The sequence below is a fragment of the Strongylocentrotus purpuratus genome, unplaced genomic scaffold (assembly GCF_000002235.5).
Source record: "Strongylocentrotus purpuratus isolate Spur 01 unplaced genomic scaffold, Spur_5.0 spur5_scaffold_9, whole genome shotgun sequence".
NCBI classification, from domain to species: domain Eukaryota; kingdom Metazoa; phylum Echinodermata; class Echinoidea; order Camarodonta; family Strongylocentrotidae; genus Strongylocentrotus; species Strongylocentrotus purpuratus.
The window spans coordinates 24959838-25078280 of NW_022145615.1; the positions used below are offsets into that span (position 1 = coordinate 24959838).

Here is a 118443-nt window from a genome sequence, read left to right on the forward strand (position 1 = left end):
TGGTCCCCCATGATCCTCTTTTTCTTATGTTAATTGAGAGCTGAGTTAATGAGATAGCCACCTGTCAGTGACCTCGCTGTGTTGTACTAGTACAGCCGACCTTTAAGTGTCGATTAGTGGTCTTTGCTCGAAATTGATAGTAATAATAACGATAGTATTTTCAATAACATTAATAATGGTAATGATAATTACAATAATAACAATAATGATAATATTGTTAGTAAAATATAAAATCAAATCGATATTATCAGAAACAATACATTACTATTGCTGCACTTGATGTTGTAATACAGTAAAGATAATCAATATTTATTTATGAGATAGAGAGAGAGAGAGAGAGAGGGGGGGGGGGGGGGGTGAGTCAGTATTTTGTAGAACTGTAAATAGTAGTTAGTGAACTAGTGAGGAAATTAGCGAGAAGTAGATAACTTTTGTCATGATAAACTCTTGATATTGTTTAAACAAATTATATATTAAAACTGGCATTTTATCAAAAGAGCTCTAAAAAGCTATGAGCACATTGTTGAATGTTTAATAGCGCATACTGGGTGTATTTCAGTGTACAGTTGTTTTCATATTGTGAGCGAAAAAGGGGTATACCACGTTCTTCCAAAAACTGATGAGGAGATATTTTCAAGAATGATTGTTGACGTTAAGGGATATTCATTGATTGACAGGACAGCGGCGGATCCAGAATTCTCCTTTGTGGGGCGGTGGGGGGGGGGGGGGGGGGGGGGAGGGGAGGGCACCATACCTCATGTATGTGTCATGAGTTGAGACGGGAAAAAATGGGGCAGAATGGGGCACGTGATCACCCCTTCAACTTTTATCCGCCAGTAGAGGGCGGAAGCATATATATCATAAATAAACAGAACCGGACTTTCTGATGAATTGTTTTCCACCCCTCATACACATCGAACGTTATCAAAATATACTTCATATTTCATATTTTCATATTTCATATTGAAAACGGGGGTTTCGAGATGAAGAAAGAAATAAAAATGATAGGCATGAACAAGAGATGAAAAAGCCAAGTGTCGTACCTTAATTATACAACTCCCAGAATGTTCCCCTCCATTTTAGGGTTTTTATTCTTCTCACAGATCTTTCGAATGATTATTGTGCCACACCCTCTCCCCAAACTCCTGAGTCCGCCCCCAATGTACCACAACTGTACTTTCAACCAATCAGAATCACGTAGGCCTATCCTGTAAAAGTTTTGTCCCGATGTGGGACTGTCTGTGTGTTTGTGTCCGTCAATCTCACTGTCTTTACCTCTTTGTTCTTTCTTTCTTTCTTACTCTCTCTCTCTCTCTCTCTCTCTCTCGCCCGCTCTTTCTCATTTCTCTCCCTCATAACTCTTTCATCTCTCTCGCTCTCTATCTCCCTACTCATTTTCTGTCCTCTCTATACACTCCCCTCGTCTCTCTAGCTCTCAATCACTGCCCTACCCTTAGTCTATCTCTCTCTCTCTCTCCCTCTTTCTCTCTCTCCCTCTCAGACCTCCACCCCCTCCCCTCTCTCTCTCTTTCTCTTTCTCTCCCTTGCCTTTTTCTTTCCTTTTTCCATTTTCGACTCCTCACTTGTCTGCTTGAATTTACCTTTCACCTTCTTCAGTAAGATACCAATATTGAATACATAAATATATATATATATATATATATATTATATATATAAACGTCATAGCGATTCATCCAAATAAAAAATCCACGTAAGAGGCATTTTGAAGGTCTATGACCGGGGTAATAGTATATATGTAAAGCGCTTTAATAGAGACGTTCGAGATTTATTAAGCGCTATATAAAAGCTGAATATTATTATTATAGCAACATGACTCAACAGTCAATTAAATCAGGGTTTCCATGGAAGTTACCATTAATGGTATTAACGTTACGATCAATGGTAATTATTATGCAACGGGGTCTTAAAATTTAAATTAAACCGGGCTAAAATTAGAATACAAACATGTATACATATACCCTGTACATAGCGTCTGAACTGAGGTTGAAGTTCTTCGCATATAGGCAAGCCATAAGATTTTATAGTATTTTATAACTGAAATAACTTTTGCCAACGTCTAAGCATGGAGTTAAACTCCATGGTCTAAGCGATGCAAAAATTATACAAGCTGAAATAATATTTATCTTGATTTTTTAAGCCATTAAAATGAAACATTACAGCACAAATTCTAGTTTTTCTATTAAATATTACTTGAGTTACATGTAATGTCAGGCAGTATTATTATTGCGACTGAGCTCTGATTTATAACACACCGAATGATGCAGAATTGTATATTCTATAATGAGGCATATATTAAATGAGGCACTATTATTGTACTTCAAATGCGGAGGGTTAATAAAATAATTAGTATCTCCGAGATCAATGGAGAATATCTACAAGGTGGTAGGTTTAAATCTGACGAACACCTTCATCTTCTAGAGCTTTCCCGTGAGTAAGCTCTTTGGAGAATTCTTCCTATATTGAACCTTGAACAGGTCTGGATTCAAGTCGTAGTTTGAAATTTTCACTGATTTTATTCAAATATCTTAAACTTTACAATAAAAGTAACTTAGTATGAAGGTTTGGGTTCCCTTTAAATATTTTCACCAGATTGATTTCTCAATTATCCACCCACTCTTTCTAGTTATATATTTTTTTTCTTTCTTTCTTCTGTTGTTTAACTTGCATTATATTTCTTTTGTTTAATTTGCATTATATTTCTTTTGTTTAAATATTTTTTTCTTCTTCTTAACATTTACTTATATGTTAACATCTTGTGTTTTATCTGTTTAATCATATGTATTTGAATGTACCATGTACGGACATGCTGAACAACAGCTATGCTAAGCTGAAAGCATGTTTTTTAATCACCGTATTTAAATAAATAAACAAACAAAATAACGGCTTGCCATGGACACGCATGATTAATGGACGTTCACGCCGTTCTCGTCCACTCAATCTAAAAGTCCCTAATGTTATCTTTGAAACATCGAAGATACCATTATTAATGTAACCGTGTATCAGTTATTTAAGTGTGTGTCATATGAATAACGTTCAGGTACGGTTGTCCGCTATAGGTAACCCTCCGGAAACCCACACATAGGACCATCACTATCCTGGCTGTGTAGTAAAAGCTGTGCTTTTGATTCCCAACATTTCAAACACCACTGTACAAAACATAACTGATTTCACTCAAAATCGGTGCTTTAGTGACAATTTTGATGACACCTAAATAGCAGTAAAATACTTTTTTAAAAAACTTAATTACTGATGTTAAAAAGAATAATTTAAAAATTCAAATTGTAAGTCTAGTGTCAAACGTTTACAGCTGCATCGACATGTAGAGTCTATGCGATATTGTGTGGTGTGTATATTTGTGTATGGGTCTAATAATACCTGCCTCACAGCAAGCATGCAGTGCTAGAGGTCAATACGCATTAGCATTGACTCTCTATGCTTTGCTGGAGTGCCGGAAACCCTCAAGTTTTTCTAATTGCCAATAGGAATTGGCTTGAAATACAATGCCCGGTAACTAAAAATGTTTTCCTTTAAAACCCGAGTTCATGCAAAAGAAGTAAGTTAGCTCATATGTTAAATCAAGCTGAAATTTAGCCAATTTAATTTGCATTAGTAACATGGTTAGTTGAACGGTCGGATGCGCATGCATGACGTGTCACATATTGTACATTTCTTATCGATAGTAGGCGTGTGTAATACGTTAGATTAATGGTATAAAACGATATATATAGAAAAGCAATGTCATGTTCATTTAGATAATAAGTCATGAATGCTGTGTTTAACTATTAGAAAGTGCCCAAAATGTCAATAAATACAATAAACAAGATATATAGTGTAAGAGTTAAAATTAGACTCATTCCCTACTTTTATTTGTCACGATTACTATTTGTTTCTCTAGTCTCTTCTACCCCATACATATTCATTTCACATCATTTGCATATTATCCATTCATCTCCACCATTCATCTCTACCATTCATCTCCACCATTCATCTCTACCATTCATCTCCACCATTCATCTCCACCACATACCAACTTTTCAAGCTAGAACAGGTGGTATGTTCTCTTCTCATTTGCATATTTCCACTTCTTACTTATCATTGGTTCTCTTCTCCTTTTTCTTATGAATATTCAGTTTTATTCTTAAATTCTATTGTGCTATATTTGAATATAATTTGCATGGAGCACATGTACAGCCTGGGTTAATAAAACTGATGCAGAGCTGGACTGGACTTATACTGTGTCAGACGTGTTATTTTAGAGCTCTGTGGAATTGGTTGGAGAGACTTTATAGGAGAGAGGACTTGAGAGTTTGGCAGTGATTTGGAAGATTGGTGTTGTGATTGATTGTCAAGAGATTATTTTATTAGTTTACAATAGCATATATTTCAAGCAAGAGTTATATAAAATGATTGTTTTCTTGATAGACAATTTATGAGTACTTTTCTGAGGTCAAGTTGAATCTAGTTCTATTATGGGAAATAATCAGTTCTAGTTTTGCTTGTTTTATAAATATTACAAGCAAAGGTTGACTTTTGGTATTGATTTATTTGAATATGAAAGTATTCTAAACATGAGTTATGTTCAATTAATAAGCAAAGGTGAATTTGATAAACTGCTAGTATATATAGACCATATAAAGTCTAGTGACATATAGTTTTGTCCCTTTGATATTGAACAAGTGTGGTTAACTGATGCTTAGGAAAGAAAGCGGTTATTTTAATCCGGTTAGAATTGCTGAGAACAAATTTAGCGTGTGTTTAAAATTATGAATTGACTTGTCAAGTCAATTCCTATTGGCAATTAGAAAAAATTGAGGGATTCCTAGCGGACAAGTATGAACACAATAATACACGGTAACATTTATAATGGTTTCCTCGAGTATGGTATCTTTCGTTTCAATGAAGTGAAAATATATTAATCATGATACTTCAACATTCATGAAAAAGTGACGTTTATATTCATTCAATTAATGAAACAAGTAGGCCTACTTTACTTTATCCGGCGTGCGTTTACTTTAGTATTTATAGAAATGCCGAATAAAATTTGTCTTGTCTATATCCTACTGGGCAGCGTTTCTCGAAACCGTCATAACTACAAGTTCACCGACATCCCATTGAAACGCGTGTTAAACTTAATACACGCGTGTCAATGGGATGTCGGTGAACTTGTAGTATGACGGTTTCGAGAAACGCTGCCCTGATTACGTAATAGATTACAACGGGTAGATTCGCCTGTGTATTGATTTCATGATTCCAAAGGGCGTTTCATTTGTGTGTATTACTGTGGAGTAATTTTACGTGTAAATGTCGATCGCTATATTCTCTTCGATTTATTCATTATGTAAGATCGTTTATTGATATCAATCAGTATATATAGGGTCAATCAACGATTTCTTAGGTTGGGTCAGTCAAAAGGTGAAAGAGCTGGTTTGGGTAAGTAAATACAATAACCCCGTACCTTCTTTTAACCAACGTAGCTAGGTATGGGTGTGCATGTGTGATTAGCTTATTGTATCATGGAGTATAGGCCTCTTTGTGTGCCATTTGTTTATGTAATTGTATACCGGTAGTAAGGTTAATACTGCCGCTTGATTACATACTATTCAGACCAGTTTTGCCATATCAACACTGCTTCGACTTGCTCTTAATTTTTGAAAGTGGAGTATATACTTTAACTGATGCTCAGATGTGCATGTATAACAACAAAAAAGACATAGACCTATATCATTTTCATTGTGTTTGTTTAAATATCTATTTCTCCATTGCTCGATCCCTAAATATAATGTTTAAATCTTGTTCATAATTGTGATCGTTCTTTGATTTTAATCAATAAAAAAGCTTGAGAAAAAAAAAATTGCTTCGGATTATTTGTGAGATATCAGTTTAATATCATGTATATTGCACGCACATGGCATAATTTATCGAGCAACTTTACCTGTAGAGAATGCTCCAACACAGAATTAATTCGGCCAAATTTCCGTCGGTTTATCTGACGAGCGCTTCACCAATGAAAAACTAAATAAAAAAGACTTCAGTTTCCTACATAACCGTGTTTATAGCCTCAATCTTAACCCTAAACCTAACACTTTGGCATGGTTATCAATGTAAACCCTATTAGTAAAGTATTCAAAAGCAAAATACTTCGCCTAATTTTTATTTCTCGAATAGTTCAAAGAATACAAAACACCATTATGATCATTAGAGATCGAGTACTGTTAATGCCACTAGATTATATGCATAAATATTCAAAGTTGAATGATGAGCGCCGTATTAGTAAAAAAAACAACAACAACAACTACCATGATCATACGAGTAGTAGTAGGCCTATACGCTAGGATTCGATTACATATCACAGTAGTCTATATTAGCAGCATTGAGAAAAGTGCGATCATATTGTGTAGGTTTGATATTCAAACAACGCTACGTGAAAAGTGACTGATAAATAAATACTTGTTAAGAAGTCTACAATATATTGTTAATAATGCAGGGTGTAGTGGTCGGCACAATGACTACCATTTGTATTCACCGTCGCGAGTCAGTTCAGTTCAGAATCTCGGATAGTAAGTCCATGCTTAGCCTCTTGTCGATGCCCTCGCGCTGTTGGAGTCTCTAAATTCTGACGAGCGAAGCGAGTCAGAGAGACCGAGGCGCCTCGGTTTCTCTGACCGAGGCCGAGGCGCCTCGGTTTCTCTGACTCGCTTCGCTCGTCAGGATTTAGAGACTCCAACAGCGCGAGGGCATCGACAAGAGGCTAGTCCATGCTCGGACCAGGGTCTGTACTTGTTTAGTCTAGTTCTGGACCCTATATGATTTTTGTTATTCGCCGACTATAAACGTTAAGCCGAGTGATGGCCGATCCTTATTGAACGCCATATCCCCACTAATCGCGCGAGAATTTTAGCGCGATTAGTGGGGATATGGCGGTCAATAAGGATCGGCCATCACTCGTTAAATAGATCTAGTCGGCGAATAACAAAAATCATATAGGGTCCAGAACTAGACTAGTACTTGTTTTGTACAGGGTTCTTTTTATTATATGAAGTGCCAATGGTGGTCCCAGTGCCTGCTACTTGAGAACAATATTGTTGTACATCAGCCCAAATTTGAAAATGATGTTTACATTCACTCTTTTCCAGAATTATTTTGGGGAACGACTGCTTGCGACTGTAGGCCAAGATGACGTATGATGTATGTATTGTAGGAGCTGGAATGGTGGGGTCAGCTGCAGCCAAATGGCTCTGTAAACTGCAACGAGAAACCAAAGTCTGTCTGATTGGGTCTCAAGAACCAACCAAAAAGGTGAATTGAATTATCATTCAATATCATTGATTACTGATTAGATCTACAGTGCATTTTATGTTTTTTATTTTTACGCCGTTATAACGGATTATTTCATGATTTGGTTAATTTGTCAATAATTATCAATTACTTATACTTCTTTGCATTTTTTTTCACTTCGTATTCCTTGTACATTATCATAGGTATTCCCCCACCCTTTTCTTTTTACATGTACATCTGCTGTAACCATGCACGCATATTTGCTTTAACCAGTATGTAAAAATTGACTTCATCGAGTTGATGTTGTTCTTAAATGATTGAATACAAGTTTTCACTGAAAGACCTTTTACAAAATTAAAAAAAAATTGGCGTAGACCTCTATGAAATGAAAATTTAATTTGTTGTTGTTATAACGACCACGATCTAGGAATGGGAAGACGGGAGGCGGGAAGTTTTCGCATCACATTACGATGAGGGCCGTGTGACAAGAGAGCTGGATGCAGATTATACATGGGGGTTGCTAGGGCAACGGTCTATCGAACGATACAGAGAAATCGAGCAAGAAAGTGGTAGGTTTCGGAGATAGTTTATGGGATGTACGTTTGAATGTTTTTTTTTGCTTTTCTTCTAACTTTGTAGAGCTTTTTTTTAATAGCCGTGTTATTATTTAATGTGATACAAAATACATCACTTCAACCTCGTTTTATAAAAAGACATGGCATAATAATAGTTCAAGTCCGAGCTGTTCTGTCCCATACGTTGCCGACTAAGATTTCAATATACTTGTATCTGATAAGTGTCAAGCTGATAGCCCTACGAGATTCAAACAAACATGAATGGAAATTACATTTTTATTACAAGTTTACAATTCCATAATATAATTCCATAACAGCTGGTAACGTTTGGGACATACCTTGGACTTGTCAAATAATATTTAGAATATAACGATTTATCAGTAATCATTGTACATTATGGAGTTAGGAATATTGGTGTAGACGTAGTATGACTGGACTTAAAGCTCAATGGTATGTGTGTCGTGAATAACAACGAAAATACCTCGCTATCCTCTATATTCAAATAGGAATCAAATTTTACAAGGAGGTGGGCTGTGCATTCATTGACACCAAGGGAAATCAACGGATGCAGAACTACAAGGAAACTGCTGGAAAATTAGGTGTCCGTCACGAAATCTTCAACTGTCAATCTTTCCAAGCCAAATTCCCTTACCTTCGCGTGAACCACGACAGCGAATGTGTATGGACGGCCGAGAGGGCCGGACACATCAGTCCTCGAAAGCTCGTCGCCGCCCAGCAGAAAATTGCGTCATCACTCGGTTGTCACGTGATCCATGAAGTGGTGACAAGCATCACGGATGTGACGTCACAAGATGGAGAAACGGTCGTCAGAGTATTGTCTGAGAATGGGAGGGAGATTTTTGCCAAGCGTGTTCTCCTTTGCACGGGAGCGTTTACTAATTTCCATAGCATTCTGCCAGGGGATAGGAAGATTGATTTCAACATGTGTAGGACTTTTGTGGTGAAGGTCGAGTTATCGGAACAAGATGCTATCAAGATGTTAGATATGCCCTCCATCCTTCTGGATAACAAGGACTGTTACGTGCTACCGCCAATCAAATACCCTGACGGTAAGATTAACCATATATACAGTGTGAGTCAAAAACGTTTACACCTAGAAAATTAATTGCTAATTATTTAAAAAATCATCTATAAACAGTAAATGATTATACATCTTATGAAAGAGTGTTTTATCCCAAATCATTTGGTATCATTTTTGTGTGGTATGAGTTCACACTTGGATGAACAGGAGACACTGTTTGCGAGAGTGCAAAAATTGACTTCTAAATTATTATAAATTTGACCCAGTCTTGGTAAAGTTTAAGCACTGTACACCGAGAGGTGTATTAGGACTACACAAATATGTGGCATAAAAATAGGGCCTCATGTTTAAACTGGTACTTGTCATTTTATAATATGAAGGCATTTGAAGAGCAATACTCTTAAGGGAACATTTTTTTTCCTCTGAAGTTCTACCACACTTGCATAATAACAATGATAACGCTCACAACTTATTGTTCACCTCTCCCCAGAACTCGACCTTCTCTTTAACTGTGTACTGTTTTCTCTGAATTCTCAGGGAAGTACTACCTGAAGCTGGGGCTGTGGTTCAGTCTGGATAATCAGTTCAGTGATCTACACGGAGCGGCGGAGTGGTTCAGAAGTCATGGGAGGAACTTTGGTACCTCAGACACCATCGCTGTGCTGCGAGAGCTGATTCCAGGTAATGAGGAGCTCGAAGAGAGAGAGAGAGAGAGAGAGGGGGGGGGGCGGTGGGGTGACGGGAATCAGTTCGGTTGTCTAGAGGAGAGAGGGGGAAGAAGGTGGAATAGAGAGAGAGAGAGAGAGAGGGGGTAGGGGAGGGGTGGGGCGGTTATGGGGCGCCGTTGGATTAATCATTTCCCTTTTCAACCTCAAATTAAAGAGCGATTAATTAAGACCATGTTTGAAATGTATAACCAAGTCTTACTTGGACTATTAAACCCCCCCCCCCCCCCAAGAAAAGAAAAAAATAAAGAAACATAATTATGTAGACTGCTTCGTATTGGATCATGTTTATCATCTTCAGCATGAAAATGGATCTTGTCTTGTAACTATCCCTCTTTTTTGTTTCATTGTGTTGCTGTGAAAATAGGAATCCGGCCAATTTCTCTGACAACGGACTGCTGCATCGCTTCGGTCACCCCTACCGGCCAGCTCTACTGTGACATGTTGGCCTCTCGTCTCGGCGTCCTGATAGGTATGAACGGCCTCGGGGCAAAATGCAGCAACGAAATCGGACGTATGGGCGCAAGCATGATTTCAAAAGGGTCGTGGAACTACGACTTGAATCCAGACATGTTCAAGGTTCAATATAGGAAGAATTCTCCAAAGAGCTTACTCACTGGAAAGCTCTAGAACATGAAAATGTTCGTCATATTTAATATGATTCAACTGTCCACTGACCTTGTAGATATTCTCCATTGATCTCAGAGATATTAATTCTTTCATTAACCCTACGCATTTGAAGTGCATTAATAGTGCCTTCCTATTTACCACGTTCTAGAATATACAATTCTGCGTCATTCGGTGTGTTATTAGATACAATCAGGACTTAGTCTTAAAGTGGAAATTCAAAGAAAATCACATATATGTCAACTAATGTATCACTAGAAACTGGTAAGCTAACAGATGGCCATCGTACAAGTGTTAGGTCAACTACATATCGGGTGATTTACCACCTCCATATAGGATATAAGAGAGCTTCGCCAGAAAAATAACGATGTTTTAATGACGTCACATAATGTACGAATACTGCCCAAGCAGACGAAATCCCATAAAGAATTAACATAAATGCAAAGCTATTATTTCTCAAATTATAATGAGTTTAGTGTATATAAATGTGATGGCATTTCAAACCATTCAAAAGGGGATATGAAACCGATTATGATAACTAAAAACTTTTGTTTGTAAATACACAGGATAGGAGTTAATTAACAATCAAAGAAACCAGACTTTCAAATTGAAAACCCCGGAATGATATTAAGGACGGCATTTGTTCCCTCTTGAAACGCCGAACATACCGCAGTGTGTGCAGCTGAATATACAATGGCGTCTTATTTTTGTATCGCTGCATTTGTCATCAAAATTAAACCATGCGCGGGGTTTAGCGTGAGGCAATAGCTTATACATTTAGCCTGACGGTAGTGAAGTAATAGAAAGAACTCAAGAGAAAATGAAAAAACAGGCACTGAAAATGTGTAAGATGTCATGGAACATCGTCTGCTTGTGCAAATCATGCCAGTCCTGTGATCTCACACATCTCAGCAGCGTTCGGAGAGCTCTTCAGGTGCTATGCCGGGGCTGTATTTAAGCGTTTTGTAATTTATAATAATCATTACTTCGAATGTTCCAAGCATTGAATTTTGATAGCCTTGTCGAATCAAAGTTTCAACTTTGCAATAATGAAAATAAAGTTAGTTTTTAAAAATCAATGCATATCTACTTTAAACACTGCTAACACGAGATTTTGACCAATTAGTGTCTCGTGCATCATAAGCCTTTTTTCATTTATTTCATTAAAAAAATGAAAAGGCAAAATGAATAATCTCTTGACAAACCATAAACTAATGGAAGGAGGGGGCATTGTTATGGGGAAGGGGCACGGGGTGAGTAATTATCCAATTACGTGACCAATAGTTATGACATTACATAATCAAGTCATATGTAATCGAAAATAGAAATTGTGCTGTAATGTTTCATTCTAACAAATATAATTATATCCGAGATTGTTTTACATTGCGTCATGTTACGATAACTGCATTTATTTTATGTAATTTCGATTGATGTTCAGTCGAGAGAGAGAGGAAAAAAGAAAAAGATGTTATATCACAAATAAAAAATAAACGTTGAACTAAATATTCCTTTGTTTATCTGTTCGTCGTTTGATTGTCTGTACGTGTGTTTTTTTTTGTGTTAAATGAATAAATTTGGAAACGAAAAACAAAAATCGTGATTTTTAGCCTCTCATATAGACGTACTATAATCATTTCACTTAAACGTGTATATTCTTAGTTTACGTGAAACATTTATTTTGTATGACAGATAAGACGTATATATGTATTTATTTCAGAATAACACATTACCTGATATGAGCAATACATATATTTTGAAATCAATTCACATGCAGAATTGCTAATTTATCCAAGTACATTTTGAGAAATGTATATACATTATTTCAGAACATTTTTCGAGAAAATGTAAAAGGCACTAATGAATAGTTATGGGTACATTTTGAGATATAATTGTAGAAAAAGATGGCCGGGACTGAATTTGATTTTAAACGGTAAATTAGAGACCGATAAATTGTTATTTGTAGATACAGCGTCCAAAAAATCCACATCCTAATCAGGAACCCGTTTCACAAAGCATTTTTCAATGACTAATTACAAAAATCAGTGACAAATCTTCTGATAACCAATCAGAAGCAAGGATTTCACTAGTTTATAACACAAACTATCATTTATTTGTCACTGTTGACAAGTTTTGTGAAATGGGGCCCAGGACTTTCCTTCCGGACTAAAAAGCCCCTGCCACTAAACCATTACTCCTTAAACCATTACTAAACCATTAAACAATTACTAAACCATTAAACCATTACTCATTATCGCTTAGGTAACCTGCCCCAAGTGTCCAGACAACTACCACTTCAAATGATTACCTTCCGAAAATCACATATATCATATATATAATATAACATGTATTAAAAATCAAGGCAAATATTATTTCAGCTTTTATGATGTTTTCATTGCTTAGACATTGCTAAAAGATATTTCAGTTATAAAATACAATAACATCTTATGGCTTGCCTATATGCGAAGAAATTCAACCTCAGTTCAGATGCTATGTACAAGGTATGTGTATACATGTTTGTATTATAATTTTAGTCCGGTTTGATTTCAATTTTCAGATTATATAACTGTCTTTAAACCATTTGTACTGGAAAATGTTAACTGAAAGTCAGAATTGTTCATGAAAATATACTTAAAAGAAGCAGGAACATGCAGGTTAACCTGTAAGAAGAACGACACAATTCAAAGCAGGGGCGTACGCAGGATTTTTTCAAGGGGGGGGGGGGGTTTTGCTCCCGAAAATTTGAAAATCGCGCCGGCCGAAAAGTCGCTCAGTGGGGGGGGGGGGGGGGGAGTCCAAAAAAAATCGCAACGACTCAGCCAGCCGAAAAGTCGCTCAGTGGGGGGGGGGGGGGGGGGGGGGGGGGGGGGGGGGGCAAGCGGACACTGGGGGGGGGGGGGGCAAGCGGACACTTTTTTTTTTTTGGTCTCGAAATTTCAAAATTTGACATTTTTCTTCGTTGGGGGGGGGGGGGGGGTAAGGTCACCTTTTTTAGGTTTATAACCGTGGGTATAATCTTTTTTTATTTTTATTTTTTTATTTTTATAATAATTAAAAAATTAAAAAAAAAAAAAAAAAAAAAACCCAAAGGGGGGGGGGGGGGGGGTTTGGTTTTTTTTAGGGGGGTTTACACACATAAAAATACCAAAGGGGGGGGGGGGGGTTTGAACCCCAAACCCCCCCCCCCCCCAAAACCCCGCCCCTGATTCAAAGTACAAAGTACATTTTTTGCTATGAAATAAAAGTTAGTTTTATCCCAGTGTGTTGACATTTATACAAATGCTTGTGTAACTATTTCCTAAAGTACGACTGTGCAAATTGTACTTTATACAGGGCAATAAACTTCGTTTTCAACTCAAAGTCAGAGAAATGTGATTATGAAAATATATCTCAAAGAAGCACAAACATACATGTTTATGTGTAAGAAAAACTACACAATTCAAAGTACAAAGTACATCTTTAACTATGAAATAAAAATTAGATCTTTGCTTGTGTTGACATCATTGATGAACATTACCATAATTATGCTTGTGTAATTATTAGCTACAACAGGATTGTGCAAATACCATCAATAAACTTGTGGTGTTAAATGGAGGACTACTGTGTATGATCGAGTCTCTTTGTGTTAAACCATCAATACCACCTGTGGTGTCAAATGACTAACTTAATTGTGACAAATTATACTTTATACACGGCAATAATCGGCTTTGACAACAGCTAAAAGGGGGGAAAAAAAGATATATAATTATTTTCACGAGCCCACATTTATTTAGGCCTAACATATCATTGAGCATCTTTAACTATGAAATAAAAATTAGATCTTTGCTTGTGTTGACATCATTGATGAACATTACCATAATTATGCTTGTGTAATTATTAGCTACAACAGGATTGTGCAAATACCATCAATAAACTTGTGGTGTTAAACGGAGGACATACTGTGTATGATCGAGTCTCTTTGTGTTAAACCATCAATACCACCTGGAGTGTCAAATGACTAACTTAATTGTGACAAATTATACTTTATACACGGCAATAATCGGCTTTGACAACAGCTAAAAGGGAAACAGAAAAAAAAAGATATATAATTATTTTCACGAGCCCACATTAGGCCTAACATTCATCATTGAGCAAAAAAAAACTTCCAAATAAGATAAATTTACACATGATTTCAAAGCACAGGAAGCGGCTCTTCTCTCTGTATTCAATTTAGTAGTTATAAATAATTGTAATAATGCTACATATTTTTCAGCACTCCTTCTGACAAACATTAATGTCACCCAATGCGCTGTGAAATAAGTTGTACAAACATAACTTATTAAACTATAGGTTATACATGTAAGTCCATACCTTTGGGAATTAGATTGAATACATTCGTCATAATTATACAAAATTAGTAGCTCCGAGTAATAAACAGAAGCCGATTTTGATTTCTATGCAATTAATGCTCATGGCGCTACAGGGTAGCCCGAGGGTAGCTTATTCAAAAGAAATAGTGTGACTCTGTTCAAGAGCTCTACTACCATAATGGCACTGGCATAGTGAGAGATGTGAGACAACGGGCCATGATGAATACCTCAGTCACGCCGACAAGATCGATACCCCAACGACAAGACCGACACCTCACCGACAAGACCGACACCTCAACGACAAATTATAACCTCTATGGCCCAAAATAAGTCGGCTTGGTAGTTGTTCTGGATGGAGTTGGTTTAGCGGTGTGACTGAGATGTAAGGTAGACGCGAGCGCAATGGATATAATATACCTTTTGGTATAAGGAGATCCTCGATGTAATCCGAGGCAGAATAGCGCCTCTGCGATTAGGTCGTTGCGCTCCCGTGGTCTTGTACCTTAGCTTGAAGTGTTCTGCAGGAAGATCATAATCCCACGACCCCCTGGCGATCATCTTTGCCCCCATTCTACCAATCTCATCGCTGGATTTGGCCCCTTTACCAGACAAACCCATCACAACTCCAAGGCGTGTTGTGACCATGTCACAGTATAGCATCTTAGTAGGTGGGTGTGAGGTTGCACAACGAGCTGTTCGTACAGAAATGGGGTCCAGATCTATCAACAAATCATACATACGTTTATGACATAGAAGCAAAATTGTGCCAAAACAAAGATAAACTTGACAAGGTGTTTTACTTCCCCTTAACTAAATCAAAGAGGTTCGGTATAAATAACCAACATATTGATACAAGGTGCACAATCACAGATAATCCTTAAAATAAAATATATACCTGTACCTAAAATACAGGTTTTTTTTTAATTGGGGGGGGGGGGGGGAGTGGTACAATTGAAGTTCAAGTTCAGTGATTTACCTGGAAGAAAGAACTTCAACATGTCCAAAGTGGCGTCTTTCTTGTCTTGATGCTGTGCTTCTGATCGGAACCACTCCACCATGTCTTGAAGATCACTGGCAACATTGGGGACCTTATATCCACCGATCTTGAGGTAATACTTTCCTAAAGCAGTAAAGTGAGTTTTGGATTGCGTTCTGGTAAAGATGGAATGTTATTTCAGTGGAAATTCGTTATTATGTCTCTTTGGAATATAATGAAAATATTCCCTGAAATGGACTATTCTTGAAAAGCCCTCGTATTCACAATATGACAAGAAATAGCTGGAATATTTGGAATAATCTCTATGCTAGTTCTTTGTGTAGTCCCATATATACCAAGGCTCCATACTGACCTATTTGAAAGGGGTACTATATCCAGATCGAACTTCTTAGAGTCTCTATAGGGCTAAATTAAAGCCCTATGGGAACATTTTGAAATTTGGGAGTCCAGATTGAGATTTTGGGTGACCATTATTGTATTCCGGGCCCTGTTAGTGTCAAACCCTGCATAATTATACCCATTTTTGTGCAAAGTGTATTTTCAAAATAAATTGAGTTATACTTCTTTTAATTTTGATCAGCCTATATAAAACTGAGCACACATCAACCAAAAATGCTTGGATTCATTTGCCTCACCGTCCGGGTACTTGATAGGAGGTAGAATGTAACTCATTTTGCCTGGAATGTTGGTTATCATGCTGGGCATGTCTGCATGTGTCTTGGCATATTCCTCACTGACTTCTGGTTTCACGACAAAGGTCTTCATCGGTTTGAAGTCGATCTGCTTGCCTTCGGGTAACAGGTCGTAGCAATTCGAGAAGGCACCCATGCAGAGGAGTACACGATTGGAAGTTACCTCACGACCACTCTGGCAAAGAACCTTCAAGAAATCATCATCGCCACCACCAGCATCCTCATGGACTTTCACCACAACGTCATTGATCACCTGACAACCGTGCGATGAGGCTATTTTCTGCTGAGCTGCAACGAGATTCCGGGGACTGACGTATCCGGCATTCTTGGAGTTGAACAGAAATTCCCAATTTGACTCTATATGAAGATATGGAAACTGATCTTGAAGGCCAACTGAGTCTAAAGCTTTGTATGTTGTGACACCCATCTTTTCTGCGTTCTGTTTCGTAACTTCTAAGCTCTCCTTGCCCTGAATATCAACAAAAGCGCATCCAACTTCTTGGTAAAAGTTGATGCCTGAAGAAGAAAAAAAAAACGGATGCACACTAAACAAATTAATAAAAATAGTATAATCAAATTACAAAAGATATGCTCCACTGATTATAGGCAGTCCAGCAATTGTCAGAAGATTATAAACTAAAAGAAGGATAATAATTGTTTTGCTTTCGCTTTAAGTGTTCATGATTTAGAAAAAGGTAAATAAAAAGTCAATTTACATTCCGGTCCAAACATTGAGATTTAACCAACATCGGGACGCTACCACGGTTACAGTGCAATTTGGTAAGTAACTAGGCTTCTTCTTATGTCTACTTCAACTGGAAAACCTTGTGGAAGTGTCGTAGTATAGTGGTTCATTCACTTGACTCTGAATAGAAGGTTTGAGGGTTTGAATCCCAGCCAGGCATTAGTGGCCTTTGGCAAGACATTAATCCACATTTCCCACTCTCCACCTAGTAGGTGTAAATGGGTACCTGGCAATTGCTGGGGTTATAATTGCAGGGCCCTCGGGAAGAAGAGCATTGATTCTGATGAGGCTTCCCTGGGTTAACACATTATTATATTATTGTTATACTATAACCGCGATCAGTAAGTGTGTTTAAATTAGGTTCTGATTATTAAAACAAACATAGCACCGTTGCATGAAACTTACCATTGATGGTAACTTTGTCATCATTATTAACTACCTTGGCAACATCACTCAACAGCCAATCGAATCAAGGTTTCCATGGAGGTTACCACCACTGGTAAGTTGTATGCAACAAGGCCCTGTATTCAGTAATTGTAGTTAGGCTTCTGACATTAATGTTTATCGGTTTACCGGGCATATATATATATACTATATAAACTATATACTTACCACTTTCTTTCTCGATATTTCTGTATTGTTTTATTGACCTCTGTGCTAGAATAGCCCAAATAAGAGACTCATCCATTTCCCTACTCAGGCGCCCTTCATCATAATGGGCTGAAAATATCTCCCTCTTCTGCCATTCCTGTTAAAAATTATGAATTTCATCTTGATTAATGGTATTTTTCTATAGTTGAGGTTATAATCTGTTTAATGTTAAAACTTGTCACGTTACCCCCATTCACTTGTTTCGGAGCTCTCACATTGGAAATAAATCTTGATGAAAATTACACCAAAACTCAAACATCACTTGGTAAATTACCAATATCTAAAATTATAATTATGGCATCTTCTCATTTATTATCGCAGCAACTTTTTAAAACAAGATGCAGATTGAGTATGATGTATGTTTATTGTTCAACGTCATTTTAATAACCACCCCTATGATAACCACCCTCTAGGACAACTAACCCCGAGGACAACTACCCCCAGACGACTACCCCTAGGACAACCACCCTCTAGCAACTACCCCGGACAACTACCCCAGACAACTACCCCTAGGACAACTACCATCTAGGACAACTACCTCCCGATGGATAATTATACCCTAAGTGGTATCTGTCCGGGGGTAGCTAGGTGGTAGTTCCCATAGGTGATATATTTGAAGGAGGTATATGTACTTGAGGGCGGTTGCCCTAGGGGTTGGCCCTAGTTGTCTGCGGATACTTGTCCTGGAGGATAGTTATCCTAGGGGTAGTTGTCTGGGGGTAGTTGTCCGGGGGTAGTTGTCCTAGAGGGTGGTTGTCCTATGGGGTAGTTGTCCGGGGTAGTTGCCCGGGGGTAGTTGTCCTAAAGATGGTTCTCCTAGGGTGGCTATTATCCGGGGTGGTTGTCCAGGGAGTAGGTGTCCGGATACGAATGAATACATCCGAAAAGGAAAATATATTAGATGATAATATGCCGGGAAAATATGACCTGAATCAAAGGTGCGTGTATTGTCATTAAAATAAAGAACATTTATGGCCCGAGTTTTCAGTCTGAACTTCAATCCTTTAATGTACAAATATAACAATTGTTATGAGTAAAAATGACATATTTATTCCTTACGAATAATGTATGCACTCTTTTTATTTATTTTGCAAAGTTGATCTTGTTGATTTGGAATAACTTTCATTTATGTTTTGTGTATCTTTATTTTTTAGTCTTTTTGTTACTTTGTTTGTTTCGTTCTGTTTTGAAGGTAAAGACCAGTTATGGTCATGCGATTGCATTGTGAAAGAAACGTTGTGGAATCGATCAGAAAAGGTTGATCATCTAGCATCTAGCATCTGCAAGGTTCTGGAATCATCAAAATGATAAGAAATTTGGCCCATTCTTCGCAAAGTTACAAGCACTATACACAGAAAAATGTATATGGGACTACCCTATATCTCTCACAGTCCATGAGAGAAACAAATTTACCAAATATATGAATTAGTAGGCGGTTTCCCGGCAAATTTTTTATCATCATGTATTAGTCAAAACATATTCTTTCACATGATTGGTAATGAGAGCTTCCATTTCATTTTTTGAAATTGGGGCGTTTCCAATACTGGTCTTTACCTTTAAGGCTCAGTGCTAAATAGGAGTTTTCATGGTGTATACCTCTTCTGTTGGTTCCTGAGGCCCAATCAGACAGACTTTGGTTTCTCGTTGTAGTTTACAGAGCCACTTGGCTGCAGCTGACCCCACCATTCCAGCTCCTACAATGCAGACATCATACATGGTTCCTGCCATGACCAGTACGTACTAGACTCGAGATTTTGTTGTTGATATCATTTCTTTATGCAAGAAAAGTAGAATATATACGGAGTAAACAGAGTATAGATAAATTAAATATGGTTGAGAAAAAAGAATAACCAATTTGACAAAGTAGTGACCTAAACATGATAGTGAGAAAATTACAAAACTCCATTGATTGCTTATAAAGGCAGAAAATTACAACATTCCATTAATTGCTTATACAGGCAGATGACGGGCTCGCATATGATTTTAATTACATAATTATACATCGAATGCATGCAACAAGTTTGTAATCTGATAGATATAATGTTACATGATGGGATGTACATGAACATATATTATATCGTTGAAATGATATATAGTATAAACACAATGCACATGCGTTAACTTAAATTCTGACACACTTTTTGTCAAGTTGTAAGGGAAATGAGGCATTATGGCATTTGGCGCACTATAATTAAAGGCCTAATGACTTTGTATATTCATAAACGATGATCAAGCGTATCAGATTTTTCTTTCACTAAAATGCTCCCATCTCTCTCTCTCTCTCTCTCTCTCTCTCTCTCTCTTTCCCTCTCCCCCTCTCACTTTGTTTGGTTGTAAGGATGATCGAATTATGTCTACATGTTTGTAGTACACCGACAGTCTCGATCTAAGAGATTCTTCCTCAAGAGGCATACACAGTTGACAATTAAATTATCCACACCCTTTTTACCAAGTTTTTATATGTGAACAAAAATTGTCCCGATTTATGTTTTTGGAGAATGTGACATATCAAAGCTTTCATCTGACAATATTTAACAAACCCATCCAGGCGCGTACGCAGGATTTTTTCAAGGGGGGGGGGGGGGGGGGGGGGGGGGGGGGGGGGGGGGGGGGGGGGGGGGGCTAAGAGGACACTTTTTTTTGTTTTGGTCTTGAAAATTGAAAAATTGACATTTGGCTCCGTTGGGGGGGGGGGGGGGGTAAGATCACCTTTTTAGGTCAGTCATGGGAATATTTTTTTTTTTTTTTTAATTAAAAAAAAGGAAAAAAAAGAGAAAAATCCAAGGGGGGGGGGGGGGGTTAGGGGGGGTTATGGGGGGGGGGGGGGGTTACACACAAAAAAAATACCAAAGTACCAAAATACCCCCCCCCCCCCCCCCCCCCCCCTGCGTACGCGCCTGAACCCATCCATCTTTCATTCTTGAGCTATCGGTTAAAAAAAAAAGCGTCAAATCTACCAGGTTTGTAAATAATTCAGTTGTTAACATCTTTTACCTTCATCATTTCCTATACAAAAATTACACCGTAATAATATTGTAAACTAGAATTAGCAGTCATTGCTATAACAGGCCTAATTATGTATGTATGTCTACCGTAGTGCCTCAATTGAGAAATTGCAATAAGTATAAATTGTGTTACAGTTTGACAATACATAAATTTGTATTAAATAGAATACAAATAATTACTATGCGACAGTATACGAAGGTGCACTGTACTTTACGACAGGAATACATGATGATTAATGCATGTGATAGATAGATAGATATATTAAATATTGTATGGGTCCAAAGGTAACTTACAATTCACGCGTTGGCTGGTATTAGACCGAAATGATGAGTCGAACGTTCGGTATGTAATGCATTTTAGCCAGTTGCATGAATATACATAAAATGTACATGACATACAACATGTCATATACATGAATCATAATATAGCCTACTAATTATAACATGTAAAGTATAAACAAGTTTCAACAAAAATAATATAACATACCGTGAACAGATTACAATATTATCGTAGTGACTGGTGCAGCTAGGAGAGACCGCAGATAAATGCGCCTCGGAATAGAATTTCTAGATAATATAGACGGCGCTATAGAAATGCCCATTATTATAGGTATTATTAGATAGTTCGAGTGCAATTCATACTGAGGAAGCAATAGGCATATTCCCAGGCAATGTTGCATGGAGTTTGACCCCAGTGTTAGAAGTTCACGTTCACGCTGTTCTTCAACAAATCTGAGCTCCGATCTCTTTCAGCTGTCGGTTTCAGATGGAAATTGCTTTTTCCGTTTTTGATATGAAATTGGATGTACATCGGGGGGGGGGGGGGGTGTACGTGTGTGTGTGTGTGTGTGTGCGTGTGTGTGTGGTGTGAGAGAGAGAGAGAGAGAAAGAGAGAGAGAGAGAGAGAGAGAGAGAGGCATAGAGAGACAGAAAGAGAGACAGACAGACAACTAGGCATGTAAAGATAATGAGAAGGAGAAACGGTGACGGGAGAAGTTATACAGAGACACAGTTTTGGACAGAGAAGAGGGAAACAGAAGACTTGAGAAATATTAAAGAGAGAGAGAGAGAGAGAGAGAGAGAGAGAGAGAGAGAGTGAAAGAGAGAGAGAGAGATAGAGAGAGTGAAAGAGAAAGAGAGAGAGAGAGAGAGAAAGAGAGGGATGAGTCAGAGACAAGAGAGATAAAAAGAAGGAACAGAGATCTAGAGAAGCAACGAAGGCTCAAATTTATCTAAATTAGAAATGAAGTTAATATGGTCAAACTTAATGATTCATATGAAATGTCACATTGCTTAGTTGAAGTTGACTTGAGCGTATCTTTACTTTGGTCAAGACTCCTAATCACCCTAGCTTAGCCTATTATCATAGACACCGCAGAATCTCACCCCCCCCCCCCCCCCCCCCCGATAATATATCTCTTTCTCTGTATAACCATGCCAACCGTCTCTCGGTCTGATTCTCTCTCCCTCTCTCTCTCTGTGTCTCTGTCTGTCTCTCTCTCTCTCTCTCTCTCTCTCTCTCTCAATAATTGTTTCATTGTTTCACAATTCTGTCACCTACAACTAGGAATAGAGATATATAGGGACATGAAGTCGACAATTCTCAAAATGATGCAGACTGCATTTCTTTCTCTTTATAATGAATAAAGGGAATGAAAAGGGTCTGCATCATTCATGGTAAAATTATATCACAAAAGGCATTCAAATTTGTAGGCCTATTCACTGTTTTAAAAATACAAATGTACTATAGAATATCTGAAATGTCCAAGAAAATGCTGCAATCAACAGCTCCAAAAGAGTTCATTCATTCTTTTTTTTAGGGTTGAAGTAAAACACCGCGAATTTGAATTAAATATATTCAAATGCAAAGATATTCTCTGATTATATTATCTATGTTTTATTCACTCCATGACAGAGGTTAATGTGTAAGTATAATCTTATTTGCACACAGCTTATTTTTTTAATACAAAAATATATATTTATTTAAAATGATGTGCCGTAATTAGACTCTTGAACACCACAGACACTGGTGACTTATATAAAAAGCAACACTATCCTTTCATTTGATGCAGCACAGCAAGAAAATTTCATATTCATTGATGAATGAATTTCAAAAAGATCTTTAAAAACAAACATAAACAACAACAAAACAAGAAACATTCTTAAGGCTCCTTCACATAATTATAACATGGTAAAATGTTGCAGATTTTTAAAGATTTCTTTAAAAATATATATTATGCGCTTCCCATTCTCTGTATGTTAAACCACACAGATTAGAGTAGATAGGACCTTTGTTACGTATACACCTCCATTTTACTACCCCCATTCAGTCGCACATTAAAAATAACAAACACACACACAAATGAAAAACATGATACTCTTTCCTGTATCATGTGCGAATGAGCCATTGGTAGCTACTTTTCATGAAAGAGGACCTTGTAGGATATAATTATGAAAAATAAGAAATTTTTGTAATACAGGGCATAAACAACATATTTATAAGGCAAGCCATTTTGTTTGTCTTACCAAGCAATTTTTAGCATCAACTAATATATGCAATTCGCATTCTGACTACTGAAATACAATTATTTGTAACAGGTGAATTGAATAATTTGCATCAAGGCACTTCACAAAGACGCATGCATTAAATTTGGTTACAAAAGCCTATTAAGAGAGTATCTGTCATTGGACTACAGTATGTCTGACAACAAGCACATTGTTAGAAGGGATTATCATCCCATCATGATCATAAAGGTAGACAGGTTTTTTTTAAGTCGCCTTTGTTTTCACAAGGTAGGTACTTTGTAGGCCTATACATGCACATAGGGTTATTGCTTGTACAACCTTTTCATTTATTTGAACAATTTTAATTTCTGTCCACAAATTTGACTCATTATCCACTTTTACTCTTTGGAATCCTCATCTACTTTTAACTGTCAAAGCTCCATATATACTTTGGGCAATTCCATAACAGGTACACACATCTATATACAAAATAATATATATAAAGTATAATCTAGCCTATATTGCATTAAATGCATTTTCTTGGACACAATAGAGATTCAGATTTAAAGCGCAATCATCGATACAACATATATGGTGAAAGCTATACAACATTCCATATTTGATTATAAAATTATGATATTATAGGTTAGATTATATATAGAGATGTTATGATTCATAACATCTCTATATATAATCTAACCTACTAGTACTGGTTGCCAGATTGAATCACTAATTCAGTTGAAGTAAGAGATGGTTCCATTTTGAAAATTAATTGCTGCTATTATGATATTTAATCACCCAACACCTTGATTAACCTATCAAAATGTGAAGGTGAAGTCTTACAAAATTTGCTGATATGACAGGGATTGATATTGAGAAGAAAATAAACAGAAGTAAACTCAGGTATATTTACAATTCTTATACTGGTTCTCTCTGCTGCTGCTCACAAGATTCTGTGCATTGGTAGTGCCCTCTCGATCAAATATTCAATAACTTATCGACTCTCAAATAGTGCTCCCCAAACAGCATTTCTAGTTACGATTCTTATACTGGTGCTCTCTGCTGCTGCTTACAAGATTCGGTCCACTGACTGGTATTGCCCTCTTGACCAAATATTCAATAATTTATTGACCCTCAAGTCAAATTACAACAAAACAGCGTAGTTGTATATCATATTTGATTATTTTATGCTCTGTATTTCAGATGTTCATCATACTCCAGATGTTCATTATATTCCATTCCATATGTTCATTATATTTCATATGTTCCATTATATTTCATTTGTTCATTACATTCCATATGTTCATTACATTCCATATGTTCATTATAGTCCATATGTTCATTATATTTCAGATTTACCTTAAGCTCGCTCCCTAATCATAGCTTGGCATTCTCCATTTTCTTGTACTGTAATCTAAAGAGTTCTGCAGGGAGGTCGTAATCCCACGCCCCCCTGGCGATCATCTTTGCCCCCATTCTACCAATCTCATCGCTGGATTTGGCCCCCTGACCCGACATGCCCATCAGAGCTCCAAGGCGTGGTGTTATCATATCACAATACAGGAGTTTGGTCGGTGTGTGAGAGCTTACACAGCATGAAGTGGTCACGGAGATGGGATTCAAATCTATCATATAAATAAAGATAAGTAACAGATAAAAAGATTTTTTTTAAATAAATGGTAATTTGACTTAACATACCCACATGACTTGTGATCAGGGCTTTATTTTATCAATGTTATCAAACAGATATGAGTTTAGTGTAAGGGCTATGATCAGTTTTAGATCGGGTTAAGAGTTGGGGTTAGGCATACTTCAGGGTCAAGGGTTAAAGTCAAGACTTTTTAATGCTACAAAATTGACTACAGAGCAACTGTGGCCAGAGCATATACCAACATTCAAGTTGATACAGCTTGGTTTTGTTTCTTTTGCAGACAATTAAGGTACAAATCAAAGAAAAAACAACAACACGGGTCTGAGTCCCAAACACTATACCAGCTCCAAATAATTCTACAATGTTAATTCCCCCAAAACTCAAATATCACATTGAACAGGGGTGGATGATACATGAATACTAGTTTGATTTCAACACTCATATTTGCAATGATCTTCACTGTATTTGCAGGTAGTAATTACCTAAACTTGCAAACAATTACAACAACAAAAAAAAAACATGGAGGTGGATCCCCTACCCCTCCTCCCTCCCATCCCAAGCTAGATCAGTTCTGGGGGGGGGGGGGTGTTTCACAAAGATCTGAAGTTGAACTTATCTCCAAGTTAGACTTAAAAATTATGGAAAGCCGATAGCATCTATGAAAATATTTTGTCAAAGTTACTTCAAAAGGCATAAAATGTTGATTCAAATCATTCATATTTTCTAATATCAAGGTTATTTCATGTTCTTGATGTGGAATTTATAAAAAGTCTAAAATACTTGAATGTTCGCTTTTGAATATATTTTATTTTAAGGCTACAAATGGCTCTCCATAATAATTTAAGTCCAACATAGAGTTCAGTTCAACTTGGGATCTTTGTGCAACACCCCCCTAATGTGCCTGGCCAGCTGTACCTTGAACAATGAATTTTAAGAGTTCTACAGCTTCATCGGTGTCATCTTCATAACGCCCCTGAGATCGGAACCATTCTGCTATCTCTTGGTGAGTACGTAGTAAGGTGATGCTGGTGTTATAGTCTCCGATCTTGATATAATACTTTCCTGCAATAAAAATATGGAAAGAAAAAAAAAGAATAAGACAAAGGAAATCGGAAGAAAGCTGACTTGAAGCAGGGTTCACACTGTACTTGCAATTCAATTCAATTCAATTTAAGTGAACATTTATTTTCTTCCATTCAATTTGACAACATATTTGACATCTGTTCAAACAATTACATTTATATGTAGGAACATAACTATAATCAAAGAACTTGTATTACAAGGAAGAAGGTGCGAAACCCGATAAGCAGAGCTTGTACTGGGTATGCCCGAATACACAAATACATAATATACATTATAAATAGAAGAAAGGAAGAAAGGGATAGGCAAGGAGGAGAGGAGGATAATGAGCTTGGAGAAAGAGAAAAGAAAAGGACTGCAACATAAAAAAAGACTCTACACTTATTCATCTTTGCACTACTTGTACACTTTTACAAAACTCAGTTTTCGATAAATGATGCATACTCTTTATTATAACTCCCTGAATATGATAAGATCAATTTGAATCTAACTATATTTCTTTTCTTATCAACTCTAAATTAAGTTATCTGGTTAGACATTTCAGTAGGAATTTCTTTTTAAAGTAAGCTTAGATCCTGAAATACATCACTCCTGAATACCAAATTCTGAACAAAGACAGACATGCATGAAGATGCTATCATCTAATTTCACTGATTACAAGGTTGATATTAGACATTGATTTATGATTCATTAATGAAAACATTGATTCTATAGTAAGATGTGAAGCATAAGATGTAAATTTGAAGACCTATATAAAGGCACCTGTACACAATGCAGTAAAACCTGGGAGTTTTGTTGTTTAAATGGCACCTAAAATCAATGCTGTTCACATTTCTGTACCTTATAACACACAGAGTGAACTTATGTAGGATCGTTCTTAAATTGCTGCTGACTCCTGCATCAAAAATGAAAGAGGAGGGGGAGGAGAAGAGGTGTATGTGTGTATGGGGTGAGGGGTGGGGTTAATAATTCCTTACCATCAGGGTATTTGATTGGAGGCAGAATGTAGTATTGTTTTCCCGGTACTCTGGACATCATCACGGGCATGTCCGCCATTTTCAGAGCATCGTCTTGACTTAACTCTGCTTTCATTACAGAGACCTCTATGGGGTAGAACTCGATCTGTTTGCCCCTGGGTAGCAGGTCGTAGCTGTTGGAGAAGGCACCTGTGCAGAGCAGTACACGTTTGGCAGCAACTTTACGCCCACTTTGACAGACAATGTTGATGAAACTGTCCCTTGATTTCTCCTTCTCTTGTACTTTCACCACAACATCATTGATGATATCACACCCATGAGATGCAGCTATTTTCTGTTGAGCAGCGACGAGATTCCGGGCACTGACATGTCCCGCATTTTTGAAGTTGAACAGCATTTGCCAGCTTTCCTCTGCATGCAGATAGGGAAACTGGGCTTTGAGACCAGCAGCATTTAAGGATTTGTATGCAACATTTCCAATCGTTTCTGCATTCTGTACTGTTTGATGTAGTGACTCTCCATTCTTCAAATCGGCATATAAACAGCCAACTTCCTGGTAGAAGTTTATGCCTGTAAAACAAATAAAAAATAAAATGAGAATTCATCATGAGAATGATTTATTACTAAGCAAAATTAAGTCCACTCTGATATTAAGTATGTTTTAATACATGCAGCAAAATGAGAGGAACAGGGCAGTGATAGTTAATGAGCAAAATCCCATAAAAACTAAGAAAGTTATGCATTTTTAAAGTTTTCATTGGTAAAGCACAAATTGGCAACACTGTCAGAAATGTAGAAGCATAAATGTAGATTCATTTTAAGTTTCTATCAACCCATATTAAACATGTAAAACAGGCAAGGAAATATGAAGAAAATTCAGAATGGGGTATGCACATATTACACAGCATATCCATGAATCACAACAATTTCATTCTAATAACAGGAGAATGACAACCACACATGCCTTGAGCTGAGAGTTTTGCTAACATGGGTCTGACATGTTTGAAATTAAAAACAATCTATGAAAAAAACCTGCATTCACCTCCCAGCGTGGTCACTGACAGGTGGTTTTCTCATCAAATCAGTTCTCAAGTAACATATAAGAAAAGAGGGTCATGGGGGACCAACAGGGACCGCTTAGGCATTGTTTGCTCTATAGAGGGCGCAAGTAGCTACAAGTAGTACAGTCCCGCTTTAAGAACTCACCACTTTCTTTCTCAATCTGTCTGTATCGCTGTATTGATCTCCGAGCAAGGAGACTCCATATCAGACTCTCATTCAATTCCCTTGTCAATCGACCCTCATCGTAGTGGGATGAAAATATCTCCCGCTTCCCTGATTGCCACTCCTGTAGGAAAAGAATGGTAAATTTCATTTCACTATCAAACAAATTATCATCATTATTCAAAATTATCTTCACGGTTCACCATAGATGCATATGAATTCAAAATCTTAAATCTGATATCTCACGTTAAAGTACACAATTATCACCTTTGCATCCCAATATTCAAGTACACTGTAAAATGTTAGCCATGATTGCTTGGTCTACTGGAGTCAATGGGACTTTCAGTTAATACTGCCCGACGCAACGTTAAACTATTCATTTTGTTGTAGGCTAATGTTCACTTCCAAAATTGGTATAAGAAATAAAGTCAGATATTTTATTAAAAAATCTAACAAATGACTCGAGAAGAATGTCATTAGCAATTACCTGAGAGTGGTGTCATTTTATTCCTTCTTTCTTTTTCTTTTTCTTTTTCTTTCTCTCTCTCTCTCTCTCTCTTTCTCTTCCTTTCAAAGTCTCATTGGTCTCTTTCAATTCTGAAGTTATCATCATCTGTTCTTTTCATATTTTGTCTTTGGTTCACTGAAAATAATGTGTACCTCTTCTGTTGGTTCCTGAGGCCCAATCAGACAGACTTTGGTTTCCGGTTGCAGTTTACAGAGCCATTTGGCTGCAGCTGACCCCACCATTCCAGCTCCTATAATGCAGACATCATATATGGTTTCTTCCATCCTCATACAAAGCCGTAGGTCGAGGTGTATCTCCAAGTAATTCTATTTCTGAAATGTATAAAGAAAGAGAGAGATACATGTAAATAGAGAGAGGGGGGGGGGGGGTGTGTGTGTGTGTGGGGGTGTCAGAGGGAGAGAGAAGAGAAGAGAGAGAGAGATCAAGAAAGAGATCAAGAAAGAAAGAGATAGCAAGAGAGTGAGAGAGAGCAAGAGAGAAAGAGAGAGAGAGAGAGAGAGAGAAGGAATCAATATAAGGAGGAAGAGTGGGAAATTTATGGAGAAAAAAGGGGTTGGGTTAGGTTAGGATGAGAGAGAGAGAGAGAAAGAGAGAGAGAGAGAGAAAGAGAGAGAGAGAGAGAAAGAGAGAGAGATTGAAAATACTACAGAATGATTCACACCAATGAAACATATGATCTTTCATGTACATATACAAAGCTTACGTATTCTTGGCTTTAAGTTTTCCCCACCACCCCCACCGCCCCCCCCCCAAAAAAAAAAAAAATCAATCAATCAATCAATTTAAAAAAAAAATCCATGTTTCTCAGCTCTAGCTCCTGCAGTGTAAAAACCCTATTATTTTCAAACTGTTAATTTAGCATGAATTGATACATAGAGTGTACCCTCTCTTCTTTAATGTACCTACACAATAGCCATGGTTCAATTCCAATTTGCGCCTTTAGGAAGATGAATATTATGATCAAGATTATTATTATCTGGACTATGGTAGGCCTACTGGTCGATTGTAGTTGTACATGCACAGTCTTGTGTCTAAAGTCTATGGAGGTAGAGGAAGGCCCTTGAGCATTGTCAATGAATTGCTCTCAGGCCTAAAAAAAAATGCTTTTGTATTGCCCTTTAGCTGCCAAAACATGGGTCGGTCGGTCGGAAACCTTTTTTTTTCCCCCTTTTTTTTGTACTACCTCTTTGGGCTGATATCAGTTTTGAATACTTTAAACATGTTTTTCTCTAAAAACAGTAAAAAAAAAATTAAAAAAATTAAAAGCTGACCCTAGATTTCAAGATTTTGGGGTCGGTCGCAAAGGGCAATACAACATTTTTTTTTTAAGGCCTTATTTGTGTGGGGTGAGTGAGTACTATATAGTGTGGTAGTTTGGTGGACTATTTTCATATGAATATAAACATAGATCTAGTCTAGATCTAGATCTAGTCTATATATCTAGTTCTAGACTATATCACACTTAATTCATAAATAGGCATAAATCAGATAAATCAGTCCACGCAAGTCTAAAAGTCCCTAGATGTTGAAACTAAACAGAGATATTGCCAAGATTGGATCTAAAAACAGAGTCCAAGTAAAATAGTCTAGGCCTATAGGCCTAGGCCTATATCGACATTCGAATTTTTAATACAAGCAGGCTTTCAGTTTTCGCACTCCCACCGACATTCACACTCAAGTCACACAAGTAAGTCACAGTTCATCAAAATATACCTGGGAACTTTGGCTCTACAATCTTAATTTGATCTACAATGGATACACTAACTGATGCAGGAATAAATTCAAAATTACCAGACTGTCCGAAAGGATGAAGTCAGACTCAGATAGAGCTCTCTAAAATTAACTCAAAGACAAAGTAGTACTCTACCATGTCTACGTTACGATGAACCAGGCCAGGGAGGTAGAGGTCAGTGGGTGGAACAGACTTCGCGTACGCCCACCCCGACCCGCTCCGATCCCGATCCCGCGGGGAGCTAGCCTATAATCTAGGCGGAGTGCCGAGCTTTTTTCTTTGCTGCTAGACTAACCCTAAGCAGAACGTCTGATACGGCGAGACTACGAACGGTGAGCCGCGAAGACCAGTGGTTATAGGCGGTGCGCGGCTCACGGTTCGTAGTCTCGCCGTATCAGACGTTCTGCTTAAGGTTAGTCTAGCAGCAAAGAAAAAAGCTCGGCACTCCGCCTAGATTATAGGCTAGCGGGGAGCCAGTCCGCGTTTAATTTGTCCATTGTTCAATCAATTGTCTATGTTGTCTATGGAAAGCCACAGGGGGAAACATGCATTCGATCCCTGCAAACTTTATGGGTCAGTATCAAAATATATTCAATGTTTGTCAAGAAATATATATGCCGGTACGCAATTAAAAGATATTCGATGTTTATAAGAAATATTTGTGTTATTACAATATTCTATGTTTATAAATAAATAAATGCGCTTTTAATATATGTGTGCAAAAATAATTGTGATGTTCAAAAGTGATATAGATATATGCCTTGTTGGATGTTTATCAAAATATATTCGATGATTTCATGAAAGGTACTATATATGTCCCATTTGCAGGCCAAATAAATGAAAAGCGGCATTTGAAAGATTATAGGCCTACTAATTTAGAACTTTTCTCAAATCAAAAGGGCTTGAATTTTTTGTGGGAAAATAATGACCGTTATAGTTGTTTAATCGAATTTAGCGATGGCGGTCGTTTAATTGAATAGCCTAATTTTGTCACAGAGGTAATTAAAATCAGAAAAGGGTAATTTTGCAAAGCCACTGAGTTGCACCAACAAATAACTTATTCATTTGGTACCTGATTTTGAGCAAAATTGCATGAGAGAAAAAGTTTAGAGAGGCGAAGAAAGCACCTGAAGTGTTCAATACATATGCTTTATTAATTATTTCATGTTCCCCAGATAACTTCTTAAATCAGAACCAAAACTATTTACAAGGCAAAGTGGGATAGGTAGTGAGCACTTATTTGTGTTTTACCCTCAACAATTTGAAAAATCGCCCCCCCCCCCCTTGAGCGCCAGGGGGGGGGGGGGGGGATCTCCAAAAAAGGGTAAACTACATGTTTTTACCTGTTTTTTCCGCCCCCCCCCCCGGCCAACCTGGATCCGCCACTGGACAGAATAAAGGGGTAACAAATATAAATGTTCCCTATTATTATTATTATTATTATTATCATTATTATTATTATTACATATTGGCCGATGGTTTCAGTCAGGATGGCTTAATTCAGTGACATAGTGAGGTGAGAGCTGGGATGGTGGAGTCAGCAGCAGCCAAGTGGCTGTAGAGATGAGGGGTGCAAGAAAAAAAGGAGAGGAAAACAAAAAAAGATAGAAAGAGGTAAAGACAGATTGACGTACACAAACACACAGACAGTGCGAGATTTGGACAACACTGGCGTAGAGCAGCTGAGCGCTTCGGACTTCTGAAGCACAGCTGGTATAGGATACGTGATTCTGATTGGTTGAAAGTACAGTTATGTTTCATTGGAGGCAGATCCAGGAGAGAGTACGATTTGAGGGTGTGGTACAATAATCATTCGAAAGATCTATGAGGAGGAAGAAAAAAAATCAAATGGAGGGGGTACATTCTGTGAGTTGTATAATTAAGGAATGAAACTTAGCTTTTTGTTCGCGCATCCATCATGTTAAAGGTAATATGTCCCTTTTGCAACCAACCTCAAATTTTGTAGAACTTTGCAGGAATTATGAATATGTTATGTACCGGTATTTCCTATCTGTGAAATTTAAACGTTAGCAGTGTCCTCATATTCAAATTATGCAAGGAAACCCGTTTACTTGCTAGACTTCACTGTCAGACAATATTGAGTGACTGACTTGCTTTTTTTCTTCTTTGGTAATAACATACATAAAATGAGCTGTAAAGGGTACATGAGCATTTTGTCTACATCAATAACCCACTTCTTGTGATGGCAATTTTTTTAAAAACTGATTGAATCTTTGCGCAGCATAACACGTATGACCATTCGGTACAATGGTCAGAAAATCAAGACTATTACTTATTGGCTCTATAGCCCCTAAGTCGATTTGACAACTAATAGTCGTTACTTTCCTACTTGAAGACATTTTCAAGCCCCACCTTTTTTAGGGAAGTTCTAAATTAGTATTATCTTTCAAATGCCGTTGGAATTTAACCTTTTCATTGTTTTGGCCTGCAAATGGGACATAGTACCCCAATAAGAGAAGCCACCAGTCTCATTTTAGGCTCATGCTGGGCCTTCGTTATGGAATACTCTCCCTCAATGGGTTAAGAATAGCAGTTCTGCTGAGGTGTTAAAAAACAATCTTAAGAAATATCTGTTTAATTTAGCTTATTGATTACCATTACCTTTCATGTCTGTACCTTTCCTATCGCACTTTGTATAAATGTATCATGTATGTATTTCATCTTTTGCACAAGCTGCGCCTTGAGCATTTGACTGTCAAGTGGATTTGGCGCCTTATAAATCATATGTATTATTATTATTATTATTATTTTACTTTACAATACAATCTTTCTTCCTCGCTTTATTTCTCTCTTCATCTCTTAACCCCCCCCCCCCTTTCGATATAAAATCTGAAAAAGAGTAAGCATATCTTGATAATTTTGTATGTGTCTGAGGTGTGGAAAACAATTAATCAAGTATTAGTTATCAGAGCAGATACTGGCGGATATAAGGGCAAAGGAGTGATTAGGTGCCCCATTCTGCCCCATTTTTTTTTCTTCACTCAACACAACTAATTTCTTTCCTCTTGTTAGAATGAAGAATGATGCCCCATCCCCTCCACCCCCCCCCCCCCCCCCTCGCTAAAGATAATTTTTGATCCACCACTGTCCATACAATGCAACTAATAAATACCCCATAACTCTCTCTCTCATTCTTTCTCTCTGGGAGCGAATTATGTCTCAAAGTATATTCGGTTGCATTTCCGCTATAAATAAAGTCATTTGTCAAAATGTGACGGGCCTTTCACATCCTCTTTCGATCCGCAACCTAACAGGAAGATTAGTTCAGTTTTCAAATCAATTCTGTTGTCGAACTGAATTTTAAAAAAAAATGACAGAACAACGTAATGGAAACACCTCACCACTGATCAAAGAAAGTCCCATAGCATTCGATATTAACTCGGATCAGAATGTGTGTCATGAAGTCAATTCTGACAGAGGGGATGTGCCTGGACCATCTTATACCAGGGACGACCATATAGCAATTGGTGCTCAAATACCTAGACTCAGGCCGGAGGCGAATACTTCTCTTGTCGTTATGTGCGTTCTGACAGGAGTGGGATTAATTGTAATGTGCATCCCATTTCTGCATGGGAAACATACAACGAAGACATTTCTCACCGTATTTTACACTGTTCGTAACATCGCTATCGCTCTCCCGGTCTTATGTGTTCTTGCAGTCTTCATCCAGATGACGCGTAGAGTAGAGCATTTGCATGAAGAGGGATTTGTACTCTGGCCTAAGCGTTGCAGAAACTGTTTAGAAGCTCTCATTCAGATGAACATGATGAAGCTCCACGACAACTCCACCTCTGGACAGAAGACGTCTCGACTTGACAAGATGTCTGAGCTATCTCGGGAAGAATCGACACTAAAATCTTCAACAGCCAGCAATGTAACTATGAATATTACTTATATTTTCTCTGGTCTGGTATTTCTGTCTATATTATTTACCGACGCTGCCAGTATCATTTTATGTTTCAACGAACATTCGCATGATCCTATCTCTGAGACAAACGTGGAACTCATCGGCCAACTGATCATCCTTTTCGTCATGGCTTTGGTAGTTTACCTGTTGATTTTCCATTTTATCCCTAATTTTTACGATGCCTACCTTGTCGCAACACCCAAGATACGCTGGACCTTTGTCTTCTTAATTGAAATTAGTATTTGGATGGCCATCAAGATGCTCGTACGGCCCTTTAATCATCTCGGACATCGCGGAAAATATACGACTCATCACTGTGCACTCAATAGCACATCGGGGGAGTTCCTTAAAGGTATCGTGACATTCTCCCAACCATTCTTAGTTGAACTTCCTGTCATGTTTGCGTGGGTGTTCATAGATATGTGGTTCCGATTCGTTCCTCCAGTCGCTCGAGTTATCATCAAAGATGTCCACAGGGTTCGGGGGAAAGACCGTTATATGACACGTATCAGCCGACGCTCGAATTGGACTCGGCTTTGGTCATTTTACAATAGTTTCTTAACTCAACAAAAGCAAATCACTCAAAGAGTTTGTCGATATCCCTCGCTGCTAGAAGACAATAAGGACAAAACAGTGGATGAATATGATCACAAAGGTTCTTATGGAAGCACTGATGTGATGTCAGTTGGATCCCGTAATGGCAGTCCTAGCAATTCTCGACGTAGTACCATTGTCGATGTGGCATTAAGCGAAGACAAGTCTAGCAGAGCGTTGGCAAGAAAGATGGAGATAGCTATAGCATCCACCTTGTTGATATGCATCATATTCTTCGGGATCAGTAACCTTCTTTTAGCAGAAGGGTCTGGACTCCAAGGACGCTATTGGCAATGGTTGTTACGAATTACTTTTTTTACTCCAGAGTTAGTGATCATTTTCAAGCAGATGAAAATTACCCGAAAATGTTATGATATCTACTGTAAAGAACGACCTGGATACTTCGCCCACGGCCAGTCCGAGGAAAACAAGAAAATGTTGCTGCTTACGCTTTCTGGAGCCTGTTTGTACGAGATGTGTTGCCTCGTGTCTTCCTTCGGCAACCTCTTCTCAGCCTCCGAGTTGTCCCACGACGAAATAGTTCTTAACGTGGTGTGTGTATTCGCGGGTTTCTTCGGCGTTCTTCGTAAATGCATCCAGACGATATTTCTCTTACGCGTGCAGCATCAGCAACCCAGAGACTACCAGGAAGCAAAGTGGACCCTGCTTTGTTTGATCGCTGTTGGAATGACGAACGCTACCCAGTGGATGTGGGACAGCTTGATCCACGAGGTAGGGTCTCCCCTTGCGTGGCCTGTCTTAGCTTTGTTCTTTGATGGAAAGATAGGACTCGTCATCGGCATGATATTTGTGCCTTTTCTTCATTGGTATGAACTCCATGCTGCCACCATGGCGTACGAAATCTATAAATTGACTTGGGATATAAAGTTTATAAATTATGAATGTAACATGGAGCAAAGGTTATGATACTTGAATCTTAGCCCCCTTCCCTGTATTTACACCCAATTTGTATTATTTGTTGATTGTCTTAGCTTCTTTAGAACATTTCTGTTTCATTTGATTCTTTCCAGTCAACCTTTTTCATTACTACATAATTCTAAGTGTGCCTATTTTTCTGTTGTTTTTGTAATATTTCCTCGTATTTATTAAAAGTGACATTAGTAAACACATTTCCCCATTACCATGGTGTTACTAATATATGAATGCTTTACTGTTCATTGTATCAATTATAAAATTGTAAATGAATACCTACGTGTATAAGATTGGCAATAAAACCTTCCAATATTTTTAATTTTGAAGGTTACTTTTGAATTTGCGAACTTTCCAATTGTAAATTCTCATCTGCACACTTCAGCATGTGCTTTTACAAGCATCCATGCAATGACACATATCATTGATATGTTATAATTATGATTATGATTGACAATCAAAATATTCAAAATCCAAAATGAAAGCCATTTTAGCTTTGTCAGACTGCAAGACAACATTTTGAATTTCAAGATGAAATTAATATAAAGAGGAATGGCATTATATTCAGATACGGTTGGACTGTTGATAAAATAGAAATAGAGATTGAACCTAATTTCATTGACAAATATGTTAAATTAGGACGATTTGCCATTAGGTTTTACCAGACCCTTATAAGGTTTGTATCTTTTTTTTCTTTCAAAAAGCTAACAAAGACAATAGCTCCATGCAGGGTTAGGGTAGCATAATCTACAATATATTGTGCGTTTCATCAGTTTATATTCGAATGTTCCATCTTTTAATGTTGATAATACTTAAAAAAAGATTGATGTTCATAACATTTACTTCTGTACATTTATATGACATTATATAATCAAGAATGTTTTAAGATAAGATGACATTTAAATAAAAGCCGACTCGGTCTGTCTGGTAGGCTATCCCCAGAATATTGGTATCAATATGTGCTTTAGTACTAGGCAGATGAAATTGTGAGCATTATTATGAGTGTAGAAACGTATTATTGTATTAAATGAAGGATGAGAATATACTATATCAGTCTGTCTATGTACTTAAATTATTATTTGACTTCTTGACAAGGACATTGCTATATTGATCCAAACTATGATATTCATTGCTTTGGATAAAAATCGTATTGTTTCTGAATATTAACTATTGAATTTTATTACTGATTTCGTGACCTTACCGATTGTAAACTGTCGTCTGCACTTCTTTAGCATTTGCTTTACTATCAAAATGGTTTTTAAAAATAAATCTTAATAATTTCACGAATGTTTCCGTATTATGATCTACCTATTTTACATCGTAATACGATGATGATCTACAATACTTGTATGGCGCCATTTATCTGTTTCAAACATTATAAAGGCTACCGCTGCTTCAATAGTCATGGAATACACATCTGCTTGACAAAAATGGGTTATGATTTAGACTAAATATTCGCCTACGTGTTTGTTATATATTGTCTTTTTATTGTTAGTGTGATTACGCTCGACCTATTATTAAGTCAAGATGCATCAGCATAATAAGACGTTGAATATTTTTCAATTAACCTTACCAACTTTGTCTATAATTCGCAATACTCTATGTGTAATGTCTTTAATTAATTGGTACTACATGTACATCTGAAGTGTGATAAAACCACTATATATATATATATATATATATATATACCCAGTGGCGTATATACGCAGGATTTTTTCAAGGGGGGGGGGGGTTAACATTTTGAAATCGGGCCAAAAATTTCGCAACGACTCAGCTAGCCGCTGAATAAGCGATCGACATTCCGTTCCGTTGGGGGGGGGGGGGGGTTAGGTCATCTTTTTAGGTCATCTATAAGGATTTTTTTTTTTTTTTTTTTTTATTATTAAAAAAAAAAAAGGAAAACAAAATCAAAAGGGGGGGGGGGGGTTTCCCGAAAAACATACACATAAAAAAACTCAATGGAGGGGGGGGGGGTAATCCCCCCCTCCCCCTTGCGTACGCGCCTGTATATACCCTCTAACATTAATGAGTAACAAACGACACTTCTTCTACACTCTTGCAGACTTTCTTCCGTTCGGGTACAATTGCTTATTTGTATGGCAATTTTATGGGGCCTATACCATACAAGCTTCCAAATAATCTTATGTACTTTAACTTGGATACGTTGTGTTTATTTTTGTAAATATCTGACGTTTGTTTAACAATGTATGTATTTATTATTAACATGTGATAAGAACTCACCCAGGTGATGTATCTTATGACCATTGCGAATGTCATGTTTTATAAAGTGGAAAATTAATCAATCTGAAACAGACTGATACTGAATTTACACTAGAACCATAATTGATTACCTAAATTTTTGCCCTGTTGTTGATGCGTGCCCCCAAAATAGAAATTATCAATAATAGCGCTCAAAGTTCTCGATATTGAAACCATTTATATTAATGATCTGTTAGTGATCTGTTAATGATTAATTGATAACTCATCGAAACCAGCAATCCTATCATAATCATTACAAAGTCTTATCAAAACTCTGAAATATATCAAAACAAACACAATGGCGTGATTGATTGGTGACTTCCGTAATATATATTTTAATGTGTTTATTTGTTTTGTTTTCTATTTAATTTGTACTAACAGACGACGGATCAGAGAAATATGTTTGTTTTTTCTTTCGAAGTAAATGGTCGAAACAGGAAAAAAAAACTATCGGGGCAAGTTTCCCAATTCAAATGGCATGAAAGGTGGGAAGAGAGAGAGAGAGAGAGAGGGAGAGAGAGAGAGAGAGAGAGAGAAAGAGAGAGAGAGGGGGAGGGGAACAAAATGGAGATATATAGTGGGAGAGTTGAGAAAGTACATAATTCTCTTCTTTTTTCCTGTTTGGAAGCATACTATGGGGTCTACTAGCTACACAACTTATCCGTTATTTTCTTTCACCTAGTAATTACAGTCCCGCCCCTCCTCTTTAATGACTGGATACTTTCGAAACCATTACGTATGTATTGCTATGAAATAGGGTTTGGATATACACGTATATAAGTTTTATTCTATGACTTTTAACGGGTTTAATGCCTATTTAATTAACGGGTTTAAAGCCACATAGTAGTCGGTGTCCATGAATGTGTATTGCATAATAAGTCTTTCTCTCATTGGATCTTGGAACCAAAATCTGCTTGATTGGACCACAAGAACCAACTCAAGAAGTATACGTTTATAGTAGACATTCATTGAAAATCACAAATTATGGCCAATAATGTATCCCTAGAAACCAGAAAGTTACAGATGACAATCGTACAAATTTTAGGTCAATTGCGTATCGGATAGTAAAACAAAATCAACGCAAATAAGATCACCTCTCGGGATATGTGATAACTGATATACTTCTTCTTGTCCTTCCTTCGTTGGTTTTGGAGATAAGCGGTATTACCGCTGCAAGGGTCTGGTCGGGTCACTGAAACTGGTAGTGAGAGTATGTGATAGGTGAAGGGAGATCTAGAGCGTCAGAAAGCTTTAGGGAGTGCAGTGCAGGTAGGACGATTACCCCTATATGGACAATAACCTCCTACACCCTCTGAGGACAATTACCCCCTAAAAAAATCTGCATTTTATTAAAACCAATTTATTATCAGCGAGGACTTCCCCTTTTATAAACAGGAGGTCCTCTGGAAGAAAGAAAAAAATCTGTCGCTCGGCATAAGTCAGCTCTATACGCTATATGTGACAGGGCCTTAACATGAACATGAAGGAACATAGTTCAATAGAAAATCAATCAAAATTAGCATGTCCAAAGATCTATCTATTGTACACACACTCGTGAATGCCGCAATCCAATCTTTTTTTTTTTGGGGGGGGGGGTACTGTAATGTTAAATGCAGATGTTAACATATTTGCCAGATAGGAAAAACAAGAAACCTTTGAACCCCGGAGTTGGTTTAAACGGATATTTAGATCCAATGTAAGTCCAGGTAAGTCCAGATTTTAGTTCATTACATCGATTCTCATTTCTGACTAAGTCATGTGGTAAGTTTTTGTTCAATTTCTGTTCAACGTAAATGCCAATAAAAGTATACTAATCGCAGAACCGGTTCGTGCAAACAAGTAAAGGTCGAGCGTTTTTAATATATTGATTTCATATAATGTTGATTTCGTGAATTAAACCTTTACCACTTTTTATGCCACTTTAGCTCTTATGCATGTATTTATCATTATAACTGACACCTTTACTGTAATTGTCTCCGCCCCCCCCCCCACTCAATGTTATTTAAGGTACGCATATGCATGTTCCCTCCTTTTGAAAACACCCCCCTAAGTCCGGTGTGTAAATTAAAATACGGGCCGGATTTTTGTGTACTATAAGAGCCGTGTGCTGATATTATGTAAGTCTTGACAATAATAGAAGACAGTTCTAGACATGGCTCATAACATTGAATCATGACGCAGTTTGGTTCTAATAAAGACACCTGTAAACATTAACCTCCAAGCCTCCGTATCATGACTTCTACAGTAGAACCATTACCAAAATATAATAAGCCGGACTTTGGTGCGTAAAAAGTACCCCTTTACCGGACATTTTGGTAACACGCATGGTATCCCTTCGTTCACGTATATAGTGGGGGGGGGGGGGGGGGGGCGGGAATTGTCTATGATAATTTTTTTATTTTTAAAGGAAATTGATTTGTAAACATATACCAGTGCATAAAAATAAATTTCTTTATGGTTACTAATTTCAAATTTCAATATCAGTTTCAAACTTTCAACGGGCAGGACAGCGTCCTCATGCTACTACTGGACACTGTGATGGATCTCGGGGTCATGGGTGCTGGGGGTGGGGGTAGGGCCGGTAGTGAGAGAACTTTTGTAATCGTTATATATTTTTCGGTAACATGACAATTACATTTACTTTTCTACTATATTTCCAGAACCTTATCCACCCCCGTGTGAAGAAATATATTCCAAGATTTCCAATGACCCCCCTCCCCGTTTTGAAGATCGTGACAAAATGCACTAATCAAATCAGTGGTTATATGTCAAGTGGCAGCCTAGTTCCAAATTGGATGGCTAGACGGACAACGTCCTTAAGTCTTAGAAGATTTATGAAATATTGCTTGTAAAGTGTGACGTGTCTTGTGAGCTCCTTTCCAATTTGCTCTGTGCGTAAAATTTCATAAAACTTTCAAAATTGATGACGTAATAGATTTGTTTCCAAACAGGGTTTGAATAGAAACTATTTGCAATAATAGGGTGCATGTTTGATTAAAGATCTCTTGAGGGAATATGAACATTTCTGATTTGATGCCAAACGGGAGGGAACCTCGCAAAATACGTCACAGAGTTGTCAATTTGTGTTTGAATGATCACAACTTTAAAAAATGCATATAACTTTGTCTTTTTAAATCGGAATTTGCTCAAACTTTAACTGTCACGTTCCTCTTTGTTTTTTTTGCTTCTAGTAAAACCAACTTAAAAGCAGGGTGGACTTCCCCTTTAACTCTTTATATGCCACACAAATAAGTTCCCTGCTCCATATCATGGGAGAGATAAGGCTTCACATTTATTTGATTGTGCAAGATTAATCTATACTGGTGGTAAAAGGATAATTGTCATAGAGGTAATTACGACCAGAAATAGGTAATTTTGCAAAGCAAAAGAGTTGCACGAAGCAATCCCTCAAAAAATTGGTACCTATTGATTTGTGCAAAATTGAATGTGTTACAAGCGAGCAACTGTTCAGAGAGGCGAAGAAAGTACCTGAAGTGTTCAATGTATACTCTTTATTAATTCATTTCATTTTACTCAGATAGCTTCTTGAATCTGAACTACAACTACAAGGCAAAGTCGGACAGAATAAAGTGGTAACAAATATAACAGTGTGCAGTTCTCGAGTATTTCACATTGGCCCAGAATCCAGTCAGGATGGCTTTTGACATCTGTGTGGTGGGAGCTGGGATGGTGGGGTCAGCAGCAGCCAAGTGGCTCTCATTGGATCATGGAAGCAAAGTCTGCTTGATTGGACCACAAGAACCAACTGAAGAAGTAAGTTTAAAGTAGACATTCATTGAAAATCACTAACATGGCCAATAATGTATCGATCACTAGAAACCAGGAAGCTTACAGATGACAATCGTACCAATTTTAGGTCAATTGCGTATCGGATAATTAAAAAAAATAACGGAAATACAATTACCTCTCAGAATATGTGATAACTAATATACTTCTTCTTGTCCTTCCTTCGTTGGTCTTGGAGATCAGCGGTTCTACCACTGCAAGGGTCTGGTCGGGTCACTGAAACTGGTAGTGAGAGTATAGTGATAGGTGAAGGAAGATCTAGAGCGTCAGAAAGCGTTAGGTAGTGCAGTAGGAGGCACGACCGGTAGGCTATATGTGACAAGGTTTTTCCGCCAAAGAAAATTTCAAAAGATCAAAAGATGTTAGATTTTGAGAGAGATAAGAAGATCGAGGCGCGTCCGGTCTCAGTTATAATCATCTACGAGCTCTTTGCAAGAAAATTTAGAGATGTCTTGATGAGGTCACATCAGGGACCAATCCTGCCTATAAGCAGACTACGTCCTATAACAGTTACTAATGAACATATATTTTCACTGCTATTATTTCTCAAATGTAAGAGTTTGATTAATTTCGAAATAGCCATATTGAAGCTACAACTGATACCACTGATTCCTTTATATATATATATCTTTTTAAGCTGCATTTTTCTACACAATATAAAATCATGTCAGAAATTCATGACCGAGGGAACAAATCAAACAGTTACTATATGACGCCGATGAAGTAAGATAAATAAGGAAGGAGGAGACGGGGGAAAAAAGGGGCTGAAATTGTGTGCATTGACATGGGACATCGTCTACTTATAATATTAAGTGGGACCTTATAGTGACAAATTTCAGCAGTGTTCGGAGAGCTCTTCAAGTGCGAAGGTGCATGGTGCTGTATTATGCCATTTTTAAATTGACAATAATCGTTACTTAAACTGTTTCCAAGCGGGGAATTTTGATAACTTTGTTCGATCTAACCTTTCCTTATGCAATGATACATATTAATTAGATATTAAAATCAATGGACCTCTGTTTAAAATTCATGGAGGCCATACGGCTTTGAGTAGCTGGTTATAAATCGATAGGAAACATGAAATATAATATATTTAAATTTAAAAAAATAAAAAAATTGGTAGGGTTCTATTCTTCTATCATAGTTGGACTGATACATACAAAATACATAATTTAATTCTATTCTTGTGATTCTGTTTAATATGGCAATTATTTATTTTTTAGAAAAGTTATATATTTTTCTGTTAATTAGCAAATTTTTATTAGCTATTAGCAATTTCATCTTACGTTTTGCTCCATTGCTCGTATGCAGGAGTACAGAAAAGGAGAGCGGCAAATATTTGGATGCCATTATGATGAGGGTCGTATTACCAGAGAGCTAGACTGGGATTATGCGTGGGGACTCTTGGCTCAGCGGTCTATAAAAAGATACAGAGACATCGAGAAAGAGAGCGGTGAGGATGTGAAATTGTATGTCCATATGACGAACAAATCAATGTGAACAAAGCCTGCATATTTTTTAACCAAAATGATATGTCAGGCCTCACAAAAATATCTTTGAGCTACGTTTTGTTGTTGAAATTTTGAAAAAATGCGGCTTATATAGTCTTAGAGTTGGAGTTATGTAAACTTTCCCAGCAATCGGTTTTCTTCTTAGCGATTGTAACTAAAGATTTGAGATGCATTAGTTAGTGATACTAGGTAATGATACAATTAAAAGGACGTACATTTGAAAATATTCCATTCATACCTATAACAAAATATTAGCAAGAATAAAACAAACTTTTATATGCTCATATATTTCAAATAGAATATTATACTTAATTTATATTGCTTGCCAAATTGTTATAATTGTTAATTGTGAAAATGATGTTATTATAGTTGACTGGGACTAAAACACTTTGTGAAACAATCAAATAATTGTTAGGTAATATGTTTTCTTTGTAATTTGCACTCCTCATCAGTGTTCTTTTTATTCTACTTCATCATAGAACTCTATGGAAAATGAGCAAAGATAAAGCAAACAAATATATAAAATATCTCAGTAATTACACGATTTCCTTTATTCTCAAAATTCTGGAAAGGCAAATTGAAATTGTCATTGAAATTGTCCGGGGAAATGGTTTTAAAATAAATTCATATTTTTTTTCACAAACTTATGATTTAGATCATACGTAAACTTTCTTAGGTGCACATCTAAAAAAAAAATCTGTTTTTATCTCTTATTTATTAAGTTCATACTCTAACTTTTTGTTTTATCCTTTCTTTGTAGGAATTCATTTCTATAAGGAAGTTGGATGTGTCTTCATTGATAAGACTGTTTCCCAAGGCCTTGATGATTATCTCAAGACTGCAAGGAAGCTAGAAGCTTATTTTGAAACCTACGATGCATCAGAATTCCATTCCAGATATCCTTATCTGAAGATCGACCAAGAGTGCCGTTGCATCTGGACTCCAAAGAATGCCGGTCACATCAGTCCTCGGAAGTTGGTCGCTGCTCAGCAGAAGATAGCCAAGTCCCACGGCTGTGACATCATCAACGAGGTGGTTGTCCGTGTCGAGGAGGAATCAGGAGGAGGAGAAGGAGGAGGAGAGGAACTTGTCAGGGTCTCGACTGAAAATGGCAGAGAAGTGCTAGCTAGGCGAGTTCTCCTCTGCACAGGATCCTTCATTAATTATCATCACCTCCTACCAGAGCACAAGAAGATTGATCTAAACTTGACCAAGGCCTCGGTGGTGAGAGCAGAGGTCACGGAGGAAGATGCGTTGAAAATTGCGGACATGCCCACCATCTCGTTGGAAAATGAACGCTCCTACATCTTGCCTCCCATTCGTTATCCAAATGGTGAGCACTTAACACATTGCTTACCGGAAACAGGTGCTTCCAGTATTAAGACTTAAGGGGAATGAGAGAATAAAAAGGATAGGCTTAACCATAAAGATAGAACATGATATTTGCTAAGGGCAAAACAGAAGAGAACTCTATATACCTCCTGGTACAAAAAACACAGATACTATATGTAATATAATTGGCTTTTACTTACTAGCATAGCACTTGACATTTCCATCATTTGAAGAGAATTGTAATAGTACAGTGATATGTTGTAACTGAAAGGTGATCAATGTCATTGATGTGATTTCCAAAAATTGATTGCAAGAAAAAAATTCCACATTTGAATTTTAACTAATGCAGTATTTGGAGTAATTGTCCAATGATATTGAAAAATTGATAAATGAAGTCATTGGGGAAATACGTCTTTCAAGTTAAATTGACATCATCTCGATTGCATATTTTTTTAGTAACAGATGTAGTATTTGATTTTCCCTTGTTAAATGTAGGCCTACATACTCCTGCAGTAATTATATATCAAACAAATTCTGTGAATATTATGGACATGAGTGTAATGTGTTTAGATATCAAATAATAGTGACATTTGTTTTGTTTTTTTGGCAGGAAAGTACTACATCAAGATTGGTTTGATGCCCTCTGCCTCTGATGACAATGTTGGAGACCTTAGTGATGCTGCGCAGTGGTTTCACAGCAAAGGAAAGAAACACCATAATATCCAAGAAACTGTTGATGTCCTTCAAAGATTCATGCCAGGTAAAATTCCAGGATCTTTGAATTGACAAGTGATGTCAACAATCTGAATAGCTTGTTATTAATTCTAGTACAATGATTATCGAAGGAAGTGTTTAAATATTTCAAATGGAGGCCGGTTTTGAGGGAGGTTGGGGTGGACAAAATTGTCCTACTAATTCACCAGCGATTTTAACATTTTGCTCCCTGGGTTCACATATTTGTTAGCACTTTTGAATATGTGCTGACAAATATATTAAATTTTGAGCAGTTTTAAGATCGATGAATAGTTTCACAATTTTACTTTCTTGTTAAAGGAAACATCACCCCACAAGTGTATGCTCTTTCATTATATTTGGAGCAGAATACTCTTTAATTTGATATATAAATCGTCAAATTTGGCTCACGGAGTAGTGTTCCATGTCTCTTGAAATTAGTTAGCTTATTATCTATATGACCAAAGAAATATTTTCTGAAATATGTTTTCATGGGGGACATCCCATGAGACCAACAGTGTCAGTCATGTAAATCCTCCGAAAATATATTCAGTAGGCTAACGAGACCGATAGGCCTGTGTCATCTGTGTGGGTTAGCTAGCCTCATGAATCCTCTGATAAATTTTCAGAAGGCCTGCAAGACCGACATTGGACTCGTGGGATGATGTAGCCATTGTCAATCAAGTCATTGGAATTCAGGTCAGAGTAATGATTTTCTGTTTGTCAATTCTGTACAGACCTCAAGCCTATCTCACTGGTCACAGACTGCTGTATTGTAACCCTGACGCCAAACAGGCAGTTGGACTGTGACATGCTGACTGCTCACACTGGCGTCCTGGTCGGAATGAACGGCTGGGGAGCAAAGTCTAGTGATGAGATCGGTCACATGGGTGCTTCTATGATCACCAAAGGAGCGTGGGACTATGACCTGCCGGAGGAGAACTTCAAGATTCAGTTCAAGAAGGATGATCGTTAATAACTTAGAGAGTTCCGAAATCACAATGTATTAAAACCCTTGCAATTATACTGCCTATAAACAGTGACATATGAAATATTACTATGCAATAAAGAATGAATTATAAATATATACACACTGGAATATTCATTGAAGATTGTATAACTTGCAAATAAAAAATCAAATATTTTAAATTCCTGTATCTTTTTATATTCTAGTCTGAATACGAAATAACTTAGTAAATTAAAAATGTTTTGTATGACAGTATATATATTTCTTATACATTATGTACACATGTATCGATTATGTATTGCAATAACCATATTTTGTATGATAATGATATGATCGATAAAAACTTTGATCATGATAAAAAAAAAATGCAATGAATCACATATGGTATATGTGAATTGTTCAAAATTTCAAAATGCTGCAATTTTGTGAATGTATCATTATTTCTCCGCCTTGTATGAAATATGAATGTCTATGTATCAATCTTTTACATGTTACTAGTACTGTGGACATTCATCCAGTATTGATAGATGAACAGGACATGTAAATGGGCACCCTGTTTGTTTGTAAATGTATGAATTAGTGATACAAACACTCTCATAATACTGTAGAATTTCGGTTAACTGAAGTATTTACATGATCCATTCTTGGGTAATGTAATTTGTAAATCTATAATGTTTGTTTACTGTTTTCGATCCGGCTCAATGTGAACCTGATGATATTATCATTTAGGTTTTAGTTTATAGAATATATATGCATGTACACAACCATACCAGGTTGTTGGTTGTTTCACTAAGGAGGGAGCTAGAACTTAGGCGTTGACAATTCATATTAGTTTTGCTAAGGTAGTGGTGCTGGAACATATATATGTTTCAGATTTTATAAGTTGCTCAGCTAGTCTACTTCAATTTTGAATCAATTTTGATTAATCCTTATGTCAACAACAAACTCCCCATGCTGCATGTATAGCATGACAAAAGGCAACAGGAATATTCAACTCGATCTGGTCTAACATAATAAGTGAAGATGTACCATAATTTTATCTGGTTTCTATTTCAATAAGATCTTAAACAAACCATAATTAATTTGATATACATTAAATCATATCTGTACCTGATAGAATATTACTATATGCAAAGCTAGTCATGATCTTCCACCCAAAAAAGGAAAACTTATTACACTTTATATATAAGAATCTATGTAGAATTTGTGTAAGTTGTAACAGAGTACGATATGTGTATATGCAATCCCTATTTTTCATTAGATCCCCTCATTTTTCATCTCCAATTTAGTCTAATAAACCTTAGATATCTCATAGTCTGCATATTTTACTTCTTTCTTATCATTATTTGTTATCATCTAACACTAAAGATGCATGTAGTTATAACTATAAGTTCTTTCAAGTTTTTTTTTTTATGTATGTTACATAATGGTGAATGGTGTTTTTAAATGAAGTTACGTGAAATATGAAATAAAATAAACTGAAATGGATATTGAAATAAGGAACACCCTCCTTTCTTGCTTTGTTTTGTCTTTCATCTTGTTTTAATGTGTGTATTTAAGTACACTTGTATTCCAATTGCCTGGAACTTGTTATCAATAACAAAATACAATAAGCTATACTGGAATACATACATCTGATTGGCTACGCGAGCAGATTTGTGGCAGTCCTTATTAACATGTTGAGGATTGGGGGGCCAGTCTCTCGAAATCGTTATAAATTTGTGGAAAACCCAAAGAAACGCGTGTTAATTATACAATACACGTTTCGATAGGAAGTCCAAGAAGTTAGACTCATGACGGTTTCGAGAAACTGCCCCTGCACGGGGCGCGCGGGGCCCCAGAGGTCTAATCCAGGGATCAGACCGACTACTTATAAATTAAATGGGAAGACGATTTTTTACTTTTTTTTATTTGTCTCGTCGTGCTTACCGTGCTAACGCCGCGACAAAGCGATCTACTAAACGTTCGTATTCTATCAATGAAAAGGTGAAAAATAGATATTTAGATTACAGACTGCAGGCTTGAAGTACTCTTTATTAAAGGAAAATGTCGGGGAGTCGAAGGAGAAAGTATCGTGATGACGACGAAGGTAAGCAATTTGGAGATACGATGTTTTATAATCCAGTCATTGTCAATGCGTTTACCCCTGCACTGAAACCTACGTGTCCCATACATGCACAATCGTGTTGGCTTATTGAGCAACTATTACTCTGAAAAATCCCCAACAAGCGACGCGAAGATCGGGCGACAATTGGCTTGTAGCTTGGCAGTGATATGAGTCATGGTCTAATCGCTGGTCGAAGCTGCTAGCTGAAGGCAATGACTTGAGTGAGCAAGCTGCTGTTGTCGGTGTCGGTTGGCGGAACCCGTTTTTTCGCAGGGCCAACGCGCGGGGATCGGAAATCAGAAACGTCAGCGAAAATGCGGACGTTCCTTATTTTTGCAGACACATCTGTCCACGTTAACGAAAACGATCCTCGTTTGTGAGGGCGATCCATTGTCTCGGACTATTGCTCCTACTGCTAAATGGAAATGCGAAAGCAAATTTTAGACTTCAAATGGGGGCATTTTTTTCAAAAGAATTTTGGAGAATGGAGATATAATGTCGCAAAGGAAAAATTTGATGCAGATTGTCAGCACCTTGTTGCCATAGAGAAGCCATGGCGTGTGCGCCACAAGTTCTTGATTTTGCCTGACATAGTGCCTCAGGTATTTGATATTAAACATATGGGTCTAGCGCCACGGTCCACAACACTGAAAAAGGACTGAAAGAAGGTATCATTTAATTATGGTAACTACTCTGTGGACATTTTATGTAAAGTGACATCTCTAACAAGTCTAAGTCTAAAACCCCACTGTACTACTTGTAGCAAAGTGCTCCCTCTATATAGAAAACGATGCCTAAGGGGTGCCAGTTGTTCCATGATCCTCTTTTTCTTATGATTCACAGCTGAGTTGATGGGATAATCTCCTGTCTGTGACTATGCTAATCCCTCTAATCCCTCCTGGCCAAACTAGTACAGAGCAATACAATGAAGAAAAGAGAGGTTGACTTAGCTTAGCTAACGTGTGAAATATTACATTTCTTCTTGAGGTTTATAATTCAATTTGTTTTACTTACTGTCTATTACAAAAACGAGGTTTAATACAATGTGGGTTGAAGAGAGCCAGTATTTCAAGATTTAGAAATAATTTTTTTAGGCCTCTGCCCACCATAGTAATAAGGAGGTTAAGACATAAAAGTCAAAGGTCACTCATTTCACTTTTGAAGAAAATCAGAATAATAGATATAATAGAATGTATAGATATGAACAGGGGGGGGGGCCGGGGGGCCCGTGCCCCTCCCCCCTTGAGAAAAAAATCATGTAAATTCACGTGATTTTTACCTTTTTTGGGGGTTGGGCCCCCCCCCCTGGCGCTCAAGGGGGGGGTGCAAATTGAAATTTTTTTGAGGATCAAAAAAAAAAAAATGTGCTCACTACCCCCCCCCCCCCCCCCCCACTGAGCGAATTTTTGGGCGGCGCTTTTTTCAAATTTTCGGGAGCAAAAAAAAAAAAAAAATTGTGCTCTGTACTCCCCCCGAACCCCCCCCCCCCCCCCCCCCCCCCACTGAGCGACTTTTCGGCCGGCGCGATTTTCAAATTTTCGGGAGCAAAAAAAAAAAAAAGTTGGGCCCCCTCCCCTAAGAAATCCTGGATCCGCGCCTGGATATGAATGTGTAATGACAGATCAGTTTTTGATAATACAAGAACAGTGAAAATATGCTTAGAATTACTTAGATTGATGAAGGCTTATTAGAGATGCAATCGTAATTATCATTTTTCTTTTTCTTGTGTCTTTGATCAGATATGGATACGAGCCATAGGTCGTCCAAACGACGGAGGCCAGACAATGCACAGATAGAAGAAAGACTGGAATCCTTGATCACCAGAGTTGGAGAGAAGGTTCTTATTTGATTTTGAATTTTTTGTCTTTCTTCAAAATACAAGAAATATTGATTTGTTTTCTTGGACAGCACAGTAGACCACAGGAGGGTAGCAACTAGAGAGTATGATAAGTTTGGATACTTATTTATAATGCTTTTTGTGAAGTTCATGAACATCATATGAAGAATTAATATTGTAAAGTTTAAATTAGTTTAAAATCTGATGAGATTTTTAAAAGAAGACCCTCAGGTTGTGTTTATTTAGTTACCGGTATACTTTTTCTCTTCTGGCATTGGTGCCACACGCTTCAAATCTTTCTGTTTAATATTATACTGTTGTCTTGATTTGCTAATTTAAATACTACTAATAGTAATAATCTGGGCAAACTATGTAATTCTCGCTACCCTAAATAGGTACGAAAATCTCGAAATTCGCGAGACGAGGTAATTTTCACTCTCTCGGGTCGTCACTACAACTTCCGGTATAGAGTCCCATCCCGCTGGCGCTAGCTTCTGTGTTCGCTGTGCAGAGTTTTCACGCACGCTAAAATCGATGCCAATCAGTGTAATTTGTACAGATTATAATATATGCATTAAATTTAGTTTGTTTTTATTCAATTTGAATATACAATAAAAAGCAAAAAATAGTTTACAGGAAAGATTTTATTTTTATTCATGTTTTTTTTCTGTTAATCTAAAAGTAAAAAAAAAATAATTGTCTTAAAATTGTGCATGTAGCGACCAGCGTCACAATCACGAGCAGACGATACAGTAAACAGTGTAGAGACAACACTCAGTTCATGTATTTCTCGTCGACCACAAAATGGATAAAAAAACAGTTTCGGAACTTAAAAAAATCTTAACGGACAGAGGAATACCATGCAATGGAAAGCTTCGGGCAGAATTAGTGACTTTAGCACAAAAGGCTGTTAAACTCTACCGTGAAAGAGAGGGTTGTGATCACGAACTTTCCGAGCGAAAGCGACGCTGTGTTGTTGTGGAGGACGGCACAGGAAGCTGTAATGTCGAAAAGCTATCCCATAATGCAATGCGCGTTTTCAGGATTTTCCCCAGATCTCGGCAGAATCGCTATTTGGGGTAGCGAGAATTGTTGTCAGAAGGGGAATCAACCGAAAGAAGTAATTGATAACACAAATTTGTGACTTGTATGAATCAAGAAAAAAAATTCAAGGTAATGTTGGAAATGTGTTGAGTAGTTTCCCAGTTCTTGCATTTTGAGAGGAACTGTTGATATACTCAAATGATATGATTAGAATGGATTTATTTTGGTATTGTTTTGACCATCGAACCTTATATTCTCCATGACATATACTACATTGTATACAATGTTTCATGAGTCGTTCATAATAACAATATCCCGTTCTTGTATAGCGCATGTCACATTATGATATATAATGTCCCTCTGCGCTTCAGAGAGGTTTTGGAAATTATTTACCCCACTTCATATTAAAGCCCATTTGAATGCAAAATCAAATCTTCTATTTAACATTATTACAGAGTACTTCATCTCTTGAGAGTAACTTGGAGGGGCTGTCAGGAGTGCTAGAGGCTGATCTACCGAACTACAAAGGAAAGATTATCAAAATCCTTTGTGATTGGTAAGATTCTGTTAATTTTAGTACATTTCGTACATCTTCTTACACAGGTTTACATGCTCCCTGCTCATTGTAATTGTGAAGGATGACGGTTGCAATATCCATGTACTAAAACTGTTTTTACAGATATTATGTGAATCATTATTTAAATGATGTAATGTTTACATGAGGAAATTATGAGTTCATCCTTGGGTATCTTCCAAATGATGAACCTATGGTTTTTAGACTCAGTAAATTAAAGGTTCACCTATAGGCTTGTATAGTGTCAGTAACATTCATCTACATGTATAGCATGCAATATGCACATAGTCAGATATTTTCTTACCACTACAGTATATTTATTCTTTAGTGAAATAGAAAATGTGCAGGGAGAGCCAACCATGAGTAGTTTTTATTGAGTAACTTCATTTGGCTCAAAGAGTACCGTATTTGCCGGCGTAAAGGCCGCAGTATTTTTGGAAGAGAAAATATCAAAAAGTCGGGGTGCGGCCTTTACGCCGAAACAGTAAAAATCGCAAGTCAAAACAGCACGTCCATTATTTGTAGGCAACTTCATACAAAAAAATATATTAACAAAATTGACTTGAAAACACATCGGACAAGATCTAGTCTGAACCACGTCAGCAGCAAATTTGAAGAAGTTATCTTTTTAATCGTTGTGCAACCAAAGAAATAAGAAGAAAACTGACCCGAAACTCGTACTAAAAATCGTACTTGTAAAAATGTCCTTAGACAGCGCACGGCCCGGTAACCAAAATCAAACCTCGCTCACACACTCTGTGGTGGGGAGCTACGGGGCTGGGAGTTGCCGACAAATCCAACGCATCTTCGGAGATTCACAGCGCGCAATCGTCGGTGTTCTTAACTTTTCAGTAAGATAATTCTGAATTATAATTGAGACTATCTAATTAAGTAAATAAACTAACCTCGGTAGATCAATAACAATACAAAAGCTTGTTTATTTTCTCCATTTGGCGGTACGATAGGGGTAAGACCGGATAACATTATATGGCCACAGCTTGGTTATGGCAGGATTATAATAGTGCCGACTCACTGCATGCAAGCTAAAGATGGCCATTCAGGTTTCTGTATGCATGCGAAGCGCCTTCTAGTGTCCAATTAATGTGCTAATCTGCCTAAAAATCGATGAAGATTTGCTAAATTACGATCATTTTTTAGGTAAACTTCCTTTAAATTTATAAAATGATTGATAATTTTGGTATTAGTTTGTAGGAAAACTAGAGTTGTACGAGAAAATTACGATTATTTTCTTTGGTCCGTTTTTTTTTTTTTTTTTCTCTACGAAATGTCAAAGTTGGGGGTGCGGCCTATGCGGCGGTGCGGCCTTATCGCCGGCAAATACGGTAGCTGTCTTTGTGTTCACTACTTAGTTACGTTTACCTTCTTGTTTTTTTTTTCTAACCAGTGCTGTTGCCCTTCCAGAGAAGATCACTGTCTACACAACACTGGTTGGTCTTCTAAATGCCAAGAACTTCGGCTTTGGTGATGACGTAAGTAATGGGGAAAAAACGCATGCACAAAACTAATAAATATCTATACAGTAGTTAGACAATTTTTGAATTAAATTGCTGAAAGTTTGAAATATCTTTTCATTTTTGTTTTCTGTAGTTCTCATTACCAGACCCTTAACTTCAGACAACTGCTGTGCCCCGTCTTATAAACAGTTGTGATTAATCACAACTTATTTACGATTGATATTAAATCCCAACCATGAAAGATAGGGGACTGTAAACTTGTGATTGATCAGAGGACTCATTTATGAACCAAATAAATTGAACTCTTGGGGACCTGGATTGTGTTACTTTATTTTCTAATCAATCCAAGGAACAATCATGTATGACTCAACAAGGGAGGCAAAATTTTAGAAAGATTACATTTCTTTGTTAACAGCATATTCTGGTGAAAAATGCACCTTTGGTAATGAGAGGGTTCATCAATACCAATAAGACTCCTGTATAATTCCTCGATTTTATCTAACTTCTTTTGCTTTTTTGTTTTGTTCTTCCAAAAACAAACTGTTACAGTTTATTATAGTGCTTAGCAAGAGTATGAGGGAGTTCATGAAGGCTAATGAATGGAGTAAAGCAAGGTTTGTCGTGCGTTTCTTTGCTGATCTTGTCAACTGTCATGTGATCGACGTCGCTTCACTCCTGTCGCTCTACGAGAACTTTGTGGCAGTCTCCGAGGAGCCAGATATTCCCCAAGTGCGCTCTGATTGGTTTATCTACTCTGTCTTAAGCAGCTTACCATGGGTGAGTCGTTGGATTCTAGTCATTAAGGATAGCAAAAAGTAAAGAGGGGGCGTGGGTTATACATGTAGCAAGATGCCCAAGTTACCCCCCCCCCCCCCTCCCCTTGCCACCAAAGTTAAGTCTTGTCATATTCAAACTTTGAAGAGTAATGTAGAACCTGAAAGTTTTAATTATTTGTTTCATCGTTCAATGAGGTACAAAATTATCTCCATGGATACAAACTAGAAACTTCACCATGGAGATACTTTCATAGCAGTTCTTCAAAACACATTGTTGAACTCTTAAATTCTTTGCCCGGATTTTACCTTCCAAGGCAGAGAAAGGGTTCAAATGTATCCTGTAGCCTTTGAGCCTAGTATGAGAGAATTTGTTTGAAAAGTCACAACCTCAAATGCCTTATTGGTTTACTTTTAAAATACACACAAATTCAAACAATGATAGAAGATAGAAGAGCAATCATTATATCTAGGTGACATGCAGCCATTTCATTTAGGTACTCCTCGGCCTATATCTCATGCCACAACAATATATTTTTTCCAGATTATATAAAGTTTGTTGTAATTTTTTGGATTCCAGGTGGGCTGCTCACTGGATGAAAAGAAAGGAGAAGAACTCACCAAGCTGATGAAGTCCATTGAAGATTATCTGGGAAAAAGGAAGAAGGATCATGTTCCTTTCCTAAGGGTTTGGCATGGTGAGAATCCACACGAACAGCAAGATGTAAGTTACTGGCGAAATTTGATTTGATTTGATTTATTCATTTCTGTTTGATCTTCTTTTCCTTTTGCAGTTTTACAACTGTATAACAAACACAATTTAACAAATCATTGCAAAGTTTTGCACATGAAAAAAGAGCGTACTGGTATGTAGAATAAAGTAAGGCTGGCTGTTACTAATCAAAAACATCAAAGAGGAGGGTTGACAAAGTAATGCATTTCTCTTTTTACAAAAGACAATCCTAAGCTAATACCTTCTAGAGCACCATGATTCGTGGACTGCTGTCATTAATGAATATACAGTAATGACATTTTGACTTGAATTGCTCTGTTTCATTAATTAAATAGGCATGAAATGATGTCTGTGTGGAGCTAGAAGGGCATTAACTCTGTGCTAAAGTATAGGAGTCAACACTCTTTTGGTTCTAAATAAACAATATCTTCCATGGATGTAGGTTTCATAGAAGAGGTAACTGTTCTGTTTTTGGAAGAAGTTGCAGATCTTCTTGACCAAACACACTGTTCAACACTCAAAATCTGTGACAGGATATGCTGCGCACTCTGGGCTTGGATTAAGCATTATATCTTGCACTTATTAGAGTAAACACAGGGATGAACATCAACACAAACAACAACAACAACAAATTCTTTGATGAGTTCAAGACAAAAAGCTGCAGTTCATGTGTTTGTTTGAAGCTGCTCTTTGAATTTGCAGTTCTAATCATCTCATTATCTTATTCTTACATGCAGCTTAATATTTCATAGTCTCTGTGTTGGGAGGGGGGAGGGGTAGGTAGGGATGCAGAGAAGCCACAGTTGATGGGGATTTAAAAAAGGAGCTGTGCGTATCAAATATCCTGTATTGAATTTAAATAGTTTGTATTGAAAGCACAGTATATATATTTTTTATGCCTCCGTTACGAAGTAGCCGGAGGCATTATGTTTTCGGGTTGTCCGTCCGTACGTACGTACGTCCCGTTCTTGTGATCGCGTTATCTGAAGAACCGATCGATGGATTCCTGCCAAACTTTGGTCATGTATGTATCTTGCAGAGCCGATGAACTGATTAGATTTTGGGGTCACGAGGTCAAAGGTCACAGGGCTCATTAGGTATGCAAAAACAGCTCGTGATCGCGTTATCTGAAGAACCGATTGAGGAATTCCTGCCAAACTTTGGTCATGTATGTATCTTGCAGAGCCAATGAACTGATTAGATTTTGGGGTCATGAGGTTAAAGGTCAAAGGTCACAGGGCTCATTATGTATGCATAAACAGCTTGTGATCGCGTTATCTCAAGAACCGATTGATGGATTGCTGCCAAACTTAGGTCATGTATGTTACTTGCAGAGCCGATGAACTGATTAGATTTAGTGGTCATGAGGTCAAAGGTCAAAGGCCACAGCACACATTATGTATGCAATAACAGCTTGTGATCGCGTTATCTCAAGAACCGATTGATGGATTCCTGCCAAACTTTGGTCATGTATGTATCTTGCAGAGCCGATGAACTGATTAGATTTTGGGGTCACGAGGTCAAAGGTCACAGGGCTCATTAGGTATGCAAAAACAGCTCGTGATCGCGTTATCTGAAGAACCGATTGAGGAATTCCTGCCAAACTTTGGTCATGTATGTATCTTGCAGAGCCAATGAACTGATTAGATTTTGGGGTCATGAGGTTAAAGGTCAAAGGTCACAGGGCTCATTATGTATGCATAAACAGCTTGTGATCGCGTTATCTCAAGAACCGATTGATGGATTCCTGCCAAAATTAGGTCATGTATGTTACTTGCAGAGCCAATGAACTGAGTAGATTCTTGGTTCATAAGGTCAAAGGTCAAAGATCATGGGCTCATTATGTATGCAAAAATAGCTTGTGAACGCATTCTCATTAGTACTGACGGATGGATTACTATTTAACTCAGGACATCTTGCAGAGCCAATGAACTGAGTAGATTTTAGGGTCATGAGGTCAAAGATCAAAGGGTCATATATATGTATATGAGAAATTGCTTGTAATCACGATATTCTGAGAACCTGTCAATGGATTACAATTGAACTTGAATTCCGAAAAATTTCTTCTGTTTTGGTTTGTAAAATTGCTCTATGACGGAGGCATCATTTTCGACTGCGCGCAGTCGAATTCAATCTAGTTTTAATTTAAATTGTCATGTGAAATCATATTTTTGTTTGTGTTTGTCCAAGTTATACTCTGTCCTCTTGTCTCCTATAATGTATTCATCAAATCCTGTATTGAATAGAAATTGAATTTAAGTAGTTTATATTGAAATTACTGTATAACAGGTATATATTTTTTAAAAATTCAAATTGTCATGTGAATACACATTTTGGTAAAACTCTGTCCTCTTTTCTCCTGTCCCCAGTACTTAGAAAACCTGTGGCAGCAGATTGCCAAACTCCGCAGAGATGAGTGGGTGGAGAAGATCATCATGCGTCCCTACATGGCCTTCCATTCTATCCTCTCCGAGTCATCGGTCCATAGCCTGCCCCCCTTCACACCCCCTCCTCACAACCTAGAGCTCAACTACCCCATCCCGAAGGTGGTGTTCAGGATGTTTGACCCCACGGATGCCCCGGACGTAAGTGCTGAATTTGACCTCTGCTTTGCATGATAATTTGATGTTTCATATTGTATCCAGGGGTGGTATTCTGAAAGCAATGTCATCTGTTATGAGAGTAAAATGATCGATAATTTGCTTATATAGCTCTGAATTGTATATCAAATTAGGAATTCAGAAACAGTGTTTTTCTTTGATGGTGGTATGATACTCTTTTTACCTGCAAAAGCATCAAGGATGTGATGTTGAAGTTATCTATGTGTTATCTTTGCAGGGGGGGGGGGGGTGTTCCCATTTTGTATTTGTATTTATGAATCAATTTGCTGTTTGTTCCAATGAGTAACTGAGTATAGTACATTTAATCTGTAAATGCTTGTTTACACTAGCCAAGGTGAACTGGTAGTTGACTACATAGTGTTTTTTAAAGCATACTTTAAAGTCTACTGCACTTCACAGATTGCTGTGTTATAGTACATAGATAAGTGAGCATGAGTGGGACCATTGTTGCGTGCAGCTATTTTTTCATCCCCACTTAAAGGTAATACAAAGTTTTGGTTTTTGGTCATGAATTTGGTTCAAATGAACATATAGGAAGCATATGTGATTTTACAATATTAAATGATCGTTGTCTCCGTTGAAAGCGAGTCTAAAGTGATAAAATTGTAAATAATATACTCTTTATGTTGTAAAGAATCCTCTAAAGACTGATATTACTTGAGCTTCAAAACAATGCTTCTTGAATACACTTGACCGATTTGCTATTCCCGTTTGCAAATTATATATCAGAATTGCATATTTTGAGATATTCATGATCTCAGCTACCATGGAACAGGCCTTAGGTGCTATTTGAAATATTTGAAATTTAACGGGAGCACCGGTAGATTTTGATTATTCAATTTGCAGAATTGTTTTAGGGGCTAAATTTTCTAGTACTTATAATACATCCACAGGGGCATCCAAATATATCAAAATTTTAAAGAATTACTATCCATCCAATTTTCAAAATTTTCCAAAACTTTGCATTACCTTTAACAATAGTTCATACAAAAAAAGATGGGGGGTAAACCGGGACATATGTCAACAAGCCTTTAGTGTCCCTAGGTTAATGTCATCTGTTTTGTTTTACAGGGACCACCCATGCCTGGCCCACTTTCCATTGAGCGGTACTTGGTAGAGGATCAGATCAGTTCCCTCATCTCCACCTACTTCAGGGACCGCAAGGATTGGTAAGTATATCAAGGCTTTCCACTTATTTGCCCCAATGCACAAGAGAGGTTTATCTTAAAGACGCATGTAGTGGGCTCTTATTGGGAATTCAACAGCATTTGGGGGTTTCCCTAATAACAGGTGTTGTCAATCACCAGGATTAGCCTTCAGTTTTATGACCAATAGGCCTTATGTAATCCTCTGCATTTTCCACCAATAGCCCTGTATGGAAAAGTCTTGAAAATAATCTTACATTTCTCTCACTCGAAGATTCACTGAGAAACTAGGGTGTATTTCTTGATGGGATAATTGGTTTGCTGTGTACATACACCGATTGATGATATTTCCACCAAGTCTGGTGTCAGTGAATTCTGACCTACTGCACATTGAAACTGGCTACCATCTGTCTTTAACACATAGTTTGATGTTTGAACCTCCATGAGCGTAGTATGAGCATGACCTTATGACCAATGAATTGGCAAATATGCTTCTTAGCTCAATTATGCTTATTTTAATCCAAGGTACAGGCTTCAATCATGCCTTGGTTTTGAGTATGCTCAAATTGAAATCTCCTTCATGAATTCCCTCCATACAGGACTTGGTTAAATTTGTTTTTACCCTGTAAGAAAAAGATATTAGACCATGTGTACCTGCCACTGTGGAAATCCTCAACCTCTTTTGTGGGTTTAATTTCACAACCTGAGGACAATCTGATAACGGGTGTAAGTCAGTGGTAGAAATGAATTAATTACGTCATTGTAGCAAAATCATATATGTTGTTTCACTTGTAGACACCAGGAGTTTCCAAAATTTGAATGTTTTTGTTATGACAGTTGCATTTGGCCCACTGTTCTACAATTAAATAGAAAATGCATGAGAGTCATAGCATAGCTGTCATCCTTTCCAACCATTTTGAAATGGACTGCTTCAAAATTTTTGTACCTGTATCATTCATTATAATAAATGTTTTTCTGAGATTTATAAATTCACTCATCAGAGCTTTATTGAATTTGTTTCTCTCGGCAGTGCTGCTCAGTTGCTGAACTACCATGCCAAGAAGCAAATACCTCTGAACTATGTGATAGTGGAGGTGATGTTTGGACAGCTCTTCAACCTCCCTCAGTCTCCGCAGATCCATGTTTTCTACATGGCTCTCTTCCTGGAGTTGTGCAAGCTCCAGCCTGGATCCCTCCCACAAGTTGTATCCTTTCACAATCAGCGTTTTATTCCTCCTCGATTGAATAATAATAATAATAATAGTTCGTTCTTATATAGCGCCTTTCAGGACCCCAGGCCCTCTCATTGCCCTTTACAGATATATTTTTACCCCAGTCATCGGATTCAGGCTTACCCACACGCAATGTATGCACATTCTCCACTCCCTGGGGAGCATTCCAGCCATGCGCCATTTTTACAAGCGCACACTTGCTCATCTAACCACATTATCTTTCGCATCCTATCGGGTACCCATTTAACACCTGGGTGGAGAGTGGCAAATGTAGATCAATGTCTTGCCAAAGGAAATTAGTGCTGCAGCGGGACTTGAACCGCGGACCCTGTGATCCTTAGTACGGTGACATATCCACTCGACCACGACACCTCTACAAATGTATTCAAGAGGCGCTATGTTTTGAGGTTGTATTTCTCCCAGCATTCACTATTGTGATGATTAAAGAATCACAGGACAGATTCTTACCAAACTGGGATCAAGTATGTAGATGAACTACATTAAACGTTGGCTACTGATTTCTCTAATTCCCATAGGCTTAATACAGGTTCCCGTAAGCATTGGGTTAAGTAGGGGTTCAGGGTGTGGTACTTTGAAGGTCACAAGGTCATAGAATCAAGAGAAGTAAAAGAATCTTGGAAAAACAGTGTAATAACTATATTCAAAACTCAACCTTAGACCCCTGGTCCATATTGCATATAACTATCCACTACTTCAAACTTTTGCAAGGTGAATCAAGAACAGCATATTATTTTTCATTTTGAAGAGATGAACTTACTTGGGTTGGGATGCAAAAGGTCATAGTTCAAATGTTTGGGGTCATAGAAGAAAAATTAATCCCAGGAAAAGAAAAACATAGTTGGAAGTGATATGACAATTCTCAAATATCAGCTTAAAGGTAATACAAAGTTTTGGGAAATTTTGAAAAATGGGTGGAAAGTGATTCTTTACAAGTTTGATATATTTGGATGCCCCTGTGGATGTATTAAAAACACTAGAATCTTTAGCCCCTAAAACGCTTCTGCTTTCGAGAAAAATTTAATATAAAGATTTACCGGTGCTCCCGGTAAATTTTGATAAATTTCAAATAGCTCCTACGGCCATACAATGGTAGCTGCGACCATGAAAATCTCAGAATGTGTAGTTGTATATAATTTTCAAACGGGAATAGCCAATCGGTCGATGTTAGTCAAGAAACATTGTTTTATATCTTAATTAATATCTTGACCTTGAGAGGGAGCTATACAACATAAAGTGTTTATTATTTACAATTTCATAACTTTAGAGTCGATTTCGACCGCGACAACGATCACTGAATATTGTAGGATCGCATATGCTTCCAATATGTGAATTTGAACCAAAGTCACGACCCCATACCAAAACTTTGTATTACCTTTAAGACAACCTAGCCAGCTCTCCAGTCTTTCCCAAGAAAGTCATGGACTTCATATACAGTATTTCTCACTCTCATTCTCAATATATCTACTCATTGTAAAGTACGAAAATATAAGGAATAGTTTGGTCCTTAATTCTGCTTTACCAACCTAGCTCGCTCAAGCCTCAGAGATGCTGTATGAAAGACTGGAGCACATGAACCTTCATTCCTCCGACAGATTTGTGAACTGGTTTGCACATCATCTCAGTAACTTCCAGTTCAGGTGGAGCTGGGAAGAATGGTAAGAAGGGATCGGGAACCAGTCTTTGGGAATCATACCTTGGGAATCACACTTGGGAATTGGCTAGCATATGTTACACAAAAGTGTTATGCCCATCTGCCTACATGAAAAAACCAACCTAAGAACCTTTACCTGGCATTCTATGGACTAACGGATAAGTAGTATGGAAAAAATAAAGAATAACTTAAAAATCCAGCACGTGAAACACAAGTTTGGCTTGGGTTCTGCGCAGGTCCTGTTGTATTTGAGCGCATATGGGTATGTTGAGTAGCTCACCCACAAGTTGCTCTTAAGTTTATTGGGAATGTATTTAAACTTGCAATATCTCTTTATAGGATTAATTTTTTTAAGCTCATGTTTTAAGTATAGTAGAGAGACATGGAAGTCCTGCCATAGAAAACAAAATATATTTTGCTGATTGGTACACTAATAATGCTCAGTGCAAATTTTGAAGATCATGGGTAGTTTGGTAATTAATTTGATCAAATTAATCCATTCCCAAACAAAAAATCTTTCCTTTATATCATATGTCTCTCCATCTATACACCATTCTTATATATATGTTTATGTATACAAATAGGAACTAATTTGAAATTTTAATAATTTGTATTCATTACATATTTCCATTAACACCTATTTATCACTTATCTATTCCTGCAACTCTGATTGCTTTTCATTCCTTTCTTTCTATGTTTTTTTTTAATTTTTTTTTAGGACTTACTGTCTAACTGTTGATCTGCCAAAGACCAAGTTTGTGAAATGTTAGCAATTTGTATTCATTACAGATTTCCATTAACACCTATTTATCACTTATCTATTCCTGCATTCTCTGATTGCTTTTCATTCCTTTGTTTGTTTGTTTGTTTGTTCAGGACGGACTGTCTGAACGTTGACGTTGATCTGCCAAAGCCCAAGTTTGTGATTGAGGTGCTAGCTAAATGCCTGAGGTAAGTTGTTGTAGTAGAGATTGAGAGCTCAGTATGTTAGTGAAGGACAAGATTTGACAGAAGAAAGAAATTATAACAATAGATGTATACTGTGATAATAACGACATAAACGTGAATGTTTTATTTAACAATTAAAAAAAAAACATGTAGTCATTGACTTCAATTATTACAATGTGAAAATATCAAATTGAAAAGAAATGCAACTCTCACACAATCTTCTATGAAAAGCATATATCTGTCTGCATGTATCTACAGGATTGCTAATAGCGTTAAGTTCCAGAATTTTCTGTACATTTCCAGTTATCTGTAGGAAGACACCATAATCGGATAATAATGCTGAGGCTAACGGAATAGCATACACATTTCCAGAGGTGGATTTTTTTAATTTTTTTTTTTTTTTTTTTTTTTTTTTGGGGGGGGGGGGGGGGGGGGGGGTTTGCTCGCCTTCTTAGTTCTGTAGAAACGGATCGGTACTTGAGCATTTCACAGGTCATGTGATTCAATGCATTACTGCGTGCATCACTCGCTTCCCAGACATCCAGTAGACCTGCTTCAGTTCACAAAAGTCCGCCTCTGCGCTTCAGTAGAAACAGACTGGTTAAATTTCCATCTGCATTTTTTTTTCGGTTCCATTCTGGGTATACACTACTGTTGTTTCCTGGGGGGTGTTTTACAAAGACTAAGATCAACTTCAAGTTGGACTTAACTATGGCAGGCCGTTCATGCCACTGGTTGCTCTCACTATTGGTCTCTCAATTATGCTCTTTAGATAATATTTTTTCCATCAATAATGAACTATCAAAAAAGCTCAATTCTGTAGATGTGTGACCACGATTTGTACCTCCTTTGAGAGACCATTGCCAGTAAATGGTGAGAGCAAACAGTGGAATGAACGGCCTGCCATAGTTAAGTTCAACTTAAATTTGATCTTAGTCTTTGTGAAACACTCCCCTGGTGGTCTCCTGGAGGAAAAGCACTAATAGATTCTTAACCTAGTGGTGACAACTCCAGAGCTGGTGAGATTTTAAAGAGCAGTATTCATCCCCATGTTTCACACATCTTCTCTTTTGCAGACTGTCGTACCACCAGCGCATCGTTGAGAGCGTTCCTGAGACCTTTGCTCCTCTCGTACCTAACCCTCCTGAGCCCATCTATAAGTATGGTGAGGAAGGAGCAGGTAAGATAATAATAAATCAAAAGCTTTTTGTGTGTGTGTGTGTGTGCATGGTATGTGTCAGATTGTCAATACAAGTGTGAGTAACATTGTGGTGAAATAGTGTGTTTGAATTGGAGCACAATAATTGAATTCACTTAGTAAGTATCCCAGGGTAAATTTAAAAAAATAAAAAAAACCAACAGACTTTGTCCTTACACTGTAAATCAGGGGAATGCCAATTGGAGTTCTTTCTTTAATGGCATATCCAGTATCTTTTTGTCAACGTTCCAATGATTGTTGTCTCAATTTTGCTGGAGCAATAAAAACAAATTCCAGCTAGAAACAGAGAAACAGTATTTAGATTTGATGCATTTCAAACTTGTTCTCTCAAAACAGAGCACCTCTGAATTTGTTTAAACTTTTTTTTTTATCACTCATGCTATCCTTTTATCTCTTTGACTTCCGTAGAATCTCTGCCAGGATACGCCATTGCACAGACCCTGTGTGATTTGATCAAGAAGAAGGGCTCGATAGAGGTGGTGCTAGAGGTTCTTAAGGATGCACCCAATCCGAAGGATGTGGATGGCATGGAAGGTATGGAATTTCTTTCTCTGTCTCTCTCTCTCTTTCTCTGTTTGTCTCTTTCTCTGTCATTTCTCTCTCTCTCTCTCTCTCTCTCTATCTCGCTATCTCTCTCTTTCTCTTTGTCTGCCTCTCTCTCTCTTTCTCTATGTCTCTGTCATTTCTCTCTCTGTCTATCTCACTTTCTCTCCCCCTCTCTTTCTGTCTGTCTGTCTCTCTCTCTCTCTCTTTCTCTATGTCTGTCATTTCTCTCTCTCTGTGTCTGTTCCATGCACTCTCAACTGCTTGATTGTGAAAGTGAGATAGAGAGACAGACAGGTAGTGAGGGAGAATGAGAGAGATCGGCCCCAAATGCATGATCTTAATATTAGAAGATTTCTTTTCTTCTCAAAGTTCAATGGTTGTACGAAGTGGAGTATCAGGGACTGCTTATATCTTTTTGTTCTAGTGCGGGGTAACTCGGAATGATGGGCATTTCTGAGTGGGGGGGGGGGGGACCAGTTGTGATCATTTGTTTCAGGCAAGAAGTGGCGATGTTGTTTTGATTGTAGCAAGGAAAGATATGTTTTATCAAATGATTTTAAAAATACAAGAAAATAAAAGGGAGCTGTGATGGAAGAAAATTACTTCCAATGAAGTACAAAATATGATTTGAAGCATACATTGTAGTAGGAACTATGGAACTGTTTTTGTATAAATTTCATTGATTCCCGGATTGTAAAAAAAAAGTATCTTGATTCTCCAAGAGGCAATATTCACTATTAATAATAAATTATCAGCTGTTAGTACACTAAACAAATATTGTGTATTGACTAAAGAGGAAAATGTAAGATGGCATTTGTTACTATTTTTTTAATGTTTATAGATGAGACAAGCTTTAATGCCTTGAAGATTGATGTGTTCGTTCAGGTCCTCCTTTATCTCGGCAGTAAATCCTTCAGTCATTCCTTCGGTGCACTTGCCAAGTAAGTATACCTCGAGCAATGCATAATAAGCCAGGTATTCATGACTTATACTGGAATCAGAGACGTTCATGTATTTGAAGTGCTTAATTCCAAAAGGAGCTAAATCCACTTTTGATGAAAATTGAGTTGTTAATATCAGAACATTGTTCACTTAAGTACCCGTCTTTCAACAAATTATTTACCTAAATTTCGGGAGCAATTATGAAAAAATGCACCTTCTAATGTCAATTTTCCATAGACGCCTGTACAAATTCTGGTTTAAAAAAAAAAAAAAAAATTCTCTGAGGTTACAACAACTTAAAGGATTTAGGTCCTTTAAACTCTTCATTTGTAGATAAAAATGTAAACTTCATCATATCTAGGGGTGATTCACTATCAGGATTATATACAGCAAACAAGTGTGACAGAAAAAGGAGATAAAAAAAATAAGTATGTACAATATAGATGGTGAATAATGAGTCAAGGAGAACATTCATTTCTTTACAAAAAGAAACTTAATATTGAGGAGAAGTAAGGGGGATAAATTGAGATAAAAAATGAAGACTAAGTGACTATAGATTATTCTTGTGTAATTTGTCGTGTTTTCAAGATGGAAGTTTCTGACATGATTTGATGAATTTAATCGGATGCACTTTTTTGTGACTAGATTTCTACCAGTGTTGAAGAAGCTTGCAGTCAATGAGGAGAGTCAGATTTACATCTCGAGAGTATTTATTTATTTACAAAGAGAAACTTATTGAGGAGAAGTAAGGGGGGATAAGAGTGACTATAGATTACTCATGTGTAATTTGTTGTGTTTTCAAGACGGAAGTTTCTGACATGATTTGATGAATTTAATCGGATGCACTTTCTTTCTGACTAGATTTCTACCTGTTTTGAAGGAGCTTGCAGTCAATGAGGAGAGTCAGATCTACATCTTGAGGGTCATCAAAGACCTTTGGAGGAATCACTCACAGGTTGGTAAAAATCATATCTTTATATTAATCATAGTATCATAGGATAATAACAACGACAAAACTAAAACTAAAAAAACAACAATAAAAAATGATAAGGAATAAGCTCCAATGCTGTTCTTCCTGAGGGCCCTGCAATTATTATTACCCCAGCAATTATTACCCTAGTACCCAATTACACCAGGATGGAGAGGGGCAAATGTGGATATTTACTCATTTCCACATTAAGAGTATTAGTGCAGATTTTTCTGATGTGGGATTGCCATGTTAGAAAACAATTAATCCCTCCAAGACTACTTTACCCTTAAATTTGCCCTGATAGTGAAACTGAATGAGCCGATAAAACTAATTTTTTTTTGAATGGCTTGCTGTTCAATCCGATGCAAAGATACATGTCTGCAACGTTTGATTCCATTTTCTATTAAAACAGAGGATCGCAGTCCTGGTGGACAAGCTGCTACGTGTCCGGGTGATCAGCTGTCCCGCCGTGGCCAACTGGTTGTTCTCGTCCTTCATGTCGTCTAGCTTCACCAGGATGTTTGTGTGGGAGATCCTCCACTCGACCATCAACACCATGAACAAGCATGTCAAGGGGTGCGAGACAGAGCTTGAGGAGGCCAGGCAGAGTGCCAAGAGACCTGATGATGTGGTGAGTTAATGACTAAACAGAAGGTTGCGTCCTGGTTAAGCTTAAAGTTAAAGATAATTTGCGAGCTTTCCCCACTCTCTATTCCTACTTGGAAGTATAGACCTGTTTACAAAAATATGCAAATTTATGGATGTTCCTTTCCCGCAGATCTAGTGATTAGTTATTCCAGTAACCTGTTATTAATGAATGAACCACAATACTTGGAATCTAGTCTGCATAAGTTACTTGTTGCTATGTCAGGAAATCCTGGGAAGCTTTCAGGTTGTCAAGACAAACCGTTGTTTAAAGTATGCAAGAAATTTGAATATGTTAGTAAATTGGCCTATTACATAATAATATTGTTAAACAAAAAGAAAGGGTTGCTCATAAACGGTCCTCATATTCCAAATAAGACTAGTTAATAATCTTGCATTGCACCAAAGTTTGTTGCCGAAAGTAATTGAATTACCGTACACACATATCCATCATCCTGTCATCAATAACATGAACAAATGTGTCAAAGCATGCAAGACGGAGCAAGAAGGGGCAGATCTCCAATAGGCCTAATGACATGATAAACTAATAGTTTTCTTTAGTGGCTCACACTGTTCAATAGCCCAGTGGTCAGATGGCATGTTGATCCGATGGAGTTCATCTGTAACATTAATGGGACACATGACTTATGCAAAGTGCAAGATGAACTCAGAAGATTGAAAAAAATGTTTAACTTAATCTTGGCTTGAATGCAGTATTAATTCAAAAAATACTAAATCTGTAATATTTCACCCAGGGGCGGATCTAGCTTTTTGCTAATGGGAGGGGGGGGGGGGAGTTGACCCAATGACGATGCAGAGCATCGTCCATGAGCCGTGAAGTCCGAGCTGCATAGTGGCAAGGCAATTTTTTTGGGGGTGCTATTTTGAACCCCTGTACGTGATGTTTTCCTGGCATCTATACGCTTTTCTATGCACATCACATTTTCAGTCGGCAGCCCAAGGGGGGTTTAAACCCCCTAACCCCCCCGTAGATCCGCCCCTGTCACCCATGTTTGATATTCTCTGTGTAATATTTCACCCATGTTTGATATATTCCTGTAGGATATGGAAAGCGATGAAGAGGATAGGTATGACATCACAAAGGCTGCTAGTGAGAGCAAGATTGAGCAACTTCAAGAGAAGCTGGAGGGAGCTCAGAGTGAGGAGAAGAAACTCTTCCTCATCATATTTCAGGTATGTACTAGTCATTCTAATGAAAAAATGAATTGAGGTTGTATTAGGTGCTTCATTTTAACAAGCCTTGGCTTTAAGGGGCATCCAAACCATTTGTTTTGTATCCTTATTTTGTATTACATGCTTTGTTCATTTGATTTTAAATGGTTGAATAAAGTGAATTGAACTGAACTGTAGGTTCCTTTTCATATTTCAGTGTAGACAAACAAAATCTGTACAGGTTATTTGTTTTTGTTTTTGTTTTTTATACACCGTGATATAAACATGAAAAAAAGTTAGTAACCACATCTTAAGTTTTCGGTCTATCTGATGACTATATCAAGCTGATAGCACCGCTAGAGCATGGATCAGACAAAACATCAAATAAAATGTGCTTTTATGTCAATTTATGTTCATAATTCTGTCATACAATTTTCAGTACACTGACTTGGTTAAACCTGTGGGACATGCATGTACCTTTGACTAGAACGCCCGAGAACGCTTATTATAATGTTTTTTTTTTTCGTTTTGTTATTTCAGCGCTTTGTGATGGTCTTAGGAGAGCACATGGTATCGTGCGAGAACAAGGGGGAGGAATTCCGCACGCCTTGGTTCATCCATGCCATACAGAGGCTGCAGCAAATATTTCTTGTGGTAAGTTGATCTGACCCCTGTGCCCCATTTAAAAAAAACTTGTCATCAGTGACAAATGATAGTTTTGATTATAAGCTACTGAAATCCTTGCTTCTGATTGGTTATAAGTAGATTTGTCACTGATTTTTGTCATTTGTCATTGAAAAAAGAATTTGTGAAATGGGTCCCTGGTCAAGCCTTGTTTACATATGGTTCGGTGAACCACCTGATGCTTAAGCATAGTCAAATGATAAAGGAGTATTGCACTTCACATTTTTATGCCTCCGCCACCGAAGGTGGTGCCGGAGGCATCATGTTTTCGGGTTGTCCGTCCGTACGTCCGTACGTCCGTCCGTCCGTACGTCCGTACGTCCGTCCGTACGTCCGTCCGTCCGTCCCGTTTGACCGTTATCACAATATCTCAAGAACCATTTAAGATTTAAACTTAAGACTCAGGAATAGTATTAATCACCATAGGAAGACGATCTGATTAGATTTTGGAGTACGTAGGTCAAAGGTCACAGGTCACAGAGGTCAACCTATGAAATTCCTTGTATTGAGTTTGTTAGCGCGATATCTCAAGAACCATTTGAGATTTAAACTTCAAACTTAAGGATAGTATGTATCACCATAGGAAGACGATCTGATTAGATTTTGGAGCACGTATGTCAAAGGTCAAGGGTCACAGAGGTCAACTTATGAAATTCCATACATTGAGATTGTTATCATGATATCTCAAGAACCACTGGAGATTTAAACTTCAAACTTAGTGCTAGTGTGTATCACTATAGAAAAACAATCTGATTACATTTTGGAGCACGTAGGTCAAAGGTCAAGGGTCATAGAGGTCAACTTATGAAATTCCATACATTGAGATTGTTATCATGATATCTCAAGAACCACTGGAGATGTAAAAACTTCAAACTTAAGGATAGTATGTATCACCGTAGGAAGACGATCTGATTAGATTTTGGAGCACGTAGGTCAAAGGTCAAGGGTCACAGAGGTCAACTTATGAAATTCCATACATTGAGATTGTTATCATGATATCTCAAGAACCACTGGAGATTTAAACTTCAAACTTAATGATAGTGTGTATCACCATAGGAAGACAATCTGATTAGATTTTGGAGCACGTAGGTCAAAGGTCAAAGGCCACAGCGCACATTATGAATGCAAAAACAGCTTGTGATCGCGTTATCTCAAGAACCGATTGATGGATTCATGCCAAAATTAGGTCATGTTTGTTACTTGCAGAGCCAATGAACTGAGTAGATTCTTGGTTCATAAGGTCAAAGGTCAAAGGTCATGGGCCCATTATGTATGCAAAAATAGCTTGTGAACGCATTCTCATTAGAACTGACAGATGGATTACTATTTAACTCAGAACATCTTGCAGAGCCAATGAACTGAGTAGATTTTATGGTCATGAGGTCAAAGATCAAAGGGTCATATATGTATATGAGAAATTGCTTGTAATCACAATATTCTGAGAACCTGTCAATGGATTACCATTGAACGTGAATTCAATTTTTTTTTTCTGTTTTGGTTTGTAAAATTGCTCTATAACGGAGGCATCATTTTCGACTGCGCGCAGTCGAATTCCATCTAGTTATATCTTACAGCGCAGAGATGAGCGAGTACACCTTACATGTACTTTGCACGCAGCAAATTTGGATTCACATCCACTTGCCATTTATTAACATGTAACATGTTGTCATCTTTTTCCTCTGGTGATTTTTGAAAGGTGGTTTGACTGCGTTATGTATAATGAAAGCTTCACAGAACCAATTCTGTGTATGATTTAGAAATTACTACTTCATTCAAATAATGCATGGGTAATACAGTATATATTCAGTTTATGTCCAGTTTGGCTTTATAGGTATAAGTTAGATCTCATAATATATTTATGATTTTAACTCTGCATCCATTCCGAAATACAATCCATAATTTGTTTTGATATATCTGTCTTGATTCATGCAGCATTACCATCAGGTCGTGAAGTACACAACGACCCTAGAGAACCTTGTCTTCACAAGTGACACAGATCCCACCATCCTGGAGGTCTTTACAGCTTTCCGCTCCCTGCACTCATGATGACAACCCCGGTGCTCCGACATTTGCTCTGGCAACAACTGCCGTGGGTGCTATTTTGTCAAAAGCATAGGGTTAGGGTTAGGGTTAGGGTTGCCTTCGGGTTTTAAGTTAGATTTAGGGTTAGGGTTAGGGAAAGGCAAAGTGTTGGGTCCAGGGTTGAAGTTAGGAATTCAGTCAGTCTGGGAAATTGTCAAGGAACACCCCTACATCTATGTTTCTGTTTCATAAATTCTACATCAAATGTCATTCTTGATGTAGATTTTTAAAAGAAAATGGGCATTATGAAAAGATGACCTGCCAATTCGAAACCACCTATACCGGTTAGTCTCCAGAACTCAGTCGGCAGTCATTATTTCAACAAATTAGCTGTGACTCAGATTTGAAGTCCCGAGAAAAAGAAAAAAATTGTTGTTAATTGTGACCATTTCTCATAAAAGCTGAGTTTTCAAACAAAATTGTGTGCATGTTGAGGTTACCGGTATTTTCTATCCTCTCAAGCGTATCCACTATATGAAAGAATCTTTATTTTTGTCCTCATACTCTGACCAACATTAGATACTAGTAACCATACATTTCTTGGCACAACTTGTACATATTTTTCTAAGTGGTCCCATTATCTTGTGACGTTTTTATTTTGTCTAATTTATAGAGCAAGAAAATTGCTTACTCTGTTGTAAAAGGGGAGGGGTTGAAAGCGGAGAGCTTATTTTATTTGAAAATATGTGTCAAAATTGAGTAGATGTTTTTAGTACAATTGCATGAAGGGTACTGTGAATGTCTTTTCAGGAAAATGCATATACAGGTATGTGTGCAGAATCCAAAACAATATTTCACAGGAAAAGTTACTGGAGCATTTAATTGATTGATTTTATTCACCAACAATAATAGCAGCATTTGTACGAAATATGTCTTTACACTTTACAATATGTAAAGTGATAATAATATCATAATCCGTTTTTTTATATAGTGCTCAATACACCGATCCAACGATGTGCCTAAGCGCTTTACAGATATATTATTACCCCGGTCATCGGATTCAGGCTTACCCGCACACAATGTGTGCACATTTTCCACTCCCTGGGCAGCATTCCAGCCTGTCGCCATTTTACAGGCGCACACTTGCTCGTCCAACCGAATCAAAAGTTATGATAAAAGTTGGTAAATAGGACCAGAAAATAGCACATGGGGAAAGCTGAGCCTGGCCCCTCAACAAAATTGACAAAACAGAAGATGTTCACTTTGAATCTGCCAAACAAAATGCAATTATAAGTGGATCACTTGATGCCATGCACAGAGCACTATATCTTTGGGTTTTTATTATTAGATGATTTTTAAGTGAATTACTGAAACCTTTTCTGGATGTTTTTAATTTGATATCCGGGATGCACAATTTGAAAGACAATCAGGTCAATAGATCAAGCTTTTAGCAGGTAATCAGGAAAGAGGTAATCCATTAAACTGTAGAAGATATGTACAGATGTCACATGAACTTAAATGTTGTTGGAGGTAAAGTTGTTAACCATGGAATAACGGTGTCCAATAACTAGGTCTTTGTAAATTAGAGACGAATACATTGTGTCGCACAGTGCATTTTTAGAATCATCTCCTCAAAGTTGATTCTAAAGCCAAGAAGAGAGTAGAATCATGCTTCTAACGTTGCATGTTTTGGACCTTGTGACTGTTTGCTCTCGGTATTGATTACTGTAATTGCTAAATGCATCAGTGCTATGTAAAGTTTGATGTATCGAATGGTCTTTAGATTAAAATCTCTGTGAAATCATTACTGTTTGGATCACCCCCTTTAGGCCTTGTTGAGGTATGACAGCAAAACCATGGCGTTAAAAAAATTGTTTATGATGACATGATTTGTAATATGCATTATATGAAAATGTGCAAATTCCCTTTGTATATTCAGGTTCGTTGGAGATGTAAATGGCGCAATTTGAACTTTATCATGATGTTTAGGCAATTACCTGTCTTGTTATTCATTACTTTCATCTATGCTTTCACAATTTCAACCACATTTTGAACCAAACCGACCTAACAATATCTACATTTGTTTGTATTATTGTTGACGTGGAGCATATCCAAGCATGTTGCTGCCACATATACCTTCGAAAAATTTCTTCATCGTTGATCATGTCAGAGAGTTGATGATTGTTGCTTTTTAGATATTTTGATTTTTCACTTTTTTATGTTGATACTGTATAACAATCATTTGTGTTTGTGAAATAATCAATTAAGCAACTATGGGACATGCTTGATTCTAATGTGTTGCATAATGAGTTCTAGAGGACAATAGCTTTCTTTTAAAACTTTTGTTTGTAAAATATTACTTTTTTATTTTTTCATAGTTTGTTAGTTCATTAAAAGTTGTAATAACTCATTTCTGAACTCATTTCTGAACCTGTTTGTTAAATACACCTGTATATGCACTTTTGCAACGAATAAACTAAATTCCTGTACAGTACCTGTGCGCCAGCTTGGTGCATCCCGTTTTGTTTTTCCTTCACGTGTCGTTGCCAAATTTTTTGTGTAGACTTTCGTTTGAAGATATAAAGTTATTATAAAAATGCTGTCATGCAGTGAGAGGTTGGGATATAATCATTCATTACTGAGAAATATGAAACAATTTAAGATCCAGGGTTCTTCAACTGAAAAGGAAGGGGAGGGGGCAAAAGAAGGTGCCCAAAGTCTGTGTCCCCCCAAAAAGGGAGATCATAAATTTCAGATCCTTGAGTTTAAAAAAAAAAGTTATTTACAGAATAAGCAGCGATATATGAATTTATTAAATAAGGAAGAACTATAATTGTATCAGTATTTGAAAGGGGAGTAGAGGAAGAATGGAGGAATTAATTAAGAAGGGAAGAAAAGAGGACTTATGCCCCCATCATTCCTGCTAAAGCATCCTGGATCCGCCACTTTGTATATATTTCATTATCAATTTTATTGATTTTCAACATTTAGAACCTGTGGAGTACGTACGTGTATTCTACTTGAAGCGGTTGTGAACGTGACGAGTGGGAAGGCTTCCTGAAGCTAGGTCAGGGATTAGACTGCCTACAAGCTCAGATTTTAATTTGACACTTTACCAAAATTCATAAAATAAAGCCATGAGCAAAGCCTAGTTTAGCCTATCCGATAGGCGTCGGGCTAAATGGCAAGTGTACTAATCGCGTTATGGAGACTGACATCGGCGCGGGCGATAGCCAGAGCCGAGCCGACAGCTGATACATGTAACACTATTAAAACAGACCTCTACTACTTATACTGTCTAGTACGCACACGACCAGTATTAGTCTGTAAATCAAGACCCCTTTTTAAAAAAAGCCCCAATCTGTGCCGCATAAAAAAATAACGCCGCCCGCGCCGATGTCACTTAGTCTGCAAGCACAAACCCTGGTCAGTCGTAAAAGTGAGTCTGCACTATAAGACTACCATAGGCCATGTACTGTAGCTGCTCCTTCACAGTAGGTAGCATATATTGGCACCAAGATTAACGGCGATATGAATATTCATTATTCCCTACGTCACAGACGTGCGGCGTGCGTACTCTGTCTATGGATCTGTCTTATACACAGGTACATGTACTGTACTAGTACAAGAGTACGTTCGCAAGCATTACTACATACATTGCTCCGGATTGAAGAGAATCATTATAAAGGACGAATTACTCCGTGAAGCCAAGTACAAGCAGGGAATTGAAATAGCAAACGTTCCACGGAGCGGCTATACAATCCCTAATCTAGCTAGTTTTGTAATGACAGTTTATAGGAAAATGGACATTTAGTAGGCCTACTGTTTAGTTGTTCAATAAAATCACTCAGTTTGATTTGATTCGAGATATATCTCATTAATAAAACAGTATAAAGGCTGTATGAGTCTCGGACGAACCATCGCCACTAATCTTGGTGCCAACACCGTTAATCTATGCTCCAAATTTAGTAATACATTTTGTGTGCCCTATAATGACCCGGGGTTGGATTATTTAGGAGAACAGAAGATTGATATTGTTAAGTTGTTTCATAACATCTCTCAGTTTGATTTGATTCGAGATATATTTCATTAATAAAACAGTATAAAGGCTCTATGAGTCTCCAAGAACGATCGCCACTAATCTTGGTGCCAACACCGTTAAACTATGCTCCAAATTTAGTACTACCTTTTGTGTGCCCTATATGCTAAAGACCCATGCAGGGTTGGATTCTTTAGGAGAATGGAAGATTGATATTGTTGTTTCATAACATCATTCAGTTTGATTTGATTCGAGATATATCTCATTAATAAAACAGTATAAAGGCTGTATGAGTCTCACACGAACGATCGCCACTAATCTTGGTGCCAACACCGTTAATCTATGCTCCAAATTTAGTACTACCTTTTTTGTGCCCTATATGCTAAAGACCCATGCAGGGTTGGATTCTTTAGGAGAATGGAAGATTGATATTGTTGTTTCATAACATCATTCAGTTTGATTTGATTCGAGATATATCTCACTAATAAAACAGTATAAAGGCTGTATGAGTCTCGAACGAACCATCGCCACTATTCTTGGTGCCAACACCGTTAAACCATGCTCCAAATTTAGTAATACATTTTGTATGCCCTATAAAGACCCGGGGCTGGATTGTGTGGGAGAACGGATGATTGATATTGTAAAGTTGTTCCATAACATCACTCAGTTTGATTTGATTCGAGATCTTTCTCATTAATAAAACAGTATAAACGCTGTACAAGTCTAAAACGAACCATCGCCACTAAACTTTGTGCCAACACCATTAAACTATGCTCCAAATTTGGTTATACATTTTGTGTCTATAAAGACTGAGGCTTCCCAGGATCATTTAAGAGAATGGAAGATTGATATTGAGAAATTGTTCGATAACATCACTCAGTTTGATTTGATTGCGCATTATGTCTCTTAATAATGGTGTAAAAGTCTCTAAAGAGAAGAAAATAAAGAGAGAAAGAGAGAGAGAGAGAGAGAGAGAGAGAGAGAGAGAGAGAGAGAAGAAAAAGATGTGAAAGGGAAAGAGGAGAGAAAGGAAAAGAAAGAAGAGGAAAAAGAAAAGAAAAAGGGGGAGGGGAAGAAAGAGATCAGGGGGAGGGGGCCGAAATGGGCCTTGCCTCCCATGATGTTGCTTCCACTTCCCCCTCCCAGCAAAACAAAAAGAGAGAAGAAGGAAAGGGAAAGCAAAAAGGAAAAGAGGAGATAACGGAAAGGAAAAAAAAGAGGAAGAAGATAAGAAAAGAAGGGGAATATCAGTTACTATTTTTTCCGCCAACAAGTTGTGGATCCGGGGGGGGGGCAAAAGGCCCTTGCCTCTTCCCCCCCCCCTCCTCCCCCACCGCCAAAAAAGAAGGGGAAAAGGGGGAAGGGAAAGAGGAGAGCTAAAAGGGAACAAAAAAGAGGAGGGGGGGGGGGGGGGGGGGGGGGGGGTAAGAGGACACTTTTTTGGGGGTCTCGAAATTTGAAAATTTGACATTTTGTTCCGTAGGGGGGGGGGGTGTTGAGGTCACCTTTTTTAGGACAGCCATTTGCATAATTTAAAAAAATAATTAAAAAGGGGGGGGGGGTTGCTCCAAGATACACACATAACAAAAAACCGAACAGGGGGAGGTTCAACTCCAAATCCCCCCCCCCCCCCCTCCGTTCGCGCCTGCTCTTCTGATTACAGTTTTCGACTCTTAATCCTCGTTTGTTTTCAGTCCCCCCCCCCCCTCCCGCGCGAAGCGCGGAAGCTTGTACATTTCATTAAATCATTAGAGAAAGAAGACGATTTGTTGTACCGTTTTCGACTCTTAATCCTCGTCTGAATTCAGTTCCCCCCCCCTCCTATCCGCGCGCGCAAAGCGCGGAAGCTTTTACGTTTCATTAAATCTTTAGAGAAAGAAGACGATTTGTTGTACCGTTCCCGACTCTTAATCCACACCTCCTGCGCCAAGCGCGGAAGCTTTGACATTTAATTCAATTATTAGAGAAACAAGACGATTTTGATACCTTGTCCGCCCCGGAAACTCATGGGTTGAAGGCAAATTACGGTCAGATAAGTATTCAGGGGCCCGCCTCAGGGCCCCTGGTGGGGTCGAGGGTGCGGAAACCCCTGAATCTCAGGGGTTTCAGGGATTTGATTACGGTCAGATGAACATAATTTTTATACCTTATTTGTGAAACTGGCAGGACACTGATTTGCGTGAGGTCCAGCGAGCGGAGCCCCAAGAAGCTTAGGGGTTTTAGGCATTACATTGCCGTCAGATTAGCATCCAGTAGGGTCTAGGGGGCAGAGCCCCCGGAAGCTCGGGGGTTTAGGCATTTGATTACGGTCAGATGAACATATTTTTATACTTTATTTGTGACACTGGCAGGACACTGATTGGCGTGAGGTCCAGCGGGCGGAGCCCCCGGAAGCTCAGGGGTTTTAGGCGTCAAATTACGGTCAGATGAGCACTTTTTAAAATGCTTGTCCAAAAAAAAAATTGGGGGGGGGGGGGGAGCTGGAGGCTCCCGATCCCCGCCGTTCAGCGGGCCCTGACATGTAGGCATCTCAAGAAGCATATTTCTTGCCTGGCTGTTAATTTACAAACGCATACAAAAGTATAATTTACTAAAGAATGAGGACAAATCTCGGAAAATTATGTCACTTCAGCATTATTTGTAAACCACCGTTATGGAATTAGAAATAAACCACGTTTAAATTTTATTTCCCCGAGCCCCCTCCTCGATCAATACGCCAGTTCCCCCCCCCCCCCCCCGATCTACTCTTTGTTGGCGGGAAAAATCGCAACTGATCTCCCTTACCTTTCTTATTTCTCTTGTTTTCTTTCCCTTTCTCTCTTCTTTCCCTTTCTCTCTTCTTTACCTTTCTCTCTTCTTTCCCTTTCCATTCCCTTCCTTCTCTTTCTGTAAGATTTGATGGGGGGGGGGCGAGGGGGAGGTAAGGTCATTTCGGCCCCCACCCTTCTCCACATGTTGTTGGCGGGATTAACTGCAAATGATCTATTTCCCCTTTTTTTCAGCTTTTTCCGGTCCTTTTTAGCTCTCCTTTTTTCCTTTTCCTTCTTTCTCTCTTTTTTTTAGCGGGGCAGGGGAGGCAAGGGCATTTTGCCCCATCCCCGCCCCGATCCACAACTTGTTGGCGGAAAAATTGCAACTGATACCCCCTTCTTTCTATTTCCTTCCTTCTCTCTTATTTTTTTGATTGGGGGGGGGGGGAGAGGGGGAGGCGAGGCTCTTTCGCCCCCCCCCGATCACTTCTTCCCCCTTTTCTTTTCTTCTTCCTCTTCTTTCTTTCCCTTTCTCTCCTCTTTCCCTTCTTTTCCTTTTCTCTTTCTCTTTCTTTTTTTGTCCTCCTTTTTTTTTCCCTTTTTTTTCCTTCTTTTTTTCCCTTCTTTTTTTTTTCCTCCTTTTTTTTCCTTCTTTTTTGTTTTCACTTCTTTTTTTTCCTTCTTTTTTCCCCAGGGGAGGGCGCCCGGGCCCCCTGGATCCGCCACTGCGGCCAGGCACTAGTGTAGGAAAACTTCAAATGTTAATCAGTTATATGATAAAATAACTTGTCTGTGGCCTCACGAAAAAGTATATATTTAGTCAGGCCTAAATTGAGTTGCAAAACAATTATTGTGTTAAAAGGAAAAAACATATTTGATGACATTCGCAATACCACAATTGCCGATACAATTGGATTACTCGTTTTTGTTCTTTTTCAAAACTTACTTGCTGAGCCCCATGAAACTCAGGGATTTGAGTCATTTTATAACGGTCAGATAAGCATTCAGGGGCACACCTTTAGCCCCCGGAGGCTCAGGGGTTTAAGGCATTAAATTACGGTCAAATGAGCATATTTTTATACCTTATTTGTGACACTGGCAGGGTCACTAATTGCGTGGGGTCCAGGGGGCGGAGCCCCCGGAAGCTCAGCGTTTTAGGCGTTTAATTACGGTCAGGCAAGCGCGTAGCTAGGATTTTATTTTAGGGGGGTCGGAGCACGCGATGCGTGCGAATCACTTACAGAGCGCGTTCCCTGGGGGGGGGGGGGGGGATGCAGGGAGGGGCGAGTTTCCCCTCCCTCATACGCGAAGCGCGGAAGCTTTGACGTTTCATTAAATCATTAAAGAAAGAAGACGATTTGTGTACCGTTCTGGACTCTTAATCCTTGTCTGAATTTCAAAATTGTTCTTTGTCTGCTCCTTTTTCTTCCTATGACCTCTTCCCTTTTCTCCTCTCTTTTTTCTTTGGGGGGGGGGGGGGACTTATTGTGACACTGGCAGATCACCAATTGTCGTGGAGTTCAGGGGGCGAGGCCCCCGGAAGCTCAAGGGTTTTAGGCATTAAATTAAATGAGTATCAAGGGGCCCGCCTTAAGGCCCTTGGTTGGGTCTAGGGGCAGAGCCCTCGGAAGCTCAGGGGTTTTAGGTGTTTAATTACCGTCAGATAAGCATTCAGGGGCCCGCCTTAGGGCCCTTGGTTTGGTTCAGGGGCAGAGCCCCCGGAGGCTCAGGGGTTTTAGGCGTTTTATTACGGTCAGGTTAGCAATGTTTGATACCTTATTATTTTGTGACATTTGCAGGACACTATTTGGCTTGGGGTAAAGGGGGCAAAGCCCCAAGAATTCCAGGGGTTTTAGGCATTAAATTACCGTCAGATGAGCATTTAAGGGCCGACCTTTGGCCCTAGGTGGAATCCAGAGGGTAGAGACCCCGAAAGTTCGGGGGGTTTAGGCATTTAATCACGGTCAGATGAGCATATTTTGATACCTCATTTTTTTCTGTGACACTGGCAGTTCACTATTTTTTATTTCTTGCTCTCTTTAATATACTTTTTCAAAAAAGAGGGGGAGGGCGAGGGAGCTCGAGGCTCCCGATCCCGACCGTTCCGCGGGCCCCGACATGTAGGCATCTCAATAAGCATATTTTTCTTGCCTGACTGTAAATTTCGGAATATGTCATTTTCCAACAAACGCATAAAAAAGTATAATTTAATAAAAAGTGAGGAACAATCTCGGAAAATGATGTCATTTTAGCAACATTTTGTAAGTCACCGTTATGGAATTAGAAATAACCCCCCCCCCCCGAACCACAACTTATTGGCAGGAAAACTGATACCCTCCTTCTTTTCTTTTCTTCTTCCTCTTTTATTTCCCTTCCCTTTATCTCCTCTTTTCCTTTCTTCCCTTCCCTTTCCTTCCTTCGCTCATATTTTTTTTTATTGGGGGGGGGGGGGGGGGGGCGGGGAGGCAACAGCCTGGAAGGCAAGGCCATTTCGGTCCCCCCAATCTCCTTCTTCCCCCTTTTCTTGTCTTCTTCCTCTTCTTTCTTTCCCTTTCTCTCCTCTTTCCCTGTCCTTCTTTTCCTTTTCTCTCTCTCTCTCTCTCTCTCTCTCTTTATTTTTGCGGGGGGGGGGGCGCTGCCTCCCTGGAACCGCGCCTGTGTTATAGAGCAACTTAACAATATAGGAATCTTCCGTTCTCCTAAATAATCCAACCCCGGGTCTTTGCAGACACACAAAACGTATTACTAAATTTGGAGCATGGTTTAATGGTGTTGGCACCAAGTTTAATGGTGTACAGGTAAGTTAGTTTGAGACTATAGCTTTTATATATATATATTTTATTAATGAGGTATATCTCTAATTAAATCAAACTGAGTGATGTTATGAAACAACTTAACAATATCAATCTTCTGTTCTCCTAAATAATCCAACCCCGGGTCATTATAGGGCACACAAAATGTATTACTAAATTTGGAGCATAGATTAACGGTGTTGGCACCAAGATTAGTGGCGATCGTTCGTGTGAGACTCATACAGCCTTTATACTGTTTTATTAATGAGATATATCTCGAATCAAATCAAACTGAATGATGTTATGAAACAACAATATCAATCTTCCATTCTCCTAAAGAATCCAACCCTGCATGGGTCTTTAGGGCACAAAAAAGGTAGTACTAAATTTGGAGCATAGTTTAACGGTGTTGGCACCAAGATTAGTGGCGATCGTTCTTGGAGACTCATACAGCCTTTATACTGTTTTATTAATGAAATATATCTCGAATCAAATCAAACTGAGTGATGTTATGAAACAACTTAACAATATCAATCTTCTGTTCTCCTAAATAATCCAACCCCGGGTCATTATAGGGCACACAAAATGTATTACTAAATTTGGAGCATAGATTAACGGTGTTGGCACCAAGATTAGTGGCGATCGTTCGTGTGAGACTCATAGAGCCTTTATACTGTTTTATTAATGAGATATATCTCGAATCAAATCAAACTGAGTGATGTTATGAAACAACTTAACAATATCAATCTTCTGTTCTCCTAAATAATCCAACCCCGGGTCATTATAGGGCACACAAAATGTATTACTAAATTTGGAGCATAGATTAACGGTGTTGGCACCAAGATTAGTGGCGATCGTTCTTGGAGACTCATAGAGCCTTTATATTGTTTTATTAATGAGATATATCTCGAATCAAATGAAACTGAATGATTTTATGGAACAACTTAACAATATCAATCTTCCGTTCTCCCAGATAATTCAACCCCGGGTCTTTCATAGGGCACACAAAATGTATTACTTAATTTGGAGCATAGATTAACGGTGTTGGCACCAAGATTAGTGGCGATGGTTCGTCCGAGACTCATACAGCCTTTATACTCTTTTATTAATGAGATATATCTCGAATCAAATCAAACTGAGTGATGTTATGAAACAACTTAACAATATCAATCTTCTGTTCTCCTAAATAATCCAACCCCGGGTCATTATAGGGCACACAAAATGTATTACTAAATTTGGAGCATAGATTAACGGTGTTGGCACCAAGATTAGTGGCGATCGTTCGTGTGAGACTCATACAGCCTTTATACTGTTTTATTAATGAGATATATCTCGAATCAAATCAAACTGAATGATGTTATGAAACAACAATATCAATCTTCCATTCTCCTAAAGAATCCAACCCTGCATGGGTCTGTAGCATATAGGGCACAAAAAAGGTAGTACTAAATTTGGAGCATAGTTTAACGGTGTTGGCACCAAGATTAGTGGCGATCGTTCTTGGAGACTCATAGAGCCTTTATACTGTTTTATTAATGAAATATATCTCGAATCAAATCAAACTGAGAGATGTTATGAAACAACTTAACAATATCAATCTTCTGTTCTCCTAAATAATCCAACCCCGGGTCATTATAGGGCACACAAAATGTATTACTAAATTTGGAGCATAGATTAACGGTGTTGGCACCAAGATTAGTGGCGATCGTTCGTCCGAGACTCATACGGCCTTTATACTGTTTTATTAATGAGATATATCTCGAATCAAATCAAACTGAGTGATGTTATGAAACAACTTAACAATATCAATCTTCTGTTCTCCTAAATAATCCAACCCCGGGTCATTATAGGGCACACAAAATGTATTACTAAATTTGGAGCATAGTTTAACGGTGTCGGCACCAAGATTAGTGGCGATATGGTTCGTTCGAGACTCATACAGCCTTTATACTGTTTTATTAATGAGATATATCTCGAATCAAATCACACTGAGTGATGTTATTTAACAACTAAACAATAGGCCTACTAAATGTCCATTATCCTAAATAAACTATCATTACAAAACTAGCTAGATTAGGGAGTGTATAGCCGCTCCGAGGAACGTTTGCTATTTTCAATTCCCTGCTTGTACTTGGCTTCACGGAGTAATTCGTCCTTTATAATGATTCTCTTCATTCCGGAGCAATGTACATGACCTAATGCTTACGAACGTACTCATGTACTGAATACATGTGTATATGAGTACGCACGCCGCACGTCTGTGACGTAGGGAATAATGAATATTCATATCGCCGTTAATCTTGGTGCCAATATATGCTACCTTCACGGTAGGTAGCTGGGCTAGACTTCTCTCAAGGCACAATGATTTTTTGATTAAGTGTCAGATTAGGGTCTGTGCCTGCAGACTAGATGTCACTCTCCATATAAACGCGATATAGTATACTTGTACAGCCCGACGCATATCGGAGAGGGTATAAGCCTAGCTCTGTCAGTCTGGCTGTATTTGTCAATTAAGTGGCTAAAGTACAGAGTCCGTTGTAGTCCCATAGTGCAGACACTGTTATGACAAGGACTAACGAGGGTTTGTGCAGGCTGCAAGCTAGTATATGATCGCTTGGTGACGCATCCGTGCTGGCATAATTATGTAAACCCTGGTTTAATAGTGGTAACGCGTATTAAAGGGAGGGTCTGAAGTAGGAGACTATGGAGAGACTTGTATTGAAGCTTTTCGAATTAGAGTCTGTGTTTTCAGACCATCACACGTGTATCAAAGATATATATATATCCATGTCTTGTTTGTTTCTAACGGTTCGTAATTGTTTATCTATTCTCGCTAGAGGGGTGGGGTGTGGCTCGTATACCTTCCATTATTTATTTTTTGTCGGTAAAGATTTTTTGTTTGTTAATGACGTACCTGAAAGGGGGGGGGGGGGCGCAAATGTCAACATCCCTTTTAAATGTGACCATCAGCTTATCAGCTTATAATTTCGTCATCCTTACAATCTAGCTGGTTTACCACGCCACCAAATTACCCCCTCGTAATTCTCTTCAAAGGCGTCTTGAAACGCCCCTGCGTTGTATAAACGTGTTGTATAAACATATGTTGTATAAACATGTCCATCAATCAAGTTAGCGCATGATATTCATGTTATACATTTCCGAACGCTTGTTCGTTTCCAATTGTCGTTATATAGAGTATTGTAATGAGGCATGGACGCCACAGTTCAATACGATGTGTGTATTGTGGGAGCTGGCTTGGTCGGATCGGCAGCGGCAAGATGGCTCTCCAACTACCCGGGGATCAAAGTTTGTCTCGTTGGTCCCTTGGAACCAACAAAAGAGGTATGTGTTAATTAATTAAAGACTAGTCAACGTCCGTTGGTTTGATATATAACCTCTTATGCAGGGGCGGATCTCCAGCCGACGGCGAAGGGGGGGGGGGGGCAATTCGTGAGAAGACGCGCCGCGTTCCGGACAGGCCGAGTCTGAGGGAGGATTCAGGATGTGCCCCCCCCCCCCCCCCCGAGAAGCTGAAGAAAAATCTAATTTTCAAACTAAATGCGTGACAGCATAACATTATGATAAGCCTTGGATTTTTTTAGGAGGAAAAGACTGTAAACTCAAGAAGCGGGACTATATGTGTGCAGTGATCGACTGCAGTCCGCATGAACATAGTGCGCCGGTGTAACAAAAAGTCTTTAGGACGCTGGCATATATGACACGTACCGGTACCTCGAGGCATGGGTGTCGATCCCGGGGGGGGGGGGGGGATACATCCCCCCATCCCCCCCCCCCCCAATAATTCACCCTCAAAAAAAAAAAATTAAGAGAAAAATTAATGAGATTCCAATGAGAGTAGTGAATGGTTATTACTCGCAAGATGACCATCAATATACACATTTTGCTATCTCATTTTCATAATACATACATATATTCGAAGTAAATGAGACAACCGTATATGAGACAAGAATAAATTGAATTCTCGCTCATACGGCTTCATCAGGAATTGATGAATTTATTCGATTTGTTCAATCAACAGCATCACAGATTTCATTTTTGGAGGAAGATTATTATGTCACAACTTATTTTTGTTTAATTGAAAAGCTGATGTAGGGGGCTTGGGGCCCCCCCCTTTAAAATCCAACCATGACTTATTTTCAATTTCATACATGTGATTTATATATGTTCGTGATATCACATGATTTTCAACAAACTTCGCGTTTCTCCATTGCTGTTGCAAACTGACACATTCCTCAATAGCTAAGAAGAGCATATATTTTGTATAGTCACTAATGGGCCTAATTAGTGGCCGTAACACTAACAGTAGTATACAATTCCTTTCCAGAAGCTATTGCGACAAGCAATTTGCAAGCATTTGCGAACAAACGTTCAATACGTACATCATGTGGGGATTAATATAAAGAACAGTACAACAAATCGTCTTCTTTCTCTAATAATTTAGTGAAACGGCAAAGGTTCCGCGCTTTGCGCAGGAGGGGGGCAACTTATTTCAGACTAGGATTATGAGTAATAATTAAATAAAACGTCAAAGTACACGATACAACGAATCATCTTCTTTTTCTAATAATTTAATGAAACGTGAAAGCTCCCGCGCTACGCGCGGGATGGGCGAAAGTGATTTCAGACGTGGATTAAGAGTAATAATCAAATGAAACGTCAAAACTTCCGCGCTTTGCGCGGGAGGACGGGGGCGAATTGCTCTCAGACAAGGACACGATACAACGAATCGTCTTCTTTCTCTAATAATTTAATGAAACGTCAAAGCTTCCGCGCTTCGCGCGAGAGGGGGGAAACTGAATTCAGACAAGGATTAAGAGTCGAGAATGGTACATCGAATCGTCTTCTTTCTTTAATAATCTAATGAAACGTCAGAGCTTCCGCGCTACGCGGCGCGGAGGAAGGGGAACTTGATTCAAACATTAAGGATTTAGAGTCGAGAACGGTACATGAAATCGTCTTCTTTCTTCTTCGCGGAGGAGGGGGGAAACTCCCCAATCCTGCACCGAACCCCCTAGAGATTCCCCCTGATTCGCACGCTTTGCGTGCTCACTACTGCCCCCCCCCCTAAAATGAAATCCTGGCTACGCGCTTGGGGAGGGGTGCAACCTGCCACACGCTTCTACCTCTTGGTTGCTTTGATCCATTGCCGAAAATATTTTGGCACCTATCATCCCCCCCCCCCCCCCCAACCACGGATACAAATCGACACCCTTGCCTCGAGGTGTAAGTGTTTAATATTGATACATGTATAACTAAACACAGCAATGATTCCCTCAACATCAAGATCAAGAGTCCATAGAGTATTATCCTTCTATTTCATTTCTAAACAAGATTCACTTGATTATCCAAACATCAGTTTGGATGGGCAGACAGCAATCACTGGCGTCGGGCTCCGGCTTCAAACACCTTACATCAGACCCCGGGGAACGTTTTTCAAGTTGGGGGGGGGGGCTAAAGTATTTACGATCAGGTAGAGCATAGCGTAAATTGGCGTGGGATTCAGGAGGCGGAGCCCCCGGGGCCCCAGAAGCTCCGGAATTGTGCAGTTGTTTTGGGATAGTCAGAATATTTATTTGCTAGCGAGCGAAGCGAGCGAGCAAAATGTTGAGATTTGTGAGGTCGCAGTGCCCACAAAAGACATCTTATAAAGAGGAAAAAACAATCCTGATGGAGTTTTAAGCACAATCTAATCATGAAAGACTAAAAAGATCTTCAATAAGAAACATATTTATATCAACTTTAAATACGAGCGAGCCAAATAAATAATAATAATAATGATAATAACAATAATCTCTCTCTCTCTCTCCCTCTCCACCATCTCTCTTTCAGCCAGCCGGCAAACAGCGAATAAGCGGGGGGGGGGGGGGGGGCAGGCGCGCCCCCCTAGCCTCCCAGACGGGTAAAAAATAGGATAGTAACGTAGATTTTACCTTTAAAAAACTATTTAAAAAAACGCCCCCCCCCCCCTGACCTGCCAGTGACACAAATGCGGCATCAAAATATTTCTGCTTCTCTGACCGTAATTAAATGCCTAAAACCCCTGAATCCTCACACCAATTTACGCTCGCTACCCTCTACCTGATCGTAAATACTTTTGCCCCCACTTTCATAAACGTTCCGCGGGGCCTGTGTATATATAGGTTTTCCCGGCCAATTTCGTAAAAGCAGCAATCAATTTCATTAACGTGCATTCATGTTCGAGCAAGGTTTTTCCACTCGTTGCTACCCTGTTTCATTTTTAAACCTGTTGCATTCAATTTCGTTTTGAGTCACCGAATTTTCTAATGCAGATTCAAATTTAAGCTTGGTTCAAGTAATTTGGAAATGCGTAAGGGTCATTCAATTTCGCCAATGTTGAGTGGGAGGTGAATTCTTTGGCGAATTGCGGTTTCATTTTCGTCTCTGGGAAACCTCTTTCGCAATCGGGTCGTTAAAATTAAAACTAGACCTCATAATCATAGTATGAGGCTCGATGTTCTTTCGGATATTCAGTATTTTATGTTCATTTATGTAGTCTTTTTCTCTATGATCTTCTCTGACATGATTTCAAATTATACAATCTTCTTATTTATCTGATATATTTATATTGCATTTTATGTTTTCTCTTTCTTTCGACATTCTTTATTTTTGTTGAAACATCACTTTATTCATATCTTCATATTTTTCATTATAAATGCCTTAGGGGTTATGTTTTAAATGGTTTGTTTTAACCAATCTTGATTGAGTAGGTGAACTTTTTTTTCTTTTCATTTAACATCTTTGTATTTATTCATCATTGTATTTTGTTTCCATCATGTCAATGTCTACTAAACCTGAACTCTACCTCTCTCCAAGATATTGTGCTTAGAAGAGAAGTCACACATTGTGCTCCTTCTCTGGGGACAGTTACCTGTGTAATGACAGAACGAATACGCATGTCATTCCTCCAAGTAAACTTTGCATGAAATTATTCAAACATAAGTATATTAAGTGACAAATTAACATCAAATGAAAAGCATTAAAGCAATGCACAAATGTCACAAATGTATGCCTAATAACGAAATTGAATGCACGAAGACATACCACCGTCTGTCCGGCGCGAATTTGAATGCTCTTGGCACGCTTTCCTAAATTGAATGCTCGTTTTGCACTTCTCCGTGACAAGAGTATGAAATCGCATGCTACTAAATCAAATTGAATGGCGCAATTAGCTTTTTGAATGTTGATCTACATAGTCATTCAATTTCGCACCAACTTGAATGAACGTAACGTTAATTCGGATGCTAAGATTACGAAGTTGGGCGGGAAAACCTATAATATATACGTATACAACACCGATCTTTATGATGTCTTTAACGTGACATATCTTCTTCTCCCCTTGCAAACGAGAAGGAAAACAAGGTCATTAAAAGGGATTAAGCGACAAATAATGATTGTGATTCAAATTGATGCGAATATTTGTTTGAATAAGCACTGCTATTCACCAGAACCTTCTTTGTAAAAAACAACTTTTACAAATCTCAGCCATGCTTACTGAGTTGAGACGTTCCATTTAATTTAAAGTACTCATGAAAGAATACACTTCTCCTAATCTGAAAGTGATCTTACAACACAGTGGCAGAATTGCATGGCTGAGATTTGTCAAAAGTCGTTTTTACAAAGAAGATTCTGGTGAAAAGCATTGCTTATTCAAAAAAAAAAATCCTTGCATCAATTTGTATCTCTCTGTTGTTGTCCCTCCGCTTTTCGGAGATCAGCGAGTATATCGCATTCGAAGTAGTAGGCTGCTGTGAATATGTTATAAAATCCTTAGTTGGAGGGTATGGAGTGCAGGCGATGGGCATGAATTTTGTAAAGATAGTGAAGTGTCATCTTTAAAATAGAATCATTGACAGTGGAGGGAAGGTATGGATCATTATGGCAAGAGAATAGCGCAAGTCAGATGGGAAGGGTCCTGGGTGTTGAGCAGTGGTGTATTTGGTGCAGAGTCGAGGACATTATGCAGGAGTCTACTGGCTCTGGCGATAAGGTCTTCCAGAAGGTTGACAGTAGTCGAGCAGGCAGCCATAACGTGAACTACGGTATCCTCCTCAAGATTGCAGAGAGGACACTTTGTGTTGGTTGCTTTCTTAATCTTGGTAAGACGAGTTCGGGTGAGGTAGGTTGATGTGAGGAGCTGTGCTCTTATGGTCAGTGCCTGTCTGATTATTGTTGAAGGTGGGTCTTTGGGGTAGAGGTTCCTTGGGTTGATGGATTTGCCATGCCAGAATGCGAGGGACGACTTGGTGGCAACTCCTTCCTGTGTAGCATCCTCGACTGCAGCAGAGATTGAGTTCTTAACTCTGCGCTTCCAGGAGACATAGGGAATAGGATTTGTAATAAGGTCCTCAATGGTTGGAAGCTTGTACATATCCAGGATACCTTTCAGGCCTTTTACTGAGGGAGTGCCGATGCTGAGGGCATGAAGAAAGGTCCGCCGCTCGAATCTGGTGGAGTCAAGGTCCAGTAGTTAACCAAGAAGCAGTAGCTTTTCTTGGCCAATTTATCATAATGATCATTTTGTCGCATGACCCTTTTATTAAATAACCTTATTTTCTTTTTTGTTTGCAGGGGGAGAAGAAGCTATGTCACGTTAAGAAATCATAAAGATCAGTTGTATTATGCGTATATACATATGACAACAGAACAAAATGTTGATTATCAGAATGTCATTTTGGAATACCTCTATACAAATGCCCGATGTTACTGTGCCGACACCACATTGTCTCTAGCCCGTATCAGTATTAGTATGAGCCAATATAAAGTTTTTTTTTCTTTTCAGTTCAGTATAATGCTTTTCCTCAAAAACAGTTTCGCTGTTTTTTTTGGGTCGAGACGCTAAAAAATGGTTTCAAATGTACATTAAACCCCGAACCATTGCATAATGATGGTGGTTCTCTCTCTCTCTCTCTCTCTATTTATTTTTATCATGCATTATCATCTACATATAAAGCAGCAACAAAAAACTTAGGGTTATCTGGGATAGGTGAAAGTGAGAGTTAAAAAGAAAGTCATGTTAAAACGTCGCTTCACCTCCCCCCCCCCCCGAAAAAATAAAAAAAATTAAAAAAATAGTGGTCCTCCTCTCCAGTATCCCCCCCCCCCGCTTTAATATTTACCGGCCGGCTGAGTCGGCGCAAAAATGTTCCCAAAACACTGGACCCCCCCAAACAAATATATATATGCTCTTATTCACCCCCCCCCCCGCTCATTCGCCGTTCGCCGGCAGGCTGATTCGCCGCTAAATATTTTCTCAAGATTTGGGCCCCCCCTCTTGCCGCGGGCTGGATCCGCCCCTGGGAGGGGGATGGGTGTAAGAGCACACATATTTTATTTTTATGGTCCGTTTTTTAGAAAAATTGGGGGGGGGGGACAAATTTTTTAAAATATTTTTTAAGATACTTTTTTAGGGGGGTCAGGGGGGCCCGATTTTGTTTTTCGTTAAAAAAGGTAAAATTTACGTTACTTTCCTATTTTTTTTAACCGTTTTGGGGGGCTGGGGGGGGGGGGGGCAGACCAGTAGAATCGGCCCGTGGATCCGCACCTACTAGGGGAACGGGGTGGCGGGGTTCGAGGTTTCAAACACTCCCGCGAGCCTGGTACAATTGCATGTAAAGAGAGCAGAATGATATCCTTTCAAGAAGAAATTGAAATATTTAGCACAGACAAATGCTATTAAAAAAAAATCGATCAAGAAATAAAGAAATACGTATTTTAATGCGGACAGTAGCTAGCATGACTAGAATGTTTTTGTTAGATCGCCATGGCACTATAAAATGCCTAAAAAGAAGGGGGAATTGGTGATGTCAATGCCATTTGATATACTACAAGTTGTTTTCACTACCCCCCCCCCATGGCATGGGACACATTGTTGGTTGTACGACTAGATTTCCAACGGCTTTCAGGACGACACCCCTTACAGTTATACTCGTTTTTATGTTCATATTTCCGGGTACAAATAGTGTCCTTAATTTCCCCTCTCACTCCATAACTATCTTCGGTAAGTTCGTTCCGAAAAGGAAAAAGATTGCCAATTTTCAGGTTCTCGTATTTCTCATCACTTACTATCTCAAATTTTTAGGTTCTCAATTTTTCTCCAAGTGCTCACATTAATAGATAAAGGAAGGGGACCAGGGCCCTGTTTCATAAAACTTGTCATCAATTAATAACAAGTTAGATTAACTGTTATGAGCTACTGAAATCGTGGCATGTGATTGGCTGAGAGCAAATTTGTCATAGAAATTTATCATATATTTTTTTTTAAATTGAATTAAATTGAATTTATTTCCATATTTGCATTAAAAATACAGATACACAGTCATATACAAAAGTAAAAGTATAAAAAGTAAACAAACATCAAATACATGCAAACTAAGAAGATGAAAGGACGAATTTACACAACTTGAAAAACATACAATGTAAATGTGGCGGGATCAAAAAAAGTTTGTGTAAAACTTATATCCATGATTCAGTACTGTTTTAGAAGCATTTATAAAAGTCTAAAGACAACATAAAGCACACCAAGCAATAACACAATATATCGATATTAATAAAAGGCAAGAATGTTATTGTATTCACTATCTATTAAAATTATTACAATACAACACTGATTATCATGTTTAAAAATACTCAAATTGGACGGGGACACCCCGTCCTCCTCCTTTCTCGTTCCGTAAATCCATAGTTGTAACTTGTTCGCCTAAACTGTGAGAAACATAGGTACACATTAATTTTGCTGTAATACAATATAATATTCCTTTGACACAGCGTTTTACACTGACAAATTGAACTATCATACAACAATGTGAAAGTATGTGTGAAGTATCAAAAATGCTTTTGAAAACAAGCAAACTTGGTTGTGACTGGCATAATTTACAGAAATGTACATCAATTATATACATGCATAAAGCATTAAGCTTTTCCACAGTCATGTTCGACATGTTCGATGGCGAGAATTTCTATATTTTCAGAGATCGGTATTCTTGAGGAAATCTCATTGACACCGAGAGATTTAAGATATCATTTTGTAAAACAGCTAATGAGATAATGAGAAAAAAAATTTAATTTTACCTCAAATTATCAACATAACTCCTCGTGTTATGATTCAGCCGTAGTCTACAGAAAAAAATCGTGGTTAAAGAGGTTTTATAGACATAGGGTTTTTGGTTATCATGAAGAGATTCACTTCTCCATAAATACGTACACTTACCGGCGCACACTACACGATCCGATTCTTGAAGAAATGGCAATTATATTAATTATGGAAATGTAAACAAAGAACGTTTTGCCGATTTCGAATGTAAATAATGATAAGAATACTAACAACAATCAATTTAGTGCTTTTAAGCCTTTTAGTCACAATTAATTCCGAAACGGCTTTAAATCGTAGACAGTATTTCTGATATGACGTCACTAAGATTCTGAGCCGATTCACCTTTTCCTCCGTCAAGTAGGTTTGAAATCCCCTAAAAATTAAATTTCATTAATTACATGAATAGACAGATCCTCAATCGTTAATCGTCGGGGTCCAATCGTAGCTCAAATCGAGAACACTCTCGATCCTCACGTGAAAGACATCGCGACCACATTCGTATCCTATCGCAATAGAGCGCATCGGTTTGCGATGAAAGTACCGGATGGTATCTGAACGGGAGACCCGATCGTGATAGATCGTGTCACCTGAAATTGACCAATCGTGACCATATCGCATCTAAGCGCACCAAATCATACCAGAACGTATCGACTCGCATCACCTCGTATCCAAACCTGACATTTCAGAGAAGTTCCACGATCAGCTACGAATGGCCAACCGTGGCTTTCGTAACGGATCGCACGACAGTGGGAACCTAGCTAGCATGACTCGTAAGAAAAATCCGTGTATGTGAAGGGGCATAGAGTAATAGGAATCAGTAAGTAGAATCAGTAAGTAGAAACCTTTAAATGCTTAATCTCTTATTCAGCAGATACGAAATAATACAGTTGCAGTCATGTTGATTGCAACCATAATATTGAAAGAAGAGAGAAACTGTCGATACAAGAACTATAAAGATTTCTATTCAACTATGTCATAAAGCTATCATACCACGAGGATACACGTTAAGTCTATGATTGCCAATTATCTTACCGATTTTCTAACATATTTTAAGTTTAATGTATACCTTTAACATAAACAAGAACAACAACATCAACTACAACAATGGTAATGATGATGATGATAATAATAATAATAATAATAATAATAATAATAATAATAATAATGACAATGATAATATTAATGATAACGATGAAAATGATACTGATGATAGTGAATGGGAATATTAAAAAGACAATTATGATGATAGTAGTATAAGAGTAACAATGTAAGTAGCGCGATTACTACTTCTAATACTATAGTACGACTATACCACTACTACTACTACTACTACTTCTACTACTACAACTACTTCTGTTTCGGCTGCTACTTCTCCTACTACAACTTTAAATACTGCAGCTACGACTACTGCTACAACTAGGATACTACTACTACTACCACTTTCCTACATGAATACTACTCGTTTGGGATCAAGTCATTCGTCCTTAGATTAATGGTAAGATTTTTGGTCAATTCTTCCCAGAAATAATCTTGTCCTCTCACGTTTTCAGTCCAGTGGATATAGGGTCTGCCATCACTGAGGTACAACCTCACCAAGAAAGGCATTTCATCATCTGGGATGTCTTCGAGGAAAACCACGACTACGAATTCCGTCAGAGTGTCACTCACGTGGTCCATGGTCGTACGGAACTTGAGTATGAACCAGTGGTCGCGCACCGCAGCTCTGCTAAGCAATATGATGGTCTTGTAACTATGGCTCACCACGTAATCGACGGAATCTAAGTAATGCATACCCAACACAAGGTCTTCGTCACCAAAGACGTTCCTTTGAAACTGTGGAAGCCGTTCTTCGAGAGCCGGTCGGAGCTGTTCGCGAATCCATTCTTCGTCATCGTCGTAGAAAATGATGGTCACGTGAAACTCGTAGTCATTGTGGTCTCGAGCGTCTCGCATCTCTTTATAGCCCAGTACGGCCAGTTTCAAGAGGAACAGTTTGTACCTCAACTGCCATCGGTAGTGATACAACAGCACACTGATTACAACCAAGCTAATGGAGGCTAGGGCAATCAGAGAGAATAGACCATAGTTTATTATACAGAGTTCATTTGGATCAAAATCAAGCAGGGGTTTCTGACGAAGAGGCTCCAGAGATGCTGACGAACAAATAGTTTTGTCCTTGTTTTGCAGGCGTATAGGGTCATTTAACCAATCAATAAGCCACTTTAGATCACAGTTACAATCAATTGGGTTCTTTGATAGATCAAGAAATGAAATGGAGGAAAAGATTGGCTTGAAAGTGCTTTGATTAAGGCGCGTTAATCTGTTGTCGGCCAAGGAAAGATTTGTGAGCTTACAGTTATTTAAGAAAATTAGCTCCTCCAAGTACTCGATACGGTTTCCTTCAAAGTTGATATGCTTTATTTGACCCAATCCCGACAATACATCATCATGAATATGCAGGATGTTGTTTCCTTTCAAACTCAACTTCTGAAGCGATTCTATCCCAAAGAAGACAAGAGGGTGTAGATTTGTAATATCGCAGTCGTCTAGCTTTAGCTCTTGTAAAACAGAGAGTTGCCGGAATACCCCTGGAGGTAACTCACCGCTCGAACTCAGGTGACGGTTACCACTCAAGTCCAAATGATGAAGATCCAATAAACCATCGAAAAGAGACGCGTTTCTAGTTTTATTCCATATGCTCTGGAAAAAAATCCAGGTGTCTTTCATGTCTAAATTAACAAGGGATTGTAAATGTTGAAAAGATTCTCCTGGTCGAACAACATAGTTTAAATGACAAGACTTCAGGGAAAGTGATCTCAATATTGGGGTGTTCAATTCCAGAACAGAAATTAAACGACTTCCGGTCAAATCAATGGTTTGAATATTGTCAAGGCCCGAAAAGGCCGTCAGCTCAAAGACAGAAAGGTGTTCGCAAAAGCGCATCTCTAAGAATGTTAAATTTCCTAAACCTCGAAATACAGATGCAGATATTTCTGGAAACAGATTACCGGATAAGTAAAGCTCTGATAAGTCCACTGTCCAAGTCTGATTGTGAGGATTTATTTGTCTTACTTGGTTGAATATGATTACCAGTACCTTCAATGCATTCATGCCGTCGAAAAAATCTGGTTGAATATCGTTTATGGGGAGATCGTTATAACTGAAACTGAATTCTCTGATTTTTGTCAAATTTGAGAAGACTAAAGGATGGAGGCTATTCAGTTCGTTGACGTGAAAGTTTAGAACAGAGAGGGAAGAATCGCGCAGTGGATCAAAGAAACCTTTAGGAAACGCACCAACAGAGCCTTCCCAGATTGTAAGCTGTTCGATGTCTGATTTTGAGATTCCGAGGATGATGTTCGCCAACACCTCGTAACTCAAAGGGTAGTCACCCAGCATCAAAGAGCGAACATGTAGTGTTGCGATTATACCAGGGTCTACTGATTCGATAGGGTTATCTCTAAGATCTAGATAATCAGTGTGGCACAAAAAGGTGAAATCTCTCGCCGTCAGGTGTTGCAGTCGATTACCATTCATGTTTACAGTGTCGACCATGCCACAAGAACTTACATTGATGAAGGAGAGCCGATTGTCGGCAAGATATACAGTATCTAGGTGTGGAATCCATTTTAGAATGTCATTAGGGAGCGATTTCAAGTTTGATGCCTCTAACTTGAGAATGGAAAGCTGTGAAGACATCGAGAAGACGCCTGTCGCTGGAAGCACAAGATGCGGGTTGAAGGATAGATCCAGGTACATTAAGCCCTTGAGGGGGTAAAAAGCGGCGGATTCTATCGCTCTTACATCGTTAAAAGAAATGTCCAAGAAGTTGATTAGAGGGTATACTTCAAACGAGGAGTTCAAGAGATTGGTGATATTGTTCTCAGACAAGTCAAGCACCTCGGTATCCTCAGAAAGATTCCGGGGAACCGTGTCCAGGTCTTTATTGCTGCAAGAAGCATTTTTCAGTTCAAGGTTCTGATCGCATCCATGGAAAGATTTATCTATGTCCTGTGTTAAGAATGGCATCGCCGAATCTCCATCGTGTCGATGTAAAGATTGAAAGGACGAGCTGACGAGGAGACAAGCGACGAGCAATAGGTACAAGATTGAGCCGTTTGCCATGGCGTCAATATATCACGTCTGAAAAAGGAAAGGTACACCTTCGTCAGAATATATTGATCTTGATTATAATATGTTAACACAAGCCCATAGAAGCATAAACAAATTTGTGTCCTTTGCTGAAGGGGGTCAGCATCATTTTGAGCTGTGAAAAGGCGCTCGGTTTTGTTCCCTTAACATAATGTGGTCATCATATTTTAGATGAGTAATCAAAACTAGAATATAGGTTCGGGAAAAAAATTATGTATAATTTCAGACGAAACCGAAAGTCATATTTCATTTTGGATAAAGTTACATACAATCACACGCAAACCAAGAGTTATTCTAACGGTTATGTAGAACCAGGCGCGTACGCAGGGGGGGGGGGGGGGGGGGGGGGGGTATGTGTGTATTTTAGAGACCCCCCCCTTTGTTTTTGTTTTTTTAATAAAAGCGACGAGCAATAGGTACAAGATTGAGCCGTTTGCCATGGCGTCAATATATCACGTCTGAAAAAGGAAAGGTACACCTTCGTCAGAATATATTGATCTTGATTATAATATGTTAATACAAGCCCATAGAAGCATAAACAAATTTGTGTCCTTTGCTGAAGGGGGTCAGCATCATTTTGAGCTGTGAAAAGGCGCTCGGTTTTGTTCCCTTAACATAATGTGGTCATCATATTTTAGATGAGTAATCAAAACTAGAATATAGGTTCGGGAAAAAAATTATGTATAATTTCAGACGAAACCGAAAGTCATATTTCATTTTGGATAAAGTTACATACAATCACACGCAAACCAAGAGTTATTCTAACGGTTATGTAGAACCAGGCGCGTACGCAGGGGGGGGGGGGGGGGGGGGTATGTGTGTATTTTAGAGAACCCCCCCCTTTGCTTTTGTTTTTTTAATAAATAAAACAAATATGTCCTCTTATCCCCCCCCCCCCCCCCCCCTGCGTACGCGCCTGGTTCTACATAACCGTTAGAATAACTCTTGGTTTGCGTGTGATTGTATGTTTATCCAAAATGAAATATGACTTTCGGTTTCGTCTGAAATTATACATAATTTTTTTCCCGAACCTATATTCTAGTTTTGATTACTCATCTAAAATATGATAACCACATTATGTTAAGGGAAAAAAAACGAGCGCCTTTTCACAGCTCAAAATGATGCTGACCCCCTTCAGCAAAGGACACAAATTTGTTTATGCTTCTATGAGCTTGTGTTAACATATTATAATCAAGATCAATATATTCTGACGAAGGTGTACCCCCACACTTAGTCAGCGGCTGGCTGAGTCGTTGCGGAAATTTTGGCCCGATTTAAAAATGTTAACCCCCCCCCCCCCGCCCCTTGAAAAAGCCTGCGTACGCTACTGTGTAGAACACAAGGGGAAATATTTGATATCAAATGACATTAAACTTCCGTGCGCTAATATAATAGGCCTACTAGTCTACTCACAAGTCGCTCATTCCTTCGTAATTTTGACAATTACATACCTAAAACTCTTTAAACAGAAATCGTACAGAAATATCAATATCATTACACGCTCTTTCTGTTTCTAGTTATGTTGAAGTGGTAAAAAGTCGCGAATTAACATGATTAATGTGATAGAATGGACAACATTTCTGAAGTAGGCGTTCTCGTCTTACGCTCGTATGACCCCCTCTCTATCCATCACCCCCCCCCCTTCCAATTTTTAGAAAAATCAGCCTTTACTTCAATTACTTGTGGCAAATAGTTAAAGCGGCAATAAAATAATAAACAGGTAATCATAACGCAAGAATTCCCTTCATATCAATATAAAAGCTGGCCCATTTCGTGCACGATAAGTATACATATCGATCGTAGACTAGTATAGTATTGCTCACATATTGAGAAGCTCATACGATACTGTAACGATACAACTCTAAAAACTGTTTCACAAGTTATGCTGCAGATGCATATTATTGATCTGCCAAGAATGAAACTTTAGTGAGTTATATTTATCACAGAAATTAATCATATAATCAATTGATGTAAGACATCATTAGGACAGAGCTGATGGCAACGCCAAAGTGACGTAATCTTGAAAATTGGAATTTTAAAAGATTACTCTGCCTAACTGAACAAGTGCGTGCTTGGTGTGTAACACCTGCGCTCCCAGCTTGTAGTAGTGTCTAGTGCTCCGTGTGATCGTGGATCAAGCATTTCTCTAAAGCTACAGACGGCAAGGGACGTGCTCTAATTGGCTGTCTTAATGATCACGTGATTATAAGCTGGCACCAAGGATACACTGTAAAAAATAATTTGTTCATTGGTAATTTTTACGTATTTTTTCCATGTAGAATTTACCTGTAAACATTAGTTTTGCCACTTACGCACTAAATTTAAGTCTTGCTAACTCAAACTTTCAATTTAGTAGAACATACGTGGAATATTTAAGTAAAATCAAATACATAAGAACTTTAAGTAATTTCAGCTTGTATTAGTTTAGTAATTTTAACTCAAAATCAGAAATTATACGTATTACTCAAACAATTTATGTTGATTTTTCTTATCTTTTTAAAGTAAGGACCGATGCAGTGCGTAATAGAAATATTTACATAATATATGAATATTCATTAAGACCAAATTAAACTCTTTTTTAAATAAAACAATTTTTTTTTGTGGTTGAATGAAAATTTAAGGACTTTAAAACATTTACTAATTCATTTAACATGGCTAAGCAAAGACAAGACAATTTTTAATTGTTACCCAGTTCAAAACAAATAAAAACTTGATATTTCAGGAAATTGTCAACCAATTTTCCTTTTAAGATGCTACGATCAAGTATATATAAAATTTGGAGCCTTTCAATATGTGTCGAATTGAAGCGTATGTAATAGTTTGTGATGGTGGTAGATATATATATACGGTTAAATCTTAAATAGAAGTAGTGAATGATTAGTGGATGTTACTTGTTAGATTAGATGGGTACCAAATCGTGCAATATGTAATCCTATCATAACTTTTTTTTAATTATCTAAAATGATTACAATACTTAAATTATTTACGTTAATGTAACTCGATTTAACTGAGTAAAAATGTATTCAGCAAAATAAGTAAATTCTACTTAAGATGCCGTAGGTAATATTTACTTAATAAAAATAAGGCAATTCTTTCCTCAATTTTATTGAGTTATTTCGACTATTATTTTTTTTACAGTGTAGGCGACCTACGATGCACCGTGGTTTACAATGTTAGGTGTAAGTAATTCACAGACTAAAATTCGGTATGAGAGCCGAATGACGAAGAAGGATATTAATAGGTACAGCTTATAGATAATGCATCCCACGAAAACTCAGGGCGCCTACGAAGGACATGTCCTGCTATAATTGTATTATATTGAATTTTATTGTATTGTATTGTATTGTTATGTTGATGATAATAATAATGCTAATGCTAATAATTATAATGATAAAAAGAATAATGATAATAAATGAGGTTTGTATAAAGGCGTCAATGTTTTTGTGTTTTTGTTGGATTGTATCGGATTGGATTAGTTCATTGATAGCAAAATCATAAAATATGCAGTTAAAAATATCATCATATATGCATCGTTATTGTCATCATCATCATCACCATCATCCTCATCTTAACAGTCATAACCATCACTACATTAATCATCGTCATCATTTCCTTTATAAGTACTATCATTACTTTCATCTCATCATCACCATCATCATCATCATAATCATCACCATCATCATCATCACCATCATCATCATCATCATCACCATCATCATCATCATTATTCATCACCATCATCAACATCATCATCAACATCACCATCACCATCACCATCATCAACATCATCATCATCATCATCATCAACATCATCATCATCATCATCATCACCATCATCACCATCAACATCATCATCATCACCATCATCACCATCAACATCATCATAATCATCATCACCATCACCATCATCATCATCATCATCATCACATGCAATTTCCTAACAGTTTCTAGGGTTTGCACAAAATAAGACCCCACAACACCGACTTCAATTTCCCATGGCTTTTTCATTATTATTTGCATACGTATGTGAAAAAAATACTGGCATAACTTGTAGCTTTTAATTATGTACAAATACTCACGAAAACATGTACAAGGCTTTATAGAAATTCTACAATAACTGCCCTATACAATCAATCTTAAACCAGTTAGAAAGGATAAAAGCTGTACACATAAACATAATGTACTATAAAAATAAAAAAAACCTGTACATATCTGGCATTGTATCCTCCCTGCGTATATCATCTTATCAAAGCATACACATTTGAGTCATGTTTGATATACAAAATCTAGTTGTTTTTCGTCAAAATGAGACACACAACTTAAATAACCTATATGCAATTATAACATGTAGTTTTTAGCTTCTACCAACCTTAAATTTGTTATGCAAGCTTTTATATGCAATTATTCTTTAATTTGTCATAAAATTTGTATAAACGACATGCCAATGGAGTAACAGTGAATAAAGACTATTGCATACATATTCAGAGTTTTTAAATATCACTGATGCCTGCTATTGATATCAGAATTGAATAGTCAAGCTTCCCTATTCAGTGATGCCATGTTAGAGAATACCACGTTATGACTAATAGATGAGGGAGACAAATTCGGTGGACGCAGGGATTGCTTTTATTTGGAACGCGTTTCGGTGTTGGCATTTTGTTATATTTTGTGGGGGGGATGAAACAAATTTTAGACAGGTGTAATGTCGTGGAAGCAGGCTTAAACAACTTCATTTATATTTCTCGTATTTTCGTCAAATTAACTGTTTTTATCGTCCCCATTGCATTAGATCTAGATGTACACATATTTCACACAATACAGTATATATTTGGCTCTTTGAATTATTGTGTCCCGTTTTATGTTGACTATTGAATCGTTATTTAGTTTCCCTTTCTCTTGTGCATTGTAGGAACTTTACAGGACTGCAATGCCTTAAACTGAGTTTGACCGTATTGTTATTTCACATGTCAAACGGACGGTGGGGCTGCTGGGGCATTTTTCAAAGTGTGTGTGTGGGGGGGGGGTACCCCAAAATGGCACTTTTGGAATGAAGGGGCGCATATACCTGCAAAGAGTAATCTGAAAGCGAAAAACACAACTTTTACACTTTGGTAAATACTTCCCCATTGCAATTAATACAATTATCAAGAATCATCTTCAAGATGTTAACGTTTTCGTACATGGTCCAAGATATTGATTCAGCATCATGCTTTGCAGACTTGTGCGATGTTCTGAAGAATCAGATTTGTAAATTAAAATTGAGACCGATTGGATCTAGGAAGAGGATATAACCTATCCCGATTGAGTTTTCAGTATTATCTCTTGATGAAGGAATGACTAAGTCATTTTAGGTAATTTGTAGATAGCCTATAGCCGCTACAGTTAGATACTATTTGTAAAGCGCCTGGAGACAATGTCGATCGATGCAATTCAGCCTAACATAAACCAAGAATATTATTAGTTAAGCGTTGGTCAACCAGTGGATATCTTGTCAACTTTTGGTGTGGTATTTCAACGTTGCTCTGAACCCCCACACTCCCAAATTTGCACCTTGTAATTTATTTACACTCCCCCCCCCCCCCTCTTACGACCATGTTCTGCAGGAAATGAACGATAAGTCACGGACCATCTTCGGATCCCATTATGATGAGGCGAGAATCGTGAGTGAGGTGTGCTCTTGGAGGCGAGATACCACCTGGCCTGTGGTGACCAGGCGATCCATTGACAGATTCAGAGACCTAGAACGAGAGTCAGGTATAAGGGAACTTTCACTTCTATAACAATTTTCCGAATGAGGCCATGCAGTGCCGCCCACCAAAAGAAAAAGAGAATAGGGGAGATAATACGTATTGGTCGTCTGCTTGTCATATTAAAGCCGATACTGTTTAAACGATTTTCAGATTATGAGGGCAATAATGTTGTTCGCTGTAAGGACTTCTCGCCAAATATGGAACATTTTGTTTAATTCCGATGGTACTTATCCACCTCCTGACTGTAGAACAGACATATATTTCAATATACGTTATATAATTTGTACTTGTCAGTTTAAGATTCAATTAAGATGGTGAAACTTGTGTAAATAACATGGCTCGTTTTCTTTTTCATTAAAATGCAGGTATCAACTTCTATCACGAGGTAGGATGTGTATTCAAGGCACCCAAAGAAGTAGTCACCAAGGTCTTCAAGTCGCTGCCACCGGGAACTCCAGCGACTTCGTACAGGCCAAAAGGCATCCAGAATGTCTTGCCATACCTTAAATCAGACGATTTCCATTCGCTCCACGAAAGTGCCAAGGGAGGTTACATGAACCCGCGAAATTACATCCTCGCCAACAAGACAATCGCTCAACGCAACGGTTGCGATATCGTCAATGAAGTCGTCTGCGATGTTGACGAAAGGCGGCAACCGGGCGCGGATGCGTACGTGCTCCTGACGATCAAGCGAAGTCGCGCTGTCATCACGGCTCGTAAGGTCCTGCTCTGCACGGGAGGGTTTATAAATTTTGAGCGTCTCTTACCGAAGCCAGCATTGGAGATTGACATCGACCCTTTGACGGAGATGGCGGTACTGATCGAGTTATCGAGAGAAGATGCAGAACGTATGTCCAAGATGCCGTCCATTCTTGTGTTCATACCAGGTGCCAAGGATCCTAGGAATTCGTACATTCTCCCGCCAGTTAAATATCCAGACGGTAAGAGCGATCATCATTACATTCTTAGGTGTACAAGGCGATGGATCGGGGATCGGGAGGGGCTACATCTACAGCCCCACCCTCGAAAATTAAAATCCAATATTTAGGCAATCATCACTTCATATTCCGACAGCGAGTTGTTTATATCGTATCTTAGTCCATTTTTATTGACAAAATTAATGTACCGACAGTTGATAAATTATTATCGAATTTCCCACTTCTTTTGCTTGCAATGTCTAGAACAGCCAATTTTAATGATTATGATGATAATGGCAAAAAAAAAGGCAATATACACAAGTCATGTTAGGTATTCAAATGTCTTGCAACAAACTTATGATTCAGCTATAATATCTTCTAACTCACGACCATACCCTAAAATGTTTCACCCGCCTGCAGACACGAAATATATACATATTTTTGTTTTATAGGGAAGTATTATTTGAAAGTGGGTCATGACTACGACCTCAATCGGCCGATGAGATCGAAGGAAGAGGTAGCATCCTGGTACCGCGCCAAAGGTCAGAATCGCCTGGAAGATTTCAAGAGCATTTATCTACGTATCTATCAGTCGGTTACAGGTACACGTATTTTTCATGATAATAATAACGTTGATAATTATAATAATAATAATTATAGTAATAATCTTGTGGGCAGGTACAGAAGCAAAGGTGGAAACATTTAGGCAAATTCCATCCAACACCCTTCCCCTCCTCCTAAACAAGGTTTGTAACGCCCTTGGGCCATGGTAAAAAAGCAAAATCATGATAGAAAAATTATTGAAAAATGTTTCCTTTTGCTATAATCATTTGTATAATACAGTGTATGTGGAATTTGTACGTCATGTGCTTCCAAGTAAATTTCGTACTTCGTATAGTCTCCAGTGTTCTTCATTTTGCACTTTGTTGACAGGATTTCATCCAAAATCCCTCAAAACCATAACATGCATCACCACGGAGACCCCGACCGGTCAGTACTACTGCGATCTGATCACTCCTACTATCGGTGTAGCAGCGGGTGGGAACGGTGGTGGAGCTATGGTGGCCGATGAGATTGGTCGCACGGCAGCCAAGATGATCCTCAAGGGAGCCTGGGACTCTGATCTACCCCAAGACGAATTCAGGGTCAGATGGAGAACACGAGAGGGCGTCACAAAAAGTCAGCTGTAGATATTCATCTTGTAGCAAGTAGATTTAAAGGCATCGTTTAACAATGTTAGATCTGAGATGCACGGCCCTGCGTGCTACCAGCGTCTGTGATATGGTGTAATATTGAAGCCCTAAAAAAAAATCGCGCTTCAAAATGATCAAGAAGTGCCTCAAAAAAGTAAAAATCTTTGAGTGACCGGTTTTACCATATTCGTTTTCCCCAATAGACTGTTATGAAAACTGTTTGGCAAACGCAAAATTTGGTTTCGATTTCGAATCATAAATATCTTGATAATCAGACAGGTGATCGGCTTGTAAAAGTCATGGAGTTCCTGTCTGACCTAAAGGATTATGATTATCATTGCAGCATGACCTACATCCAGGATTTTGTTTACCAGATCCCTTTATGGGGTGATCCGACATACTCTTCGGCGACGAGTGTTCAGGGCTTTATTTCTTCAAAAGTATAGGATAAGGAACTGTTAGAGTTTGATATTGGGTTTTAGCTCAGGTTTATGGTTAGGGTAAGGGTAGTAAGGTATTGTTTCGGCCCAGGGTTTAAACCGGGGTTTAAGTTAAGAATTCGGGTTGTGTGGGAAATCATCATGGAGATGTTTTCACAGGAACATGAGTCATGAATCCACTTTGTGAATACAGTATGACATTTTTCTATACAATAATAAATGAACGTATAATTGCAAAATGATTTGCCATATTTGCTCGTGTAAGACATTCCTAATTTATAATTGCTTCATTTTGTTGTGTAAGTAACTTCTTTTTATAGACATCTCTTGAATCAGTTACGTTTAAAGACTGACCTTTAAGGTAACCATCATAAAGACACACTTTAAACCCTAAACCCAACCTTAACCAGTTTCGGTTTCTCTTGAAGTTTTCTACATCTCACTCCTTGTACCTCTCTATTATCTCTCAACGTTTCTCCTATATTTCTGTCTCACCCTCTCTCTCTCTCTCTAATTCTGTCTCTCACCTCTTCTCTTTATTGATGACATTATGTGTCAAGATGGAGAGACATTTGTAATTTTTTGTCGCATTGTTTTTCCGAAGGAAAAGAATTGTGTTCTTGATAGTTACGGTATATAAATCTTTTCCAACATGTCGGAAGATCCACAATGGGAACGTTAAGCTTTCATAAAGACTGTTATAATGCAGAGCAAGTTTATTGAAGAACACTGGCTTTTTGGTTATTTCATTTTTATTTCTCAAACGCTTCAAATTGGTTGCAAATATTTCATTATTTAAAATGTGATTTTGAAAATTCAAACGATACTTGTGGCTTGTTTGGTTTACACTTCTTGCCTTATGTGTATTTTCTAGGTCTGTAATTCAATCATCAAAGTGTTATTTCAAATTAGGCTATAAGCAAATTTACATGATGTTATTTTCTGTTCAAGCATTTGAAAACAATATAAAATATTAGTTCATATAATATGTAAGAAGTACTAATTCCTGTGATTAAACCTCTATATAAAGGTTTCTGAGATGTATTCATATATTTTAGATTGACATTGTTCCGAATATTTCTTGACATCCTTTTTATCATCTTGAAAGGCAATATATATAATTCTGCTCTTTTCGGCTCCAAATGTTTTTTGTGCAATTTAAACACAAAACTGAATGTTATAATAAACAAATTTAAAATCAAAATGTGTGTGTTTTTTTCAACGTATGTTCTGTTCTTTATTTTTTTTTATTACTTTGCATTCCAATTGGGTAACAAGAACACAATCTTCTAATTTCATCCCTCAGGCAAACCAACTCTAAATCGACTGGTTCTTTGGCCATTTGGAGGTAATGTAATTTTTAGTCTGGTATTAACATAATCACGGGCTCGTTTTTATCAAATATTAGTAATTGTGCAACGCTTGGAACATGAGAGGAAAATAAAATACCCCCACACATAATTATATCCCCTTTCAAAATGGAGGTACATGTAGTTCTCTAAACCGTTTTCGTTTTCGAAAAATCCTATGCAAATATTTTATGACTTAATCGAGGGCAGGCGCGTACGCAGGATTTTTTCAAGGGGGGGGGGGTTAACATTTATAAATCGGGCCGAAAAAATCGCAACGACTCAGCCGACCCCTGAATAAGCGGGGGAGGGGGGGGGGGGGGGGGGTTGGAAGGGGGCGGGGGTAAGAGGACACTTTTTTCTTTTTTTTTGGTCTCGAAATTTGAAAATTTTACATTTTGCTCCGTTGGGGGGGGGGGGGGGGTAAGGTCAGCTTTTTTAGGTCAGCCATGGGAATATTTTTTTTATTATTATTTTTTTTTTTATAAATGATAATTTAAAAAATCCAAAAATCCAAAGGGGGGTTAGGGGGTTATGGGGGGGGGGGTTTACACACAGAAAAATACCAAAGGGGGTGTTTAACCCCCCCCCCCTCCCCCTGTGTACGCGCCTGATCGAGGGTGACAACAGACGAGGGACAGGGGGCATGCTCCCTTCGGAACCACACCTCCACACGCTTATAGGATCAGTTGACACCCTTTTAGGGATAAATCTATAGCCAAAGTGGCAATGAGACAAGTGCCCCTCCCAATGAAATTCCACCTACCCTATTTAACCAATAGGAAAATAAATTTTCCATGTAGCTTTCTCATCGTCAAAAATTCTACTTATCCAAGAAAGTCGCAGAGAATCAACTTTTGCCTGTAAGTCAATCATGCCTAAACGAAACCACCTTTAGTAATTTTATTCAAACATACAATTCTTGTTATTTTCTCTTTCTTAGAGCCCCATAAAAAATGAAAACATCATCATCTTATTAATTATTTTTTAAACAAAGGATAACAAAAACCAAAATCATAGTGAAACTAAGTTAACTGAGTGCAAATTCAAAATTACAATAAACTGAAATATAGCAAAAACTCGGTACTATATCACAGGGCCCTTGGGGAACATACATGCATTGCTCGTAATACTTGTTACAATCTTAATATTCAGCGTGGAAAATAAATATGATAACAATTGGCATTTTATGTGAATAACGAAACGGAACAAAACAAAAAGATATATTTATCCCGAGGAAGAACCCCCAAGCCCCAAAATTTTTTATTGACATTTCCCAAGCACTTCAGAATTTATGGTAAAACTCCTTGTAAATGATGTAAGCTCCTAGAAAGGATCGAAATCCGGATCTCTAGTATAACATTTAGAGCCTTCTCCAATGTGTGACAGTTCTCCCAATATATATTGTATACATTATCTTTACATGGAAAATGAATAAGTGCCTTTTAATGCTGATATGATGATTCCTAATTTTATCATGCTGTGGTTGCAGTTTCTTCCCGTTCTCGATCACCTTTATACCTCAGATTAAAGAGCTCTGCTGGCAGGTCATGGTTCCAAGACCCCTTTGCGATCATCAGTGCGCCCATTCTTCCGACCTCGTCGGCGACGAACGCACCCATTCCGTTGCCGCCGACGATCACACCGAGCTTCGACGTCACCATGTCGCAGTAGAATCGTTCCGTTGGCGTAGAGGTGGTGACACAAGTCATCGTTTTTATTGACTTTGGCTGGAAGTCTGTAAGGAGAATTATAGGTCGCACGCGGAAGATTATATAATGTAGCGATAAAAAGAAGATTTTGACTTGATTGAAAAACGAAATACATTTTTACTTTCATACGTCAGCGAAATAAATAAATAAGCCAGTTCATAGTTGCAGTCTGAACGTGAGCAGATAAAGTCATTGCAGACCAAAATGTGCTATACACGGAGACAAAATACTGGACACGTGAAAGTTACGTGCTCATGAACAAGCACGTAGCCAGAGGTTGATGTTTTTTTTTTTTTATTATTTTTTTTTTTTTTTTTTTTTTTTTTGGGGGGGGGGGGCACATACATGTAATCGATCGAGGTAAAAAAAAAAGGGGGTCTAAAAAAGTTCAACTGATCTTGGAAATTTAGGGGGGCACGTGCCCCCCGTGCCCCAAGTGGCTACGTGTCTGTTCATGAAAGTTATGATATCATTATTCATTTATGCAAAAGCAGTGTACTCCATGATAAACAGGTGAAAGTAGTCTTTGAAAAGAGGGAACGAAGGCTATTTATGTGGCACTACCATCGCTGTAGGAGTGATTATTTTAAAATGTACAAAGTGGGACCTCTTCATGATTTGAAGATCTGTGGATATTCGGGGTCATTTGGGACATGTGCTAACCGTGAACTGGTTTATTCTAAACCGGTCTGATGGGTAACAAGCTGATATCTTGTCAGTCTGTGACATTAAACAATTTATTCTACTTTTATTTTTAGTATTAACTTAAAAGCCCTTTTTTCACTTTCGACAGCTTTATTTATAACCAAAAAATATAGAATAGTTCACTAATAGTTCATTACTATGTGACTGGCCGTGTCCCTTAATTTCAAGATGTGTGTCAAATGACCTTTAAAACGTGACTCAGCTATCATGCTTTTAATTCAGTAGTGACCCTTTTAATTATCAGAGTTAGAGTCGATCGGCATGCGTAATTTCCTCGTGAACACCACCACCCTCATAAATTTTCAAGGGCGAAATCAAACAATTAACTAGCTTGAATTAAACCTTTATATGGACTTTTTGAGTGCAAACATTGCGTCTGCTGGTGAATTCAGATACTATGATCATCAAGTCTATAATGTCGCACTGAATCAATGCTGCACCGAATACCAATATGTACCTAATGTTTTTCACCTTGCCATAATTTCTTCATAATCTAACAACCATGAAGTTTGCCATGACTGCCATCATGTTGGTTTACCTTGATCCTACCTTTCAAACATTTAAAGAGCCTCGACACCAGACTTTCTTGAACAGAGTTGGAAATGTCTCCTCTCTTTTTATACCAAGCAGTGACGTCATCATTGGTCACGAGAGAATGATTAAGGTCAAGGCCATGGCCAACCTTCATGTAGTATTTACCTGAAAAGACGAATTGTTTTTCATTTCATTCGATTTAGATATAATTATGCATATAGTTTAGGATACTGATCGATTCAAATGATCCAGTATATACACATCCACTAAAATAGGGACTTTTAGAATTGCACGACGACAACATAAACTGCTACGTGTGACGTTCTTTTAAAAGGACGTCACACATAGCAGTCCACGGAAATTTTAATGTCCCTATTAACTCGTACAGTATATAAAAAACAATAAAACAGATTGTTTAACAGGGAGAATGATAGATGTTGATAATATGTAATGTTCACCCAAATTGTGTATAGTGACACCGTTGCACATGAGGCGTCACTTTATTGACGTAAGACTGCGTCAGTAACTGCTGCGATCTTTTACGCATGAGAGAGTGACATCAGGGGACGGATCCAGGGGCGTGGGGCGCACGCCCCCTTTTTTGCCTCAAGAAAAATATTCACATAAATGTTCAGTTTACTCAAGACATTCAGAAATGCCTCAGAATGTACCATAAAGCACCTGAAGGTTCAATAATTTCCGGGGCTCTTAAATAAATAAAATCAGTAGTAGTTCCTCAAATTCTTACCGTCTGGATATTTAATGGCAGGCAATATATACGAGTTCCTGTCATCTCTTCTGTCTTTCATTTCAACACCACAACACGGCAGTGACGATAGGCGCTCGACATCCTCATCTTGGACCTCTACCAGTACTGCTGACTCCGAGTTCGTCGATATATCGACCTCCATTCCGTTCGGAAGAAGATGTTCGAAGTTGACAAACGCACCAGGGCATAGAAGAACCCGTCGAGCACGAATCAGGCGTCCGCTTTTCGTTCTTGCTATCAGATGTCGTCTACTAAGTCGTTCTGCGTCATCAACTTCGTCGGCGTTGTCCGTATCGTCACTGTCTCTGACTTCAGACACCACATCTTCGATCATCTCGCATCCATTTTGCGATGCCAAGAGTTTGTTGGCAGCAATGTAGGGCCGGGGATTGATGTAACCCGCGTTACAACTGTCGTAGATAGCAGCGATGCCTTCATCAAGGGGTTTAAAGGACGGTAATGCCCTTGACAGTTCCTCGCCTACGAAACACTTTGTCGTCTTGGGACATTTCGGCAAGAGTTCCTTGATAAAACTTTCAGCTGAGATGAGCACATTGCCAACTTCGTTGAAGATATTAATTCCTGCGAAACAAGGACATTAATTGTTTCAATGAATTGACAGGGAACAGCCGATAAAACGGATAAAATGGGTAGCAATAATTAAACACACTCGTATATACAGTATGTAAGAGGAACTTTTTGAACGAAAAAGTCTGGCACTTTAATTATCCATTTTTTTAAACAAACGAAGTTAACTTTCAAGATTTGAAAGGATCGGTAGAATCCCCTGAACCATATTCCTTATTAATTAATCTCGGATGAACCCCCCCCCCCCCAAAAAAAAAAAAAAAAAAAAAAACACAATTACAAGATGCTTTTATAAGCTACTGAAATCATGGCATCTGAGAGCAAATTTGTCGTAGAAATTTAGCAGTTATAATTATAGTTAACAAGTTTTATGAAACGGGCCCCTGGGCCCCGTCTTACAAAGAGTTGCGACTGATCCGAAGCAATCTCTGATTCTCTTAATTAAAGCCCGGCCCACTGCACTACTTACAGCTACTTGCGCCCTCTATATAGCAGACAATGCCTAATCGGTGACCATTGGTCCCCCATGGTCCTCTTTTTCTTATGTTAATTGAGAGCTTACTTGATGAGATAACCACCTGTCAGTGATCCTGCAGGGAGGTCTAATCCCTTTTGGCCAAACTGGTGCGGTGAGGCTTTGATTATCACAAATTTGGAGCCCCTTTCTCTTATGTACACAGTTAATTGCGATTGATATGAATCGCAGATAAGTTGCGATTTATATCAACTCTTTAAAAGACGTGGTCCAGATAACCTTTACTTCAACCCCTAAACGGCCAACAGTAGGGACTTTTAGATTTGCGTGGACTGATACGTGTGACGTCTATTCATTATTAGGCAGTGCATTAAAAGGACGTCGATCGTAGCAATCCACATTGTCTTCGTGCAAATCTAAAATTCCCTAATGAATTTCCTGGCATGACGTACCCGATTCTTTCTCCAGCTCCCTGTATCTGAGTATGGATCGCTGAGCAAGGACCAACCAAGATTGGTGTGCTGTAGTCGTGGCGACTTCGCAGACTATACGGCCTTGATCGTAGTGAGCTCCGAATATTGTACGGGACGGATCACTCCATTCCTGTTGTAAAGACGAGTGTAATAGGCATGTTTCGTAATGTAACCACATTGAATTCATATGTGAAGTGCCTCAATACAATTTATATCATACACGGGTTGGGCTGTTCCCCCCCCCCCCCCCACTCAGTGTTATTTAGGGTACGCATATGCGTGTTCCCTCCTTTTGAAAACACCCCGTAAGTCCGGTGTGTAAAGTACCCCTTTACCGGACATTTTGGTAACACGCATGCGGTCATTCCGACCCCGGAGTGAGGTGGGGGGGGGGGGGGGGGGGGCGGGGCTGGGCTATTTTCCCCCATAAATTGACCCGACTATCATAGGGAGATCCGTCGATCAATATATTTCAGCAAGAAACATCTAATTTAGAGCATTCTCTCGGATTGGTACGAGGCATAAATGACAGAACGCTTTACAAATATGGAAGGAGTCGTCCCCCAGTAAATTGAGAACATTATGCAGAGAAGGGCCTAATCGATGGGTTAAAAATTATGTAAATTCGGTCAATTCTCTTTACATCCCATTGACCAAACTTCCTCAGAAGGAAGAATGGTTGTTTGTATCAGAACAAGACAAAACAGAAATAAAAACAAAACAAAAGTAAAGGAAAATTTAAAAGAAATTTAAAACAATTTATTAAAAAGAACAGATAAAACTCACTTTCGGTTTCCAGACTTTCGCTATTATGTTTATCTGATTTTTCTGTTTTCACTCAATTGAACTTTTTGCAAGAGTTAGATTGCACTTAAATTAAAATATAGCGGAAAGACCTGTTTTGATGCGTTTCTGCCATATAACATTTTCTCTGAATTAGCGATTAATAAGTCTTTCCTTTGCATTTTTAGTTATTTAACAGAATCAACGTAACTCTATTTTAGACGGCAGATGCAAAAATGCACTAGCACTCTCATATACTTGCTTAGGTACCCTTTACAGTTTCTCATGATCACTTACGTGTTCTAGAGGTTCATTTGGTCCGACTAGACAAACTTTAATATCCTTCTGAGACGATGTCCACCTTGCCGCTGCTGATCCAGTCAATCCGGCTCCAACAATACAAACATCGTATATTACATTAGAAATATTCTCCATCATGCTTGTTGGGTTTCATTTCGCGAATAATGACAACTCTGTCGCAGACTTTGAACTCTGCATGGTACCGGTATAAAATATCTGCCCCCTGTTGTTATATGATATGACTTACAACCCGTGCTCCCTGTCCTAGCTGTCAGTATATTATGTAGCTGCACAATGGTGTAAAGTGAGAATTATATAGTCAGATGATGCAGCGGAAGTTTTAGTCATTATGTAATCAATTTATTGTACAAAACGACGTTTGATGATGCACATGCATCGGCGCATTGAGGACAAAAGAGACGTTAAGACCAACCATGTATGAGAAACACAACTGAAGAAGAAAAGAAAATCAGTAATAGGCCTGTTCAGACTTCGGACATAAATCATAATCAGCTATGTAGCTTAGTTTCCAGACAAAATTGCACGTATTTTTCTGTTGGTGAAATTCTAATGCGTCATTTGCCCTTTACTTCTACCAATGATGATATGTCGTCCTGATTTTATTCCCATTAAGTTAATTTAATATTTTTTTAATGAGTTATATATTATTCCAATAGGTTCTCGATCTTTTTACTGGTTTGTCGTTCAGTTAATTGAATTGTGTCTATTTTGTTGCGTTAGTTGAGCTTGAGACTGTAGTTTGTTGGCGAGTTTAAAAATAAAGAAAAAAATGTCAATTAGCTGCCAGAAGGTCAGTTTTGCCAGTCTATATAATTGTATAAAAAGTTAATAGCCCTGTACTGCTAAAGTCTGTCTCGTGCCGAATCAACGATTCCATGACATTTGCTCCGGCGACAACTTGTTGCTCCGCTGTAAATTTCATACACTAATCGAATGGCTAACTTCAACCCTGGATTCAACACTATACCCTACCCTAAACCTAACCCTAAACCTAACATAAAACCCTATATTGAAACCCTAACCCTAACCCTACATCTTAGACGAAATAAAGCCCGGGCAAATGTCGTGTCACCGAATCAACAACAATGTGATTTTGAACTTCCACCGGTCGGCCAGACGGTATCGTTTTGAACAGTTCAATGACATGAAAAGCCTACCCACAGCATGTGTATGGCGCCATAATTATATCTGTTTAAAAAAAAAACATTCAAAGGCGCGAGTTCCTCCAATAAAGTTAGCATTTAAATGTCTGAATGAATTTAAGACGTGAGTCTGGAGCGAAGCTAGCTTTGAAGTGGTTCAGGTTGTCAATTATTTCGCGAATAAAATGATGGGAGGGAGTTCCACAGGCGAGGAGCAATTTACGTTTAGACAGCACATAGGAGATTGGTTGCACTGTGCTCGGGGCAGAGTGAGCTACATGCCCTAATAATTCAAGCGTGGGGAGCAAAAGAGGGAAAGAGAGAGAGAGAAAGAGAGAGTGGATGGGGGAGAGAAAGAAAGAGAGAGAGAGAGATAGAGATAGAGAGAGAGAGAGAGAGAAGGGGGAGGGGATGAAAATATGGAAAGGAGCAAGGTAAAGTAAACAACAACAACAAAATTAAAAAGTTAAATAAACGACCCGGGGTCGTTTATTTAACTTTTTAATTCCACTGAATAAGGGAAGAAATGGGAGGGGCCCTCCCATTTCTTCCCTTATTCAGTGGAATCGTTCTTTCGCCGCACTTCATGATTCTATTAAAGTCATTCTACGTAGAGTAGAGTTCAGTGGCCGATCTGGCAGTGGCAGTGCCTCCGGCCCAGCCCCGGGCCCCATTCGATTCCTCCATCATGTTTTATACTTAACCCTGTGGGCATTTTTAATCTGTTTACTTTTCGAGGTATCCGTGCTTCCGGGGGTATCCAAACCATTTTGTTTTTAAGTTTCATTATAATTTTAGATATATCATTTTATATTGAATTTCTATTGAATATATTTTTTATAGGTTTTTTAATGGTTTAACATATCAAATAAAATGAAAATGAAAAAAGATAAAATCCCTAGCATTAACGTATGGCAATCATGCTCAGTCAAATAAAGCGACACTAGGGTATTGGTAATTTGTGATATAAAAATATTTTTAAATTTTATAATTTGAATTACTTATAAGATTTCTGCTTATGATCTAATACCGCGCGCGCTGTTCCATTTTGTTGATAAGATCATCTGTTTTAAGTTAAGTATACTTTATATTATAACGTGCGCCTATATTTATTTCAAGAGTTAAAGCCCCTTTAAAATTTGATGGCATGACATTGCATTTTGATTGTACCATAATGTGAAACATCGAGGATGTCATTTAAGACACATTTCTGCAATGACTCTCTCCCCGAAAAAATGTGTTTGAAGACAAATACACTATATAATACATAATTTGGGTTTTACATTTCCATTTCCATTTTACGATGCCACCCCCGTTTCTCTTTCTTTCTCTCTCTCTCTCTCTCTCTCTGCATGTCTCTCTGTCTCTCATTGCCTCATCTCTTTTTGTGTCTTTCTGACTCTCTGTCTCTCTGTCTCTCATGTACAAGATGTATGACAAATATATATATATATATATATATTTACTTCTTCTTCTTCTTCTTCTTCTTCTTCTTCTTCTTCTTCTTCTTCTTCTTCTTTGTTAGCATATATCAGTGGCGTAGACAGGTTCGTACACCTGGGGGGGATGACTCAAGGGCGGATCTAGCTTTTTCGCGAAGCGGCGAGCCGATTTTTTTTGGGGTGTTTATTTTAACCCCGTAAGTGATGTTTTCCTGGCATCTATTAACACAATGGAGACCATAAAAAGCAGTGCATGATAACGTCTTTTTAAATCAAGTAACAGTTAAATACACAGTTATATCCAGAGTTATCATGTGTTGAATATCTTCTCACAATATTTGCACTTGAAAGGGTTTCTCTCCAGCGTGCGTTCTTTTTTCTTTCTTTTTTTCTTTTTTTTCTTCTTTTTTTTTCCTTTTTTGTTTTGTTTGTTTTTTTGGGCCGCCCAAGGGGGGGGGGGGGTTAAACCCCCTAAACCCCCCCCCCCCCGTAGATCCGCACCTGTTTAATCTTGTGGTTATCTTGTGGTTTCCAAACCACAAGATAACCACAAAATACTTGTAAGATTTTCTTTTTTTTTTACCGTCTGAATTGGCTTTCACCGTGTGAATGCGGCTAATAATAAACACAATTACAATAATGCTGAGGATTATTATTATCATCATCATCATAAGTATTATTATTATTAATATTATAATTGTTATCATTATTATTATTACTATTATTATCATCATTATGACTTATTAAGTAAGCAAATATCATTCCCCAAAACCTGGGGGGATGATTGTACATGCCATCCCCCCCACCTTGTGAGGTGGGGGGATGCATCCCCCTCATCCCCCCCGTTGTCTACGCCCCTGGCATATATTGAAGTAGTAGTTGTAGCAGTAGAAGAATTTAGTAGTATCATCATCATCATTATTTTCATCATTAGTATTAAAATTATCATTATTGTACACAGTCTAGCCGAGCATATGTCTCGGCTCACATTAGATATTGCTCAAACACAGAGAGTAAAAATAGATTTTTGTTTTGGTATATATATATGTATAATATATATATATACTAGCTGTTTGCGCCCGTTAAACGGGCGCTCTTTGCTGTGGCAGCCATTTTGCGTTCGTCCGCGGCATCAAACTTTTCAGCCTTTAGCTTCCGTAAAGATTGACATATATAACAATTCTATTTACAATTGTATTTATAATTGATTTCATCATGAAATAAGCTAATAAATATCAAATTAAGACTTGACTGATTTAAATTTAAAATATTATATTTTAATTAAAAATAAGCTAATAAATATCAAATAAAGACTTGACTGATTTAAATTTAAAATAGACCTATTATATTTTAATTAAAAATATTGATTGATATTCATAAATTTCTGTGTTTGCGTGGCGAGCTTCTTTTCGGTCATTTTCTTCGCGTACGCAAGAAATACAGCTCCGTTATTCATGAATGAGGTATCAAGTTGACCGGGATCATTGTCCGAATACCTGTAAGAAACGTCAATGAAATATATCAACCGGTTCAATTTAAAAAAATAAAAATTCACTTCAGCTCAAAAAATACAGCATCTGCTGCAATTACGGCCGGTTTTAAGCCCCAGAGTTCTGGGGAAGAAAAGGGCTAGAGATAGCTATGATTACTGATTAATTTTTTCCATTAAACATCACATCCTATTTCTACTACATCACATATATATATAAGGTCTAGGCCTAGAATCTAGACGATTTTTATAACGCTGTTTGACCATGAATGACGCACCGTAATACCCGTTTTAATGCATTGATTTGATGAAGGAACTGTATCATAGTAAAAGTATTCTATCCAGCTATACACAATGCCAATGGCTATGTTTTTAAACGACCGTCTGATTTTCTTGTGAAAACTTTACTTTGAAAAATGATTATCGAAATTTAGCATACAACTATACATGGACAGAATAATCGCAATCTAAGCTCAGGTTTCATACCTCTATAGTCACGAAACTATATTGAAATATAGGGGCAATAAGAGCAATTTCAAAATGTTGTCGAGTCTACTCTATAATAGCTCAGCTCAGCTCACCTCACCTCACACACAGTCACAGTTCCGACAGTGCTCGGCAGCAGTGGCGCACTGCACTGCCCGTGCCTCATGGCAGCTAGCTTGCAACTGAACTGTCAGTTACGATGAATTTCTTGTGAAACTTTACTTTGAAGAATGATTTTCAATATTCAGTAAACATGAACAGGATAATACCAAAGTAACCCTGCTTGCATACCTCTATTCACGTAAACTATATATAAATCACGGCAATCATCATAGAATCAAAGACGAAGCGACTGAGCTGTGCGTGTGACGCTGAGCGTAGAATCATCGCATACATTATACACGTACGTTCGTACACGCAGCAGGTCCGGCTGGCCTACAAAGCATATCATATAAAAAGACGCATAACACGGGTAAGCCCAACCCGTGAGAGCGTGCATTTCTTACATCCCCTCACCCGGGTGAGTCATCTGTTAATGTGTATTTCTCTTACATGCTACAAAGCGTATCCTATAGCAAGAGGCCTAAACTCGGGGTAAGCCACAACCGTTACTACGTGATGTGCTACATCCATTGACAGAGTAGATTCTCGTCCGCTGTGTGTCTCTTTGTTGATTGCACAGAGGGCGGATGCACGCCTTGCCGACTCGCTCTCGCGGGTTCGTCGCCTCCTTGCAATCCGCGACGCCCGCCGTGCCCTCGTCCGCCCGTCCTCTCCGGGACCCCGAAACCGCCTTTATCGACGTCGACGGCGACCGCGACCGAAGATCGAACAGGGACGTGGCCAAATGGGTAGATTAAAACGTCGTCCGTCCGCGGGACCGCCCAGCGGCGACCGGGGGCGTGCGGGAGGGGAGATTTGGGCGCTGTAAAATGGAGCCGAAACACCCCCCAGATACCCCCCTCGACGCCTTAGAGTATTATTATATAGACTAGCAGGACCCGCGGAAATCCGCGGGATTCTAGAGGGGGGCGGGGGGTGTAAATAGATGTATAGAGACTGTCTAAATTAAAACCACCAAGAACTTTATTTGCCATTCAGGCCATTAAAAAAATATACATGTTTAGCGTCCCCGCCCGCTTTTTTTTAAAATATTTTATTTTTTTATTTTTTTTATTTTTGAAAGAAAAAAAAACAGCGTTCCCGCCTGCTTCCTTTTTGGGGGCCGCCTCCTATTTTTTTTTAAATTATTTATTTATTTTTTTTTTATTTATTTTTTTTTTTTGTAAGAAAAAAAACATGAAAAACACTGCTAAAATGTATTTCTGATTTTAAAAAAGAAAAAAAAAAATTGTCGGCCGCCATCTTGAAAAATAGGCTGAATGTCAGGGAAAATGTACGGAGCGGCCATTTTGAAAGAAAAAAAAAAAGGGCCTCCTTCCCATTTTTCGAAAAAACAGGACGCTAAACATGTTTTTTTTTTAATTTGGCCTTATATAAAAAAACGAAAACGATCCAACTATACCGGTAGTTATTCTTTAAGCCACTGGAACTGCGTAGAGTTCCGTAGTGTGGCGTACCGACTACGCAGAAATTAGGCTGCGTATTAATGGGAAAATAGTCCCTGCGTAGGTTATGCGTAGGCCGGCGTACAGGTTTGCTTATGGTTGCTTACTGTGTGGAAAGCTTTTACTGCTTTGTCAATCTGGCGTAGGGTAGCGTACTGTTGCGTAGTCATGTAGCGTAGTGTTGCGTAAAAAGGCGTACTTTCTGCGTCAAGTTTCTATGCCGAAAGTACGCGAAAAAAATTAAACATGTTGACTTGTTTTCGTTCATCTTGCGTACCCCTTTCCGTCCCCCAGCATATAGTAACGTAGGCCAGCGTAGTTGGTACGCAACACTACGCAACTCTACGTATTGACCCCACGCCAAATAAAGTATTGAAAATATGCTCATCTGACCCTAATTAAACGCCTAAACCCCCCGAGCTTTCGGGGGTTTATGGCCCCTTGAAACCTGTGGACCGCACGCCTACACTCAACTCGCTTCGATCTACCTGATCCCCCTCGCCCCCCCCCCCACAACCCGTGGACCCCACGCCTACACTCAACTCGCTTCGATCTACCTGACCCCCCCCCCCCCCCACACTTTGAAAAATGTTTTGTGGGGTCTGCATGTAACATGTAAGAT

General features: G+C 38.3%; 7 protein-coding genes across 8 annotated transcripts; 4 read left to right on the forward strand and 3 right to left on the reverse strand.

Moving 5' to 3' along the window:
- Positions 1–5270: 5270 nt before the first annotated feature.
- LOC592462 (peroxisomal sarcosine oxidase) lies at positions 5271–10877 on the forward strand. Its single transcript, XM_030976952.1, has 6 exons — positions 5271–5451; positions 7155–7317; positions 7724–7865; positions 8378–8941; positions 9451–9594; positions 10006–10877. Exons 2-6 carry the CDS (start codon positions 7195–7197, stop codon positions 10266–10268), a joined length of 1236 nt encoding a protein of 411 aa, XP_030832812.1. The 5' UTR covers positions 5271–5451; positions 7155–7194; the 3' UTR covers positions 10269–10877.
- Positions 10878–13695: 2818 nt separating this feature from the next.
- Positions 13696–19739, reverse strand: LOC100891645 (monomeric sarcosine oxidase). The gene is made up of 5 exons (XM_030977414.1): positions 19293–19739; positions 17658–17793; positions 16244–16816; positions 15588–15731; positions 13696–15330 (listed from the first exon to the last, which is right to left on the reverse strand). Exons 1-5 carry the CDS (start codon positions 19422–19424, stop codon positions 14975–14977), a joined length of 1341 nt encoding a protein of 446 aa, XP_030833274.1. The 5' UTR covers positions 19425–19739; the 3' UTR covers positions 13696–14974.
- A 4642-nt stretch (positions 19740–24381) lies between these two features.
- Positions 24382–30611, reverse strand: LOC577652 (monomeric sarcosine oxidase). Its single transcript, XM_777868.4, has 6 exons — positions 30459–30611; positions 28799–28978; positions 28121–28262; positions 26915–27484; positions 25773–25919; positions 24382–24831 (listed from the first exon to the last, which is right to left on the reverse strand). The coding sequence occupies exons 2-6, from the start codon at positions 28934–28936 to the stop codon at positions 24584–24586; spliced, it is 1245 nt and encodes a 414-aa protein (XP_782961.3). The 5' UTR covers positions 28937–28978; positions 30459–30611; the 3' UTR covers positions 24382–24583.
- An 11149-nt stretch (positions 30612–41760) lies between these two features.
- Positions 41761–47586, forward strand: LOC577914 (monomeric sarcosine oxidase). The gene is made up of 5 exons (XM_794881.5): positions 41761–41884; positions 43229–43370; positions 44189–44761; positions 45371–45520; positions 46230–47586. Exons 1-5 carry the CDS (start codon positions 41765–41767, stop codon positions 46466–46468), a joined length of 1224 nt encoding a protein of 407 aa, XP_799974.2. The 5' UTR covers positions 41761–41764; the 3' UTR covers positions 46469–47586.
- Positions 47587–48368: 782 nt separating this feature from the next.
- On the forward strand, positions 48369–73315 carry LOC763805 (nuclear cap-binding protein subunit 1). The gene is made up of 19 exons (XM_030976573.1): positions 48369–48548; positions 50306–50403; positions 51903–52003; positions 53427–53511; positions 54046–54273; positions 54850–54993; positions 57372–57587; positions 58695–58792; positions 59799–59973; positions 61549–61676; positions 62549–62623; positions 63697–63800; positions 64248–64373; positions 65227–65326; positions 66189–66282; positions 66710–66928; positions 68005–68136; positions 68656–68769; positions 70732–73315. Exons 1-19 carry the CDS (start codon positions 48506–48508, stop codon positions 70843–70845), a joined length of 2394 nt encoding a protein of 797 aa, XP_030832433.1. The 5' UTR covers positions 48369–48505; the 3' UTR covers positions 70846–73315.
- A 10193-nt stretch (positions 73316–83508) lies between these two features.
- On the forward strand, positions 83509–103644 carry LOC100889440 (monomeric sarcosine oxidase). The gene is made up of 5 exons (XM_003724216.3): positions 83509–83744; positions 101289–101439; positions 101801–102376; positions 102805–102954; positions 103286–103644. Exons 1-5 carry the CDS (start codon positions 83613–83615, stop codon positions 103540–103542), a joined length of 1266 nt encoding a protein of 421 aa, XP_003724264.3. The 5' UTR covers positions 83509–83612; the 3' UTR covers positions 103543–103644.
- Positions 103645–106213: 2569 nt separating this feature from the next.
- On the reverse strand, positions 106214–111974 carry LOC105437028. 2 transcript variants are annotated; one of them, XM_030977326.1, is made up of 5 exons: positions 111671–111971; positions 110570–110720; positions 109034–109636; positions 108301–108450; positions 106214–107072 (listed from the first exon to the last, which is right to left on the reverse strand). In XM_030977326.1, exons 1-5 carry the CDS (start codon positions 111809–111811, stop codon positions 106810–106812), a joined length of 1308 nt encoding a protein of 435 aa, XP_030833186.1. In that variant the 5' UTR covers positions 111812–111971; the 3' UTR covers positions 106214–106809. The 2 variants fall into 2 exon arrangements, with proteins under 2 accessions (XP_030833186.1, XP_030833187.1); XM_030977327.1 differs by having other exon boundaries at positions 106935–107072; positions 108290–108450; positions 111671–111974.
- Between the last annotated feature and the right edge of the window lie 6469 nt (positions 111975–118443).

Coding starts and splice junctions, on each gene's coding strand:
- LOC592462 (XM_030976952.1), top strand. CDS start 7,195: ATGACGTATGATGTATGTATTGTAGGAGCTGGAATGGTGGGGTCAGCT. Junction 7,866..8,377: donor AGAAATCGAGCAAGAAAGTG/GTAGGTTTCGGA, acceptor ATATTCAAATAG/GAATCAAATTTTACAAGGAG. Junction 9,595..10,005: donor GCTGCGAGAGCTGATTCCAG/GTAATGAGGAGC, acceptor CTGTGAAAATAG/GAATCCGGCCAATTTCTCTG.
- LOC100891645 (XM_030977414.1), bottom strand. CDS start 19,424: ATGGCAGGAACCATGTATGATGTCTGCATTGTAGGAGCTGGAATGGTG. Junction 17,794..19,292: donor CTCAGGAACCAACAGAAGAG/GTATACACCATG, acceptor AATTTTTAACAG/GAATGGCAGAAGAGGGAGAT. Junction 15,732..16,243: donor TCCTATCAAGTACCCGGACG/GTGAGGCAAATG, acceptor TTACTGCTTTAG/GAAAGTATTACCTCAAGATC.
- LOC577652 (XM_777868.4), bottom strand. CDS start 28,936: ATGAGGATGGAAGAAACCATATATGATGTCTGCATTATAGGAGCTGGA. Junction 28,263..28,798: donor CTCAGGAACCAACAGAAGAG/GTACACATTATT, acceptor CTTTTCCTACAG/GAGTGGCAATCAGGGAAGCG. Junction 27,485..28,120: donor ACAGATTGAGAAAGAAAGTG/GTGAGTTCTTAA, acceptor TTTGTTTTACAG/GCATAAACTTCTACCAGGAA.
- LOC577914 (XM_794881.5), top strand. CDS start 41,765: ATGGCTTTTGACATCTGTGTGGTGGGAGCTGGGATGGTGGGGTCAGCA. Junction 43,371..44,188: donor AGACATCGAGAAAGAGAGCG/GTGAGGATGTGA, acceptor CTTTCTTTGTAG/GAATTCATTTCTATAAGGAA. Junction 45,521..46,229: donor CCTTCAAAGATTCATGCCAG/GTAAAATTCCAG, acceptor AATTCTGTACAG/ACCTCAAGCCTATCTCACTG.
- LOC763805 (XM_030976573.1), top strand. CDS start 48,506: ATGTCGGGGAGTCGAAGGAGAAAGTATCGTGATGACGACGAAG. Junction 50,404..51,902: donor TCACCAGAGTTGGAGAGAAG/GTTCTTATTTGA, acceptor ACATTATTACAG/AGTACTTCATCTCTTGAGAG. Junction 65,327..66,188: donor TCCTTCGGTGCACTTGCCAA/GTAAGTATACCT, acceptor CTTTCTGACTAG/ATTTCTACCTGTTTTGAAGG.
- LOC100889440 (XM_003724216.3), top strand. CDS start 83,613: ATGGACGCCACAGTTCAATACGATGTGTGTATTGTGGGAGCTGGCTTG. Junction 102,377..102,804: donor GCCAGTTAAATATCCAGACG/GTAAGAGCGATC, acceptor TTTGTTTTATAG/GGAAGTATTATTTGAAAGTG. Junction 102,955..103,285: donor TATCTATCAGTCGGTTACAG/GTACACGTATTT, acceptor CTTTGTTGACAG/GATTTCATCCAAAATCCCTC.
- LOC105437028 (XM_030977326.1), bottom strand. CDS start 111,811: ATGATGGAGAATATTTCTAATGTAATATACGATGTTTGTATTGTTGGA. Junction 109,637..110,569: donor GGAGCTGGAGAAAGAATCGG/GTACGTCATGCC, acceptor CTTGTTTCGCAG/GAATTAATATCTTCAACGAA. Junction 107,073..108,300: donor GCTCTTTAAATGTTTGAAAG/GTAGGATCAAGG, acceptor TTCTCCTTACAG/ACTTCCAGCCAAAGTCAATA.